The 112,922-nt window shown below is 40.1% G+C and overlaps 10 protein-coding genes and 1 non-coding gene across 15 annotated transcripts in view; 9 read left to right on the top strand and 2 right to left on the bottom strand.

The window, feature by feature from the left end:
* Positions 1 to 6,973: 6,973 nt before the first annotated feature.
* Positions 6,974 to 17,060, bottom strand: gpc2 (glypican 2). Its single transcript, XM_029512716.1, has 11 exons — positions 16,675 to 17,060; positions 14,885 to 15,043; positions 13,517 to 13,651; positions 12,092 to 12,267; positions 11,864 to 11,944; positions 11,337 to 11,502; positions 10,511 to 10,641; positions 9,541 to 9,687; positions 8,445 to 8,581; positions 7,514 to 7,686; positions 6,974 to 7,391 (listed from the first exon to the last, which is right to left on the bottom strand). Exons 1-11 carry the CDS (start codon positions 16,847 to 16,849, stop codon positions 7,117 to 7,119), a joined length of 1,755 nt encoding a protein of 584 aa, XP_029368576.1. The 5' UTR covers positions 16,850 to 17,060; the 3' UTR covers positions 6,974 to 7,116.
* A 1,551-nt stretch (positions 17,061 to 18,611) lies between these two features.
* stag3 (STAG3 cohesin complex component) lies at positions 18,612 to 36,215 on the top strand. Its single transcript, XM_029513253.1, has 31 exons — positions 18,612 to 18,640; positions 19,103 to 19,199; positions 19,528 to 19,752; positions 20,533 to 20,629; positions 20,986 to 21,062; positions 21,436 to 21,640; positions 22,514 to 22,665; positions 23,389 to 23,586; positions 23,978 to 24,076; positions 24,531 to 24,610; positions 25,195 to 25,302; positions 25,711 to 25,798; positions 26,076 to 26,178; positions 26,576 to 26,679; positions 26,927 to 27,019; positions 27,234 to 27,326; positions 27,933 to 28,133; positions 28,243 to 28,310; positions 28,423 to 28,510; positions 28,867 to 28,947; positions 30,219 to 30,311; positions 30,523 to 30,691; positions 32,083 to 32,216; positions 32,686 to 32,787; positions 33,111 to 33,244; positions 33,543 to 33,665; positions 34,034 to 34,227; positions 34,685 to 34,859; positions 35,283 to 35,384; positions 35,516 to 35,615; positions 36,103 to 36,215. The coding sequence occupies exons 1-31, from the start codon at positions 18,612 to 18,614 to the stop codon at positions 36,151 to 36,153; spliced, it is 3,663 nt and encodes a 1,220-aa protein (XP_029369113.1). The 3' UTR covers positions 36,154 to 36,215.
* A 1,176-nt stretch (positions 36,216 to 37,391) lies between these two features.
* On the top strand, positions 37,392 to 46,148 carry mcm7 (minichromosome maintenance complex component 7). Of its 3 annotated transcripts, none has more exons than XM_029512446.1 (15): positions 37,392 to 37,422; positions 39,671 to 39,750; positions 40,326 to 40,490; positions 40,583 to 40,707; positions 40,787 to 40,967; positions 41,062 to 41,199; positions 41,335 to 41,484; positions 41,627 to 41,741; positions 41,818 to 41,949; positions 42,365 to 42,448; positions 42,799 to 43,010; positions 43,115 to 43,380; positions 43,491 to 43,659; positions 44,726 to 44,835; positions 45,504 to 46,148. In XM_029512446.1, the coding sequence occupies exons 1-15, from the start codon at positions 37,392 to 37,394 to the stop codon at positions 45,727 to 45,729; spliced, it is 2,184 nt and encodes a 727-aa protein (XP_029368306.1). In that variant the 3' UTR covers positions 45,730 to 46,148. The 3 variants fall into 3 exon arrangements, with proteins under 3 accessions (XP_029368306.1, XP_029368308.1, XP_029368307.1); XM_029512448.1 differs by lacking the exon at positions 37,392 to 37,422 and adding an exon at positions 37,896 to 37,931 and having other exon boundaries at positions 45,504 to 45,729; XM_029512447.1 differs by lacking the exon at positions 37,392 to 37,422 and adding an exon at positions 38,672 to 39,030 and having other exon boundaries at positions 45,504 to 45,729.
* A 1,180-nt stretch (positions 46,149 to 47,328) lies between these two features.
* and4 (actinodin4) lies at positions 47,329 to 49,152 on the top strand. The gene is made up of 3 exons (XM_029513062.1): positions 47,329 to 47,444; positions 47,538 to 47,698; positions 48,158 to 49,152. The coding sequence occupies exons 2-3, from the start codon at positions 47,540 to 47,542 to the stop codon at positions 48,941 to 48,943; spliced, it is 945 nt and encodes a 314-aa protein (XP_029368922.1). The 5' UTR covers positions 47,329 to 47,444; positions 47,538 to 47,539; the 3' UTR covers positions 48,944 to 49,152.
* A 507-nt stretch (positions 49,153 to 49,659) lies between these two features.
* Positions 49,660 to 55,189, bottom strand: cops6 (COP9 signalosome subunit 6). The gene is made up of 10 exons (XM_029513113.1): positions 54,987 to 55,189; positions 53,331 to 53,456; positions 53,070 to 53,201; positions 52,675 to 52,763; positions 52,272 to 52,334; positions 52,114 to 52,161; positions 51,906 to 52,020; positions 51,216 to 51,308; positions 50,874 to 50,974; positions 49,660 to 50,146 (listed from the first exon to the last, which is right to left on the bottom strand). The coding sequence occupies exons 1-10, from the start codon at positions 55,027 to 55,029 to the stop codon at positions 50,006 to 50,008; spliced, it is 951 nt and encodes a 316-aa protein (XP_029368973.1). The 5' UTR covers positions 55,030 to 55,189; the 3' UTR covers positions 49,660 to 50,005.
* A 92-nt stretch (positions 55,190 to 55,281) lies between these two features.
* Positions 55,282 to 58,208, top strand: LOC115050278 (F-box/LRR-repeat protein 12). Its single transcript, XM_029513112.1, has 3 exons — positions 55,282 to 55,455; positions 55,594 to 55,669; positions 56,243 to 58,208. The coding sequence occupies exons 1-3, from the start codon at positions 55,355 to 55,357 to the stop codon at positions 57,284 to 57,286; spliced, it is 1,221 nt and encodes a 406-aa protein (XP_029368972.1). The 5' UTR covers positions 55,282 to 55,354; the 3' UTR covers positions 57,287 to 58,208.
* A 792-nt stretch (positions 58,209 to 59,000) lies between these two features.
* aurkb (aurora kinase B) lies at positions 59,001 to 62,811 on the top strand. Its single transcript, XM_029512701.1, has 9 exons — positions 59,001 to 59,085; positions 59,882 to 59,920; positions 60,048 to 60,129; positions 60,205 to 60,250; positions 60,344 to 60,532; positions 61,114 to 61,252; positions 61,362 to 61,510; positions 61,651 to 61,825; positions 62,266 to 62,811. Exons 1-9 carry the CDS (start codon positions 59,080 to 59,082, stop codon positions 62,437 to 62,439), a joined length of 999 nt encoding a protein of 332 aa, XP_029368561.1. The 5' UTR covers positions 59,001 to 59,079; the 3' UTR covers positions 62,440 to 62,811.
* Positions 62,812 to 63,696: 885 nt separating this feature from the next.
* On the top strand, positions 63,697 to 63,778 carry trnal-aag (transfer RNA leucine (anticodon AAG)). Its single transcript has one exon. It is a non-coding gene; the product is annotated as a tRNA-Leu (tRNA).
* A 1,335-nt stretch (positions 63,779 to 65,113) lies between these two features.
* On the top strand, positions 65,114 to 77,185 carry bod1l1 (biorientation of chromosomes in cell division 1-like 1). The gene is made up of 27 exons (XM_029513252.1): positions 65,114 to 65,324; positions 65,742 to 65,866; positions 65,957 to 66,147; positions 66,551 to 67,036; positions 67,506 to 67,655; positions 67,808 to 67,965; positions 68,153 to 68,249; positions 68,368 to 68,494; positions 68,609 to 68,672; positions 68,782 to 70,612; positions 70,698 to 70,762; positions 70,892 to 71,015; positions 71,171 to 71,281; positions 71,365 to 71,408; positions 71,500 to 71,551; positions 71,638 to 71,690; positions 71,803 to 71,884; positions 72,010 to 72,077; positions 72,172 to 72,241; positions 72,423 to 72,472; positions 72,657 to 72,825; positions 73,194 to 73,267; positions 73,435 to 73,546; positions 73,851 to 73,903; positions 74,063 to 74,121; positions 75,679 to 75,750; positions 77,062 to 77,185. The coding sequence occupies exons 1-27, from the start codon at positions 65,208 to 65,210 to the stop codon at positions 77,183 to 77,185; spliced, it is 4,728 nt and encodes a 1,575-aa protein (XP_029369112.1). The 5' UTR covers positions 65,114 to 65,207.
* Positions 77,186 to 87,352: 10,167 nt separating this feature from the next.
* nkx3-2 (NK3 homeobox 2) lies at positions 87,353 to 89,880 on the top strand. The gene is made up of 2 exons (XM_029512836.1): positions 87,353 to 87,950; positions 88,530 to 89,880. The coding sequence occupies exons 1-2, from the start codon at positions 87,593 to 87,595 to the stop codon at positions 88,952 to 88,954; spliced, it is 783 nt and encodes a 260-aa protein (XP_029368696.1). The 5' UTR covers positions 87,353 to 87,592; the 3' UTR covers positions 88,955 to 89,880.
* Positions 89,881 to 95,963: 6,083 nt separating this feature from the next.
* rab28 (RAB28, member RAS oncogene family) overlaps positions 95,964 to 112,922 on the top strand; it is a 26,497-nt gene continuing 9,538 nt past the window's right edge. For all 3 annotated transcript variants that reach the window (XM_029512237.1, XM_029512236.1, XM_029512235.1), the window contains exons 1-4: positions 95,964 to 96,381; positions 101,108 to 101,204; positions 104,104 to 104,192; positions 105,812 to 105,941. In XM_029512237.1, the coding sequence (XP_029368097.1) occupies positions 96,307 to 96,381; positions 101,108 to 101,204; positions 104,104 to 104,192; positions 105,812 to 105,941 (391 nt within the window). In that variant the 5' untranslated portion in view covers positions 95,964 to 96,306. The remainder of the gene's footprint in view (positions 96,382 to 101,107; positions 101,205 to 104,103; positions 104,193 to 105,811; positions 105,942 to 112,922) is intronic.

The raw sequence follows: 112,922 nt of genomic DNA, 5'->3' as shown, positions 1-112,922 counted from the left end.
CCCTAGTGGTGTGTACAAAGTGTGTACATACACAGTTTTTATATGCACATAGATACTGCCATAGTGTTGTGGGTCTGTTGTGTGTGTTTTCAGGTCCTCCCCTTCCCCTTTTCCTCCTCTACTGGGTTTAGCAGACTGCACATCAATTCATCCTTTATTTTTGTTCAGCTTGTGTTACTTCCCACTTCCCCAAGACACTTTGTGGGGGCGTAACAACATGAATCAATAGATGAAATTCATATATTAAATATTAATAAACCGTCATGTTTAACTTTGATCCAGCCAATATGAATTTGTTTTCATAATATGTTGTTTTATTTATCTAGTGAATGCAGAAAATCAGTTGTTGTTTACTGTGGAAAAGAAAAAAGAAAAAAAAAAGATTGAGACACACCGAAACAAGGTCGTGCTTCAAAATCACAGACACTAACACGTCTAACTGATAAGTTGGGGGTGATTTAATTTATTTTATTTTATTTGTATAAATCATGTACTCTGCAGAGTTTTGCTCAGAGGGAGTGCCTCATGTTTGAATTTGAACAAAGCTGAATTTAGTAAATATTAACTGAACCTATCAGCTCATAACAATGAAATGATTCAGGGTTGTTCCTGTAAAGATACAGTACGTTTCCCACAACCACACCTTGTTTTTCTGTCTGCAATGAGCCACATAACTCCTGTCAGGACAGCTCTTCTTTCCTCAGTGAAAGAGCTGATCACATATTTGAATTGTGAAAGGGCAACATACGGATCTCACTTCTGTATTTAAGTATTTAAGTATTTATTAAGTATTTCATTCAAATCAGAATTCCAGACATTAAAAGAGGTCAGCTAACCAAGACTAAAATATATATATATATGTTTGCAGCACAGTTACTTTTTTTCTTTTCCCTCCAATTAATAATTTCATCAGACATAACTTCAAGATCTCTTAAGGAGGACTTTAAATGCAGACGTGAGTGCTTCATCTGCTCATTGTAATTATACTGTGACCACACAAACCGTAATGGTAAGTGAAACACTACTCTTTGAAAGAAAAATCTCAGAATAGAATAAATCCCTTGTAGGTTTGTGCACATCTCTACCAGTAGTGGAGCCGAAGCCATCTCTTAGGTGATGGCTCGAAAACAGGACATGGAGGAGGGTAGTTTGTGATTCTGAGCATCTGACCAGGTGCCACAAGGACCATGAGTGGTTTGCATACCACCAGCAAGGTCACGCAGCTTCTTTTGGATAACGGGACATTGTTGTTTGGGGCACCTGGTTCTTATCAGTGGAAAGGTAGGATTAAATGTTGAGTGTTCCACATGGACCAATATATATATATATATATATTTTTTTTTTTTTATTTTTTTTTTTTTTTTTAAATTTTCAAATCTGTTTCATGCTGTTTATAGGAATTGTGGCACAGGATGTCTTGGACAACCTTGAGTGAAGGTCCTGGTGAACCTGGAGACATAGACCAGTTTAACCCAGAGTTCATTCACAGTTCATGATGAAATACTACCGGGATTGTAATAGTGTACCATCTTCTTTTGTGAAGTCTAACTTCATGTCTCTTTCAGGATTCTCTGTTGACTCTGGCATGAACCTGATCAGGAGTGGTGAGCTGATGATCATATCAGGAGCGCCCCAAGGAGGATATGGTGGCCAGGTGACATTTCTGAAGGCAGAGATTGTCTGTGGAGTTGGTCCTCCAAATCCAATATCTTCTACACTTTGACAGACTTTATATTACTCTCTTTATCATAAGGGCACTCAAAGTTAAATCATGGGATAATTTTATGTAATTTAACACGGGATGATATTTTATATGCCATGCCATATTCTTTCCTCAATTGCAATTTTTTGTATTTCATGTCTTATCCATAAAAGTAAGGCTCGACAAAAAACACATAAAACATGTTTGTGACTCATATCCAAAGACAATGCTTTAATTAAACCATAACATTTGGGTTTTAATCCAGTTAAAGCAGTGGATCCATACATTTTTCATTATTCATTATTCAGCATATTATGAGAAGGCATTTTCAACATTTTTGTCAATTTCTTATGAAATTACATGTAAATCTTTTGTAAAATCTGGTGCAGAATTGTGAAAAAATGATATGATCACACATTTGTGGCTCCCTGTTTCTGTTATATTTACTGTATGTGCAGACGGGAGGACCTTGCTGTAGGAGCACCACAGTTCTTTGTCAAAGGTGGTTTGGTTAGTGGAGCTGTCTTCATTTATATCAAAAACAATGGAAAAAAACAGGGAGGATATTATTCCGACTCAGCTTCATCAAACATGAGGACTCCATGTTTGGCCTCTCAGTGGAAAACATTGGGGATATTAATCAAGACGGTTATGGAGGTTGGGATATTTCAATATTAAATAAATATTTCACTGAATAAATTGACAAGTAGACAGTAAGACAACAAACATTTTGGATTAAAACAAAATCTTCACCTTTTCTCGAAGGCTTTGAAGGCCTGCAGTGTGGGATTAGCGCTATCTAGGGGTGAGGTTGCAAATTACAGGACAAATGCAGTTTTCCCCAATATTACTCCCATCCTCAACCTCTACCAACAGAAGAGCACAATCTCTGAGGTACAATGTGCGCGCCCATGTTTTTTTGTGTAAATCTTTGTCATCAAACGTGTAAATTACACACTTCAGAAATGTCCCAGGCCAAGCTACGTTTTCATAAGTTATATGGTCTTGATAAACAATTCCTGCTCTGTTGTCTTTCACAGATCATCCTAATGAATGATGGCTGTGGCGATGACAACATCTGCCAAAGTAACCTCCAGTTAAAGTACACGAAATGATCAGGATGTTTTCAAGTCACTGGCCAGTTTATGTCAAAGAAATCATATTAGAGCAATACAAGCGACTGAAACCTAAACCCAGCGTGTATCCTCATCCTGGGTTATGTCAGGTCTCTAGAGAGGGCAGAGTAGCGGTCATCACTCCCTCTGAGGAGGACATAGCCTTAGAGATCACGGTGACAAACAAAAACAGAGATGACGCACATCCGAGTCATTCAATCATCAGGCGTCATGATGCTCTTCATTACTCTTCTGTTCTTTTCGACACAACAGGAAGGTCAGGGCAGTGAGATAAATAACGATACAACTACTGTAGGGTTGGGAATTTATGCTCAAAGATATTCAGACAGATACAAACATTATCACCAACATGGCTGCATTTTCATGTATAAACCAAGATTTAAAGTCTTTACACATTTAAAGGGCATATTGCAGGTTAATATTTTTTTTTAGATGAAAATATAATCTTGTCCAAAAATACCTTCTGATGAGGTTTGAACATTTCAACCTGTCTTGAAAATAGGTGTTTTCAAAAAGTGACAGTTTTGAGCTAAGCATCTAAAAGACTCTTTATGTCAACACACGTCATATGACGTAGGCAGAGGGAGTCGTATGTTCGGCTCTGCCATCACTCAGTGTGGGAGCAGGTAGTTAGCTGTCAGAGAGTCGGTGTGTTTTCAGTCGACGCTGTTTTGCATTCATTTATCATTATCATGGCAAATGATTGTGTTTGTGGATGTTGCACAAACTCCAGCCTGTCCACAGGTTTCCGAACAGGAAAAAAGACGCCGCCATCCTCCGTGCCTGGGTGCGTTTTGTCCAGCTGAAGAGACTTCACGGCTGCATCAGCTACGACAAGCGACCCTTTAGATCGGTGGATCATCAACCAAGCCATCTGATGGAGTTCAACATGGGATGCTGAAGCAGGACCCAGGTGCCACTGTGAATTGTGGATTTGGGCAGACCTTTTGCCAGTGTGTCACTAAACATCAACTGGCCAAAGGAGAACTCTGTATTTGATTCAGATCACCAGTGAAGGTGTACAGTCTGTATCCTGTTCACCTGGAAAAGAAATCAATCCACTTAAACATATTAAGGTAATAAATACCTCTCTGTTTCTAGTTTTGTCTTGAAAGTTGAAATGGTGCCATTAAACCACTGCTGTAACTTGGAAATGTTCAATATCAAGGGTTGGTATGATCCCTCAAGGAAAAGATGTGAAGCTGAACATGAAGCTCTCTCTGCTGACTGATCGTTTCTACCAAGCAGAAGGAAATACAAAACCTCGGTAAGAACTTATTAGTCAGAGATGCACAGAGAAATTACAGTCATGGGACCAAAGTAGTCAGGATTTATCCTCTGGGGAACATGAATGTCCATAATAAACCAAAATGGATGAGGCTGTAACTATATTACTAACCTGGTTATTAAGTAGATTTTAGGCCTTCAGTCATAGCTCATTCATTCATATGCAGATTCCGCTACCTGCTGTTCTGCATCATCACTTCCAATACTAACTGTGAGGGTCAAAGGTCAAACTGACTTTGTTACGGTCCACTAGTAAAGGGGAGGTCTGGTCAGAGAAAGGGCAGGTGTAGTGTGTAACACGGCCTTTGTCCGATGTGGACCAGTGACCCCAGCCCCGGTGCTCCCTCCTCCACAGACCTGCTCAGATGGACTGCGGTGTGTGGAGATACGCTGCCCTCTCTTGGGTGTAGACAGTACTGCAGCAACATTTCTGCATTCACATCTGTGGAACACCACTTTCACTGAGGTCACACAGTTTCTGTAAAATATAACTTCTCATTTATTTGGAATGAGGCAGCTCTGACAGACAACAGTGATGAAAAGGATCTTACTTCCAAGAGATGTTGACAGTTTGTGTTGGCTAAAACCTGTCCATCCAAACTACTCACTCGTTTACTCTCCCTCTCCCACTGTAGGATTACAGCTTTTTTTTTTTTTTTGGCTAATGTGCTTTTAACTTATTGCCAAGGCACAACTGAAATTTGAATAGTTTTCTGTGCCTTTGTAAGAACAAAGCAAAAATTAAAAAATAAAGGTTTGGACAAGAAACATGTTTCTTCAGTTTTTTAATGAAGCAGAAAATATCACTTGTTTGATACCAAAAGATTGTTACAACAACATCAAGAGAAGTTGAAAAGTGTTGTACTTTCACCATGAAAGAATGTGCGAGTAGTGCGAATGGATGAAAGGCATAACAAAAGAACAATTTACCTGAAATTCAATGGAAACACTGCAGCCATCACATCCTGATCTGACTGCAGATCATTTAAAGCACATACAAATACAATACTGTTGATTTTTGAAATTGCAAAACACTTTTTTCATTACTTGTGCAACATAACACTGTGTTTGTGGTGAAGTCTTCATCCATGATTCTTATCGTCTTGAAAGAGTTTCATTCCAAAATGAGACATCCACCTTTGATCACGTCAAATGCAACTAATATTTCACTGACTATTTACAAAGAAATATAACTTGAGAGGATGGGTAATAAAGGATTTATCGTTTTGACAGAAATTGATGTTTTAGAATGAAACCCTTCTTTTGCTTTTGTACAGGTGCGTTAGTGGATTCTCAAAATGTCCTTATTCAGCAGAAAAGTGTCTTTCTACAGCATCAATACATTCTTTTAATGTAACCCATCTCTGTTTCAGATTCTATCAACCGAATTTCATCTTTAGAAATTTCACAGGCAACTAGTTCAGCTTGGAGTAGACTGGAAAGCAGTGGAAACAGCTAGCCTGACAGCACAAAGGTAACAAAATCTGCCTACGACCACATCTGAAGCCCAAAAATTAATATTTGGTACCTCATTTATTTCATAGGCATAAAACAATAATCACAATATTAATAAAAAAGACATTTTATAGTCACCAGGAAAGAGTCTTGTGCACAACCTGCTATAAAAGCTGTCACATTTCTGGCTTATACTAAGATTTCATATTAAAAAACAAAATTAGTTAGTTTTTAAACTTTCAAATGGTGCTAGTAAGCAATTTTCCCTGTTTGCTGCATTTCTAAGCTGCTGGAAGTAGCTTCATATTTAGCAAACAGAAATGGAGTAAATCTCATTTCACTCTTAGCGAGAAAGCTAATAAGTGAATTTCTCCGGTGACCAACACCTCACAACCTTCTTTTTTCCATCGAAAATCTTTGATTTGAGTTTCATCGTAATTTGTTGCTTGAAAAAAAAAAAAAAGTAGAAAAGCACAATATTAACAACCCACCATCTTCCCGGCATGACCTCAGAGTGATAAACTGAAAGTAAGACATTTAAGAACAAATTATAATCAATAAATCAATCAATCAATCTCTCTCTCTCTCTCTCTCTCTGGCTAAGATTGAAAGAACAATACAGAACTTGTGACAAAATTTTTGTATGACAATTAAGTTGTGGTTGATCAAGTATATACACATATTTCATTCTATTTTTTTTAACCAGAGAACGTTAAAGCCAAACATGACAACCATCCAGCCTTTGCCTTCAAAATCAAAACAATTATAATAATAGAATATAACATTATAAATAAATAAAAAACATCAATATACATTACATTAAATAACCCCTTGTCATCACAAGCAATGTAAAACTAACTTGAGTATTACGGTACATTCAAAATAACCCCTCTGTTTGGTTTCATGAGTTGTCCTGATGTATTTTATCTCCCAAGCAAAAATACAAAGGATTAACTCAGTAATTAAATTAAATCTCACTATTTCCACCCAGATGATGAAAAATAAAGAATGCCAACCAGACTGAGATCAAATTAATTACATTAATCAACTTAATTTAGTGTGAAAGGCAGCAAATAAATGCAGTTGGATCATATAAGCTGCTCACCAAATCTACACAGTAAATAACTGGCAGGACTAATCTCTATCTCAGAGCACTAAACTGATACCATCACACCCATTGCCTCACCATGCTGCTTCTTCATTTTCTGTCGCACATATATTAGTTCCCCTCAACCACTGCACACTTTTCAGCATCAGGACTCCAATACTTCTCAAAATGGCACTAAAAAAAGGGCAGTATTTATTAGGTTTGTTGGTTATTATCATTGTCTGGTGATGGCTTTTTTTTTTCTTGTGCAGTAGGAAAATATTCAATTTTATCTATTGTGCTGTAAACAAATTTCTGATTATTGCTAAATTAGCATGTTTTGCCTTTTTTCTGCTGGTGTAACCAAATGGAATGACATTTTTCTTTTCTTAATGTGCTTAGAACCTCAGCATGACAGAAAACCTCCACCTCTATGCTGCGGTAAGTAGCTATCTCCACAGGAGGGCAACAGTGACCAGGAATGGGAAAGACAACAAAGAAGCCAAGGAGCAGGTGTGCCCGCTGGCTGCTGATCGGACCCGTCCTTGACCGTTGTTTCTGTTCCACTTCCAGTTTCTGTCTCGGACTCGAGTAGGCTTTGCAGGGTTGGTGGCCGGGTTACGTGGGGGTTTGTTGTAAGGGGGTGATTGCGGCCCATAGCCTGGCCAATCATCATTGTACCTTTCACCTTGGTCTCCGCCCCCTGAACCACTGCCCTCCTCACCTGGAACAGGGGAAAAGAGATTTTTGACTGATGTGCAACATGGAAATGGAAAATGCTGATGTTAAATCTAAATGAAGGGTGACAACTAAGAACTTTGATGAGATGAGATCAGAAACACTCACTGTCCATGAAGTCCATGTCTTGTCCACTCTGAGCATGTTTCAGTTTGTTGGTCACCACCCTCAGCTCCATGATCAGCTGTCTGGTCCTCACATCTGGCCTGGCAATGTCAACCTCTACCTCAGGATTGTTGATCTGGCTAACCAGCCCATCGCCTGTCACATCAGGGAGGTACCTGAGCAGGAACACAGACAGACATTCACATATAAAAAAAAAACAAATGGCTGCACATGTGCAGATCTTTTCAGAGCAGGACGCTGCTCAGTGTGTATTCAAATATAGGCTGGCAGGTGTGACTCAAAATGAATGAGGATCACATGAAGATCGTTTTTTAGGCCAGGAGCTCTTTGCAGCCTCCAAGGGTCCTTCTACATTATAGGATTAACTCATGTGGTTCATAAAAAGACACCAAAGTGTATTATTCTCTTTTATCCTATATACCAGAATAACAGAAAGATTTTTTAACCAATGTTTTATGATAATACAACAGTATGTACTATATTCAATATTATGTAGTTTTACAAGTTAATCATCATAGTAAAACATTTCAAACAAGCTGCCCCTGCTATACCACTCTGGCTACAGTCCCTCTCCGTAGGTGGGTGTACAGAAATGCTTAATGCAGCTGGAACATCATACACAAAATCATCCATTATGCAGACTTGTTTTTCCCACCTGGGTGTACACACACACAAAGACTGCACAGTGTCTTAATAATTGAACCTGGATGCACAGTGTTGGGCTGTATATGTGCAGAAAAAAGCAAGCAGACCCACAGAGAGAGAGTGAAATGTGGTCGACTGGTGGTGGTAAAATTAAACAAACTCAAGTTCCATCTGTTGCATCCGTCCACCTCTGTACCATCAATCGCTCATTCCTCCTCCGCCTTTACCGAGCCCCTCCCTCCACCCCCCCCGTCTGATCTCGCTCTACCTCCCCCGGGTCTGCCCGTTCCAGCAGCGGTCCTCATTTGTGACGTCAGCAGCCATCTTCCCATCGTTGCAGATGGTGTGTGGGAGGGACACCCAGAAGCCCCGCATAGGACGCAGTCGCTCTTTCAGCTCAGTAACCTGCGTGGAGGCAGAAAGAAGTTGGTTATGACTCAGACCTTATTTTAAATCCTATCCTTGTATCCTTGTTTAGTATGGCTGGCTGGAGAAAGCATATGCAAAGCTGTGGTGCTGACGTTGGACAAAGTCAAGAACTGACATGACAAAGCCTCTGGGTCAGTTCTTCAACCTTGTCTTTAAAGTCTTATAAATAAACACTCCTGGTTTTATTTATATTCCTGCACTTCCATCTGGCCAGATCAGTCTGTGGTCACAGGAAGGCTGTCTGGGCTCTGAACACTCTTTATTATTAGTTACAAGTACCAAACTTATTTTACTCTCTCATTTTGTTCTCTCTGCTTTCAGCTCAATTGCCATGTATGATTCTTGAAGTTGGCACCAAACGTGCTTCATAACACTTTCAGCTTTAAAACATATTCAACACAAAAAGGTAAACTCAACAAAACAAAACATTTGTACTCAGCTGCACTCATTTCTGTTCTTTTTTAATTAAGAAATGACCATCTGTCAAAAGACAAAGCAACACAAACATGCGTAATGCCAAAGCCATAGATAATTATCACCCAACTGGAGTTTTCGCCTCAGCTTTTTAGAGCCTTTAGCGTTTTCCAGATTGCTAATTAGGTTTCTCGGCTAAACTTTAATGTTTTGCTTCACTAACACTAGTCTCTTGAGCATTGTTTTAAGACATAGCAGACAAATAAGCTCTGATAAACGTGCTCTAGCTTATTTGCTTCAGAAAGTGGTCAACACTTCCCTTCACTGCAAGAATGTTCTGTTTCAATCCTTTCTGTGATTACAAGTGATAATATTTTAATGTTGCGTTAACCAATTTTTTTTTGCCCCCAGGAGGCCGAAACATCGATCGCAGGTTGAAACTGTTTTAAATAGACTTCAATATATGTAAATGTAAGAGTTACCATTAAACCTTGCTAAAACAAGGCATGTTTCTTCCTCACCAGTCGGTCCAGGTTGGTGCCTGCAGCAGTGGTGGGTTTCTCTTCAGGGGTGTACGTACGGAAAGGCCTTCGGTTTCCTCCTGACTCTTTGGGTGAGCGTTTAGACCGTCCTGAAGCAGGTCTGGGGCTTCCACAGCCCTGGAACACCTGAGGTTAATAAACAAGAGCATCTTTTCAATCTGAGACCATTTTAATTAAATATATTTTGTTGACATATCCACCATCAAATGTTCCCACAGAGATATTTCCACATCTTAGTTTTTGAGTTTTTTGTTTTGTTTTGTTTCTCCAAAAGTGTCCTTTAAGCAAGTAAACAAAGAGGTTGTTTCTTTTCAGGAGCCTGTTAAAGCCTGTTTTAATCCTGTTATGACATGTGGCCTTCAACCTGACTGAAGAACTGCGAAAAACACTTAAGGCTTGTTTTTAGCAACTTCTTTAAAAGGTTAACGTTAAAATTGTGACAGTAAATGAAAGCTGAAAGAGGAACTATATGAGTCAATGTGTACACTAAGAAATTATTGTGATTTATCACAGTTGAAAGGATTCTCTCACTATGTTAATAAAAAAAAAAAAAAACAGCAGACAGACCGCTGAGCTGTAAAAGAGAGAGATGCCTCTTTCTTAAAGCGTTGCTACCACAGATCAGGAGATTTTCTGTTTCTATGGAGGTGTGAGTGTCTCTCTGGTGGATTAGCTGCTGGGATGTCTGCCATGTTTTAATCATACTGTCAGGCTGTCATACTCTTTGCTGTCTTTACTGCATGTTTTCTCATTAAGAAGATTAAAAATCAGAATTAAATAAAATTCAATAGAGCTTTGACTTGCAAGAATGATATTTTGGAAATCTTGGGAGATTATATTATTTTTTGTGCAGTCACAAAGGTTTAGTAAATACAAGACTATTAGTGTTGAGGAAAAGCCATTTTGAAAATGTAATTTAATTCTCTTCTGCCTGTGCCTCGGCTCTTACCTTAGTGGAGATGGTGACGCTGTTTTCCTGCATGTGCATGATGGCCTCTGACACTTTCACAGAGATGGAGTCAGCTGCAAGCTCCATGTTGAATGGTCCCTCCAATTTCTCTGAAACCTGGTACAGAGCATCTGATTGAGGACAAAGGAAGAGAGAAATAGAGTGATGAATTTCGCTATGACCACTGCGATCCAAAAATCACACTGGGAGCTTTATACAAATAAAAGAAATAGCTTGGGTGATAGTATATTTCACACCCTGATAAACATCAAGACAGTGATTCTGTGCGTCTGGAATCTCTCCCTTGGCAAACCAGCTGGTTTGACTTACATCAGAGAGATCAGGAAGTAAGCTAACATTACATGTATGGAAAAGGAGAAAAGAACGGTGGTTGGAAAATATCGAACACGAAGGTGAAATTGGTTTTATTGCAGTAGACATGCATGGAGCAATGATAGGTGAGAGGAAGCACTGCAGAGGAAAAGAAAGAAAATGCAGCAAAAGTGTGGATTTGATGAAAGGGGAAATGAAACACAGGAAGACAGATCAATTGAGAAGGAGAAGAGATACATGAATGATTAATGGGGGAGGAATTCATTAGGGAGATAAATGGAAAGTAAATGAGTGACAGGTGCAGTGAAATGATTATCCTTTCAAGTATTCTCAATTTTATCATATTAATAGGTCAAAGTGCATTGAAAAGTCATTTAAGTCGTAACATCTTTTTTTCCTGAAGGAGCTAAATACTTCAATATAAAGTATGCCTAACCAAAAACATAAAAATATGTCTTTCACCTGAAAATATTAGGATGTATTTTTCACTCACCAATGAAATTGTTCCATTCTGTGTCCAGGTCAGCCTGATTGGCTAAGCAGCCCTTCATCACATTGAGGCACAGGGAGTGGCAGGGCCGCAAGGAAGGCACGCCTCTGCACAACGGGCAGTACCACTGACGCATCAGGCCTCGCACACACTCTGAATCTGCAGTCAACTGAGAAACAATGCAGTGGGTGTAAGAACAGAAAGAGCAAGTAAGAGAGCCATTAATATTAATGCAAAAGGAAATTCTAACTACTGTCTATCCAGTACTAAGAGTTGTATTTTTTGATTTCAAGGCTGATGCTGAGATTAGAGATACTGGTGACTATTTTAATTAGAGCAAACTTTCTGAGCTCCTGGCTTTCAACTGTACCGAAAATTATGTACTCTGACAACCAGAAAGTGTTTTACTGCAGGAAGTTTCAGTATCTTTTTGACAACAGCATTTGTCAATATTTAACTTGCCTGAAAATACCATCCTTGAGTAAATACTTCTAATGAAGTTCTGGAAAAGGCAGATAAGAATAGGTCACCTTTGTCGCTTTGTTTACGATGTCCCGACCAGTAGCCAAGCCCTGTGACAGAGCTCTGGCAGCAATGAAAGCCCTGGTTACCTGAATGGGAAACCAAAGCGTACAGAATAAGATCAGTGGCAGCTCAGTGAGCTCATTCTTCAGAACTGGAAGCATCTTTCTACTGGATCAAAGCCTTGTGTTGTCTGTCAACATCGGCACTGCATTGTTTTATCACTAAGCACACACTTGCACTCGCAGTTTGCGGGGCACATCTCCAAATGGCTGAAGCTGTTCGGCATGTTTGCTGACACACTCCAAGTAGTCCTCACTGAACTGATACTGAGGGTTGACCAAAGAGAAGACCCGCTCCACCAGCCTGGACCAAAAGTCTGACAGAACCTCTGTCAGACTTACACTGCCCCCTGTGGACGAAAGAGCCACCATGAGAATCTTCAGGATCAGTAAACAATCTGAAAATAAAAACCATTTCTAAAAGAATACATCTTATGAAGAGGAGCTTATTGAGACCTACACATGCTGAGCATACGTTGAGGAACTGGAAGAAATGCCCGTTGACTTCAGTAATGTGGGAATTTTAATTTATGGCTGAATTATTTCTCTGTCTGTGAAAGGGAAAAGCTGGTGGAAAAACTGTAATTGAACGACGTGACAGTAGCCACAAATTTGTGGTCCCGCTCTGCACTCGGCAGATAGAGCAACACAATTTTTAAATTAGGTGCAAAAAAAGCCAGAAGCACAAAACTGCTTTCTTTGTCTAATCAAAACAACTCAGTGTGTCAACAATACAACATTTTATGGCATTTGTGTGCAATTTCTCCTCATTTCTTCTGTTAAATTTGTTTGGGCTTTTGTTAGGCTCTGTGCATTTGACCAGTGGCAGACACACTCTGAATATTTGACTCTCCAGTCTGTAGTCTACTATACAGCCTCAAATTAGCTGTCTATGCAGTTTGGCAGACAAAGACAGGTTGACTAAGCAGCAACAGCCTGCACATAGAGTGGACTCGCAAGTGAGAGCCTGTCATGCCAAAACATAGCGATCCGGAACAGAAATAGAAACAGTCTGGCATTCACGGGATTCTAGTTTTTGCCCTCTTTCTTTTTCCTGAAATTTGGCATTTCAATACTCGTCAAAAGATAAAACTGCCTTTTTACTGTTCTCCCGAGCTGATGTAGATTTCCTGAAACATGGAAATGGACTGATAAAACTGCACTTAACTTACAGTCCAAAAAGAAATGAGGACTCAGTCTTTGACCAGATCACTACCAAAATCTCTCTCTGAATATGTTCATTCATTGTCAGGCCAATATAAGCAGATGGAGCACACGAAAAGGAGTTTAACGAGAGTTTTGGCCACTGCCCTCCAACTAAAAAGCCCGGAGCTCATTTCATTCTGAAAACTCTTTTTGCCTCATTTTGCCTTTATTTGACATAATGGAGACCGATGGAGAATATGACATCAGAGCACAGAGAAGAGATTTTATCCAATGCAGGTAATGTAGACTGTCCTATTGGTAATATGGGACACGCACCCTAGACCACCGAGCCACAAGGTTATGCAGCAAATCCAACATGAATGATGCCACTTTGCAAACCGTTACACTACTAAAAACATGAAGTCAGGATTTGAGTTTTTCTTTTTTTCTGACCGGAATAATATCTGCGCAGTTCCACAAACAGCTCCTGGAAGACATGGGCGTTCTGGGTGAAGAGACGGCCGTAGGTCTTGGTAAACATCTGGTTCATAGACTTCTCCGATAGGTCTATAAGCTCTCGGAAGAACTCTGCAGAGACACAGTAAAAGCAGATTGGTCACTGTGATAGAAAAATATTGTTTGCTAAACTCTGTGTGCCGGTCATCCTATTCTCATGATGCAGTTGCTACCTCGAGGCCTTTAGTTTCATGATTAGATTGTATGATTTAACCGAAAGTCTCCCAGTTAAGCTGAGGAATGTAACCATTGTTCAGAGGCCTTCCCAGCCTTTCACTTCCTTTGACCTAGCTGTACCTGTATAGACGCTTTGATGGGTGACTGTATCTGTTCACTCACCCACATGAGCAGTGAGTGTCTGATCTTTTCTGCAGAAGGTCTTTTGTTAAAGAATGAACGTAGCAGATCTGTCTCGGTCTGTCTGATTACTCTGAGTTTCACCACAGTATCAATCTGTCGCCCACCTTCCCTTTTAATATTTTAGCTAGGTTTCTCTGTTTGCACTCGCTCAGCCTTCATTCCCCTCCCTCTCAGATTAACAGCTCACAGGGACTCTTATATCAGATAATGCACTCTGGTAAATGAGTGTAACAAGATGTACTTTATTTAAAATCTGTCTTATAGGCTCATATAGTCTCCCACTCCTTCAGCATTATTTAATGATTCATCAAATGCATTATATAAAAGGAAGAGGAGGAAGAAGGGTCTTAGCAGTCCACAGCAGGTAGGAGGTGGAAGTGTACATTCAGCACTGTTCTGTCAGACAAACCTGCAGTCATACTTACAATGTGGACTAAATTAGTTATTAAAGCTCCAACAGTGACCATATTTTAAAAGGGGCACGCCACCAATTTTACACATAAGTTACACATAAGTTCACTGGCTATGATGTGTAGTGGGCAGCAACTTGTAAAGATACAACTGGATTTGTGGAGTTAAAATACATAGACAAAAGGGGAAATAAGTAGAAAGAAAGAAATGAAGATAACATTCTGTTGCATCGAGGGAAACTGAATTCTTAAGAGTTTTCTTTTTCTGTCATCTGTCTCCTGAGAGTGCCCCAACCTTATGAAGCTGCATTTGCTGTCTGAGTTTGGATCATCCCTTAAATGCCAAGACTTCTCATGTACTGATTCAACATTCAACATCTTTTGTGGCACAGATATCTTAGATAAGTTTTTAAGATGATCTGTTTTCCATCACATGAGGTTTCGAAAAGCGGAAAGACCCTCTTGACTAACTTCAAACAGGGAAATAGTTCTATTAAGCTTAATTACAACACAAGCTTCTGAGGTGGCATCTCACCGTCAAATCTGCGATGTCTTTGGGTGAAAGTGGTCAAAAGGAACTGGCTGTTTTCTTCAATGGCTCGGAGAAAGTCCCTCTCACTTTGGAGGGCCAATGTCTCCTCCATCTGACTGGAGCAGCAGGTGTAGTCCTGAGGACAGAGCCGCAAGTGTTCACCTGGAAAGTAAAACCAGGCCAGCAGAAATATTAGGACTGATCACTGAACCCTCAGAAATGCACATGGCTACGTTTCATTGTTGTTTATTATTTGTTATAATCACAACATGATGATTTTGTTTGGAATTTGCATAAAAACGCACTTCGGGTTGCATTTCTATGAGTTTTTCTTTATCAAAGATGCTATGCCCAAAAAAAAAAAAAAAGATTATTAATATCAAAAACCCAAAGACTCTCAATAACATCAGAGAGTCTATTCCTCCACATCTAGGCCCATTTTGTTACCATTGGGAAATCTTACCAAAGATAAGCTTTTGGTAGAAAATGTAATTTCCTAGCATGAATTATTCAGCTTCAATCTGTCTTTCTTTGTCCGCTCAGGTTGGGTCTTTGATATGTCAGAAGTAATGATATGCAAATGACAACCGGAGGGGGGGGGTAACATGCAGCATTAAAGACGTGATGAAGGTTTGAATTCTTTGTCTCTCCAGTTTTACAGCAAACATGAACAGTCAAAAGTCTCAGTCCCAACTCCACCCTTGCTGATATTCCTCCCTGTCTCTTTTGTTCAGTCTGTGTGTCTCACTATTAACACTCTCATCCCTCTATTTCCATTTCTAAACTGCCTCGCTTCATCCTTGCTCTCCAAGCCATCTGCTCCCCTGGCCCACGGGACAGTGAGCCAAGACTCAGGCAGTGATAGCCCATACACATACACACACACGCACACACAGAGCGAGACACACACAAATCAATCAATATTGTAGTTTTCTCAGTCTCCCCTCACACAAAGCTGAATTATCACAAAGTAGGCCTATATCCTCTGAATGAACATAGCAGACATTTTAATGGTAGTCTTGATATTGAAAGCTCCAGGTCTTTCTTTTGGTTACACAAACGCTCTCTCTGCCTCATGCCAAACCTCTAAGAAGTGGCTCCATCATTTGTCCACATGGTCAGAGTCATTCATATTTAACAAATCAAACCTTTAACAATCTACTCCCTATCTCCAGGCCGAACCTCAAAAATATCCAAAAACCCATCTGATTGTAATTCAAATACTGTCTTTTCGTTCAGAAGATAAGATTATCGCCAGTGAACAGAGCTTATGGCTATATTCAGGGATTTAAGAGTAGACCAGCAGGCAAAGACTAATTAGGGGCGAGGTTCTTTGTTGCACCGGTGTTGGCAATTTGCTCATCCCCTTAATCATCCTATTTAACCAGCACAGGGGGGCAGGAGGCGGGAGTAATTTATTTTAAAGCACCCTGGGTTTGTTCTCTAGAGGAAAACTCCCTATAATGTTTTTTTTTTTTTTTTTTTTTTTTTATAAACAGCGTGGCTTGGTCCCCAGTAGTGAGTTTTGAGGCCCCTACACTTTGTCTCCTCACTTTATTGTACTGAATCTTGGTGGTTAATAGTCTTATTAATGCTGGTCAGATAATTTATAGAGACCTTAAATGTTATGTTTTGGTAAACTATCCGAGCAGCATCCATCTCTGCTGCTACAAACGTATTTAATCTTGTTCTAAACTTGACTCAGGCAGACGTTTCTTTGTCGGAGTGAGTCCCCTGAAACTATCCGGTTGTGTGTTTTGTCCCCGCCGCAGACTGGAGGACCGGAGTCTTACCGGAGATTTGAGTCAGCGGAGCTGTGTCTGTGCCGTAGCCCTTCTCCGCGTACACCTGACGGGTGTCTGCGCAGCTCCTCCCAGCAGCAGCTCCGGGGCTCCGGGTCCCCGACAGGGCAGCGGCCGTGCAGAGCAGCACCAGCAGCCGGTGCCTGGGGACCAGAGAGGTGTCCATCCTGATCCAGGCTTTATACGGTCTACCAGCACGGTGCAGCAGTTTATGGATGGATGGATGGATGGATGGAAGGACGACCGGCCGATTTAGATGAATGCAAAAGTGTATTTAAAATAAAAAAAGAAGCGTCCCAAACTGTCAGTCTTTAAAAACATCTACTATTTCCACTGTAAGTGCAAAGAACAGACGCATCCGGAGCAGGTTTTTATTTTTACATCACACCGAGGTTTCCACCGACTGTGTCCAGTTAATGTGTCCTTCCTGGGAGATCCGTGCGTGGGAGTGGATGGGACAGTGCGGATGGGGCACTCCCGTCCCTCAGCATCTTCTCAAACTCCGACAAGCTCCCGGGAGTGAGCGTCGGCAGACCGGAAATTATCTAATTTAAAAGAATAAGAGCAGAATGTTGACGATTAAATGTTCTTTTTTTTTGTGTGGACTGGGCCGTTTTATCAAATAAGCTCAATAGGATCAAGACAAAGGTTTTGAGATGCAAATATCTGCCACTGTCAAGTGTAGTCTTATCGATATAAATTGTTCAAGTAGATCCACGGTTCTTGGTTTTCTGAACAGTCTAGAGTCAAAATGTCATTTTAAACTTGTAGTTTGAATCACTGGCTGACAGAAAATACTATTAAAAAAATAGGAGACTTGCTTAAATAAATCAAGACTAATCCCACTTAAAGATTAATGTGGGTGGAATAGGCCTACCATAAAGCCTGCTGGGGGGTTGTCAATAATGGATAAGCCCTTAGCCCAGAATTGGTTCTTGAAGCAATATTATATTTTAAGTCTATTAAATGACCACATAAAGCCCAAACTCGGCTGCAAAATGAACAGAAACAAAGTGCCTGAAAAACCACTAAACAGACTTAAAAGGGTAGGAGGGAAAGTGAACAAAACAAAAATGGCAGCTTATCACGTTTCACCCCTTTTAACTGTTGTGCATCGTGAAGAAATACCATTATTTTATTTTGAAGCACTGGACCAGGAGGTCTGTGTCTCACGCTGGTGACTTTGGTGAGTTTGACTCCGGTCACAGACCATCAAACACGGAACAATGGACCGAACAGCGGCGGAGGCTGCCAACCACCTCCGGGTCCTAAACACGGCTACAGAGCCGACACGCGTCCACAAACATTTCTCAGCAAATTTAGAAAATTCGAAGGGATCCTTACAAATAATTTTCATTTTAGTTCCCGCATTTTTTTCCAGCAGTATTTCAACCATAAACGACTGTATTTTGAGGGGCCAATAACAAACAAGTGGCCGTGTGAAAGGGCCAATCACCGTCCGAGCCGAGGAAGCGCCGTCCAATCAGAAATCAGAATCATAGCGCACATTTCAGCGCCCTCAAGTCCACCACGGAGGGTGAAAAATAGATAAACCAACGAAACCTTTAACCAACAAACCAATCAGCAGTTTTACTTTCAGCTGGTAAAAGTTATGATTTTGATATAATGGTTTCTCTTAATCTCGTAGTTGATATTTAGATCGCATTTAAAAAGCTAAATTGACGCATTTGTTTGGTTCAGTATTTTGTCTAATTTTAGTGCCTCCGGCAAAGACTTGGTTGCTTATCAGACTCATGTTTTCGATCTCTAAAGTCGAAAAAGGTCGGATGATGAGTGTTTGAACAGGAGGTGGTTCATGTAGCTAGCTAGTTTTATGTGAGTTTCTAGCTAGTGTTGGTCTTGTAGCTAATTTTCCGTTTTTCTTTGCGCCCAAAGTCCAGCAGCTTCTGCAGCTCCTGTCACCTAAAATGGCGGCCATAGACTCCGCGTTGGAAAGGTAAAGGTAGCCATACACAGCTAATACTGCATTTTATTTAAACTATCTGATCCTTTTATCTTAGCTGTGCAGACTCGTACCACAAAGTTAAACTTAAACGCATACAGTTGTTTTAACCTCTTTAAGCACAGCAGCGAGTAACAGAAACATTAAAAATAGAATAAAATGATATCAAAGATGGCAAATGTCTGTATGTGTCAGGCCAAAATTAAACCTGAACCTCAGCACCTCATTCAGGTGATTTACAGCAGCCAAAACTGGTTCCTGGATGAGACATGGGGTCAGAGCAATGTGGACAGTAGAGTCACTGATTGTATTAAATTGATGCGGTTGAGTAATGTGTGGACGTCACTCTGAAACATTTCTGTCCTGCTAATCAAACTGGGCGCTTTACCCAGCTAACATGACTCCTGAGCTCGACAAAAGCTTGGTCTTGATTCAGTTGTCTCCTCTGTCAATTAGTTTAGAGGAGCTGGATGGTTTCACAGACTCTGGCAGTGATTATGAAGCTACTTTAAAAACCTCCAAGCGGAAAAAACTGGCAGTTCCTGGACCGAAGGTGAATTATCTTATACTCACAAAAGATTTTTTTGTAATCTAGCTGCTACTCAATTACATCGATCATATGGAAGTAGATCAAAGAGTGTCTTATGGTTTTGTCAAAGGCTTGAATTTTTATTGTATTAAAACCATCTAAGCATTTGTAGAGACATTTTATCTCAACACTTGGATATAATCAGTATTATTTGGAGTCATGCAACACAGAGATAGATTTTTGGTTCAGGCCTACACCTTATCTAACCACAGCTACCACTAATTCAGTTGACCAAATCAATTCACTTTAAATCCCCTGCTGAGCTGCCCGTCCATCTCTCTTTCATCTCAAGCCACCCAAGAGACCCCGACGTAAAGCTGCATTGAGGGCGACATCCAGCCCCAGCAGTAGCCCCATCCCCAGTCCTCCAGACCCCTCCCTAAAGGAACAGCACTCCCGGGGGACTTCCAGGCAGGTCTCTGCTGCCGTACCTGTAAGAAGAGTGAATGAGACAAACCAGGGTATCAGTTCAGAGGATATCTATGATGCAGTCTGCTCTGGAAAAAGTGCCATGGTGGTAAGCAAACCCTCAACTGAAAATCATGGAGGGATGGTTTGTAGAGATAAAAAGATGAAGACTGAGTTGTGTGTGATAAAAGAGACTAAGACTAATGACTAATGAGACTAAGAGAGATTATCATGTGCTGTCAAAGGCTGACTGATGTGACCCTACAGAACTGTCTTTGATACGCTAAGAGGAAGAAGTGCATATGGGTAGTGTGGTCAATGATTGACAGCAAGTGCCCATCCCAGCCATTGTGTTGCACCCAGCCTCTTCTGGGTAAAGACTAGAAAAGAGGGACCATATAACAATAGAAAGAGACAAATGTATGTTGATCAGTAATAAAACAATCCTGTCACTACAGAATAAAACAGAAACACAATGCAGGTGGTGATCCTAGGTGAAGGCTCATTCTCTTACAGCATATCTGGTAAACTGCATCACTTTTCAATGGTTTTTGGCTAAATTTTACGGTTTACACTGCATTTCATGGAATTCTAATTTACATTTCTATTAACTTAACAGATGCTCTGAAGGGGCGTCTTATGTATAATGGTGCTATGGTTGACAAAATGATTATGCAAAGGAGTTTGTAAATAAAACTGGAGGAATTATAAGAGCCTGAAAAAAACTCATGCTACAAAGCAAACATGAAAAAAAAAAAGAAAACAATGGTTGAAAGAAGGGGTGAAGCTGAACTCAATAGTGTTATTTAAATTATATATTGCTTTCATCTGTCTGCTCTTTGAACTGAGTGCAGTACTGTCATTGGCTGCTGTCTCTGTCAATTTTAAGGCGGTGGTGGACGAATGGCTGGACAGCTACAAGCGAAATCGAGAGGTGGGACTGCTGGTGCTCATCAACTTCATTGTTCGGTCCTGCGGATGCAAAGGTCAGAGGTCAAGAGGGAGGAGGGGAGATGAGAAGTGGGGGCTGAGGGTCAAAGTTGAACAGATTATCTATTCAATTTCAGCCCAAGCAATAAGCAACAGTCTACTATTAAGATCCTGGCAGGCTAAAGATGCAGCTGTAGGTGCTGTGGTAATCCCTTGCCTGTTGACAATTCATCAATATTTTGTGAGGGGTGCAATGAAAAGAAAGCATGTATTTTAAGTATGTTGGTTTTTTTTTTTTTTTTTGTTTTTTTTTTTGGGTGAGAAGGGAAAACCAACATTATTATATTAGATGTTTTCCTCACTTTAATACTTAATGTGGATTATTATGTTAATGGTTTATTCTTTTGTCCAGGAGTGGTTAGTAGAGAGATGTTTGAAAGCATGCAGAGTGCTGAGATCATCAGTAAACTAACTAAAGAGTTCAGTGAGGTAAGGAAATCAAGGAATCAGTAGGTCAGATATAGTTTGTATTTGTTTTAAATAAATCCGTAAAATAAGGATTATTCTTTTTAAATCAGCCCAGTCTTGGTTATCCATTCTCAGAAGCAATGATGCTGCAGGAATAGGTTGACAAAGTCAAATGACCTCCATATCTCAGGAGATTGTGACCTGAAGGATGGAGTGCAATATGATAGAACACTCTAATTCTGATTAATATACGCATTAACGAGTTAATCACTTTGTTTAGCTTCTGACATAATTGCCATTAGCAGAATTAATTGCAGGCCTCTGTTTGAAATAATAACAAAGTAGGAACCACAGGGGGAGATTTTTCCTCTATTTGTTTCCCATCTTCCTCCAGGATTCAGTGAACTACCCTCTGTCCACTCCAAGCCGCCAGCTGAAGCGCTTTAAAGCTGGCCTGTCCGAGTTTGCTCAGGTTCTGGTGCGCTCTTGTCGGAATAGCCTAATTTATGATGAATACCTCTTCCCATCCCTGCTGGCCCTGCTCACTGGCCTATCTGACTCTCAGGTTCGAGCCTTCAGACACACCAGCACCCTGCTTGGTAAGCTTAATGGGACAATGAAGGAATATGGAATTTTATGACTGTGTTGTTTGCACTATTAAAATGCACATAAAATCCTTACATTTTCTCAAAAATCGTCAGTGCGTCTTATAATCCGGTGCTTCTTGTGCTTACTGACCTCAAACCAATTCAAAAATCTGTTAATGTTTTAGTGCAACTTTGGTAAGTGACGAAGCCGCTCCACTTGATGGATTGTCGGAGCATTCCCAGCTGACACAGGGAGTTGTTAACGTTGGTTCTTGGTTGGATAACAATGTTAGATAACTAATTATGTAGTGTTGGCAAGCAACCATCATCCAATGTTTAGTCAATGTTACCTTACTATAATTAGACGTCGAGCCAATGTTAGGTTTTTAACGTAAACCCAATTTTCAAATCCATATCAGGAATTTGATGGATTTGTGGAAAACAAATGATTTAAAATTTGTGTATTTTTCTGCATTTGTCACAACTGAACAATATTCTGAGTTATTGTGAATGAGTTGAATAAAGTTCGACTAACCTGACTGTTTTGTTTCGCTTTTATGTATGTTTTATCATACGCCTTATAGCCCGGTGCGCCTTATGTATGAAAATAGACCCGTTGATATTGAACCTTTATGGTCAGCAAAATACGGTATACTTTTTTGTGTGTTTTCATCATGATAGAGAAAGTTTGTTTCGTGTAAGTTTTATTTATTTATATATATATATATATATATATATATTTTATTTTTATTTTTTTTTGTTGTTGTTTGTTTTTTGGTTGTCTCCCCTTCAATGAAGTGGAAATTTTTTTCTCACCTTTACACTCCACGTGAGTGAAACCTTCTAGACTGACCTTGTTAAAGTCTATTTTCCTTTTGCATTTAGCCATGAAGCTGATGACTGGGCTGGTGGAAGTAGCTGTGCTCGTGTCAGTTCAGCTGCAGACCACCCAGCGGCAATACGACATGGAGAAGAGCAAAAGGGCGCATGACAGAGCCTTTGACCGACTGGAAGAGCTGCAGGCCACCATCAGTGAGGTGACACACACACTCACACACAAATGCTCGCAGACACATATGCTTTAAAACACATTAAAGTGACATTGACCAAATGAGGGAGAATCCTGGTGGTTTGTTTTGCTCTGTCATTTTAAAGGATAAAAAGGTTATTACAGAGGACTGATGTTTTCTAATTGTCAACAATGTTCAAACTTAACTATATATATTTATTTATTTGTTTGAAAATCATCTAAACAGGTTAAATTTAGTCCTTTGCAATTTGCTTCGTTCTTTTTTTTTTTTCACTGAAATAGATTTTAAAATGAAATATAAATTAAGTTTCTGACTCTTGGCCTCATCACTTTTGAAACAGACATTCTGAGATGTACAGATAGGTGCTGTAAATGGGGAATTTTGAAACTGGTGTGGTCTTTTTGTGTTTTTTGTTTTTTTCTGTCCACAATGATCTGAGACATTTTTGATATTATCTTTATAAATAGAGATGATTTAGTGATATTTAGCCCTTCGTCTTGTTAAATCTGGGGAGAAAAAAAATTGGACATGAGCATTTTTGTCTGTGGGGGGTTGGTAATAAGCTTCATTAAAGCCATTCATTAAAAATTAATGGCTCAACAGGACTGATTTTATAGACAAGCCAAAACAGAAAACCTGTGAACTGGAGCCCTGATGACTTAATGACTGATTTTATTCAGTCTTGCCTGTACTTGTCTATATGTATTGTTTAATATATATGTGCTCTAGCTGCAGGAAAAAAAAGAGGAGCTATCCTCAATGATGAATGCTACCCTGCGTGGTGTGTTTGTACACCGTTACCGGGATCAGCTGTCTGACATCCGGGTGGCGTGTATTGAGGAGTTGGGAATATGGCTGAAAACAAACCCTGAAGATTTCCTGAACGATGGATGTCTCAAATACCTGGGGTGGACCCTGCATGACAAGGTTGAACACATACAGGGCTAGATAAATAAAAATGCATTACGAATTAAAATGTTACACAATGTATAATATTCATTTTGTGGTTCTGTAACTGCGTCAACAAGCTGTAACATAAAGGCAGTACCTTTCTGTCTGCAGCTTTTCAAAGGCTGCCACTTAAAATAACAGTGACAGGGACTGTAGTGTATGGGGAACTGAGGAATACAGACACTTATTGTGTTTTCATTCGACAGCCTCTCATGCCAGACACAACCGTGGAACATCTGCGCACACACACGAGAGAGATCACATGCACACACTTCCACAAAGAGAAATATTTTCCACTAGTAGACTTGGGAATAGTGTGTATGCATCTTAGGAAAAATGTGTTTCTCAACTCTCCTCTATCCCTCAGCAAAGTCCAGTTCGTCTGCAATGTGTTCGTGCCCTGCAGGGTCTATACCAAGAGAAGGAATTCATTGGCCGCCTTGAGCTTTTCACCAGCAGATTTAAAGTGAGGCATCCCTCTGGATTGGGCTCACACCTCATTTAATTCCTATTTTCTCCCTTCCTTTTCTCCCCTCTCTGTCTACTTCAGCATCCCTTCTTAATCTATTGTTATTGTTCTTGCCTGCCAATGTCTCCACTCCCAGTATTTTTTTTTTTTTTTTTTACTGCTTCACCTTATTTCCTCTCATTTCTTTCTGCCATTCTGGGTTTATTGTGATGGTCTGGTTTCTGCCTTTGTCTGGATGTGTTAATTGCTGTTGGTTAATAGGCTTCTCAAATGCATGAAAACCCCCTTAAGCTGCATGTGCAGCAGCAGATTAATGGTTTTCATGGCACAGCTTTGTGTCTAATCATTGGGTTTGTGCATATGCTTGTGTGTCTGTGGGTGCGGGTACATTTTTGCCTATCTATTTGTGCCTGTTGTCTGCTTGCATGGTTGTGCATTTGTCTCTGTTTAGGAAAGGATGCTCAGCATGGTGCTGGACAAGGACCCAAATGTGGCAGTGGAAGTGGTCAATCTGTTGCTGCTGATCCAACAGTGAGGGGTTTCTCAGTGCTGCTATCTGCCACAGACAGTGCAGGCATTTTAGTACATGAGTTAAAGATAGGCCAAGTATAACAAATTTCTATATATATATATATATATATATATATATATATATACACACACACACACACAATACAGGTTTGAATGCCTTTTTCCTCCCTGATCCTTTTTGTGTATTTAGTCAGTTAGATGATGAATGAATAGAATAGTTTTAAAGGTCTGAAGTGAAGAATGCATATACTACTTCACTACAATAGAAGTGAAGTTGATACTCATAATTGTAGTAACACACGTGATTACTGATGATTCATGATATGTAATCTCACATCTCCAATAACTGGCTCAAGTTGCAGATAGATGATTTTAAGAATAATGCTTAAAGATGGATGACCAAGTGGTGGTAATATTCAGTAGTTGCAACTGCCACTTAAAGCTCTGTTCAATTCTAAATAAAATTTGCTATAAAAATCCTGTGTTTAAAGGATATTTTAATGTAGACAAAGGAATTTAAAGCCTTTGTTTTCAGTGAAACAGTAATTACCCTGACTTTGATGTATTTGCGTATGTTCATGCAGGAAGACAGAGGAATGCCTGAGTGAGGAGGAGTGTGGCCACATCTATCCTCTGGTTTATGCATCACATCGTGGCCTAGCATCTGCTGCTGGTGTCTTCCTCTACAACAAGTAAACCTTTATCCTTCCTGCCCCCATATTGTCCAACTAAGGTGCAGATTTGCAACATTTTCCTCTCAGGTTGTTACAGTGCAGCTCTGAATGTATGACTTGCATGGTTTGTGGTGAGATTACATCATCAAAACCAAACCAAGACAGTGTTAAACCTGTCCTGTTATCAGTCTTAATGATGCACTACATCATGATTCTCAACTATGGATGAAAACAGTAAGACCTTTACGCATTCACAAACCATCTGAATTTAGTGTATACAGTAAAATCGTTTTTAGATTACTTTAAACATTAGTTTGGGTTGTTTTCTATATAATAGGACATTTTATTGGCATTAAATGGAATTGGGCTTTTAATATTTGCATTTAGTAATTTCTTTGCAAATGATTGTAATGTTTGTATGCTCAGGCTGAAGAATGTGATTTCCTCTGTGAACCAGGAGAATGGCAATGCAGCCTTCTTTCAAATACTCATCTCCTTCCACATCCAGAGTGAGGTAGTTAGTCTCTCTCTTTACCCATCTGTTTGAAATTGGAATAATTTGACACTGTCATTAAAGTATTTATATTTCCAAGTTTCTCTAGTTCTGTCATTTTTGCTGTTTTTCCTTAAACAAAAACTGAATACTGTTGTCAGTGTAATTTCAAGAGAGAGTGACCAAAAATATTGAGGTTCAACTGTGTTCCATGTTTTTATATTTAGGGTAAAATAAATTTTCAGCAGCGCACTGGGGCTATAGATCTGTGGTAAAACTTCTTAATCACTCTTGACAGTTTCATGAACATGGGGCGTACCTGGTGGACAGTCTGTGGGGTGTGGCAGGATCTGAACTGCGAGACTGGGAGACTATGACTGCATTATTGCTAACGGAGTCTGGTGAGACGAATTGAGCACTCACTGCTGGGCTGGTCTGCGCAGATAGCCCTGCTCCTTGCCTCATCCCAGTGCAAATAGAAAACATAATGTCTGCTCCTTCTTCCATTTTGTATATATTTATAGCTTCTGTATATAAGATGATAATGTATTTAGCTCTCTCCTTCTCCCTCACTTTACTTATTTTGATAGTATGTATGTATATTTTATATACCTACATTTATTAGGTTTTCTTGCCGTGTAAGACACGACATTTATTTCAGTGCCAGTGTAACTGTACTTTGCACATGACAAATATATTCTTGAATCCTGAATTTTTGTGCTGCTCCATTTCTGTTTATACTTTCTGTTGTCTCAGCTGTCACCCACTCAGCTCCCCTGTCTCTGCCCCTCTTGTCAGGTCTGCTGTATGAGGAGGAGGGTGCTCTCATAGAGCTAATGATGTGTGCCATCAGACAGGCAACACAGGCAATCCCACCTGTCGGGAGAACTCAGGGCAAGAAGGTGGTGACACACAAACACATAAATAAGCGGTTTTGGTCAGTTATGTGCAACTATACAGAACAATGAAACAAGTGTTATATGCATAACAGCATGTGATAGCACAGTATAGTGATTGCTTTTTAAATGTGACCAAAACACACGTACTTCCCATGCACAACAATATAATTCATGAAAAAATGTTTCAGGTTTTCCTGAGTAGTGGTGGCCATTATGTGGTCATGTAACTTACACTACAATGTCTAATTAGCTCTTGAGTGTGAAAGATAGGAAGATCCAAGAGCAAGACAAGAGACGTGTCACCACACACTTCATCCCTTTATTGCCACAGCTGCTGACCAAGGTACAGTCAATGTTCCTTCAACATGCTTGATAATACAAGTTACTTAATCTACTTTCTTATACACTGGGTGAGCAGTTATTTAATAATATAGCTGATTTATTTATTGATCTGGTTGCCCATGTATATTTTTACCTCATAGTGTGTGTGTGTAATTTTAAGTTCTAAAATACTGAGCCTATGGTCATTGTCCTCCTGCTCTACTACTTATCTGCAGTACTCTGCAGATGCAGGGAAGATGAGCCTCCTTCTAAAAGCTCCCCTCTACTTCAATCTGGACATGTACAACAGTGCTCAATGGCTGGAGAAGGTAGGGGAAGTAAAAATTGTAAATGATTTTGAGTCATTATGCCCTTTTCAAACTGTGAACCTGTACACATTTGATTTCTTTCTAAAGTATATTAGAAAGGTAGTGTAATATGTCAAGGGGAGAAAATGAGAGCAGAAAGGAAAAAATAGAAGGGATTGAGCCGCTGGCGCTCAGATATTTTTCAATTATTTCTGCCCTATTTATGGTTTCGGAGTTAATCTGGTCCAATGACTTGGCATTGTATTATTAAGACAAGGGGACACTAAATTAAACCAATATTAAACCAACATTGGTGGAAATAAACAAAACAGCAAATGAAACTGGTCAGGTTAGATAGAATAAATTGAGACAAAAACTATTACCAATCAGAGATGGGCATTGCATTGGGCATTTTCATTTCACCTTAGCAAGAACCATCTGTGGTTATGGTGTGGGCACACAGTGGATAACAACAAGGGTGGAAATAAGATAAATTAATACTTCATTGTGTTGTAAATTGAAGTTGTTTTTTTCCGCTGGACAAAAACAGAATGGCCACAGTCAAATTACAAACTTTTTGGTGTCACCTTTTTCCAGTGTCATCCCTGTTTCCTTCATTTTCTTTAGCATCTGGACCTGCTGCTGGCCCAGGTGTGTGGCATTGTGGAGAAGCACACAGAGGTCACTGTGTTGGAGGCTTGTGCCCATTTGGCCTCCGCCCTTTGCTCAGACTGTTACACTTTCTCCTCCCGCGCACACCTGGTTTTCAGCCAGCTGTTGGACGGCCTAACTGACTGCTTTAGCACATATTTAGGTGACCTGCTCCAGGTGGGTGAGAGTGTCAGTGCAGTTTTCAATCAACTGTTTTCTCCTGGAAAACATATGAAAAAAATATGAAGCATCTGTTCTCCCAAGAGTTTGTGTGTTTTTTAACTAGGGTGTTGCAGATGAGAACGACACTTACTGTGCAGCAACTGCCTTGAAAAGGATTGCTACTTTAAGCAGGTAAATGTTCATTCTTATAATACGCATGGTAGTTTTCCAAACTTATTTTTTTATTTTAAAGTTATTTATATGTGTTTTGCATTGTCTGTGTGTCTTATGTGTGCTTGTTCAGTGCAAAAGACCTGACAGGCTGGAAGCTGTTTGACTCCTGTCTTGACCTGCTTAAGAACGGGATGGAGTCCAGAGACTTCAACAAGGAGGTTTTAATGATCACTGATATTTTAGTGGCAGAGGTGCATTATGATTTTTATGCCTCAGCTCCAGATGGTTCTGTGAGATCTTTTCTACGAATCAAGAATTTGCGCATAACCAAGAACAAGCCCTGATGTGCCTTATGAAAGTGAAATTGACCACATTGTTTCACACCACGTGGACTTTTGTCACTTCTGAATTTTCACTATACTGTACTGAGTTTTGGCTAAACTGGGCTTTTTTAAGCTACACATTTTACATTTTTTGATGAAGTTAATGTAGAACAAAGTCGTCTTTGAAGAGTACAAAAGCCGATTTTTATTTTCTTCCCTCTTATTTAATTACACTTTCTGTGTGATTTCAGTTGATGGTGCCGGCTATGAGGTGTGCGGCCTTTCACCTGATGTGGGCCAAAGTGAATATGATGAACTCCAAGCCAGCTGAGGTGCTCATCTGACACCCAAAAAAATTGTTTCTCCTAGATGTTTTGAAATTGTTTGACCTTCTCTCTGTTCACTATCTTACTTTCAACCATAAGACCATCCAATCTACACAATCAATACTTTAATAATGGCTTTCACACCACCGTCAACTGGTGGCAGCAATGTTGGTGGCCTCCCTATGGAGCCCTTCTTGTCTGTGTCGCTCAACAATACACCAGCTGCATAGACAATTAAGACAACGATCGTGCACATCCAAACACATAGCAACATTACCTGCTGCTTCACACATTTTCTTTGGTTCTTTCCCTTCGTTTCTCTTTATTTCTTATGTCTTTCTTTCGTTCATCTTCTATCCATTCTTCTTATCCATTTATGGGTCGTGGGGGGTTCTGGAGCCAGTCCCAGCTCACATTGGGTGAGGGCAAGGTACACCCTGGAAAGGTCATAAGTCCATCACAGGGCCAAGACACAGACAGACAAACAAACACTCATACTCAGACCTACAGACAGTTTAGAGTCCCCAACTAACCCAAACATGCATGTCTTTGAACGGTGGGAGGATAGCGGCGTATCTGGAGGAAAGCTGAGTGTTGCCGTGCTGCCCTACGTCTTTCTTTATCTTATGTCATTTTAATCCTTCTTTACTCTTTCAATTTGTTGTGTTCCCTCATTCTCACCTTTCATTGCTGTTTCTCTCACTCTGATTCACACACACTATGCACGTCATTATTATTACTCATCCAGCCATTTGTGTTTTTCTAAACAGGATTCAGGAAGAATACATAAAAATCTCATCCTTGCATTACGTTATTTTCATTATAGTTATGTTTTCATGTTTTGTAGCACTTCTTATATCCACATCTGGGTGTAGTTAGGACATTAACAAGAAAGAAGTACAGGCACATTTTATTCATAGTCAACCATTTTGGTTATGTTTTGACTTGGTAAATCAGATTTCCTCTTAAGCACTCTAAGAATTTGTTGCCATGTGTGTCATCTAGATTTGAGAATCCCTACCGGTACCATGGATGCTGCTTTTCAAGAGTCCATGCCTAAACCTGTCTTTGGGATGAACAAATTAGCAATTTGTTGTTCAATATCACTTAAAGTAGTGGGAATTATTCTTCATAGGAGTGCTTCACATTGTTTTTATTTGTAAGGAGGTGAATTAAAATCCATATTGCCCAGTGAATATAAATAACTTACATTAATAATATGATTGTGTTTTTATCTCTTCTCTTCCCTCTCATTCCTCTGACCCCTTTTGATGCAGGCTGAACTGAAGCGTCTGAGAAAGGAGGTACGTTCGTTCTGCAGAGTGTGTCAGACATGTCTGTCTCTGAATGAAACAGAGATCAGAGATCAGGTAAGCTTCAAATATTATACTGCAGTTAGCATGGCTCTATATATGGACAAGTGGTGCAACAATTTTTCTTAGCAAAAAGAAAAATTCCTCCCTGTGTTGACACACAGTAGCTGTTTCAGACAAATGCATGACATTAATATCAGCGTTACAGATTTGAATTTTAATATTGAAAGGCAGTAAATTCTAAGAGTTTGTGTCTTTCCGTCCACAGGCATTTGAGCTGCTGTGTGACTTGCTGCTGTTATACAGTGCGAGTTCAGTCCACTCTGAACCAGCCCTGCAATCACTGGTCCACCTTCCCTCTGATTCGCTGCGCTCCGAGTTGGCTGCTTTCCTCCTGGACTATATCTTCACTGAGCCTGCAGACGATGAGCTTGATGGTAAGGCCTAAGGGATATGGCCAAAAGTATTTTTGAAATATATTTTATATTGCTGCATTCCATTCAGATGGAAGAAATGTATTAAAACTGTAAAATCCACATTGTGGCAATTCAGGGGCAGCATTTGAAGACCGATTGCATCATAGTTAGGATGACTACTCTGTCCTATTTCAAACAGTTCCTCATATGTGTCTAGCAAATGTGTCGTCCTTTTCAAAACAAAATTCAAGCACACTGGTAATAAAAATTAAATGACAGCAAAAAAAACCCAGAGACCCTGAGGATCACACTATCAAGGATTTTAGCTAATGGTACAGCTGTGAAAACAAAGGGCCTAAAGTGTAAAGTGAAATGAAAAAAGTTGCTTTGTCAAGGTTGCTAGGCAACAGGAGCCCCACTTTACAAGGCAATGGTAAACCAGACCTTCTCATTTCAGTTTGGCAATCATGGTCTACAATGACTACAAAGGAGTACACCATGTCCTCCGAAGGCTACAGTCTCTGCACTGGTACACAGCTTGTTATGTTGTTTACTACCAATTTTAGTATACAAAAGCTGAGCAGATCACATCAGGTAACAACAAGCTCAGCCCACTCGGCTGTGGAAATTAAAAAAAAAACAAAAAAACAAAAACCGGTCATTCAAAGCAAATCATCCTAAACTGCAAAGCAAATTTATTGATTGAATTGATTTATCCCCCAGCCTTGAATTATATTAAAATGCGTAACATTGCTACTGTCGCATGGTTGTGAATGTGTAGGTAAAGCTTGAGCAAATGTAGAAACGCTGCAATTATCATAAATTGGTCATCAGTTTATCATCATCATTATTATTGGAATATCTTTTGTGACAGCTTTTCCCTTCTGGCCTCACTCAATGCTACTTTGACACTTAAAAAAAAAAAGATAACACCCGTCACAGTAAATATTTGCATAAACTGTGGTGTATTTTTCTTGAAGCACTATGAGTCAGTACTGACAAGGCAACAAGACAGGTGCAGATGTCACATTAATAGTGACGTTCAGAAAGGGATTTTTTTTTCCTTGTGCATATGTAGTGCTTTATAAATGCTTAATTTTAACACTGCCAAAGCTCTCCCAGAGGGACCCTACTGCCATCTATGCCCACGTAGTTCTTTATAAGTTGATTTGAGAATCTTCTTCTGTCGCTAATCTTTTTCTCCCCTATTATTTCATAGCCTGGTTCAGATTCCTGAACAAAACAAAAATTTGTTTTTCACCACACGTTCTGTTTTTCTCATTTGTTGTCACCACTTAAAAGTTTCTTCTTAGGCCCATGTGTCAACATTTTTCAAAATAACTTCATATCACTGTCATTTCTATTTTTGTCCCCTCCATCTTCCCATCTTCCATCCTGGCTCTCCTGTCTAGCTGAGGTTGAGGAGGAGATGAAGTTAGCTCTTCTACAGAGGAAGCGCAATCAGCTGGCCGGCTACTGTAAGCTGGTCATCTACGGGGTGCTGGACCTCAGCGCTGCCACAGATGTCTATAAGCACTACAGCAAGGTGGAGATGGGAGGCTTAAAGGGCGGATTTAATGTTGGTTCAATACATATACATTATATAATATGTATGTACAGTATATACACATACACATTATAATTGTTGCTTTCATACAAATTTACATTCATCAACTAGCTGCATATACAAACAAAATATTTTAACTGTGGTTACAGAAATAGTTCAATAGTCAATTTACATTCATGAAATTAAAAAGGTTAGGAAACAAAGTTTGTCAGACAAAAAAAAAGTAACGGCGCAGATGCCAGTGAGTGGAGGAGGGTGAGAGAATCAGTTTTACAACCAGTGAGGTGCGAATCATGAGTCAGAGTCGCGGTGGCTAAAAGAAGCACACAAGTCTTGTGCAGTGAATTATTTGTTACATTTTTAGGTAGTTAGCCAGTGATGTTAATTAACAAGACTAATGATCACAACTAAGATTTTTTTTTTTTCCCCCTTTTCCGGTTTGCTTCAGTACTTTAAAGACTTTGGCGACATCATTAAAGAGACTATGAGCAAGAGCAAGCTCATCAGTCCTGTACAGAGCGCCAAGACGGTGTGTCTGAGCCTGCAGCAGGTGGGCACTTGTTAGCACCTTCATATTGTTGATAATTAGACAGGAGTTGTTGTTTTTTGTTTTTTTGTTTTTTTTAGAAATTTAATTGCTTTTTTATGTATTATGTATTCTTTTTTTATGAATACATTTCACAGGCATTTTATTTTTTTAAAATTGTCATTAATTATGATAATACAAATGCATTCATTTATTTAGTTTTTGCATATTTTAACATTTAAACATATGACAGCTAACATTATGACAATGGTCTGATGACGATTGTGTGCCATTCACATATTTTTGCATGAGGATCTTTACTTAAAGTTACGTTTCTGTGTATTCAGCTGTTCTCAGAGATGCTTACTGAGGACCACAGCAGGCGGGATCTCAATGAGATTAGAGACTTGGCCAAGAGGCTCGCCATGAGCTTTGGCACTGATCTTCAGTGTATCCGCAAACCACTGGTGGCCTTGCACACGTCAGTATACGCATCTATGTGACAAGCATATACAAACCATATGTGTCAGGTTGTCACTCAGTTCAATTTCAAATAGACAACTTCTTTAAAACATACAGCATTTTTGTAGTTCTCATACATGGAGCAGTAGCACAGTAAAAGGGACAGATGGGTCCCTCCAGCACATATTTCCTCTTTCATGATAAGCAACTCAGTTTGTGATGAATTGATGAACAGAAGTATTTTGAAGTCATTCAGTCTTGGTTTTTAAGTGTAGATTGTCCTCAATATTTCCACTGTGTGTTGCGCTTGCTCTCAGGGATGGTATACACTTTGCATTTCGGGAGCCACGGGACGGAGAAGAGCAGCTTGCTAATGTGGCCTTCTTGGAGATCCTCAGCGAGTTTAGTTTTAAGCTGCTGCAACAGGACAGTGACCAATTGTGAGACCCGAAAGCTTCCAGACATGTTTAAGATTCTAAGTTTTTACAGATTTCTTGAATTTGACATACACTGTATATCCATTAACAGGGTAAAATTAATTATGTAAAACGTTTTGTCAATGGTGTAAAAGTGGATTTTAAGTGCTCATTTTTTAAACTGTGAGCCTTGTGCTTCTATCTAAAGCTTTTCATTCAAAGTGAATGTAACAGACTAATGTAAATGCTGACATTCCCTCTAAAAATGAGACCATAGTCAAAATCAATTTACCATAATTTATTGAACCCAAAAAGACTGAACCACTAAATATGAACAAAGGTTTTCTTGGTCTTTGTCTTCATCCCTCTCTCACTGTGTTGTGCCCTCCCAGGGCTGCACTGCTGAAGTCTGAGTGTCCCAGTGCTGCCCTCTCCAGGTCCTCAGTCAGAATATACCAGCAGTCTCTGGAGGCTCGCCGCCCCCATAGACCCAGAGAGCCAGAGCCAAGAGGTGATACTGTCGGCTCACATGATGTTCCTTTAACTAAACGCCGAAGGACCACTGCTCAAGGTGAGGCAGACTTGTGTGCTCCACAAAAACTCCATGGATATACAAATGTAGAAATTATACATTTGATTCTTTAGGTTAGCTGTTTTTGTAATTTTGTGAGAAAAGTTTTTTTTAACATGGCTTATCATATGTTCTACCAAGCCCAAGGTAACCTCTTTACATTCCTTGTAACATCTGATCAGCAATCCAAATTTAAAGGTTTTGAATTTGTAATAGACAATTGCAAATTTCAAAAACTTGAACCAGTGAATATTTAGTATTTTAACTTTACTGATGACTCCATAAATTGATAAAATTTACTCATTAAACTTGCCATCAGTATTCTTTTGCCTGACCCTCACGCCTTGTTGGAGATAATGTGTTTGTGAATATATCAGACTGTATCTTTTGGGTTCAGTTTATAAAATCCATACAATGAAGAAATGTGGTGTTCATAATGATCTGAGGTGACTTATGTCTCCTCCAGATCCAGCCAGAGAATCCTGGCTGGATAGCAGCATCCAAAGCAATCTTCACACCCCAGTTTTCACCTCCACTGTCCAGAGACAGCCTGCTAAGCAGATAGCCTCCAGGAAACCCTTAGCAAAAGATTCTGATAATGACAGTAACTTAACTGAGCCAGAGTCTGAGGAGGAGTTTTCCTCAAGGTAAGTTAAGTTTTATCATAAACATATCTGCAGTACTTACTATCTCTGATTCAGGTCTTGGAAATTACTGCCAGGCACCTGCCAAATGCTGGATATTGCCTGAGGCCAGTTACCTTCTGTCGGTCTTATCATCCAAGAGCCAGTCTCTCTCTGTTCAGCACTAAATGAACAACCTGTGCTGTGTTACCGGGCAGAAGGCTGGTTATAGATTTTGGACATGAGATGAAAGGCTCACTTTAAACATGTGGCAACTTTAGGAATATTTAAGAATTAATAACTTAAGTAAAATTTTCACTTAATTTTCCTCAACACATGCTCACAGAGCTGCAGGTAGATCGAAACACAATATAAACGAAGAATTAAGAAGCGGGAGGAAAGTAACATTTTACTAATTACTAAAGTTTACCTGCTGTTGTTCTTCAGGCCCCAATTTCGAAAGGTTAAGCCTGTCAAACGACGCCACCTATCCTCCAGTCAGAGAGGCCGCAGTCTGGATCAGCAACACCTGAGCTCTCACCTTACCTTGTAAAACTACTTTAAACAAATCATCATCCCACATTTCTTTCTTTTTTGTGTGTTTGTTTCATGGTATGATCTTGGCTACAATCATCCACGAATAACTAATAATAATAATAATAAAACTGTGTGATCCACAGGCTGTCTCTCATTGAGGATGACAATGCAGAAGAGCAGAGAGAGGAGGCTGAGATTGAGGATTATGAAAGTGACTCTGATCATGAATCTGCATATAAACTGGTAACAAAAAACTGTGATTTTAGAACAATTTGCTAATTTGTTTCTATACAGTATTGTGCTATTAAAAATTATATTTAAAGGCTATATTTCTCTGCACTTTTGAAAGTTTGGCCCTTATATATTGATTAGTTTTATATATGTATGTTTATGTACTGATCTCCCACATCTTTTATTAGTTTAGATTTTGTAGAAACTTTCAATACTATGTCAAACAGCTCAGCTGAGCTATAATTGAATTAGTGACTATAAAAATGGTTTCGCTGATTAGAGATGATTTTGGCCTCATTAGCAGCAGTATAATGACTAAATCAGAGATAAAGTCAGGAGTTGTTAAGGCTGCTTCCATATCTAATGTGAGAGAGATCTGAGTTATTACTGGCATGTGGGTGGGGGTGGGGGGGTGTCTTGCTTGGCAGCTATTTCTTTAGATCAAGATTGACAACTACTTTTCCTGGCATCAACATTTTGTTCTGTTGTTGCTCCACAGCCATCGACACGTCACACTTCATTCAGCATCCTTGATGAGCTCTTTGGCTGACGACATGGAGAACTGGATCATCTATAAAATAACTTGGGTTGTTTTTTTTCCCCCATTCACACGTTTTCAACACTGCTGTGTTTTCAGTGGTATTATAGGCTTTAAATATAGAAGATATTAGGGTCATCTGTTCTCTTCCATTACCTTAAATGGGGGCTAACTGATCAGATCTGTTTTAGGTCATTAAGCAGGGAGAAGCAAAATAATGAAGTTTGTGGATAAAAGTTAAACATATTTCTGTTTTAGCAGAACACAGAAACAGTTCTGTTACTGTAAAGAGCGTTAGGGTTACAGAAATGTTTTTCTTTTCTTTTTTTGGAAACATTAAGATGAGGTTGGATTCAGTTCCATCATGTTTTGCTGTTGGTGGCACTTTTTTGTTTTTGAAATATGTTGAATGTTCTTGTTTCTTTGTTGTTGCAGAGTTTACTTTTCTGTCATGTTTTTGGGAGTTCAATGAAGTACTAAACTGCAGAATGAAGACAAAATACCAGGACTGAGTAAATAACACTACAGATAAATATGAATTTAACTCATATCTGGCTACAAAAAGTAAATGCACTCTGATTTGGTGCCAGAATGTTTACACGTTAGAATTACTGTTGGTAGTTCATTAAACCAAAACTGACAATGCAATTCACATTCTTATAACGTTTCTATTATCTGGGTATTTTATTGATTTTCAGTTCACTTAAATATACAAAATAGATAATTTGTCTGGGTTACACACACATTTACCAACTGTGAGAGGACCTCTTCAGTATGATTTACATGAGTGTGGCATTTATGTTGATATTTCGGTTTCAGCTGTAGTGTTGGGGCTAAATATCCCCTCTGGAGGATTCGGGTTGATCTGGGCCTCTGGTGTTTGAGTTCAGGTTCAGCCCCAGGTCACCCAGTTGTCATGAAATCCAATCATTGCTTTTCGCGCCATTCCTGGCAAACAGGGCGGAAGTTTCTTGGAGCACGTGATGCATAATAACTCGCAACTTTCGCGCCATCGAAAAATCCCGCCCCTTCTCGCGGAAAGAAGCGACGGGATTGGCTGCCGGACCCGTCAGACTCGCGCCAGTTCTTGCACCGCGACCGGGCAGAAACAGGAGCTGCAAGTGAATGAATCCTGGTCTTCGGTCATAGTAAAGGACCCGAGGTGCCAATTTAAACGGGCTTTTTGTTCATTATTACCATTTTGGCTCGTGGGATCACGTTACCTCGCCCAGGAGTCACCGTTTGCAGCCATGGCTCGTAAGGATTATGCGGCAGAGAAAGGTAATGAGTTAACTTTCCCAATAACGGCATGGCAGCAACAGGCTGGCCTAAATGACTGTGAGCTTATAACTTAACGTGTACAGCAAAATGATCTTCGGAACCGCATCGATGGTCGAACTTGGGCTGTACTGGGCACAAAGTCAGCTAATTTACTGTGTAGATGGAGCCAAAGTCGTGTTGTTCGGCCCCCACAGTGTTACCTAATGTTTCCCTCCTCCCTGACTATTGTCAGACTCCAAAATTCAGAGTTAAGCGCGTATCGGCGTGCAAGTGAGGTGTGTGTGCTCGGCAGATCCGTGATGTGGGTCCATGTCGACAACTTTTAAAAGTTGCTAACTTTTCTGGCATGCCTCGGTGGGAACGAGTCAGGCAGGCATTGTCCCCGAGTCCACAGTGACCCGGATGGACCCGCTCAAACAAAGGAGCAGGCGGCAGAGAGCAGCCACATGTCCGACAACAAGCTGCACATCAGCGAGAAGGCACCTCTTTATCACCGCACATTACCTTTGGCAAGTTCCTACCACACACGGACACACACAGGCGTTTGTTCGTTTGGTGTGTAGCCTTTTCAGTCCATTGAAACGCCACTTTATAAGTCCAACACAAGTTTCTCAAATCGCTCAGAAACCCGGCATACTGATACTGAACCGGATCAGTTGTGTGAATCTAGCGGCTTTTTTTTTTTTTTTTTTTTTTAACTTTTTTTAAAACTTTCGTTTATTGTTAAACGATTCCTAAATGTGAAACCATGCAATAATTTAACGTGTTTCAACACAAACAGCTTGAAAACGGTTGTATATCACTTCATCATAACTCAGCCTACCTGCAATTTATTTCTCCGCCACTTTGCGGCATTTAAAGATAACAGATGTAATTTATTCTTCCTCCAAACATCCTCTCAGCTGCTCCTGCTATGCTAGCTGGTTAGCTCGACTGTCAGTGAGCATCAAAGTGACATTTTCTTTAACTGTTCCTTCAGTTTGTTAATACAAACTCATATTAGTAACTCTTGTTGGGACGTAGATAGAAACTGTTTAACTATACTTTACCCGCAACCAGTAAAGTACAACTTTACTGACTTTAATGTCGTAGAAATGTTATATTCAATTTAATGTTTCAGACGTCGCGACGTGAATTAATATTTTAAAATCTACGTTAGTAATGAAGTTTAGCTGCCTTTTTTTTTTTTTATTTTAACCAACTAAACCAATTATTTGGTTCGCTTCTCGTTTTAAAACCAAAACTTTTCCGACTTTAATCGTTTTCCAGCTTGTGCATTTAATTGCTCAATTAAACCAAGTCGTCGGGGGTTTTAATTTAATGTGCACCAACATTAAACGATTAAATGGACGGCGTCGCCCCGGTAAGAACAATGGCTAGCATCGGTGAGCCGGCCGTGCTAACAGCCGAGCTAACCCGTGCTAACGTCGGAAGATGGCTGGTCGCCGTCTGAAAACAACAGCCCGGGATTACTTTTCAGAGCGGAGGGGCCGCGGAGGGATATCGGAGTGACGGGGCACAAAAGCCATGTGCTGCTTTGTTTACAATAACATCCTCGAAGAGAGAAATAATAAAGCAAAGCTGCTCCCTATCTGCCACAGCATCAAAGTAAGTGGGACATTTTAATCATCGTGCTGACGCGAGTTTCGTTTCTTGCGACGAAGAATTGAATATTGTTAGTAGTTATGCTTCTTTCGAGAAGTGAGGGATATTTTCCTCTAAAAAAAATGGACACTGAACTGAGCGCGCCTGCTGTTGTATTTACATTTTTCGGCTGTGAAGCGATCTGCCGTGTAATGTCAGTGATTTCACTCCAAAACAGCGACAGTAGATGCACTCGAGGGGAATTTGGCACACGCTGCACATCAGTGGCAGTTTGAGCTTTACTGTAGGCAATAGTGACTCATCGAGATTACAGGATGCCATGTTACTCAACAAAGGGGGTCGTCGCAGGACAACATTTTAGCTCCCAGTCCGTAGGCCCACTTGCAGGGGTGCTGATCAACACTTCCAACACCTTCCAACCCCCCCACCCCTCCAAAAAAAGCTGCTTTAACGTTCAAACAAATGTAAACTTAAAACCAGTAAACAATGATTTCTTTGTGTGCACATATTGCTAATAAACAATCTCCACCCAGTGTCTGCTGGATGTGGCCTGTCTTGTCATTTCCTGCTGTGAAATGAAGCTAAATGTGGGTGGTGGTGTTTTTTGTTTTGTTTTTTTTTTTTTGGTCTGTGTGTTTTGCAGAAAAATGCAAAAGGTTCCTGCAAGAGTTTTACACAGAGGATGACAATGGGAAGAAGGTGTTCAAATATGGAGCTCAGCTTGTAAGTATAGTAAACAAATAGTAAAAACGGGCGTAGCTTTCAGACTTGACTTGACCTTTTCTAATACCCACCCCTTTTGGGTCTTACTAGGAAGGTTTAGATCATCACGATAAACAGAACAAGTCTTATCAATTACAGTTTTCATTACTCTTTTGTCTTATTTTACATAATAATTACATCATTTATCTAATTCTCATTGAATTGTAACTTCTATTAATCTAGATGCTGGAACGCTTGTTTGTTGAAGAGATTACTTTTTTGGTACAAAATTTATAAGCTTTTATCAAGTGGTTGGAGAAAATGTTTATTTTTTTTTTTTTTTGCTTTGATTAGAGCAAATTAAATCAAAATATTATAATTAATGTAAATATTGTATACAAGGAAGAAAATTGCCCTAATGTATTTTCAAAACATGCCAAATACTGTAATCGGGTTAGATTTGAAAGTTGAGAGAATCTTTTGTTGCCATCAAGAGCACAGCTGGGCCAAGTTTGACTGTGTATAGGTGTCAATGTTTATTTAAGCTGCAGGCTAGGTCATGTAACTAAGTGGCTCATTTAATTGTCTGTGTACAGGTGGCACTGGCCCACAGGGAGCAGGTGTCTCTTTTTGTGGAACTGGACAACGTGGCTGAGGAAGACCCCGAGCTGGTCGAGAACATCTGTGAGAATGCCAAACGCTACACAGGCCTGTTTGCTGATGCTGTACACGAACTGTTACCAGAGTACAAAGAAAGAGATGTACGGACATATTTTATTTTTGAAGTCTAACTACAATGCACCTATTGCATACATGTTTGTAAAATTGGAAATACATGCATCATTTTGTCCAGGTTGTGGCCAAAGATTCCCTGGATGTGTACATTGAGCACAGGCTGATGATGGAGCAGAGGGGCCGTGACCCTGCAGACACCCGAGATCCACGCAACCAATACCCACCTGAACTCATGAGGAGATTGTAAGTTAAACATTACATTTTCATTTACATTTACTATAACATACTATAATTTCTTACAAACTTTATCTTCTGTTCACAGCGAGCTTTACTTCAAGCCCCCCACCACCACAAAACCTAAAGTGGTGCGGGATGTGCGAGCTGAAAGCATTGGGCACCTGGTGACGGTGCGAGGCATAGTGACACGTGCTACTGAGGTCAAACCAATGATGGCTGTAGCTACTTACACATGTGACCAGTGTGGTGCTGAGACCTATCAACCAGTAAGATTGGTTTCTAACCTGTTTTGATGATTTTAAGGCTTGGCATAAGATGTAAATGCAGACACCTTTTCTAATGCCCACCCTTGTTTTTCAGATCCAATCTCCCTCCTTCATGCCACTTGTCATGTGCCCCAGCCAAGAGTGTGTCACCAATAAATCTGGAGGACGTCTCTACTTACAGACCAGAGGCTCCAAATTTGTCAAATTCCAGGAGCTGCGTATTCAAGAACATGTAAGAAGCTAGTCACAAATGACAAACATTTATTTATTTAGTTTTTTGTTGTTGTTTTTTTTGTTTTTTTTTTTGCTAGAAATTGTTGCTAGTGTCTTCAGTCTATTCAATCAGTTTATTTTGTTATCTTTGTAGAGTGATCAGGTGCCAGTTGGTAATATTCCAAGGAGTATGTCAGTATACGCCCGTGGAGAAAACACACGTCTTGCCCAACCAGGAGACCATGTAGCCATCACAGGAGTCTTCCTCCCTCTTCTGTCCACAGGTTTTAAACAAGCTGTTCAGGTGAGTTTTGGGTGCTTTTGTATCAATCCAGACTGCACCACATGCCAAGCTCTAACCTATAAGAAAGGACTTCAAATGTCCATCATCCTGAACTATAACCCTTCCCAAAGACTTAACTTCCTTCTTGTTGTGGTGATTTTAGGGTCTCCTCTCTGAAACATATCTGGAGGCGCACTGCATCACACTCATGAACAAGACAGAGGATGATGAGCTTGGTAACGAAGAGCTGACTGACGAGGAGCTGCGAAGTATCACAGGTAACTCATCTTTCTCCACTGAAACTACATTAACTCCATAAATGCCAGAATCTAAAGTGACTATTCTATATTCCAGATGAGGGATTTTATGAAAAACTAGCTGGCTCGATCGCACCGGAGATTTATGGACATGAAGATGTGAAAAAGGCTCTTCTGCTGTTGCTGGTTGGAGGAGTAGAGCAGGCACCGAAAGGCATGAAAATAAGAGGTAAGGACTGCTGTGAAGCCATTAACAAATAGAGGTCAGTTCCAGACTTTATCTCAGATGGGGACACATGTTGTCAGAGCAGCAAATTGTAACCCCTGGAAAAGCAGGTATTGCTTTTGATTGCATCCCATCAAACAGAAAAATAATTGTCCTCTCCACTAAATGTCTAATAGCCAAAAATTCTTATCTCAATAGTTTTACGGTAACTTTGAACCTAACAGTCTATTGACAGTTACTTTAAATGTTTGAGACTTGGTTTATTGAATTAGAAAACACTTTAATAGGAGTTGCAAGAGTTGAATTTTATTTGCTTTATGAAAAATGCTCAGACAATAAGGTGATGCCTTAAACACAAGAAATAGTCCTCAATAACTCTTCTAGTCACTAACATCCATCCTGGCTCTTTTCCTTAAAGGGAACATAAATATCTGCCTTATGGGAGATCCCGGAGTTGCAAAGTCCCAGCTGCTGTCCTACATTGACCGTCTGGCTCCTCGAAGTGAGTTCATTCCTTCAGAGAGTAAAAGTCCTGCGTCTGGTTTAATATTTTATCTAGTAAGGCTTTTTTTTCCCCTCCCCATTAAGGTTTACGTGGTAAAATATTAACTTAAGATGTGATGGAGTGACTGTAGAAAAGGGTTAGGGTTAGACCTTTTTTTTTTTTTTGTGTGTAATCTTTTGAATACTTCGATGATTACGAAATTATAGAGTAGCTGCAACTATAGTTTCTGCTTCCACATTATATTGTTCTCAGAAAATCTTGGTTTAATTAAACAATAAGAAGGCTCTGTCAAAACCTGCACCGCTTCAGCCTACAACTTTTTCCTCCCCCTCCCCTGTGGCTGTCAGGCCAGTACACGACAGGTCGAGGATCATCTGGTGTCGGCCTGACGGCAGCGGTGATGCGTGACCCCCTTACTGGAGAAATGACCCTGGAAGGCGGTGCTTTGGTGCTGGCTGATTTAGGCATCTGCTGCATTGATGAGTTTGACAAAATGGCTGACGCAGACCGTACAGCCATCCATGAGGTGATGGAACAGCAGACCATCTCTATTGCAAAGGTAAATGGGGGAAAAGTTGATAGTAGTGGCTTAATGTACCAACTAACAGATAAGCTGGCTTGTGTCTGTGAAACAAATGTTGACTGTTTGTCTTGCTTCTCCAGGCGGGCATCATGACCTCCCTTAATGCCCGGTGCGCCATTCTAGCTGCAGCCAACCCTGCATATGGCCGTTACAATCCCAAGAAGAGCATTGAGCAGAACATTCAGCTGCCGGCTGCTCTGCTCTCCCGTTTTGACCTGCTCTGGCTGATCCAGGACAAACCAGATGCTGATGCCGATCTGCGTCTGGCCCAACATATCACCTATGTCCACCAGCACTGTCGCCAGCCGCCAACTCACTTTACCCCCATTAGCATGAAGCTGATGAGGTGATGACCTGATTTTCATTTATTTATTTATTTTCCCCCCCAGTGTTAAACAAAAATGAGTTTTAACGGCATTGCAACCAGCAACTCACGTTAAAATTCTTTCCCTTCAGACGTTACATTGCTTTGTGTAAGAAGCGGCAGCCTGTGGTGCCTGAGTCCTTGGCTGATTACATCACTGCTGCCTATGTGGAAATGAGGAAAGAGGCCAGAGTCAGCAAAGACACCACCTTTACCTCTGCCCGTACCCTGCTCTCCATCCTCCGTCTCTCCACTGCCTTGGTGAGAATTTCACTTTTCCAAATCTGGTCAAAACAAAGAATTTATTAATCTGTTGATGTCTGCCAAAATAATATTGCTCATCATGTCTAAGTTTATTTTTTATAAATTGTGGGCCTTAGCTGAAAGCTTTGACCCTTTTGGTTTTTGTGGTTATTGTAAAATGTGATTTTTATCCTTCTGTGTGCTGTCTCCAATAGTCCAGTGTGAGATAAAGTGCTTACAGTGCAGGTAGTGATCATAACCTGGCCTACTGCAGTGTGAGCACTTCTTTCCCACGCTGGACATGCAATCTCCAATCAGCTCAGCCCAATCTCGACAATATTAAACCAGAGGGATAAGTGAATGCATGAACTGTTAGAAGCTTTAAAACAGGCTTGGAGTAGCAGGCTTGTAAATAAAAAGCTAATACTTCCTTGAGGAGTGCTATCTGGTGTCCTGGCCTCTGGGTGCCAAAAGTGCTGTTTGTGCAGGTAGCAGTGTTCCACCTACTGCAAAACCAGCACTTCATGCAGACAGCTTGGCACTGTGCTCCACACTGATCTCCACAAGGGGGCAAACTGCTGCCACAACTAAAAGACAATAATTTTGCAATGTTGAAATCATTAACTGAACTCAGTGTCCATCCTCATACTACAGATGATTTGTTGCACCTTCACAACTGTGAGATGCTGACAAAGGTTTTTCTGATCCTGGCCAGCTTTGCAGGGTGGGCAGTCAGCCTGTGTGCATTAGGTGCAGCTGTGCAAACCCATGCAAAACTGACTGTGGCCAGAGCTGTCATCAATATGTTGTATTCTAAGACCTGGTTTTCATAGTGTTCCCTTTTTTTAGCATTTGTCTCAGGTTTAAATATGAAAGACTAGCTGGTGTTGAGAGGCGGAGACTTGGGCAATTGCCGACCATCCCAGAGGGCATTGCACTTGTCTCGGTCTGACAGTGCCGGTACAGCGCAGCCTACCTCATCAAGATGGATCTGCTTTTGAGCAAAATTTTTGTATTTTTTTTGTATTTGTTTGATAGTATTTCACTAACAGTCTCCACTCTTGACCGTTTTGTCCTCATGCAGGCTCGTCTTCGCATGATGGACAGTGTGGAGAAGGAAGACGTCAATGAGGCAATGAGACTGATGGAGATGTCCAAGGACTCGCTACAAGCTGACAAATCCAGCGGCAAAAGGTTAGTATGAACCCTCAGACCTTGCCTTAATGATAGTACTAAGTCAGCACCAGCTCCACATAACACGAGTGACCGGATGCCGCCTTGACTAAAACCCGTTTTATGGGCCTCTCATATGCCCGTAACAGTAGCTGCATATCCTGGAGGTGGCTGTAAAACTACTTTTTTACGGCACTCTGCTCACATGGCAGCCTGTTCACCCAAACAGGCTTTAAGAGCAGCGACATGTTCACACCCCTTCACCATAAACTGTTCTTCAGGCAGTGCTCCAAAACTTCCAGGAGTCTTTATTACAATTGAAGGAGAAAAGTTTCTACTCTAAATATCTGGACTTAAATGTTGTCATTTTAAAATAGTTATACACTGATGCATTATACGTTGTTTGAACAGCTGGGTGGGGTCCTTTGTCCACTGCACAGCCGGTTCCATTTGCACCCACTTTACACTGTGAGGTACTTCTCATTCAAGCTCTCAGGCTTTTCAAACTCATTAGTTGCACAACTATTTGTGGCTCTAGGTGAAGCAAGCAAGTGAAACACTGTTTCTGCGGGGTGAGGATGTGCAGCGCCCCAGTTTTTAGTCCCCCATATCCACCAACCTGATTGGGTTTTATTTACACACAATATATTATATAAAAAAATAAAAAATTTGTCATTCTTTTTGTACAGGACTCAGCGTCCAGCTGATGTCATCTTCTCTCTGGTTCGTGAGCTCGCTACAGAGGGCGTGGCCGGCCGTGGTGGAGCTGGCGGGGTCGTCCGCATGGCCGAGGCAGAGCAGCGTTGTGTCTCCCGGGGCTTCACCCCTGCCCAGTTCCAGGAGGCCTTGGAGGAATACGAGGAGCTGAATGTGTGGCAGGTCAACCAGGCTCGTACCCGCATCACTTTCGTCTAAAGAACATGGGGCGTCTGCAATGTGTTTCGGACACCTAGAGGGAAAACTTTGTTGTGGGTTTTCTATGGACTTGTATCGCAGCTCTTTATCTTTCCTCCTCCAGCATTTTGTCTCAAATGTCAAACAAAACCTGGACAGTTGTTGTTTTGTTTTGGTTTTTTTTTTAAGGATGACTATTTTTGCCAAAATTCCTGCTGTTGGAGGTCGATAGAGTTTTATGTTTAGAGATTCCTGTTCACCAGTAAATTGCTTGTAAATACGTCAACTCGGTGTTGTGCTGTTTGCAGTTTAGAGCCTAAAACGTCCAGCTTAAATGGAGCGTTCCTGTACATTTTATATCCTGTAATGCAAATCGGGCAAGATAAATTATATTGAGCCTTGTATTGTGACAATAGTTATAATAAATCGATGGTTCAGTACTTTGCTGTACTTGATGTGTGTTTTCCTCCTTTGTGCTCATGAAACAGGATGAATGAGGTACCTATCATCCCTGAACACCTGTTTTGTTAGTGGAGCAGCTTTGTTAACATAATTGCCACTTTCACTGACATCTTTTACGCATATTTCTTTTAAAAGACGCTAACACATACTTCTGTAAGTTAGAATTATTTTCATTATTTAAGTCTGTAAAACGGCAAAAAATGCTCTTTACAGCCACTTAAAGCTCAAGGTCTAATCTTCAACCAGCTTGTTTGTCCCACTTTCTAAAAGATAAGACTAGTAACAGTCGTGGGAGGAGGATTACTGTTGAGTGAAGCTGTTGAAAGAAGGCCAAAAGTAGAAATGTTCAGTTTGAATATGAAGGTTTTATCAGCAATATGTGTCAAAAGTACTGAAAGAAAATAACATTTTTGAAAAAGGTGTTCATTTGGTAAAAATAACTTCAAATAACTCCATTTTAGAAATCCTTTAAAAACTCATTAAGGCACATTCAAGGCTGCCGTATGCCATCTTTTACTGTGTGTTTTTCTTTTTTTGGATGAGATATTGTGTTAGTAGGCAGCATTTTCCCCACAGTTGCAGATGTCCCAGCAGGCGATGCTTTCCTTCCAGACTTAATGGGGAGTTTCCATTTGAAGTCTGTTCTCTTTATGGCTTTGCTGCTGAAGTCTGGGGGCTTTTTATTCTTAATTGGCGCCAAAGGCACCATATTAAACGCTATTAAAGACAGAGGTGGAGACAAGGTATTGGTGTCAAAGTTGGTGAACTCCTATTGGACAGGAGATAATATTTCAGCAGGCCTGACACTGAGTTCAGTATTTAACCCACCCAGGACTCGTGGTCCAGTGAAGACAGCCTCCTGAGCCAGGTGAGTGGAACATTATTTAAATGGTAACAGGATTCAGTTACATGGTCCGAAGTTATCGCTTTTCATCATATTTTGTGTCTTCATAAGAAATGTGTATTATATGTTATACATATAGATAAATCTTTTTTTCCTATATGGAACATTTATATCCTTTAATTTGTCCTGTGAAATGGCTAAAATGGCAGTTCCTTTTGTTTTCTCTAAATGTTGCAGGGGTTCAAGATGATTTCGACATTATGGCTGGGGCCGGCTGTGTGCTGCCTGGTGTTGCTCCCAGGTCAGTTTTGATTCTTCATTGTTCAAAGTATTTCAAAGTTTTAGGGAAATTTCAACCCAACAAATAATTAGTTTCCTCTTCCAGGGCTGCTGGAGGCCAAATCACTACTGAGCACCCTGAAGCAGGAAGGTAATTACCTCTCTGCTGGCTGTTTGTTTGTCATTTCTGAACATGAAGCATTTCTTTTTACAGGACTTAAGATGTCAACTCTTCTTTTCACAGAAATGGTTCCTCTCAGTCACCTTAACATCAACTCAGAGAAGGCAAATGACTTCCTGACTCACTCCAGACCGAAGCGAAACGTGGATCCTCGATGGTACAGAGGAAACCCAGACTTCCAGTCTTATTACAGATACTACAGCAGCATCGGACACACAGAGGGGGTAAGACACATCTTACACGTTTCCATGTGTTCCATGTCCCACTGTTTGTAATGACTGGAACATTTTCCTGCTGTGAAACAAAAACACCCCAGAGTCCCTGTCAATGTAGAAAATGCTGTATTTTTCACTACATCACAATATGTAACTTCCATCACTGCTGACCAGAGATGGTTGTGCGCTGTTCAGATTTCTGTTGATAAGCATCTCAAACTGTGGGATCGTGTGAGATATTTCCCCATTTAATTTGGAGAATGGTTTGTTTGGATTTAATTCTGATTTTAGAGATGGATGCTACCAAGAGAGCAACATTAAAACAACAACCAGAAGACTTAAGATGATATCCAGATTTGAATTCTTACCTCAGTTAACGCAATTTTGCTCAAAATGGGAAAAACTAATTGTCGTTTTATCCATAAGTACAATCCCTATGAAAGTATTAAAGTTTGTTCCATCTCTCAGCTCTATGAGATCGACAAACTGCGGATGCTCTACCAGCAGATGAGGTACCTGGAGCACGCCTACGGCCCCAATGCCTCCTATTTCCAGAGCAAACTGGGGGTACCGATGATCATGTGCGACCCAGCTACAGACAAGAAGTGCAAAGTTGTTCCTCCTCCACCCCCAATGAAAGGGGTCCCAAAGCCCACAGAGCCCCCAGGGACCCTTCCCCCTCCTCCTGCTCCTCCGTCCCTTTCCCAGGCTGATGTGTTATACCTGTGCAACCAGAAGGACCCCCTCTGCAAACCCCACATTGTCTACCTTCCCAGCGGTGCTGTCCCCGTGCTGTGCGACCCCCGCTACCACCCGCACTGCACCCCGCAGAAGGCTGCACCAGCCCCCATGGCAGTGCCTCAACCTCCTCCACCCCCACCGAAGAAGTCAGCTCCACCTCCACCCATCCTGGTCAAAAAGTCTCCTCCTGCCCCAATCCGCACATTCAAGGGCATGGAGTATGACTGTGACCCCTACTGGGACCCCGACTGCCTGATTGATCACCCACCCAGGCCTATCAAAGGGAAGATTGTTGTCCCACCACCACCACCCCCACCTGTTGAGGAGGAGAAAGAGGAGCCTGTGGAGGAGACACCCCCTCCTGCACCCATTGAGAAGAAATTAACTGTCTTCCCCTACCCTTACTTCTACCCCAAAGCATATGACCCCAGGGATGATCTGTACGACCCAGTCCGCTTCAAGTACCCAGAGCCTGCTGATGCTGCTGATGAGCCTGCAGAGGACAGTCAGTAAGACATCCAGGATGAGTCAGAGGAAACTCCCAAAAATCAGAGTTGCACAATTTCCATAATTTGTGGTGTATGTACCTTGACGTTTGCATACAAGTCACTGCGGCCACTGTAAACAACCTGTACCAAAGCATTACTAAGTTCAAGTGTTGTTTCAACCTTATTAAAACTGACAGCATTGTGTATTTGCCATCACTGTTAGCATGTAAAAAAAAACCCATCCATACAAATATGTCATGAAGATGATGTTTGAAATATAAAAAACAATTGTGACAAAACTGATTCTTGGGTTTTCAATATCTGCTCACAAAGATGTCTGCTCCTTCCATTGCCCCATGGCACACAAGAGCAGACTAGTAAAACCAATTTATGGGCTGGGGTGTGATTATATTTTGTTCATATAAATGCTAACTCCTAGACCTCCAACTCAGCAGCCATACCTTCCCCTGCTGCGTATGGCCATCTTTCCAAAACCTCCGAAGGCAATCGAACAGCAGGGCCACAACTTAAAAAAAAAAAACAAAACACCTAACTGCAAACATGCCTGATAATAAACCTGCAGTCAAAGCCCCTCTGACTTTCATAGGCTCATTTAAACATGCAGGTCTGACATTTTTATGAGCTGTGTGCTCTGTTTAGTTACTGTTGTGACACTAAAGAGATGCACAAACAGGTGTTGGAGATTAGAATTGTTTAAATGTGAAAAGAAAGAGTCAAAAGTCCGATGAAAAAAATCAGCAGATCATTTATAACATACAGCAACATGAAACAATAAAACAAACAGGGTGAAATAATATGTCCATGTACAACAGTGGATTCTTTTATGTGCAATCCGAGGGAGTCTTGAGTAATTTTGTATACATCTTTTTACTGATAGGTGTTACGAAGTGCTTTTAGATACACATGTATTTGAAAATTTTAAACTGTTTAGAAAAGCTACTGTTGGTTGAAGAATTTGTTTTCACTAACCAAAACACAAACGAACAAAAAACCCAAAGACAAAACAGAGAAAAAAAAAAAAGAACAGCAGTGCTTGTTTGTCTCTCTGCCTCGGCGGGCTGCCAGCTCAGAAGAAGAGTCCTCTCATCCTCCGGCCGATGCCCTGTCTGTCGTACAGGACGTTGAACTTGTTGATGAACTGGTTCATACTGTTGCAGGTCTTGGTGATGGTGCCTAAATAGGCCATGAGGCCCACATCGTTACATTGCTGCAGGGAAACCAGAGCCATAGTGACAGACAGCATTTAACTGGCAGTGCAATGCAGAGAATCACTCCAAACAGTGAACATAATACAATCACATTTCTATGACTAGCTGACTAACACAAGGTAAGATTGTGGAGAAGAATTCGTTTCAATATTCTATATTGTTCTTGTTGTCAACAAATTCTTCTAAAAATTCTCTGTATATCTAAACCCTCAGTTTATTCCTTTTTAATAAAACCTCAACTCAAGAAAACATTCACTTCACCCTGTTGTAGTTCATTTTGAGTCAATCCCAGATACACTTTCCCCCCACTGTAAATATTGACAGAGTATCAAATATGTATTCATCCACATCTATAAATAATCCCAAAAACATACACCTTTTTGTAAATTACTGGGCCCCTCCTAAAAAAAAATATTATATATATATAAGCTAAGGTATCTGGTTTTTCAAACCCTAAACACTTTCCAGCAAAAAAAGACTGCGTAAGAATCACGTTGTTATCCTCTGTTATCCTCTGTGCTACCATCACATTTTAATAAGCTGATCTTAGAGGCAACTTAGTTTATGGAGTGAATATGCCAACCAAATCATCTGTAGTATTCTTGATTTGCTGCATATTGAGAGGATATTAGACTTGTGTATTGTTGGTTTTAGCCGTTGTTTGTAGGAACAGCCTAGAATAAGACTTTTCATTTGATGAAATGTGATACAACGTTGGTTGCTTACATCATAGAAGTCAGTTTTGAACTTTGTGGTGCTGAGGACCGGCAGTCTGTGGCACAGAGCATTGGCTTCTCGAAGGATCTCATGGTTAAATGGCACCTCTCCTAGAGTACGTGGAAACATCAGAGAGAAAAACAAAATGAGAAGAGTTGTTAAGTATAACACACTAAAACAACAAGGTATGGTGATGCTGTCAAGATGCTATCAAACAGGCGCTTGTAATTATGGAGTACTGTTCAAGGGGCCTCCTTTCATTGCCTTAAACCAAGGAAAGGAAACATCTAATTTAAAAACAGCTGTTTTCCAGATTTATTTTCACATTCTTTGCCCCGTCAGTCCTCTCACCTGCTTCCACGGCTTTGACGTACTCTAGAATGATCTTCACCCGGCTGTGGAGCATCTTTATCGCACTATGCTGGGCTATAAGATGTTCAGCAACTGACAGAAACACAAAGTATTACCATTAAACACTTCAACAAACTGTTCCAGGTGCATTTCAAGGGTGGGTTGGATATCAGGTGATACAAGATTCAGCTCTCTGCTGAATTAAAGTTGAGACCGGCACTAGGTCTACATAATATCTTCATTAGACACAGAACTAAAATAACCTATACTGAAGAATCTGAAAGGCCAGAATCACCCAAACTGTTCCTCCAGAAAGAAATTAATTCACAGTTGTGGAAATAAGTCCTTTGAGTGCAGCAGCTTATGTAACTGAAGGATCATACTACAGCCCAGAGCCTGGACTAATGTATTGCTGCTGCTTGACCAAATCTGCATTTTTTTGTCCTTCATTTGAATGCAAAGCCTTTTCATATTCTATTGACAAGTCCAACAGTACAATATATTAATAACAAATTTTTTCTAGATTTTATCATATGTGAAATAATAGCCATAAAAAAGAGTTGTTTTTTATGGATATTAGTCTTTGTTAAAGCTACTTTAAGAACAAGTAAAAATGGTTTACAACTGCCCGGACTTTGAAATTCGTGTTTGACCTTTAAAGCAGCTGTAGTGACAATTTAGTTTACAAACCTGTAGAGTTTTCTCCTGTGCCAGTGGCTGTCATTCGAGCTACGTGGTCAACACCGATTCTCTCCGCTTCCTCTGTGGCCAGAGTGTATGTCAGCTCAGCAAACAACATGGTAGCCTGGCAAAAAAGTAAAAATCAGATAAAACTACTCTTTAAGGGAAAGTAGGTCACTGCACATCACACAAGATGTAGGTGATACTGATAAAGTACCTCGCCATTGATGATGTCAATCACAGATTCATAAACACTAACAGGAAGCTAAGAGAAGAAAAGACGCATCGTTAAGAGCCATTATATCATATACAAAACCACATCACTGTCTTATTCTTGAAATGATACATTAAAAAAAAAAAGTTTAAGGAACTCACGTCTGTATGTTTGGTCATTGGATTGAGCTTAAGGAAGAGAGGGCTCTCAATGATCTCACACACCTGAGGAAGGAGGGAGGAATGACAGTAAAAGAAGGTTTAAACAATCTCTCAAATGAGTTGAAGATCATTTTTCTTTTACTATCCACAGAAGTGTTTCCAAGTTTATAATGTTGACACTCTATGAGTTGACATTTTGTTGGAATTCAATAAACACAACCAATGTATTGGATGAAAATGAATCATGAGAAAAATATGCCTGTCTCTGCAATACTAAAGCCACTGAATGGACGGACACCACTTGCCACTGACTGAGTTGGCAAATATCAAAGACATGGTAAAGATGCACACTTACTGCTTCCTTCAGATGTATTGTATGTATTGCATCCTTATTTTTGCCCACCTGCTTATGAATGTGTATATCTGACTGGTCTGGGGGTCCGCCTGTGGTGTACCAACCCAAGAACTCCATGTCTTTGAAAACCTGTTTGACTGAGAAATAAGATGAAGTATTACATTAAACCTATAGCAACCACAGTAACCACCTTTCACAAATGCTTATTTATCAATAACTGCAACATTTTGCTGACTTGGATGTTTCTTTTAAAAAGGGTTTGATGGGTGACAATGATTAACATACCCAAATCTTGACTTAAGACACTTTTAAGACACATTTTATTCATTACAGTTTGCCACCTCGTGATCGTTTCACAGCATTTCTTAAAAACTTGTCATATAAGAATATAAACACACTAAACAAAAGTGGACCCTTGACATTGACACATACACACCACTTACATTGTTCCTCCTTAGTGTAGTAATACTCCTTATCAATATGCACCCGTTCATCTATGGTATGAGAGAGCAGCTCAAAGGAGTTCATGACCTCAATATTTCTACCCTCCTGCTTCCCGATCAAGGCTCCAATCACTGAGCAAGCCAGAAAACAAAAAAGAACAGCATCCGTTAGAATTCACTGCTTCATTTGACTCAGTTACACAGTGATACAACATCAGCTAGGTGCCAATCTTAAAGCAACAGAAGTATTCTCATACATACCCTGCATCGGTCGTCCCTCCTGTGAGCGGATGCGTATCCAGTGGTCTGATATGTTGAGGATAACCAGAGGGTGTAAGGCCACAGACACACTCCCGGTGACCCCTGACGCCATAACACTGGGGCTGGCTACAATCACACAAAGACAAAAGCAACAGTGGGCTTTGATTGTGAAGTAAATACAATAAAGCTTGAGTTGACATTATTCAGAAGTATCTGGAAAAAGTTAACGCTTCATTATTGTATTGTCATTGAGTCATTTAATCAGAAAAATCCCGAACAAACAGTTTATCCAAAGAGAAGATTTGCATCTTTTCTTCATTTTACATCAATGCAAATTCACTAACCTTGGATTTTGACCTATATTGAAGTCGTTTTGGGACTTGGGATTAATAGAAGGCACTGTAATCTAAAAATATTGTCATTCAAATATGTTCAAAGCCAAATATAGAATGATATATTGGTGTCAGATGTTTTTAACGTTTATATCAACGGGATTCCACCTGCAGCCACTAACAGTCAAGTGTTAAACACTAATATCAGATAACTTATTACAATAATACTATTAATATGATTTAAAAAGTGTATTATTATTTTCCCTCATCGTGCATTCTGCTGCTATTTGGCATACAAGTGGAAAAGGGTAGCTTTAAAATAATTAGCAGTATAATCCCAGATAACCATATCTATTTAAACTCAGACTTAAACTCCCCCTCCAGTCAAAAAAGTGTGCCTCTTGTTCATTATTTTGATGTTTCACCCTCACTGTGAAGATTGATAACTCTAGACTACTGTTTTCACATTTAACTGCTGAGAGGAAAGTTTCTCTGTGCTCAATTTAAATCCCCTTTTCCTTCACCCTCTCTGTCTGTTCATTCAGACGCTTTGAGTTATGGTCAGTGCCTCATTCCAGATGTTTTGGATATGAAGCTTCATCCTCCAGCAGATTCAACCTGTCCTTTTGTCTCTCTCTACCACGTTTATGTTTCTACTTGTCTGCATGCATCATTTGTATTTGTGTTGTCTGTTCTTTCCAGATTACACAATGCTATAGTTAATTGTGTGTAAACCTGAAACCCATCAGATAAGGTTTTTAAAATGATCATTCATTACCTTGGTTCTACGCTTCACAGGGAATGAATTTTGTGTTTTAAATATTTGAAATTGGGAATCGTGACTTTTTGTGGAAAATTTCGCCTAACACGGGTAATTATTCAAAGAGATGTACACCGTGTGTGCTACATGGAGTCTGGCGGATCTTTAAACAGTGAACGGAAGAAATGGGCCGATGTCTCGGCTCAGCTCCTGGACGGAGGGTGTCCAAGACCAACCCTGTTTACAGACTGGGGTGTTGTTGTGGAGAGCCTGTTGGTGATCTGCACCATGCATGCTCTGATCGATATGTGTTTGTGTGGCCGATGTAAATCCCTCCGTGAGACGACAGAAGTGATCAAACCCCTGAAGTGATAGATTTGTTGACAGCAGATTTACTTTACGTTAACCCGCTTATATCGGACAGCCCTCTAACTGCCACCTTTGAAACCACAACGTCAACTCTGCCGGCTTCTCGTGACACAATTGCACAACGTGAGCAATAACACACACACATATTATTGTTGATATCGGGCAGATACTGTGACATGAGTGAGAAATACTCGCCTGCCCCGTCCACTTCCATTCCTCCACCATTGCTGGTCGCCATCTTGTCCGGTTAATCGCGCAGTCGCAGTGGAGTGTTGAACTAACGAACGTTAGGCCGCAACGTCGCCATACTTAAGTAATTCAAAATGAGAAAAAACACACAACTTGAGCCGTAAATCTAGCTGCGTCTTTATTCTATAAGTGATTATCCTTAACCGAGATTTAAAATATAATGCATAAAGGAGCATATCTGATTTAACCGATATTTCACCGGTAGGTCCCACAGCTACTGGGCAGCAGTTTCCGGGGGATCGCTGTCTTGGACGCAACCAGTGTGCATCCGGATATCTGTCCGTGTCGAAGGAGTAAAGAGTTATGTTTACAAAATGGAAGAATTTAAAAGCTGTAATCTGGACTACTTTCCCGAGAACATTTTAATCGACGTGTTGTCGTTTCTGAGCGTACGAGAGCTCGTCAGAGCCGGGAGGTAAGATGAATGTAACTTTGCTCAACAATGGCTTAGCGGCTGTTCGTTTGTGAAACAAAAGTCTGCCAGCTTTGCCTTTGTTCGGACTCAAGTCACATGATAAGTTTTAAGTTTGTCTTTTATAATTGTTTTTTTTAGGGTTTGTAAAAGGTGGAAACGCCTTGTCAGAGACCAGAGACTGTGGAGACACGTCGATCTCACCACATGGAAGGGAGTAAGTTAGTTACACTGTGGCTTTACCCTTTTCCTTTCATTTATTTTTTTAATGGTGCTTCTTCCATTTAAGGAATATAACCACACAATAACAAGTAAAATAACCATTACAAACATACATTTCTTACATAAAATCATATGTGCCATGAACTTTCTCGCTTTCTTTGGTGGTAAAGAGGAAAAGCGAAGAAGCTATGCAAACAAAACCAAGTCAAGAATCATAGTGTAATCAAACAGTATCAAAGAGTATTAAAGGTGGCATCTTAAAAATCCTTAAAAGAATCAAAGGATCCATTCATTGCAATTATGTCACCTTGTTATCCACCAAACGGTAATTAATGTTTTAATTTGAACTGCACTTTTTAGGCAGCATTTCCTTTTATTGTACAATATTTAACACTTTAACTCCTTCTTGCCATTAGTGTCTATTGGAATAGAAGCATTTGGATGGATCACGTGTTTTTGAAATTATTGACAGAAACTCTCTAATTTGCCCTCCCCCTCCCCCCTCTCCCCTCTCCCCTCTCCCCTCCCCCCTCTCCCCAAACACACACATCAATGGACTGTGTGGCAGGTGACATCCCGCATGCTTTGGGTCCTGCTCCGTCAGTACCTGGGTTGTGGACTACGGTGCCTGAGACTGCGTGGTTTGCTGCTCTCTGCCCGAGGCGGCAGTTTTCTTTCTGAGTCTTGGCTCAAAGCCTTGGCTGCTAAGTGCCCTCGCCTGGGGAAGCTATGTCTGTTGCATGCAGACCTGCGCGGACTGCCCAGTTGCCAGCTACTTCCTCCATCTCTGCATGTGCTGGAGCTTCGTGGTTGTGAGCTACCTCGCAGCTTTTTCAACCAGACACCGCCTACTTTACCTCCCCAAGAAAGAGCAGAGCCTACATCAAGTGTAGGTGCTCAGCAGCAAGGGCAGGGTCAGAAAAGAAAACAGTCTGGCTCTTCATCAACAATTTCTATTGAGACGCTAGTCCTCAACAATGTACCTTCTTTCACGGACCAGCACCTGCAGAGTTTAACTTCATGGGAGAGGCTCAGTCGACTGGAACTGCGTGACACCTTTCGTGTAACAGCTAATGGGCTCAGGAGCTGTGCTGCCAAGGATGGCGTCTGTGGTGTCGAAGGGCTTTCCAGGCTCAAGTTTCTGGAAATAGGAATCACTGGGCGGCAGGGCTACCAGTCTCAGATGGCCTCCCTGGGGTTGGGGGCAGGATGGCTTGGACTGGAGGAACTGAGCCTTGGCGGTAAAGAGGTTGGGCCAGGTCTCCTATGTGCCAGCCGTCTGAAGGACCTCAAGCGTCTGCGCCTATGGGCCTGTACCCTCAGTGAGATGCAGATAGTTCGTAGCTGCCGTATGCTCCGTGCACTCCAGCGGCTGGAGTTTCTGGATGTAAGCTTCCAACCCCGTCAGTGTCCCCCAGTGTTGGAAGGGGAAGCTGGTGATGAGGAGGAGCAGGAAAGTGAGGAAGCTGCAGATGCAGGTAGCAGCAATGATGAGAACAAGGCAATGGATGTGAATGATCCTATTCCAAGTGTGCGTCGTTCACTGGCTGTCCTGCTGCCATCCTGCACACTAGTTTTCACCAACTGCTCTGTTCAAATTAATGTAGACTAGATGACATCTCTCCCACTGAATACAAGTGGCCAAAATGGTAGCTCTTTCTCACAGGCTTATGTCATTTGGTATGATGTTATGATATAATTATTGACTTTAATTTTTATCATTGTGTCCTTCTAAGACTACCAAGGCCAAATTGTCAATATATTATCATGTAATATCAGCTGATTATTTTTTTTAAACAATCAGGCTTTAAGACCTTTCTGTCAAAAAATACTGAAAAAAATCACTAACAAAATATACACTGTGTAATACTAGTGGAATTAAGTAAGTAAACTTTAATTAATAGTCCATTGTATCTTCCTTTCCTTGTTTTTGATTGTTTCTGCCAAATTCAGTAGCCAGTGAAGAAATGCCAGATGTCATCTTTCAATTTAAGAGTCAAGGTTAAACAAAAGTAAGTTTTGAGCACAGTCTTTTAAAGTCTGTCACAATGTGACAGAAAGTGACACAAATTGTGGCACTGCCTCTGTTAGATTATAAAAACTGAAGCAGGTGTTGACTACAAAGGCAGGGAACTGAAATGTACTGCAGTCAATCCATCTGTTTCCTGTTTTAACTCCCTTCTTTATATTTAGAAAAAATATCTGTAAACAAGCAGGTGTTAAAGAAAAACAGTGCACCATATTTAAATTCTTTTTTTTTATCAAGTCTCAACTCAATGTAATTTTGTTGATTTCATGTCCTGTCATTTTCATTAATCATGAAAGAAGAATGTTAATTGTAAATTGATTGACTGTCTTAGTTGTGTAACCAATGGAGTACATGGAAGATGTTTGTCCTTGACATTAACTGTCATTTAACAACATATAGATGTTTCAAAAATAAAATGAGAAACAGTTTTGAATAAATCTATTTTGAACAAATATATAATAAGGCATTGTTTGTCTTTGTATTCTTCTCCTTAAATGTGATTGAATCATTCTCCTAAAACATCATTAAAGATCTTTGTATTGACCTATGAAATATAATGGTTTGTCCATATGTTTTTACAACAGCAATTTAGCATCATATATTCTAAAAGGGGAAGTTATATATCTAACCATTTTTATTTGTTTCGAATTGCATTTGAGTTTGTTCACATATTTAAAGTCTTTAAAGTCTGTAAAAATACATGATTTGTCAAATTGGCTGGAATTCATTGAAAATAATTAACTTTTTCATTTAAAACAAATGTTTCAGATTTTAACAGGATTATTGCAAATGCTATCATGGCAAAGATTTTTTTTTTTTTTTTCAAAAACTGAAGACTGAATGTTTGAACACACAAACTGTGTTTGACCTTTCATTCACTAAAGTTATTTGACTTATCATATTATCATATTATTGACCGATCATACACATAACCTCTAGATTTTTTTGTTACATACTCAAATGTTTTATTGTGTCTTGAAGAAACATAATTTTTTGTGAATATAGTAATGAGAAAGATGAGCGGGTGGGGGTGGGAAGAGCTCTGATCTTAAATGTAACCCTAACCCTGCCCCCACCCGAGCAAAAACACGTTCGTTCATTCATTCATTTACTCATTCATTTACTCATTCACTCAACGCTCGTTCAAAACAAAAGGAAAAGGGGGCGTGTCGATATCGGAGTGACGTCGGCGTTAACCAATCATCTGTGTCTCTTCCCAGCGGTCCTGACCAATCGGAAGCCCGCGGCCGCCGTGCTGCCGACCAATCGGCTTCGTGAAACTTGGTTTTTTGAAAACGTTGGCGGCCGAAGAAGTTCGAAAATATTAACACTGATCGTTACAGGTCCGGAAATTAATACTTCACATCTTCATTAAGATGCAGGTAAAGTGTTATTTTTCTCCTCTGGATCCATGCCGACGTCAGCTGAAAACTGCGAACAGTTTGACTGGCAGGTCGCGGACTCCAGCTCGGTAGCTAACGTTAGTTTTGTCAGCTACCTTAATGGGCTAACACACATATAGCATAGCATAGCATAGCATAGCATAGTCTGGGCAGTGCGAAGTGTATGTACACGACAAAACATAAACATGAGGGGGCTTTCAAAAGTGAATCAACCCGAGCCGGTGAACTTAATCCAACGCTTCAGTCGGGCCGCAGTTGTCAAAGGGTTTAACTTTGGCCTCACGTTACTGAACAACTTCTGTTGTTTAACTACAGAAACGAAGGGCAAATGAAACATGTTTACTGTAACTGCATGAGTTACTTCAACCAAAAATGTGATTATAATACTGTGGTCACGAGTCATGTTTTATATTACACGTCAACTGTTATGTTGCCTTACTTAAATAATTTTAAAGATACACATAAATGTTCACGGACCACCCAATTGCATTAACATATGGTGACAATGTGCACTGAAATTACAGTGTAATGCAACCTACTGACCAAAATGTCCTCTTTAAAGAGGGCAAAGTGTAAAAAGTTCAATCAAAATGTCATCCTTTTACTGTCACGAGAAGCAATAATGGATTTGTCCAGTAAACAGGCAAAGAAGTGTTAATATTTCCCCCAATAATGTGTGCCACCCTGGGTCTTTCCTCAACATTGCTTGGTACACATACATTGTGCAATAATATAACCTAAAATATAATTGTGAATAATTCTCATTTCTTTTCAGAATAAAGAAAATTATGAGCCCAATGGTTTCCAAAGGCCGGTAAGTAGTAATGGTTGTGTAGATTTGTGGGGTGGTGCTGTGTTAAAATATTCTAAATAAATATTGCTTGAAAGGCCATTTTACATTTTAATTGTTAATAAATAATACATTTGCTTGTGAATGTCAGTTTACAACCCCTACCATGGTAGCAGGCCCACAGCGAGTCCAGGTGAAGCCACGAACAGAGACAGTCAAAAATGCCATTGCAGGTAACCTCTACATCCCCATATACACATGCAATTTATATCTCGGGAAAACCTTTGTGATTGTAATGTCATTGTTAGGCCCTGGGAGAGAATTTGTTGGATCATCCTCCAGTTCAACTTCAAAGTAAGTGTTCGCACTCTTAGTACCTCTGCGGTTCTCATTGTTATCATGTTCTATTCTTACTCGTATGATTGCCTGCCTTTTTACTTCCTACAGGAAAATCTCCATTGATGACTTTGACATCGGCCGACCGTTGGGGAAGGGCAAGTTTGGTAACGTTTACCTTGCGAGAGTAAAGAAGTTGCAGGCGATTGTGGCATTGAAGGTGTTGTTCAAGTCACAGATGGAAAAGGAGGGTGTGGAGCATCAACTCAGGAGAGAGATTGAAATTCAGGCCCATCTCAAGTTAGTATTCTGAAAAAGTCATTTACCATCTGTTGTGTGTTGTTGTTTAGCTTGCGTGATTTTTAGATGTTTAGGGGTATAAATAATGTATAAGCATTAATTGACTTTATCCCACCAATATGTGATATTGTGTGCTTTTGTCAGTTTCTCACAAATTTTGTGAAGGATCTTCAAAACAGAACAATATTAATAAATATGTCTTGGCATTTTAATAAACATTTTTACTGCAGCTTATCACAGAAATGACTACTAATACCCTACGAAATTAGTAACATGATTCAATTCTGGAATTCACAAAGAAGAAACAAAAATTTTGGCTAATAATTAATAATAAAATGTTTTGATTAGTGTAACTATTACTAGTATAGATTAATTCAATACCAGATTAAAATATTCATTCATTTCCTCCTCACTCCACTTTCTCAGAAAGGGGTTTTGGTGTTGTGTTATGAGTACACTGAGTTTTCAAGTATTTAACTTGGTTTTAGAAAAGCAGTAAACACTCTTCTTCAAATTATGCTCACAAAATCCTCTCTTTTTTTCTTTTAAGATTTATCTATTATTATTTTTTTCCTCCTCAGACACCCCAACATCCTGCGCTTCTACAATTACTTCCATGACCGCAAAAGGGTGTATCTAGTCCTTGAGTACGCCCCACGTGGTGAAATGTACAAAGAGCTACAGAGATGCGGAAGGTTTGATGACCAGCGCACTGCCACAGTGAGATATGACTCCAGTCTATTTATTGTCAAGGAGTAATTCTTCCATTTTCACTGCATCCTTGACAGTCTGCTGTTATGATTGAATGTTAACCTCTTTAAATTTGCAGTACATGGAAGAGATATCAGATGCTCTTATGTATTGCCACGAGAAGAAAGTGATTCATCGTGACATCAAGCCAGAGAATCTTCTTCTCGGCTACCGTGGAGAACTGAAAATTGCTGATTTTGGCTGGTCTGTTCATGCTCCTTCTCTCAGGTGAGGAATCATGGTGTCAGTGCACCACTGTGCTTTATCAGTTCCACCTCTCTACTACTGTATGCTGTCACAAGTCCATAATTGCTTTCTATTTATCTGCATCTTCCCTACTAACCTCTTGGTTGATTCCCCCTCCCAAGACGTCGCACCATGTGTGGAACACTGGACTACCTCCCTCCAGAGATGATTGAGGGACACACACACACTGAGAAGGTTGACCTGTGGTGCATTGGTGTCCTCTGCTACGAATGCCTGGTTGGCAACCCTCCCTTTGAAACTGCCAGCCATTCAGAAACATACAAAAGAATTATGAAGGTTGGTGTTTTTCTTTGGTAGTAGGAGTGAATAAGTGTTCCGCTAGCTCTATTATCTTGCTGACTGTTTTCTTGGATCAACTTTTACCTGCTGTATTATTACTACCAAAATTCATTCACGTTCAGTTTTGCCTCTAAATAAAAATGTAGCTGAGCTGACATCTGATCAATTTCTGGTGTCTGCCTTTGTTGTTACTTTCCAGAGTTGAGTGCGTTATCATTTTTTATTTATTTATTTTTGAATCATACTTCATAAGATAAGGGCTCAATCTATGAACTTTGAAGCACGCCAGACCATAATGCATAAGTTATTTTTAAAAGTTCATCTACCTTCTATCTTCACAGCTAATATGTACCATGTTCCTGAGAAATGTTAGTTCAAATTAATGTTTTTAATGTAGCAATCAGTTTCATGATTAAATCTGTAAATGCCATTTGCAGGTGGATTTGAAATTCCCCAAGAACATCTCAGATGGTGCACGGGACCTTATATCCAAGCTGCTTCGCCACAGCCCGATCGACCGCCTCTCACTACAGAATGTCATTGACCATGCGTGGGTGAGGAGCAACTCTCATCGGCTCCTACCCCCAACCTACCCAAGTAACAAGTCCTGAGCCCACCTGGTTGGCCTGCTTCTCCCCACCTCAGGGGAGTTCTATGTCCTCCACAAGACACTTGGCTGGAATATTTAAGTGTCACTGCCATGGATTTCAAACTGCCTTTATTCCACCACAGTTTATGATGGTTATACATGCACACTTATGTTATCTACGTATAGTTTATCTTAGAGGTGAATCTGTTTTTACTTTCTTTACTTAATAGTGTTGACTCCAAAGTACTATTATTAGACTGCCTCAACATGAATATATTCTTAAATATTTTTAATATGATGTGTTTGAAGGATAGGGTGGAAAGCATTTTCTTATTTTTCCTCACACTCTCCTTCAAATTTCTAATAAATCTTCTAAAATGATGTGCGTGTGTGTGAGTGAGGCAATTATAGTGCTTTTTTTTTTTTTTTTTTTTAATTGAAATAGCTTTCAATTGTTTTTACCTTTATGCTCATTTTGGATTAGATTGGATTGGATTAATTATAGACATGATTTTCAAAAAATTTATTCAGCCGGTTTATCGTTAAAGGTAAACCCTACTCACTACCCCTTCACCCGCGAAAGGAAGCCACAACGGGTCGGACTTGTAATCTTCCCTCGGAAATTGGACGCCACTTTCTACGTCACAGCGCAGTTTACGTTGGGGCACGCAAACTATCACATGGTCTCAGCAGCAACATGGAGTGCGGTTGCGATTTGTTTTTTGTTTGTTTTTTTTAGCATTCATCATGCTTCGGTTGATTAAATAAACCAACAGGTTCACGGAGAAGAATACACCATCGACGTCTGTTGTCTGTTTTTCTTCTCCGACTTCACCTCCTCTCGCTCTCTGGGGGTCGCCATTGTTGTTTGATTCCGTATACAAATAATGACGTAAAGCATTCTGGGTATTTTTCACTCCCTTCTTCGGGAAGTCAGCAGCTGAAACCCTCGATCTGTAGGGCCAGAGTCAAAACCCCTACCCCTACATGAAAAAGGGAACTGGGACACCACCACCTTCACGGGACTGCGCAAAATGTAGGGGTAGAGGGTGTGTTGGGACTGGGTCAAGCTGACAAGCTGGATCCAGAACCGATAAATAACTGAAGGCAAAATGTGTCGCACAGTTTATTATCGGGGGTAGAATATCAAACGTTATACCAAGTTGATGATTCTTTCCATTACACGATAAAATGTATAACAGTTTCAGAAAAGTTTGATTGAACTATATAGATATATGAAATCATGAAAATATTATATCAGTGACTTACACATATCAACGGTAGCGTGGCCGAGCGGTCTAAGGCGCTGGATTAAGGCTCCAGTCTCTTCGGGGGCGTGGGTTCGAATCCCACCGCTGCCAGAGATCTTTTCCTTTCTTTTCTAAACCCTCCCATAGTATTTTGTGCAATCGTGGGCATGGATGTGCACAGACATTTTGGGGGCAGGGGCTCAAGTGAGAAAAAGGACACTTTTTGTCATTTCAGAATCAGAGTCAGAACTATTTAATTAATCCCAAGGGGAAATTATTTAATCTATCATAAATAAATAATAGGACATCTCTGACGTACCTGCTTATTTAAGTACCCTTACACTCACATAATTGTTGAATACTCAGCAGACATTTCTTTAGGTTACACTGGGTTTATCCCAAGAGTAAGCAAGAACAAACGAAGCTGTGACACCATGTGTGTGCTTTGTATGTTACTAGTCTCTAGTAAATATTTAGAATGACTACATCAGGGACATGGACACCTCTGTACACGGTGAAGTAAGAATTTTCAAATATAGCATCAAAATGTATTTATCTTTGCACAAGACAGTAAATTCTTTAATTATTGGTGTTAAAATAAAATAAAAAGCTAGAAACAAAGGCAAAAGTGTGCTGAGGGCCGGGGTCTGCTGCCGCCTGTCTCTGTCTCTGTGTTGTTCGCAGCCTCTATACTGAGCGCATTGAGCGTTATCACCCCGTTCTGTTTTATTTATATTTCTTTGACAGGGAAGCTATGCCAAAACAGGAATGTTTATTTATATAAGAGAGAGAGAAAGCAATTTATATATATATAAAAAAAAACGCCCCAGAAAAAAGGCAGGTGCTCCAGCCCCTTTCAATTTTAGGTGTGAACGATTCACCGCCTACATCACCAGATGTTAATGATCCCTTTTACCGTCGCCATGTTCACCTATAATAAACACGGCACCTCGCAAAAGTTAGCAGAAATAATACATTTCACAGGAACCTGCCTTAGTGTTACTCAAAGGGGGCTGTAACTTATTGTATTAAAACGCTAGAGGCCGCTGAAGGACCATCAAGTTACACCGAGTTGAACGTATTTGAACGTAGTTCATAATAAACACATCATTACCCAGACCTCACCCAGTGCCCCATTTGGGAATACAGCGTACTACGTGACAAGATTCCTTGTTATACAATAATAGTTTTTTTGTTTATGTTAAATTGTTCGTAGCATTTTACTCGCAATAAGTGTGAAAATAAAAGGCACTCTTGTTGTTAATCTTTCGGCTGCAGTAAAATATAAATACATTGAATATGAGGTGTACTGGGAATAAACCGATTGTATAAATCATATTCTAGATTTTAGCATTTTTTGTTGTAGGGTTTATTTTGGTAGGGGAAACCCCGCTTGAAAATTCCTTTCCGGGTCACGCGAGGACGTCACATTCACTTCCGTTTCGAACTTCACCGACCACAACAGAAAACCGCTCTGGTCGGATTTTACCCGATGTGTTCACATTTTTATCACTAAAATCTGAGCCAAGCAGTTTGAGCCATGGCTGGTTTACCGCCGGGAGACCCGCAGCTGGTGTCCATGATCGTCAGCCATTTAAAAACACAGGGGCTCTTCGACCAGTTCAGGAGGGACTGCCTGGCAGACGTTGACACAAAGGTAGCGGGTTAAAATGTCTCTATCTGGTAAAGTAAAGAGATAATTATTGTGTAATGGTTGTGGACAACTTTGACCTAGGGTCTAGTTTTCCTTCCGATCCAACCACTTCGTTTCCATTCATTCTGGCTGATTGTGAAATTCAGATAAAAGTCGTATTGAGGATGGACAGGATGTAATCCCTCCAAATGCAACATTTAACGGCCATTTTGGACCAGATTATAGAGGAAAAACTAAATATCACCGTATTTCGATCGTGCATATTCCTAGCAAGACACTGTCAGATTGTAATACGCTGACCTGCTCAGGTACCAGTTGATCCTCTAACATTTTTTTAACCAGATCAACAGTTGTAGACATTTTCAGCTACCAATGTGCAATGGTTGTTTTGTAATATGATGATATTCTTCCCTGTTGTAGCCGGCTTACTTGAACCTGAAACAAAGAGTGGACAATTTTGTCTCCAATCACCTCTCTAATCACACATGGAGCCCACATTTGAACAAGAACCAGCTGAGAAACAACATCAGACAGCTGGTGTTGCAGTAAGTGAGAATGGAGAAATATTTCTTGTCCTATCTCTCATCTAATTGTTTGTAGGTTACTGAGAGTTAAACCTAAGCTGTTTATTTCAGATCCGGGATGTTGGAACAGGGAGTGGACAGGATTGTGGCCCAGGTGGTGGATCCCAAAATCAACCACATCTTCAGGCCGCAGGTGGAGAGAGTGGTGCGTGAATTTCTGTCGCCTGGCAGCTGCTCTGAAGAACCACTGGCACCACTTCCTCCAGTAGAACCAAGACCAGACAGCAGCATCCCTGAGCCGGGTACAGAACAGTCTTATCCTGTCTGTATTAGCCATGCAGGTTATGTTTGTTTCTTTGCTTTTTGTCACCCAGATTTTGTCTATGGAAAGAGATAACTTAATTTCCCACAATCACAATGAAAAGTCTCCAGTCTTTTGTGTCTACTGAATTGCAGACAAGGCACATCTTCTGATTCAAGTTTCTCCACTTTGCTTCCTTGTGCTTCGAAACATTCATCTAGGTTCACTTTTCTTTTGAATATGTAATACTGTATGTCATATAGAGGATGTCTCACAGTATATTTGAGATTTATTCCAAATATTCTTTTACACATATGAGACCTAAACAAGACTAATCATCTATTCAAGTGTCTGACTACAGCCACACAGTTAACACCTATCATTACATATGCATATGTTTACAGCCTCATCATCTGCTCCATCCACCACTGCTGCCAGCGATGCCATGTCCATCCTGGACACAATAACTTCGCTCAATCAGGAGGCTAGTGTCAGAGCCAGCTCAGGAACAGAGAAAGCACGTAAAGGCCAAGCTTCAGATGATCCCATGCAGCTGGTGGAGGAGAACGGGCAGGACATGAGTGTTGTGGAGGAAGGAGACAGTTACAATGAAGGGAAGATGCTGGAAGAGGTAGAGGAAACAAAGGTGGCACCAGAGACCCATGCGTTTGACATCAAGACAGAGGACACTCAGGAAGAGATGGATCTGGGAAAAGAGGGATTGATTGAGATAGTGAAAATGGAGGATGACGATTCAGGAGTTCAGGAGCAGACAGAGGAGGAGAAAGACAGCCGAACCACTGGAAAATCCTCAGAGGAGAAGCAGGATGATGAGCTGTTGAAATCTACAAATCAGGCCAAGCAGAAAGCTAGAGAGAGGATAAAGGAAGGTGAGCTGCTGTGTTCGCTTTGTGTTTTTGTTTTAGAATAATGCTAACTAATCTTGACCGTTTTCCTGAGTCAAGGATTTTTTGTGCATTTTGCTTCCATTTATGGACAGGTCTGAAAAATATTTTATTAAAGATTTTATCAATTTCTTTGTGTTTGAAGATGAGACATCACGCTTGTTTAAATTTCAGTATATAAAGCTTAAAAGGATTTTAGCAGAGTAATGAAATGATCCGTCATCAGATTTGAAAGGTATTTCAAGAAAATAAAATAAATTAAAAGGTGTTCTGTTGTCATGCAGTTCAATTGCTGATGGAGTTATACTTAATTGATGTATGAATAATATAAATTCTTATTTTTTTGTATATCTGATAAATTTTTTTTTTGTTGTTTTTTTTTTTTCTTTTCCTACCTAACTCTTTCTTTGTTGTTAAGAAAATCTATATAAATTGGCATGTCTTTGCACTGCAGAATACTCTTTGGAGGACTCTGACCTGGAGGGACTGAGTGACATCACAGTGAGTTCTGTCCACACCAGTGACCTGTCGTCATTTGAAGAAGGAAGTGAAGATGATGCCTTGCTGTCTGACTCTTCTGAAGAAGGGGAGCTTCCACCTGATGGTCTCAGCTTTTTATTTTACACTTAGTTTTCAACAAGATTTTGAAAAGAAACTATATCATAAAGTGTCAAATCTGTTGTGTACATCTGATGGTCAATGTGTTCTTCTACAGGATTAGTTGTGAGTTGTAAATTAAATTTTTTTTTTTACCAGATCAAGGTGATGCAGAGGAAAAGAAACCCAGTGGAGATGCAGGAGAAGAAGAGCGTAAGCCTCGTCGCAAAGCTTATGTTCATAAACCCTTCCTCTACTCCCGTTATTACAGCGACTCAGATGATGAAATCACTGTGGAGGAACGTCGGAGGTCTGCAGTAAGTTGTCTTTCTTTCTACATTAAAATAATTGAGTTAGAAATTGGTATATAGCTAAATAGAAAAATTTCCTTGGAAAATTACTTGATTCCAATGTTGAAAACACTACAGATTTTTACTATCCTTCAATGTTTCATTTCTGCTTTCTGTCATTGGTGTGTCTATATGATAAACTGTGATCATATAGGCAAAGGACAAAGAGGAAAGGCTGCTCAAGAGGCAGCAGAACAGGGAGCGAATGGAAGAAAAGCGGAAGCAGAAAGCGATACAGGCAGAAGAACAAGGTATTTCTTTCCCATTAATTAATAATTTGCACTGTATGGTATTCAGTTTGTTTATCAGTTTATTGGTTATAAATATCTTTTCTGTCATATTATTTACCAGTCTTCATTTTCTATGCAGATCACAAAAAACAAAAGAGTGGAGACTTTGTGGGGTTGGAGCGCCCCAGAGCCAAAGAAGCTCGCAAAGAAAGAAAAGTTCTGGAGAAAAAAATGGCTCTCAACAGAAAGAGGAAACTAGACTCAAGGTATGCCATCTAAAACTCTGACACAAATCCATGTAGCTGCTGCTTAACACAATCGAATGTTTAGTTTTGCAATGTGCACTCTGAAAGTGCATAAATCGATTACTTACCTTTCAGAAAAGAGGGAGATGTTGCATGCAAGAAAAAAGGAGACACAGGAGGAGAGGGATCCAAGAAAGTGGTACGTGAAAACTTCCAGGAAAAAAAATGGTTTCTCTCTAGGTAGAAAGTGTGTCCTTGGATTTGTCAGATGTAACAAGCAATGTGGTGTTTAATTGTTTTAAAATTAGGAAGTGAAATCTTACAAGGCTCCTCATCCAAAACTGATGAGAAATCTGTCAGAATCTGCATCATCTGATGAGAGACACAGAAGGACGAGTGGCAGCGTTACAGAGGATTCAGGTGAAAGCAAAAAGGTGTCTGACAAAGGCAGGACACACTCTTTCATCCTGGAGTTAGAGCAAGGTTCCCAAGAGGCTCTCAAACAACGTTCGGCTGGGAAATTTGATCGGCTGTCCCGTAAAGAACTTCACTCTAAAGAACGCAAAGAGAAGGAACGCAGCCTATCAGATGAACGTGCCAAAGTCAAACAGAAGCAGGAGAAGAAATCTGAACATCAGGGAGATGAGTCTCAGCAGAAGGAAGGTGTGAAAGTGTCATCTGAAGAGAAAGGTGAGAAGAAGCCTAAGATAAAAAGTGAGAAGAAAATGCCAGGAAACACAAGGGAAGGAAAGGCGTCTGTGTCTGAAAGTGTTGTTGATGAGGGTCCTAAAGATGGAAAGAAGGTGAAAGCTCCATCTACAGAGACTGTTAAAGTAGAGAAAGAAAAGGAGAAACAGAAAGACAAAATTAGAGAAAAGGAAAAGGAGAAAGATAAGAGCAAAGAGAAGGAAAAAATTAAAGGAGACAAAACTTCAGTTAAAAGTGATGTCAAGCAGCTGCTCCGCCCGGATTCTGCTGGTTCCACTGAGGATCGATCTGAGATAGAGCCTGGGCCAGATGGCAGCAAGAAGAAAGATAAACACTCCAAGGAAGTCCTGAAAAGGTCAAAGAGCCACTCTGAGGATAGACAAGGAGAAAAACCGAAATCTACAACAGATGGTAAAGATGGTGAAAAGGAGAAGATTAAAGTAGATCAGGACTGCCAGAAACCAAGCAAGTCCAGCTCTGAACCAACAGATAAAGATCCAAAAAGAGTCAAGACAACCGAGAAGGGAAAAATCATTGAAAAATCAAAATCCAAATCTAAAGAGGAAACAAAGACTCCATTGTCATTAAAGACTGAAAAGAAAGTTCTGAGTTCAGATGTCAAAAGTGCAGTAGGTACATCTCTCAGCAAACCTGAGGGAACAAAGGAAAGAAAAAAAGAGGGAAACACAAAGGATCAGCGGAAAGTACCTGAAGAACCTGCACAGGAGCGATCAGAAATTAAGAGCGCAAAGAAAAAACTGGAGAAGAAAGATAAAGTCCCAGAGAAGAAAGAAGATGACCAAGAAGATGGAAAAGCATCCAGAGAAGACAAACTGGAAAAGTCAGAAAAGTCTTCTGTGTCCTCAGTGAATCCTGAGACAGAAGTGAAGAAGCCATCTCTTCTCCAGGACACAAGCACAAACTCTGATCCTGTCACCACCTCATTCTCTGACGACACCTGCGATGCTTTAAGCGACATCACCCCCGAGCCACCCGAAGGGGAAACTGAGTCACGACTCAGTGAGATGCCTGCTGTGCCCGCTGAGGCTGACGCTCTGCTCACCCTGATGGATGTTTGTACCTCAGCAGAGGCACGACTTCCACCTGAGAGCATTCGAGAGGAGTTGACAGCAGAGATGGTGCTTCAGGAGGCTGATATGAAAATGAAAGAGGCAGCTCTGACTCTGCTCTCTATGGATCCCGACAGCACAGTGTCCTCCAGCTTAATTAGTCACAATACAAGTGAGGAACCAGAGGTAAATCCAGCAGCTCTACAACAGATGGAAACTACAACAACAACTGAGGAGGAAGAGCAACTTCCACCTATGGATGCTCAACCACCTGCTGAAACTGACTCTACAGCTGCTGAGCTGTCACCAGCTCTGTCTCAACCAACTTTGGAGCCCACTGATGAAAAACCAAACTGTGCAGGTACAGTGTAAAATACCTGATATTTGTTCTCAATGCATTTCAAAATGTTTCCCCGATTAAAACACTCAATACTTTATTTCTAAAGATGAGCTTGGAAATGCAGAAATGGAAGCATCAAGGGCTGAACCTTCTGAGATACCTGCACCACAGGTAAAAAATACAAAGGAAACGAAACCTTTTTGCTTGTTAAAAAGTCTTTTGAATTTGTTTATTTTTATTAAACTTTTAATCAAAATATATCAATACATTTCAAAGTGCCACATTTTGTTTTCTCCATAGGAGGATGACACTCCTCCTATGGAACATCAGACTGCAATGAATGAAGATGAAGCTGACAAGGCAGAAATAACTCCTGAAACACAGCCAGATGAGAAAGTGACGTCACCAGCCCCTGATAACGAAGGTGTCTTGTGTCTGATGTTAACTAAAATCTTTATCTCTTTTCTTACGTTTAGATGTTTGTAGCCATTATTTTTTTTGTACACGATGTGGTTCGGCGAAAAGAGCAGGCACCATTTGTACGTCAACCCCAATGTGCTTTATGTTTTTATATTTCAGCTGTTGATGTTATGGGTGTCACAGAAGAGGTCAGAGGGAGCACAGAAGAAATGGCAGTGGCTGTGGTTTCTGATGGTTCTGAACAAGACTCAGAAATTTCCAGTCAAAGAAGTGAGTGCTTGAAAACTAAGAATTAAGAATAAGATGGGTGACGTTCTGCTGACTATTAACCTAACATGGCATTGTCTCTTTAGATGAATGTGAGCAAGATATAGCAGAGACAAGGACAAGCCCTGAGGTGAGGGGCCATTAATGCTACAAAAATGTAAAATGTCATCCTGAATCATCAAGTGAGACTAAAATTTAAAGTGATTTCCCTTCATCAATAGGTAGAGAAAGTGGCAGCTGAGGAGAACCAGGCTGTGACGGATCCCGAGAAAAGTAATTTTATATGCATATTTTAAGTAAATTCATCAAAAGCCTTAACTAAGCACGCATTTTCAACTCAGGTTTCCTTTCACCACTAGGTGAGGCACAGGAGGTAGATAATGTTGCAGCAGAGAGGAGCCATCCAACAACTGTGCGTTTTCAGCCTTTATTATCCATGATAACACACCTCACAGTTCTTGGTATTTTACCTGACTCTCCTGGTTATTCATATTTGATCTGTGGATCGTATGAATTTTGTTCAGATGGAAACCAACGTTCCAGAGAAGACAGAGGAGGTCAGAGGAAGTGAATCTGAGTGTCAATCCAAACTAGTGAAACAAATCAGTGAGTCATCTGAATTTATTTATTTATTTATTTTTAATGATCGAAAATGTAAATACACATGGCTTTTCATGCTGTTTCATGCTGCTTTTTTTCTTCATCATTAAACACAGTTTCTTTTTTTCCAGGTTTTCCAGGTAACATGTCCAGCACAGACAGCCAGGAAGATGAGAAGGAATCAGACCTGTCAGAAAAGGTAACTTATTTTATTTAACATTTATTCAGTATCTGTTTTAAGCTCCGCTCTTACATGTGCCCAAAATCTATGTGAACACTGTTTTATCTTGTAGGAAAAGAAGACAGATGGAAGACATAAACAAAAACTGACCAGTCAGAAAGTTTCCGCAGTGAAAGACTCAGGTATAACAGACGTGAAGACATTCGATCAGAAACTCTTTTTTAATTCTGTTTGTCAACTACACATTAGCAATTTATTGGCTAGCCGATTGCAAGAGAGAGCTACCGCCCAGCAGCTGAACTACTTGTGGGAGTTTTAAAAGATGTTATTTCTTCAGTTATTTCTACTTTTGTAACTGATCAGGTGATGAGACAGATGAAAAAGAACAAAAGAAGGAGCAGCTGTCTGATGAGGTAAATGCAGCCTTTTGTCACGTCTCATAAAATTGGTTTGTTGTTTAGTTGTGTGTTCCTGCTTAACTCTGTGAAACCTGTTAAAATGCATAAACTGTAAAAACCAACTTTTGCAGGTGCATGTTTTCAGTTGACATCTGTATCTGTATTAATTGAAAATAAATTGTTTCCCTGTGAACTTAAGGAGACTGAGCAGGAGAATGTTGTGGAAGTGAGAACACCTCGCAGGGGACGCTCATCCAGATCTGCCGAAGAGATGGAGAAGGACCATCCGAAAGAACCAGAAAAGTCTGAGGAGACTCCAAGCCACAGAGGAAGACGTTCAGGAGCCGAACCGAAGGAAGCAACTGCTGGTAAACTGGTCACTTAAATTAGCAGTTTTAGTTTTAAGCAATTTTGAATTGTGTAAATCGTGTGAAATGTCAAACTTTATAATGTATAAATGGGTGGTTATCTATTTTCCCTGAAAGGCTTTTCTCTCAACTTAGTGGCCTGTTTATCTTCTTAATCTGTAAATATCTGAAATATGTACCAATATGAATGCTTCAGAATGCAACTGTTTCATTGAACTTTTGCTCTTACAAGTATGAAAAAGCTCTCTTCTGTAAATGTAAAGAGTAATGATTTTATTTTATTTTTGCACGACAGAAAAAACAAAGATCTATCACCAGTGTAACCAGTTTAAAGTTGCTTTATGTATTTCTTTGTTTAAATTTCTCAGATTACCTGAAGAAAGATGAAGATGAGGAGAGTGCTGATAGAACAACATCAGGGAAGCCAGCAGAAAAGGAGGAGGTATGAAAAGTACAGATGCAACAACCCCAGATGTATTATGAAAACGGGCCTCAACAGAAAGGAGTGAATAAGGAATATGTACATATACATACATGTTTTTATCTTTTCTGCGTTTTGTTTGTTTGTTTTTTTTGTTTTGTTTTTTTCCTTTCTTTTCTTGTTTTTAGAAAATTGAAGACAAGAGTCCACCACGGGAAAGTCCAGTCCCTCCGCTGACTCCTATTCAGGAGGACTCAGATGGTGCAGGGAATATGGACAACAAAGAGACCACTGACACACGTAAGTTTGTTTTCAGTGTTTGTCACATCTACATACTTCTGTCTTGGTTGTTTGTGCTCTGACAGACATGTTGCACCAAAAAGCCTGTTATGCCAATTATCCAAATAAGCACATAAAAAGAACAGCTAATAAAGTGAGCCGCTCACAGCTAATTTGTGCCTCACAGTCTAATGTTGTAAATTAGTTCAATTTTCCTGTCATCATTGTGAACACATAAGTTAAATTCTGCCAATATTTTATGTCTGATACTCGCATGCAAAACAACCTGATGTGATAGATTTTGAATATTACATTCACTTTCCAGGCAAACCAGCAGTGAAGAGAAAGAGGTCTGAGGAAACGGATGAATCTATTGAGGTGAAATTTGTTGTTTTTAATGGATTCAAATATTCTCTGAATCTTGGCTTGCATTTCCTCCACGACGACGGTGAATTCCTTCACCTGGTCTGTTAAGATGTGGATGCCTTTATCTGAAATGGCACTTGTGTGTATTGTTGTTTGAACATTATTCTTCAGCAAGCCCAGGATGATAAGGAGCCGATGGAAGAGGAGGAAAAGGAAGAGATGGAGGAGATGGAGGATCAGGAGAAGCAGGAGAAACAGGAGAAAGAGGAGATGGAGATGGAGAACATGGAGAAGAAGGAGAGGGAGGAGGTGGAGGAGGAGGAGGAGAAGAAGGAGACAGAGGACAGCAGTCAGCAGGGAGATGGTGGTAAAAGAGCAAACAGACAAACACACAGATGAAAGTGTGAAATTAGAGCACAGGATTCTTACACATGGCCTGGATTCTTGTTGTAGAGACAAAAAACAACATTTTACAAATTATAAAGAGAATGAGTCACAATGACTGTCTTTATAGTCTTTGAAATTTACCAAATCTTTTCCCAGGTGCTTCCCCCTCTGTCAGCCAGTCAGAGGGACAAGAGGATTTCAAAGAGGAGAGCTGCAGCGAGAAAAAAACAGATGATGTATTATGGCATATCATTTTTTTTATATTCATCACTTGATTTACAGATCTCTATTGTCAAGTGTCATTATGTATAGACCCTAGGTCCTCTCGTGTCATAGTGCACTCAGTGATGTTTAATTTATTTAAATTCTATTAAACTGAACTCTAAGTAGTAAAATCTTGGTCTATAATCTTACTAGGGAGAGGAAGAGCAGCAACAAGAAGACCAAGAGATGACTCCAAAGAGAACTGCTCGAAGAGGACGGCCATCAAAGGCAGCAGCAGTCTCAGAGGATTTAGGTAAAGAAGCTTGCAAATCATTATAAAGCTTAAGTAATATTGTAAAATCAGAAACAGCTTGTAAACCTGCATGGAATTTACCTCCAGTTTGGCACTGTGCTCAGTTCTTACACAGAGAGCAGCCGGGGTTTAATGGGTAAATGTGTTTTTCACATTCAAAAACGTTTCTACTTTCAGTAAGCGTGAAAGGGAAATTTATTCATGAACAGAAGCAGAGCCTTGATTACCATAACTATTTATCATCCTCCCCCAGATAAAAAGGACAAAAAGGCTGAAGAAAAAGAGAGTGAGCCGAACGAGGAGGAGGAGGAGGATGATGGTGAGGAAGAAAAAGGAACTGCAACCAGAGCAACCACACGGTCAGCCTCTCGTCTGGAAGCTGAAAGGTAAATTCACAGCCACAAATGATCACGACAGTAATCCCGACTGAAACACACTGGTGGAGGTGTCATCACTCCAGGCACTTTTCAATTTAGCTGTTTCTTGCCTGTTAACAGAATCGATAGTTAAAACCAACAGTGAAGGAAAGTAATTCGAAACAATGTGACACAACAAACTGCCAGCACACCTGCAGAAAGCGGCAACTCTACATTTTATAGTGTTTCATTAATCAGTGTAAATACAGTGTTGTATATCACAACACACTGCAGAGGAAGTCATCCCAAGTCAGAGGTGACGAAAGAGCCTCTGATTGTTTTGTTGTGGAGCATTTACCCTTTGAAACACCTGGAAGGACTCATCGCTGTCTGTTCCTGAATTTCCCTACGAGGATAAATAAAGTATCTTCTTCTTCTTGTTCATCTTCTTCCTATTAAATGAAAGCGGGGGAGATTCAGTAGAAAGTAAGAACTGTTGTTTCTTATTTGTTTTTATTGCTTCTCAGAAACAAGCCAAGTAAACCATCCACCCGGGCAAGCCGACAGAGCGGTAAAGAGGAGACCGCAGCTGGCACACGGTGAGTTTGTTTCACTGAGGTTAAGCAGTACGAATGAGCTCAAAGGGGAATCCGACCAAATCTGACTGCTGGGTTGGTTTTCCCGGAATTTCAAAATGTTTTGGAGTTTTAACGCCCAAAGTGAAAATAAGAAATCATTTTGTATAGCCTGAGCTGCTTAAAAGAAGGCTTATTAAATATGTTGAATTCCACAACAAATACAGGATCAGCAGTATCTTCAGCAGTAAGTCCAGAAGGGCGACAATTATTCATTCATTCATTCATCCATCCATCTTCGGCCGCTTGTCCGTTTCCGGGTTGCGGGAGATAATTATTTCATGTGTAATTTCTTTATAAATCCAGTGTTTCAAAGAGCTCCTTACAAAATAGGTACTCTCTTTTTTTCCCTTCCGTGGTTTGTATACTCTGCATGTCAGTTCATAGACTTATTCCTGCAAAGAGCCACAGTACATGCTTAATACACCATATATTTTGGGCTATCTTGCTGACATTTTAATTATTATTGTTATTTTTAATATTTACTCGAACAAAGGAATGTTAAGAATTGTAACTGGAAAAGACAATTGATTAAGAAAAATGCTAATTATATTTCTTAAATGAGCTGATCCATCACTCAACTAATGGCTCTATAATCCATAATCAGTATATAACATAATTTTACAGTTCGACATTCAAAAATATTCTTCTTTGGTTAAGGTGATAGATTGTATAAACAATCAATGGGTGAAAGGCAAAATCAATTTTTTTTTCTCTAATTTTTCAAACTTTTTGCTTTCTTAATATAAATGGTTTATTGACTAATTTCCAAATCTTCAACATTCTGCTTTTAAATATTAAACTGTGCTAAAAAATCCTGGTTTTGGAAAACAAATAGAACAGTGTATCCTACAAAAATGGCTTTCTGTCCAATTTCTCATGTAGCGTTTTCAGTTAAAATTCAGAACAACTGCTTTGTTTGTTAAAGAGAGGGAAACGGTCAGAGAAATCACTGACTGTTTCCCTCTCTTTAACAAACATGCCTGCTCTTCAGGAGTCTTATTTAAGTTTTAATAATTCTCATTTGTAGTTTCAGGGCAGGTTTAGTCAGAAATGTTCACTTTTCATTGCAAACATTACAAAAGTCTTAAATGGTTGTTTTTGAAATGCGCCGCTTTGTGTTTCTGTGAATTATTTGCCAAAATCCAAACTCTGCATGGTGGTTATTGCAAACTTTTCACAAATAACCGTTGAATTAACAAAGACAATCTTTTACACCAATAATACGACACTGTAGACAAACGGCCTGACTTGCTTCTCGTTTCCCTCCTGCAGCGGAGCGAGAGGCCAGGCAGCAGTGGCGAAGGGGGGCCGTAAACGGGAGGCCAGCCCTCCTGCGGTGCGAACGCGGGGAGGACAGAAATCAGAGGAGCCCCCTTCCAAGAGAGCCAAACGCTGAAACCTTTGACAGCAGTGGACTCATTTGCCCCAGTAGTGTTTTTTTTTTTTTTTTTTTTCGCCACTCCATATTCAAGTCAGGTTTGCTGTTGGGGGTCAAAGAGCCTCTACAGTCAGTTAGCACATAGATTGATTGACTGTAGATATCAAAGAGCTCTGTATAGTATTCAACACTCTTGTGATTGTTGAATGTAAACCTGAGGATCTGTGTAGGAATCCCTTAGAATACTTTCTACTGCGCTACACCCATATGGTTTGCATCAGCCTTCGTCATTCCTCAGTTTATTCAGTAATGCCCAGTAAACCAGAGTATTTCAGGCTAATCAAAGGCCTAATGTGCAGCTGAGCCGCGCTTTGAGATAAAGACGGTGATTTAATATTAGTCGTCAGTCAGAGATGTCTACAGACATCACAATTACGTATTCATGTTATTTCTGATTTTTAAATCAAAACACATGTAGAGGTAGTTACTGTGAAGCATCCAGCATTCATTGTGAAATTTATTATTTAATGTTCATTCTGTGAATGAAAGGAGAAGTTTGTCCCTTCTTTTTATACTAAAATTTTGGCAAGTAAAATGTTTTGTTTTAGTTTTTTTTTTTTTTTTTTTTTTTTTTTTTTTTTCCCCCAAAACTACCTTCACTGTCTAAAAACAGAAGTATTAGTCACTGACAGGAAAAACATGACTGAACTGTGAACACACGAGTAGTTTCCACAATCAGTCTTCTTCATGACATATTTGTAACAACGCTCACTGCGAACAAAGAACTGTTTAATGTTTTTTGTTTTGGGATTTTTATTTTTTTTTTTGGCAGGTAAGTGGACAACATAGTGTCAGCAAATATCTTGTCTGTTTTTCAATGCAAAGACGTTTGGCTCATGGATGTAAAATATAGAATTAAGCTTTCTTTTTCCAATATTTCATGTATTTCTAAATCACTTTAGGTTATCACCTGTGGATGAAAAATCATATTTGGTCATTTTTTTATTTTTTTATACTAAATGCTCATGCTCAAGGGATGTTATGTGCATGTTTTTATTTAAATATATTCCCATCCTAAATGTGTTATCTGCAGCAAATGAAAGCACTGTTAAGCGTTACTTAAGCTCTTATACATTTATCTAAAGGTACTTTAGAATTCAGTTTGTTTCATAGATATCAAAAACAGATTTTTTCCTACAAACAAACCAAAAAAGAAAGGTATACAACTGATAAAGGAATTCTCAACTTTAGGTTTTTTTCTCCATTTCTATCCACTCTTGAAAAGTAGAGATCATTGTTTAGGAAAATAGAATACAGAGGAGGATATACAAATATTTATAAATTTGCCCATAATATGTCTCAAATGTTATCTCCGCTGTTTCCTAAATGGATTTGCTGTCTGTAATGTTTAAATAGCCCAAGACATTAACCAATCACCTCCGAGTGAAGAAGAGCTGAAGACATTCCTGCCTGCTAATGGGGGATAAAACTGACAAACTCAGATGAAATATTCCCCCATCATTAACACGTTAGGAGTCTTTAATCTCTGCACCTGAACTTTGCGGGATCCAAAAAGCATGGGGAGAGGTTACGGAAAGCTCCGTTTCTCTAGTGAAAGTCTTCCAACCATTCCTGCGGATTGCTAAATTTGATTCCTTCAAGGTGCACCTCTCTCAGGTATTTCCTGGTGCCGCAATCCAAGCCTTAAAATATTAGCCCAGCATGTCTCATTTAAAGGTTTAGATTATTTTACATTTAGCCACCAGCCCTGGCACACAAACAGCGCTCCTTTCACTCCCTGATGCTATAACGACGACTTCAGACGTCATTTTATTATAGTCGTTTCCATTGTAGTCCAAAATGATTTTTTTTTTTTTTTTAATTTTTCCAAGCCTCCACTGCTGAGTATCAGCGGTCTGAGTCACATTAGACTAATTCATAGGCAGCAGATTTCATGTGTGAGCGGGAGGACTGCTGAGTTCAGCTCAGCAGGGACCTCGCATCAAGATTTTGAAAAGGTGGAGAAAGCAGCAACATAAGTTATAGAAAATCTGAATCTGCTTATTTAACTTTCGCCCAATAAATACTTGAGATTTTTTTCCAATTTACGACACCTGGAGCTATTTTGGTAAACAATTTTACCTATTTGCTCCTTTTTTCTCATTGGATTGTTTCAATGTAAAACCAAGCATCGATAAATGTTTTAGTTATCTTCCTTTCATCTGAATGGTGTCTGAACTTTCCTTTACTACAGTTCATTGATGCAGTTTTTTAGATCACATAAAAATTAATGAACATAAGAAACATCACATTGCCCCCATCTTTCTAAAATAAGTTCTACAAAATAAAATAGTTTAAAAAAGTTTAAATCTCCAGTTTTCAATATGGCACCATTTTGATTCACACAGTTAGGAAGAAATGAATCCATAAAGAGATGGATGAAAAAATATACATCTTTCAACTAAACACTTTTTGAGCTTAAATGCCTTTCTTACTGATCGTGATTAACAGACTTTGCCTCATTAGCACGCACAGATTCATTACAAGAAATGACTCTGCTGTCATGATTCTGGACCCAAATATAAACCCAGTGTGGGGTGTAAATCTCATTTAAATTGTATATATTTGAGTGAAGTCAGTCTTTGGTTAAGGTAGTCCTTCAGATACAAATGATACCACATTGAGCCGTTATGACTTCCTTCTTTCAGTCCATAAACAACACAACCTCCCAGCTGGATTAAAACAGGTGTTTTATAGTGAATATAATTAACTACTGAACTTTCGTTGGACTAAATATTCTGCTCTTCTACGTAAGGAAAAGCATGAATACCACACTTCAACACTATTCAGGTCTGACCCTGTAGTTTCCCAGCATAATGTAACAAAAATCCCCAATGAGACTTACAATTATTAAGCGGAAGATAAGCAGCAGAAGTGGATAGACGAATAAACCATTTAGAAGTAATTAATTCAAGATTGTGCTTAAATCTTCACTTGCCCATTATGAGATGAGGTTTCCCAGCTGCTGTAGCTAGCAGTGTGTGCTACAGATCTGAGCAACCTACACAAAAAAGCACAACATTTTCTTTAACAGTGTAAAAGTCTGACAAACAGCAAACTGTAATTGGACCCAGAAACATATCAGCCAGTAAGGGACAAAAGGAAAAGGTTGTTGATGCTGCATCAGGCCTCTGTTTGAAGAAAGTGAACCTGAAGCCTTTTGAAAACGTCCATACACTTTTCCTGATAGGATGGCCTAGTTATTTGCATTTTCGCACTAACCAGCCTCACTTCAGCTGTGGCATCCAGAAGCTTTTGACTGTGATACAAGATACCAACAACATCAGTTCCCTTAAACCTCCTCACACTTCCTTCTTTCCACCATAAGCCCGTCTGCTGGTGGGTAGCAGTGCAGTTTATCCAGCAGAGAGCTGAGGAAAGATGGTGGTTTCACGCAGCTGTCAGCTGGAATAGAGGTAACTATTGGTTTTGAGCGGAGGGGATCCTCGCACGCTGCTGCCGGGATAAGGGGGCTCTCACTCCTGCTGCTGCCTCTCTGCACTGGGAGTGGTCTTTCCTCTACTGGGGATTTGGCTAGGCCGACTGGCACTGAATATAATGCTCTCCCATTCAGACACTCCTCTCTCAAGCCATAAAAGTTAACAGGTGTTTAACGTCAGAAGTGCTTCATGCGAGAGTCATAGAAATAACCAGTGACAGGCGGCGGGGAGGTGTGGTGGCTTAGAGTCTTAAAGTTTTTCTTTTTTCGTTCTTCTGAATTGGAGAAGCTCTGAAGTTGAGATTTGCATCAAGTCCTGAAATCTGAAGCTGAAAAAATACTCAGCGGAGTGCAGGAGTACTCCTGAACATCACGCTGTATGTGTGCTTTTGCGTGACACAGAATTTAGTTTTTACCATGATTCTTGGAAGGAATATAAAATGCCTACACATGATGTTTACTATTTTTAAAACTATGTGTAGAACGTGAGGTAGCGTCGCCCTACTCTGACATTGTAAGAAACCCGGACAGTTTGTAAAACCATTAGTCAATTCACCAATCTGTTGATTGACAGAAACTTAAACTAATACTGATCATAAATATATAAATATTTTTACATCCCTAACCGATCATTAAAATAAAGTTAGATAGTTTCATGCCTAAATCTGAATGTGCTTTAATGTTTTAGACAGCTGATTGCATAAGTTAGGAGATATGACAGTGTCAAACGTCCTCTTTTTTGACATTATATAAAAAAAGAGAAAAGGCAATCAACAAATTAATTCAAAGTATCAGTGTGTTGTAGTTTTGCAGGTCTGGTGAAATTTAGCTTTTTACAGCTGAGCTCCATGCAGCGTTTTGTGAGCTTTTTATGTTATTTAGTCATGATTTAAAATATATATATATATATAGCACAGGGTCAGCTGCCTTCTTTAAGGATGGTGTGTTGTGCTGTCAAGTGACAGAAAATGCATGACAACAACTGCAGATCAGTAATTGGAAGTATCTATCAAGCAAAAAGACAAGACAGTGGCGGATTTAATTTGAGGATATAAAACTTGAAAATTAAGCAAGTTTTAGAATTCCCTGAAACGTTATAGACTCAAAGACACAGAAGGACCCATTAGTGTCACCCCTGCTGCTCTACTTTAAATGCAAAACACTTGTCAAAGAGTCCTCTTTGTTATCCGCTCTTGGCCGCAGTGCGGAGCTGGTGTTGGGGCGCCGCAGGCTGCAGCTGCACAGTCATACCCACTTCACTGTGTGAAAAGAAAAGAATTTCTCAATGGCCCTTAAAGTTTTCACAAATACATCAGCTCCCATGTTCAAAAGTGGTATTTTATACGTGATACCCAACCAGTGAAAGGGCTCTGCAGCTTTGAAGGACGTCTTTATTTAGGCGTGAGCAGAGGAGAAAGGCAGCAGAAGGCCTCACAGACCTGAGATGCCTTTCATGATGTGCTTGAACTGATGCATTATCGGTTGCATGCCAGAGGCAGATGGAAGCTCATTTGTCAGTTGAAAATAAACTATAAATCACGTCTGCACTATCTACACACATTAATTGGACTGTAACAGTGCCCCCCCCCTCCCTGTGCCTCTGTGTCTGCAGTAATGTAGCCACTACTGAGATGTTTTGAATTTCTTCCAAGAGACCAAGAGGAACTTCTTTCTGCCCGTCTCTTGGTTCCATTTACTGTATTAAGTATTCTGTCCCAAGGGCTCTTCCATTTAGTGCTCCATCGCATGCAAGGATAATTTTTCTTTGGGAAAGAGGGTTCGGTCGTAACCGAAGCGACTAAAAGCATACTTAAAGCTGGCAGTAACCCCCTACCCCCACTGCACACCCAGCCCATCCACTTTCCAATGCTGAGGTTGATTCATGCTGCTATCACAGTGGATCTGATATTCAGTGAGAAATCTAGAGGGCGTTTTAGGAGCATTTACTGCAAATGACTCTTGGCGGTGCCCTCTCATGTTTTGCTCCACCTGAACACAATTTGGCAGCTACTCTCACATGAGGAGGGGGTGGGGTGTTGTGAGCCTACTCCTTCATACCAGCATGCAAGAAAAAAAAAATCAAGACCTGTCATAAACACACCCTGGAGAGGAGGTGAAACAGAGACGTTGCCCTGGCAACTAACACGTTGTTGCATCAAGCAAGATTTCTGTTTAAAGCAGTAGATTAAAGTCACCAGAAGAGGCAGGAAAATGGGGCTGGGAGGGGTCAGGGGGCTGCAGGGTGGAGACCGATGTAATAACCCAATGTGTTGTTAAAGTTTAATTCTTTACTGGAAGGAGAGTTTGGTGATATTAACGAATCGTGGCACGCTAGATAGAAAAAGAGGCCCAAACGCAGGCCTGCCTCTTCCCGGCATGGCCATGATGTAGTGGACACCTCAACTTTCCATATCAGCCTTTTCAGGAGAGCATGACAGCCAGCAGAGGGAGTCCTGCTGCTCTCAAAAACCAAACCACTTCCTGCATTGTGTTGACCAGATTTTTTTTTTTTTTTTTTTTTTTTTTTTTTATGTTGAATGTTGGTTTCTTTTTTCTTTTTTTTACTTTTTTTTTTTTTTATAAATACATTCAAGTTTGCTCAACATTTAAAACCATTTATCAAACAGAAATAACAAAAGTGGTTTTAGGATTTGCAGCTGTTTTTTGTTTGTTTGTTTGTTTGTGGTTATTCTGTTTTATAGATGACATTTGGCTGTTGGATTGGTGGTCTGAAACCAAAAACAAGCAGAAGATCTCAACTTTAGTTGAAGGTATGAAATTGTCCGTTATTTTGTGATACTTTATAAACTAAAAAATAAACTTAGATTCACGTTGTCCATCAGAGGTCCCCTCCTAATGTTTTTCAGCGCAGCAGATGAATCCAAAACTCGCAGTCTTTGTCTTGTCAAAAAAGATTTTTCAAAATGTGGCTGCAACAGAAAAATTCATTGCATATTTTCCCTTTGTCCTCTTCTATCCTCTAATCAAAACTTTCTGCTCTAGACATTTTGTCTTCTGTGATTTAACATACTGAGAAAAAAAATCTAAACTTCACAAGAACTGATTTTTTACACACTTGCACTTTTCCCTTTATTTTATTTAACAGCCACAGTATCTTGTTTCATTTCAGATAGAAACATCAACAGTTTATAGAGTATGAAGCATCATGATGGATCAAACTGTTAAAGTTTTACCTCACCAAACTACTTAATTAAATTACAGATATATCATCATAAACATTCATGAATATAATTTAACACTGACATGGTACATATTACTCAAGTACTTTAATACTTTATCATTATGAATGTATTTTTCATGACACTACCATTAACTAAATCCTAAAGGAATCCCATATTTCAGAATATATTTTATATCTAATTCATCTGTTTTGAGCCTATCATAGCTGCCTGACTTTCACTACTTAGCTCTTATATATTTCCATTTAATGCTCTTTTGTATTCTGCTCATCATTCTAACTTAATATAACAAACAGAATTTGTTTGAAATTTAAATTAGCTTCAGCCCAACAATTACAACATTGAAGCAAAACTTCCAAGTTAATTATAATTAGTATTATAATTACATCATGAAAGTCTACATAACATCTACTTTGTTTTGATATTTTAAATACATTTTATTGCAAAAACTTTTTTTTTTTTAATCTCCATGCCCTTTCCACCTCAGCTTACATCCAGCTGTTAGGTGAGTTATTACATTTCATGGATCTTTCCAGTCTGTCAGGTGATGAGCTGAGCTCTCAGTGTGCAGCTGCGCATCCTTTGCAGTTGCTGCTGCTGTTTACATTTCCTGCCACTTACAGCTACTTACTGCTTATTACTCTCCCTCAGCGTGGTAACCAAAATGCAGTGCAACCCGCGGAGCTCTGCTCGACATCACATTGATAGGCTCACACTGGCTCACTTTGTTGGAGAATTCGCAGACGCTTTTATTTATTTTCCATTTTCCCGGGATAAAGGCCTGTGTACGCGCCAGTTAGGCTGGTTTTAGGAGAAAAGCCAACTAAAATGCACAAAAGTTTAAAAAAAATAAAATAAAAAAATTCTTGTTCCACTACACAATGCAAACTATGTGAGGTAGTCTACCACTTGTGTATTGGCCTTGGGTGGAATGAGCAGTTATTTAAAAGAACAAGGGCAGGGTGTGTGAAAATATCCAGACGTGTCAGCGGTTTGTGCTTTTTTTTTTTTTTTTTTTTGTCTTTTCAAAAAAGTTGTGTTTTCATTGCTTGCGGTGATACAAACCCTTATCCTCAAGGTCACATTCGGGCCTGACACAACGCCACAATCCGATTCGTGTCCACCGGACCAGCATCAGATCCTTGTTGAACTGAGGCGATGATCCACTTTGAGATGCGGTTTTTTTTGTGAATATGGTCGATTTCAGGGAAACCTCTTCATGCGTAAAAAGCGAAAACAGAGACTTTTTAGCACAAAGCTCAAAGCGCTTCGCACTGGGCTGACCCCAAATGCAGGGGATGTCAAAAAGTCAAGCTTAAGAGGTATTTTCAGCGGCCACTAGATGGTATAATATATGCACGCAAAAAGTTTTGCACAAAGTGACAGCAGCACCCACCTTATGAACCCTCTTCCCAAATCAGCCTGGTCAGTGTTGTCCTAGACTGCTCTGTTCTCTTCTTTATTCTCATCAGGTGTGCGTCACTCTGCAGAGCTTTTTACAGACACATCGGCTGATTTCAGCAGGTTTTATAGAAAGGCTTAATATTTAAAATGATAATAATAATAAAAAAAAAAAACAAACAAACGAAAATTTGGCAAAATTTCATCCTCTCCAAGCGAATTTGGTCTGAAGGTCAGTGAAGACATTTTCAAGATGTGTCGATATAAATAAACCAATCTGCGCGCGAACGTCCGCAGGTTTGGAAAAGACTGATCAACGAACCAGGGCCCAAAACTAAGATACAAATTAAAAATGACCAAAAATGAAAAGGAAATTGTGTCTCATCAGCCATCCTCTGTCTCACTGAGCTCCTGAAAGCGGTTTCACTTTTCTGAAGATCTAGAAAATTAAAAATAAGGACGGATAATTTATTCATACCAACTATTTGGAGTGGTTAGAAATTATAATTATTCTTAATAATAATGGTAATAATAAAAAATACTAATTTCAATAATAATAATAATATAATAAACGACTTGTTTATTGTTTAATTCCGGATTTTATTACAGTAGTTGCGCTTTTATTAATGCGCCAATGATCATTCATCCACTCTTTCATCACAGATTTATTTCAGAATAACAACTTGTTCCGTTTAACTAAGCTTAATCTGTCAGGGGTGTTTGTTAATGCTGGGGTAATGTAAATCCATCACCAAAATTGTAATGTAAAGAAACGTCCGCGCTGTTTTTCAGACAGAGAAGATGTATCTGCTCGTGTCGTTTCAGCGGAATACATTTTGAACTCGCCTGTGAGCGACATGACAAACTGCAGAGGTCACGATCCGGATCTGCGGCGACAGATGTTTGTCCACTTACAGCCCGAGCCACACTTCATGTTTAAATCCAACTGGGAAGAATGCTGCTCATTTCTGTCAAGCCCTGGGGTATAATGAGAGAGCAGGAAAACACACGTTTGCTTTTAGGCTGAAAAGAATTCACTCTTTTATGTAGATCGACTTTAGAACGAGTCAAATGTTCTGCTCGTTTCAGTTGTTTCACTTCAGGATTTCTCAGAAATGCGCATCAGTGTTTATGAGACCTTATGAGCTGACTGATGCTGAAACAGACTGAATAGGCTTTAAGGTTTCAGACTAAAACATTTTATCCCGTTTTAATGCTTTAGTCCACGTGGATTCTGCAGTAGTTGCTTGTTTGTAACTCATATTTAAGCCAAGGCAGGATCGTCTTTTGCGCACAGGATGCGGCCTACCTGGTGCTGGAGGCTCATGGTGCAGGCTGCCCAGGAAGTGACAGGAATCTGAACATGGATGAGTTAAAGGTTTCACAAAACGCACACTAAGTGATTCAAATACGCGCTGATCAGGGCTCGACACGTCCTCAACGAAAAACCACCCGCATTACGCGTCAAGCTCCGGACTGCCACCACTCAGCTTAGAAGATGAAGGGTTAAGTAAAAAAAAAGAGACATCCTGTAAATTTATTGTCCTGATGCTGCATTCGAGTGATGTGGGAAAATGGATATATTACTCCATTTTTAATTTCAAATGATGTAGCAGATGTAAATTTTGCTTTCGTGTGACTCCGACTTTTACGCACAGGACGTCACTGTTTCTGACTTCCACCTGAGGAATTTTTAATGTCACCGCAATACAAAATGTCGCACTTCACTCAAATGAGGTTTAACTGGGAAAACGAACAGGACATTTTTATTCATCTGAGGCCACGCAGGTACACAGTTTTCTCCTGTTTTGGATGGTGTTCAGCTGAAAAACACGTGTGTTGCTACGACCTTCGTCACTTTTTGCCTCTTGCGCAAAGCGTCGACCAAACTTTTCTTCAACTTTTTCCCACCCGGATAAAAGCAGCATGACGTCATTTACAGTGGCCAATCGGAGTACAGCCTCCTTCCGCTCCGGGCCAATCGGGGAGGCCGAGGAGTGCCTGTCAGTCACAGGTGAGGGCGGCTGGTGAAAAAGTTGTGTGAAAAGAGCCAGAGACTGGAGGGAGCCCGGGCTGATGGCAGAGCCGTGCGGAGGAGCAGCATCGCGCCTGCGGATGGAGCAGAAACTTTCCACGGCTTCTCCCGCGGGGATGTGACCACCAACCGACAGCGGAGGGGAAAAAGTCCAGCGACAGCAGCGCTCCACGGTGGGAGTAGCCTAAAATGTGGATGAACTGACATTTACGGCGCAATCCGGTCCGGTTCATTTACTTCAACTTCAAGACCGAGCGAACTTTTGTGTGTGTGTGCGTGTGTGTGTGAAAATGGCCGTTCGTGGAAACTCGCTGATGCCCTTCTCAATCCAAGCCATTTTGAATAAAAAGGACGACAGCCGACACTTGCCAGATTTAGACATGTGCTTCTCCAAGACGACGTGCTGGAAAATATTTGGGGAGATGAACGGCGGGTCGAGGGGAGATGATGCGGAGGTTTGTGAGCCGACGGACCAGAAAAGCTACGACTCGGACTCGGGACTGAGCGACGACAACGACACCAAGACTCCGGTCGTGTGCAAGTCGGAGAAGGACGGAGACCCCGCGTCGGACGTGCCGGAGGAGACGGATCATGAGTCTGCGGCTGCGGAAAACGCAAAGAGCGACAGTGAGCCCAACAATGGCACCGGTGAGTAAGGACATACAGACTAATGCAGCTGCGCTCACTGCTCAGCCTTAATCTTTTCATACTGATGTAATGTTATTGCTGTCGCTTGTGTGGAATCACTTCTGCTGCTGTGATTGTTGTTGCGGAATATTAGGCCTGTTTACAAAACTTCTCCACATCCTTTCTAACTTTTACGCACCAACTCCCTCTCTCACACGCACGATTATTAGTGAAAACCCAGCTCGCCATCAAAGTTTGTCACCAAAATATCAGTGTTGATATGTTCTTACTGTAGCCGCAGTTAATCCATACTGCACTGCCGCGATTTAACTCCGGACATAAATTAGAAACTGCCCCAGAAGTACAGCTGATTGAGTTCTGCAGTGTTTGGGGCCTGAATCAGACATTTCTCCGCCTTAATATGAAACAACGTCGAGCCACCAATGCGAAGCCAAACGCAGTTTATTTCTAACAAACATATAAAGCTGCAGCAGAAAATAAAGCTTCCATAACAATCTGATGCGCCAACAGTTGTATCCCAACACCAAACAAATACAGGAATTCAATTGCATGGCCCATCTGCGTGTCCCCCTCTCCCAGACTCCAGCAACATGGACGAGAAGAGTCTGGACCAGCCGAAGCAGCGGAAGAAGCGCTCCAGGGCCGCCTTCTCTCATGCGCAGGTCTTCGAGCTGGAGCGCCGCTTCAACCACCAGCGGTACCTGTCCGGACCGGAGCGGGCGGACCTGGCGGCCTCCCTGAAGCTCACAGAGACGCAGGTCAAGATCTGGTTCCAGAACCGCCGGTACAAGACGAAACGCCGCCAGATGGCCGCCGACCTGATGGCTTCGACCCCCGCGGCCAAGAAGGTGGCGGTGAAAGTTTTGGTGCGGGACGACCAGAGACAGTACAGCCCGGGAGAGATCCTGCGGCCCCCGCTGCTCTCCCTGCAGCCGTCCTACTATTACCCCTACGCCTACTGCCTCCCTGCATGGACACTGTCTGCATGTGCGGGGAACCAGTGAGAGCTCAGTGACTGTATTTATTCGATTTTATTTTATTATTGTTGTTTTTGTTCTCCCAGGAAATCAGACTAACTCATTTTCATTTTCTGACAAGAGGATGAGAGCTTGGAGGGAATCTGCGCAGTGTCTCACAGACTGAACTGCCTCACCTTGTTGTCCACGCCAGATCAGGGGCTCCCAGACTTTTTATGTTTCTTTTTCATCCACATCTTCAAATACTTAAGAACGACTCTTTCTTTTTTTTTTTTTTTTACTATCCTTTCCCACGGAACCCTGTAAGAGAAAAGATTGCTCGTGATTTAGGGCGTAATGTCATTTTTGGGTTAAGCGGGGAGACTGGACCTTGTTATAAAATGTCAGTATGTTAAACTCTGTGGACTGACACAGTAGTAACATTAAAATATTCCTCTCTCCGCTTGGGAGCCCTTCATGGACCTCTGAAGCCCCCCGGAGCCCACTTTGGGACCTAAAGGCCTAAATAGACTGAACAGGTCATCTAATGTTGGTTTATATCTGACATACGCCTTCCTACCTCTGCAGTGATTGGACAAATAGACATGTTCCATTGACTTTTTAAATAACTGTCTCTGTTACAGGTCGTGTTTTTTTTTTCTTGCTGTGTTTTCAAAGGTAAGATATTTCAGCACTTTTGAGCATATATGTTACATTATTTCAGTGGAAAGAAATGCGTTTTAGTTTGGGCATGTACAGAGCCAGACAGAAAAGAGGCGGTTTGTTGGATCACTGGCCTGAATGTGGTGGTGTGGTAGGAGGCAGGCTAACACAGACCAACTTCTAAATGAAATGTACAAGTTTTGTTTGTGTTAAATGACTGTTTAGATTGAAAAAAAAAAAACATTAAAAATATCAGGCATTACGTTCACTTGGATGCAATTTTATTTTAAGGATTTATTATGAAGTATAATATTTTGGATCTAGAAAGAGGTATTGAATAACATATATAAACCAGTCAAATTTAATCAATAATTATAGCAAATTAAATACATTTCATTATTTCACGGTGGCTTTCCAAAAGGACTTTTATTTGACCACTTAGGGCTGCTGCAGCCCAGTTAAAAAGGTTTTTGAACACAGAATGGCTGTTGGTAAAAAAGTAATTTATACTCATTCCTGACATTATAGCCTATATAACCTGGGTGGCTCCAGACTCAACCCCATAATAAATCCAGTCAGTGGGATTTTAGGCCAAACTGAAACTGAGTGATGGTTTTATCGTTGGCAGAGCTGATTCATTACAGTTTTCCGTGTTTTGAAAGCGCTCACCTGATGAAACTGGACGATCAGCCTCCTGCAGGTTTACCTGCATCCAGCGGATTATTTCCTATTTGAACCTTTTCCTGCGCAGCCTCACTGCAGCAGTTTTACTCTCCATAAGGCCTCGGAGATGTCATGTGGGCCGCCATGACTTCCTTCCCAAACACACCTGCCAAACAATGATGAATAGCTGTGTGAGTCCCGAACAGGGCAAACTGACAGCTACCTTTGAGAGCTGCATGCCAACAAATGGAGAGGAGGATTCTAAATTTAAGGCAAAGATTGAGAAAAAAAATGGGATTTCATTTGGGTTGTTTGCCAATAGCAAACAGTGCCCTTTCCTTAAAAGATGAACATACTGTAGGCTTGTCTTTAATATTTTAGGCCTCATACTGGAGATGAAGTATTATTCGGGAGTATGACTCGCAGTAGTTCTGCCTCCAGAAGCTGTAAAGTGTTAAGTCGGGGTCAGCAGGGAGCTGCCTCATGTGAGCCATCCATCTCTGACCTTATGAAACACCTCCATCCCTTACAGATGCTCAGAGTGTGTGTGGCTACTGTAGCTCAGGAAAGAAAAGGTGTTTAGCGACTCTCTGGCAGATCAGATACTCTCCATTCCGGCTAGAGGTCACACAGATGCCTCTTTATTAAAATCATACACGAACACCTGAAAAACACCAAAGACCACGAGTCAGAGACGAGTCATTTATTGTGAAACAAAAGCGGAAATCTATGTACTGCGTAATGGCGTAATGGTGTTTTTACGCACGGGTTTACGCGGGAGTATAGGCACCAGCACCGGGGTCCATGCAGAGTTCTGGTCCATCAGTGCCCCATCTTCCTAAACCCTATATGGTTCAAAACAACCACGGCGCCTATATGTCCTAAAATCTGATCTCCTTCATGCAGGTATGTTTGCCACCCGAGTCCATCTCCAGCGGCAATGATGGCTGCCGTGGAGCTTAAAGGACAGAAAGGGATACTGAGGAGTGGACGGTCCCACATGGCTTCTTTTCATACCTGCATGTGCAGATATCTGATATAGAGAGACATATCGTGGCTCTTTTTCCTTTCAACCTGCGATTGAAATGCAAACACCCCCATCGGTGTACATTAACCCCCCCCCCCCCCCCCCCCCCCGCCCCAGTCTCTCCCCGTTATTTCTTTACGTTTATTGCGTGGAAAAAAGTACTTACTGTATTTCTTAATTAGGACTATATTCATTTCAGTGAATGCAGATTGAGTGAACGAGTGGGTTAGGGTTCATGTGTTATTTCTGCCCATTTACTCTAAATTACAAACACACACCAGGAGGTTTATGTACACGCAGGTTCTAACCATTTTCTCATATATTGTTTAAAATAATAATAATAATAATAAAGGAAAATCTTTTTTTAAAATCTCAAAAATATTTATATAAATATCAAGTGGAAAGATGCAATTCTGAGTAAAAAAACCTATTGATTCTTAAAAAAAAGCATCAACGCGTTTTATTTCATAGGATTTCTCTGTTAAACCATTTGTGTTTTATTTTTATTATCATTATTATTTTGGTAAATATTAATTTTTGTTTTCTTTTTTTGGCCTACACTGATCTTCACCACCTCGGCAGTCAGGGACAATTCAATCCCTTGCTCTTGACTTTTGTGCCGAGTTGTCATTCTTCTGAGACTCAGATTTATATCAAGTTACAGTATTGATGATAAAAATTAGTTTTAATTGATTTTAATAAACATCATTTGACACTTTGCTCAGAGACGACGTTGCGAGCTGCGCTAAATGAGCCAGAGATTATTTTGGATTATTATTATTATTATTATTTTTGTTGTTGTTATTTATTATTATTATTTTAATTCTTATTATTATTTAAATTACATTATAGGCTTAGGTTTGTTTTTGTGGTCGAGAAAGACGCAACTCTGGCGACGTGAATGTTGTTTCCTTTAAATAACACAATAAAGTGAGATTCAACGCTTTACCACATATGTATACATATATATATGATGGATATATCCACATAACAAATTTCTTTTTAACAGTCTGCAAATCAACTTTTGAATCAGACATTCCTTTGTTCAAACTTATTTTTAAAATATAAATAAACAAGAAGACGAAGAAGTGACACGATCTCTCCACGAGACTTTTATTTGTGAGCCTTGAGTGAATATCAAATTCTTACAATTACCCGTAATCTAATTTATTTTAGGAAATTCTGACGTGTTGTAAACCGAAGAGGTGTTTAATAAGCAAAAAAAAAAAAAAAAAAAAACCCACACAAAATATACAGTTATATCTATCTGACAAGTATGTCCATTACTCACAAAATACAAATACTTAAGGTAAATATTGAGCAAGGCTGTACTTTTAGTCATCTGTGTATGTAGCCTGTTGCAGGGATATTATTCATATATTTCAGACTGAATGTCTGCAAACAGAAAGAGGCCTTATATGTAAATTAAGTCTCAATAGAGCTAATATTTTTTATTGATAGTGTTTCAAAGACATTTTAACTGAGGTAATAACTTAAATCACAAATCAGACTTATAAAATAATTTTCTTTTTTTGCTGCATTTTACCGAGTGGCCCACAGTCGTTTATCACTGGGTAAATAGTCTGGCATAATCTCCCTTCTGTCATTGTGAAATCATTTATTTATATTTAACTTATTTAGCACTAAATCTGCTGCAGAGCTCGAATACACCCTGCACTCTCCTTTCAGGTGATTAGGCTGCGGGACGCATTTACACTGACTTTACTGATCACAGCTGCATAGCAGACCAGACACAGGAGAATTCCCCTCAAATAAAATTTGTAGAAGGGTCTCCACCTCTGTCCTGCATCAGACCAACAGCCTTTTAAAAACAGTTTAGGCTTCCGGTTGGGAAGTTGTCAATCACACCCTCATGAGCATTTTGCAGAAGCTATACCAACCTGACATTTGCTGCCACCTGCTTCAAAGTGGCCCAGGTGCAAATTCCACTCCATCCCCCATGTTACAGGGACATCCTCCCCCTGCAGTGAAAGCAAGTGTGAAAGATGAGCACCACGATTCAACCTCTGATCTGTAAAACACCACGGGTCAGTTTCTATTGAAATATAACAAAACAAATAAGACAACTAACTAAAGTAGTGGCAGATGCCTAATATTTTAACCTAATGGCCTGACAAAGTGGATTTGAAATGAAGAAATGTTTTCAATCATTCATTTTTGCACAAGTTGAGAAGAAGCCACTGGACTTATTCCACTGTATCTATAAATTGCTCAATAGCACACTTCAGTCAGGCCTCACACAGCTGATGTTTGTCTTGGAAATGCTTTTGTATCCAGTTCTACAGGTTGTTGATTTAAATTTTCGGTTGCTGAACAAAACCCAGTGTCCTCTTTAAAAGATTCATATTTAATTAGACAATAGCTTACCGACACAGAGGTTCATCCTTGTGATTCACAACCAATCCTTTTATTTTTTTCTTTACTGATATTTTTTTTGTGTGAAATATATCAATTTTCAACTCAACTCAAATTGAACTTTAGCCTACTTCAAATTTGCACATTAATTGTGCCAGTGTTGATACATTTTGCCAATATTTATAATTACTGAGTCTTGAACCAATTTGAGGTAATTTATGAATACGAGAGAGAGAGAGAGATGTCATCAAATAATTTGATTAAAATAAACAATTTTGTCACTTAATCCAAGGTTGGTGTCAAATCAGCCAGTAACAGTAATATGGTTCATGTTGTAAATACATCAGTGTGTCATCAAGCAATCATATTCACAGCTGGTAAGGTATTTTTCTGAAGTGCAGCAGGTTAAGAGTGTTCAGCTATGAAATAAATTGTGGAAAAAATGAAATAAGTGGATCAATTAACAACAGTCATCAGAAACTGGGCGGACCAACAAAGGAACAAAATCCTTGAAGGTGGCTGTGTTTACTGGATCTCTTCACATATTACAATTTAACAGCTGAGCTCTGCATTTTCATTTGGGTGAACCAAAATCATAATCACTGTATGCAGCCAACCCAAGAATAGTCTTTGATGTGGCTTATTGTGCTATTTGGTATGGACATGTGCATATGTGTATGTGTGTGTGTGTGTGTGTGTGTGAAAGAAAGGCAGATCATTATATGACATAAGACAACAACATATATGACAACATCAAGTGAAGTTTAGAGGTATTTTATATTATGGATATTGACAACTATCAACATTTAAATCGAGGTTATAAGTTTGATATTTGATGTGATTGATAGCAGGCAAAGTATAATAGACCCTAGAATCTTATTAAAATAATATATAAACTATATATACTTAAATATTCATGGGGAAATTATATTTGAATATACTCAGTCAATGAGAATCCCAAAGAGCGCGCACACATACAGAATATTTATATCTAGCTTCAAAAAAAGGGTATTCCATGCAAGTCTGTGTAATAGATTAACAGTTCAAATGATGTTCTTTTTTAAATTTAAAATAGACAATCATTGGAGCAGTATTTTCGAATGGCATACGCAAGTTAAAAACACCAAATTTCTTAAAACTACAACAAAAAATCCTGCATTCAGCATATACATTTTTGAATTTTATTCAATCTACTAAAATACGCAGGTTGATCAGGCAACATGGAATAATCAACCAAGCAATGTGGGCAACTCTCCAGGAACCCCAGATCCAGAAGGGCCGTAAAGGCCCCATGTTCGCTCCATAAATATCTGTGTACATAATTTCTCTTTGCTTCAAACATGCACCACTGGGAAAATCAAAAGTCACTTTAACATGTCCACCACGCTCCACCTTCTATTCTCATCTGGGAATCTGCAAGACATAGTTTTAAGATCTTTATTGTTGTAGCTTCTGTGTCAACGAATTAGCACACAAAATCCTTGGGGAAGGTTTTAAGGAATATTAAAGGAATTGTATTATAGCATAACCAATAATTATGCTCATTATCAATATGACTATTGTTTACTTTTACAATAATATGATTGTTTAATGTATAAAATGTCATAAAATAGTGAAAAATGCTTGCTATTATTGAATGGACACAAAATTAACTTATTCAATAAGCTTTGTTCTCAGTCTTGAGTTCTCTATCATATAAATTCTGGAGAATAGCAAACATTTACACTTCAGAAGTAAGTGCTGGTGAATTTTCAGCATTTTGTTTTGTTTTGTTTTTATTTCAAAATTGCTATTGATAATCATGAAAAGAAAGTGTTGCCATTGTCGTTGTCTACATCTGTGTGTCTGGGGCCCATTGGGCCCAACATTTCTTGTCTTCGCAGCCTCATCAGAAGTTAATCCAATCAAACAAATAGCAAAATGTCTATTTGATATGTTTTAAAAAAAATCAACATCTCTTGTGCAGAATGGCTCCTCGTGCATATCAGTATTTGACTGAGTTGTCGTTTGCATTGTTGTGCGGCAGTTTTGATGTGGAGTTATTTTATAGTAATTCATCATAAACTCACAATAAATAAATTGCCAAAATACAATATACAATATTTCCCATTTCAGCGTTGTAAAATTCTACCAATTGCTTGTATCTGTAAATAAAGAGCGAATTTCAAATCTGACCCTTTTTAAAGATTTGTGAGCGCCAGAAAAATATTTTATTTGTGATTTTGCTGCCGTTCGTCTGTTTTTAAGAGCTCCACTTTGACCCCCCGGTTACCATGACAACCGCTCCGCGTCACGCACGGGACGCAACCACACCGGCGGTGACCGGGTTTCCGGTTCTGCTCTGTTCCTGTCATCCGCCCGAAACCTTATCGGAGCGACAATGAAAACATTTGATAACTGAAACGCTAAACCGTGGCCCATGGGCTCGCGTCTCCGCAGCGTACTAACCCCGGTTATTAGCCCGACAATCCGCTGTCCGCTGCAGGACTTGTGTGTGAGTGGATCGCGCAGAGCGGAGCAGAAGTCCGTGTCAGTGGAGTCAAAATGGCGCCTGCTAGCTCTCTCAACGGACGTTTAATCCATCTGTGATTATCCCGATAGCTACACACAACAAACGGCCAGCGGTTTTCTGGAGTCGCAGTTTAACACAGTCGGGGCACATTTGGTCGTAATGTCGGACTCTGAGGAGGACAGCCAGGACAGGCAGCTTAAAATTGTAGTGATTGGAGACGGAGCGTGTGGGAAGGTGAGACCATTACACACTCACAACTTACACAAAGTCCTTTTACAAGTTAAAAAATGTCCGCATAGAGGAATGAAGTGTGTCTTTGTGTGTTTGACTTTCTATCCTGCTCGTCCTGACGCGTGCACCGTCTCCTCGGTCACCATGGCGACCGACGCTGCTATAGCTAAGTCGGCTATGAGCTAAAAACACAGCAGGACCGTGTTGGCAGAGGTGGTGAAGTTAAAGGACCAGCATGTCTGTGGAAACAGGGGCCGTTACAAACAAAGGTCCTGCTCTCAAAGCCAAAACCATTGTTTTCGGAAAATACATTTGACATTTGAAGTACTCGTCCTGCAGTAAAGTGTCCTTCCTGAACCACATTGTACGTGTAGCCCCTGAAACGAGCCTTTCTGAACTGTTAATATTTAGTAAACCTGCACCTCAATGACTGCATTTAGTCAGCCCCCACCACACACACACACACACACACTCAGTACATATCAGATGCTTTCTATTCTTTATCAAGGAACTGAAGGTTCATTGTTAAATTGTTGTGATTTTACTTGTAAACATGCAGTTTATTAGGCACACCTTTCTTCATTGGTTCAGTAATAAACCCTTCCACTTTGTTAAATAGCTACTGATTCAACTCCACAATCACTTTATATTATACAGATTGTACAGAAGAGAGTTATTTTCTTCATGAGGGGGGATTTTGCTTGTGTGTTTAAGATCTACCTTTTTAAGATTTACATGCAGTTTTTCAATAAAGTTCAAGTCCACTGAAACACTGCTTAAGTTGTAATCTATGAAAAAAAGAAACCCAGACTCAAGAACCTTACAGCTCACTTGAAGTCAGTAGAGGTTTATAGTAAGAGACATGCAAGGTTAGCGTTGCTAAATGACAAGCACAATTTGTCGAGGATTCCTTTTATTGTCTAAAGTAACAGTTTACTTTGCACTGTAATTTAAATGTTGGGATTTAATGTGAGGCCAATCAATCAACATTCATTATCTAAATTACATGTACAGATTCTATTTTCAAAAGCCAAGGCTCTAGTGTGAACTGTATGAAAAATGAATGAGTTGTAAAACTGCATTTCTCTTTTTCAAGTCAGTGTTGTAAATTCGATGGCCAGTTTTACAAAAGTGAGGTACATCTCTAGTTTTGATTCTGTCTCAAAGATAGCATAATGGATTTAAATCTGTTACAAATCCCTTCTTCTAAACCTATTAAGTCTACCCAGCTCTTAATACACAATGCATGTGCCATTGAATGTAGTTGTAGTCTATGTGCCTGCGGTGCAGTGTTCCACTGTCTTACGCTGTGAAGAAATTATATATTCCTTTTATCTGACATTCTTATATTGGTTAGTCATCAAAAGGTGTATGGGCATTGGTTTACAAGCCTATGCGGATCATATGAAATACAGATTTTTAGTAGTGTTGGTCTGGTAAACTCAAGTGTCTGCCTGAACTACACAGACAATTTGAGGAAAAAACATGAAATAAACTTAAAATTTATCTTTTGAAATGTCTTTTTTAAAATAAAAGCTTTATTTTTACCATTTTGAATAGTAAATAGAGTTTGATGTTGAATTTTCTCACTAAATTTGTTGCACACTTCAGGAGTGCTACTGCTCGCTGAACCTGGGGTGAAACACAGCACTGTACAGTATTACACAGAGTCCCATAGCTGATGAAGGAAAACTGTAGTTTGCTTTGCCAGGCTCTGCAATTGGTGGTTTCAGTTTCTGTCAGTATACCTATCTTCTCCTGGCGAAGAACCTCTGTGTAGGCTCCAGAGTGAGGCTACATTTAATCAGAACAACCCTGATTACCCTATTTTTTCATTTTCTCATCTGATAAATTAAATAAAACTCGGAGTCATATGTGTAGACATGGTTTTATTAATGTCTGAGTGGTCAGAAAATATACCCTATTTTAATGAATGGTATCTGTCTTTGCAAATTTTACTAATTGCCCCAGGGTGTTCTCGTGGGCTGGTGTTGGTTTCAGTTTCTTTTATAACCACTAGACCGAATCCTTTGAGTTTCATTCATTAAGATCATTTCAAACTCACATCCACAACAGTGGAATTTTTTCCAAGTCACACCAAACAATTATTTGCAACATAGCAAGCAGGTTGTCATGACAATTCAGCCATGTTTCTTCTCTACTGCATTTCAAATCCCAAGTTGAATGAGTGTGAATGTAAGGGAGAGACATCAAGAGCTTTTTCATCTACACATCCCCTTTCGTAACTAATCTCTCCTTCCTCTGGGAGAAAGAAAATGAATGTAGCAGTAATGGTGAGACCCAGTGAGAAAAATGAATGTTCTCATTTTGGAAAGTCGACATTTTCTTTTTGGGGCGAGGGGGTTTAGAGAACACACACAACTCAGTTCCCAGTAGATACGCTACATTAATAACCCTCCTCACATTGCTGCCAGGTGTCAGCTCGTCACTGTCTGAATGACTTACCTGCTTGTCTGTTTTGGGCAGAAAACAGGAGCCCTGCCCCCCATTTTGAGTAGGCACCACTGACTGACATCTTGAATGCCGTTTCCCCCCTTATTAATGTCAATTTGCTCTGCAAATTGCAATGGGATCAGTTTTTCTTGGACAGCTTTTTCTGTGGTATTTTTGCTTGTGGTCGGTTGTCCATTCAGAAATATAGGGAGATGTGGGAAGGCTTGTCCACCTGAGCGAGATGTTTTTAAAATATGGAGACTCACATTTAGCCAGGCTCTTAAGGCGCTTGGCCTAACTTACACACAGGTCTATTTTTCAACGTGAGTTATAAGCCAATCATTTTTTTTCAGTATTTGCTGTTCTCTGTCCCATAGGATAAAAAAGCACTCAAGGTACAGATTCTGTGCATTAAAGGATACCATATACCAGCAATTTTCTTTGCACTTCATCTCTTAATTAGAATGACAGAAATATCTGTCTTGACTGTTTAAGAAGAATAAAGACATAGTTTGATACTGCACAGCAATAATTCGCTACCTCTATCAAGAGAGTTGCATCACATGGATATCGTCAGCTTTGCCGTATTTTTTCCCTCTCTCTCAGTTTCTTATTTCAGTAGAACTTCCCCCATTTCCCGGCACTGGTATCATTGGTGACCCTGTGCTGTTCTCTGTTGGAGTGTCAAGATTACGCCAGCTCTTACATTTGCTGGTTGGTTCCAGTTGTATGATGGAAAAAAAGGTCTACGTTGAGGGAAGAGAGCCAAGCTACTGGAATGCCAAGACAAATGGCCGACTAGGCCAATGCGAGCATGTGGAATACATTTTTGCTGTCCGAGCTTGTTATTCCTGTGTTGTCAGTGATTGTTTGGGCTACTTAAATGGCCGATTTTCTCCTTGTTGCGTCAGTCACCTCTAGTAATTTTTCAGTCACTCTTGAGCCTGTGACATGCCTCATAGGCTGTGATTTAAAAAGTCGGCAGGTTAAGGAACCTTTAAAAGAATTAGGTGGATAAAACTTTATTTTTCCCCAAAATCCAAGCTTGGATAAACATACCAGTTTTACAATATAAGTTAGCCTGACAAATTAGTACAGCAATAAACCTAACATTCTTGTTTACTGGAACAAGATTTGGGTAAACCGTTATAAGCAGTTCCTTAATAATTTCACATTGGGTCTTCTGAAGGGTATTAAAAAAAAAAAAGAAAAAGAAAAAGCAATCTGTCTTATTTGAGAAATTATTACACTGAATGAAGGTAGATAAGGGCACAGGCTCAAGTGAAAGCTTAGTGGATTGAGAAAAAGAATTTAGTTTTAAATCCTCTAACCCTCAGTGATTGTCAAGTACTGCATTAAAATGCATTTGCTGCCACATGAACACTTAGGGAATCCCATTGCTTCACTTCTCTGTTGTGTTTATGTAAGCACACTGCTCTAAAGATAGCTAATAGACATTCAGCACTTCATTTTTTTCCTATCCTCATCCATCAAAATGAATTAAACTTGGCATGTCAAGCCTATGCTATGAATTCCCATGGATTTCAGGAGAGCCCCTAACATGCAATTTTTTTCTGCTCAAACACAACAGTGACAGTGATGGAGGTTTTATAATTTGTGGCAATTATTAGGTCTGCAGTCTGGAGACATTACACATACTCAACACCTGTTTTTGTAATTCACATTGATTTTCACTGTCACAACTGTGCCTGAGTAGTGAGACAGCAGAGGAGGTCGACAGTTACCTCATCCTGCCTTTAAGTCAGTTTTTGAAGGTGTTTAAAATGAATTGTAATAATGAAATGAACATCTTACAGACAGAGCAGATTTAAAGGTTACACCACCTGCGGATTATTGTTGTATGCTGTTGTGGAAAAGAACTACTTAGAGTTTTGATATGACAAAGGAAATCCTTATATTTTTAGAAATATTTAAAATTTTACTATTGTAAAAAGCAATGTTGGCCACATGGCAGTGTGGATGAAACCAAACCTTCAAATCTATTTTTCAGAAAGTCCTTCAACGTCCTGTATATTTTCTTTGGAAGGAGTTTTCTTGCATCTTGCATTTTGCTCTGGATCATGCTTTGATATTTAGTTGTTTTTTTATGTGATGTCTAATACTGTTCACGCAATCAAGGATTCTCCTTTTTCTGGAAAGCATTTTATTTTAAAAAACACTTCACTTTGAATGACATATTTTCAGCCCTGCTGATTGCTGCAGAGGTGCTCTGACACTCAATCTTCGCATCTCTCCCTTTGTCTCTCTGTTTCAGACATCACTCGCCACTAGATTTGCGCAGGAGGCCTTTGGGAAGCAGTACAAACAAACCATTGGCCTGGATTTCTTTCTGAAGAGAATAAGCCTTCCAGGTGAGACACCTTCATAATCTTTAGGGAGTGTTCACTTGTTCAAAGACACAGCATGGACACGCGTGTTGAACAAGCAAGTAGTGACAGACTGCAGATCTGTTAATTCAATAAAATACTGAGTATATGCATTTGGCAAGGTTGTATGTAGACAGACTGGCCTGACTGTTTATGGTTGTTTGTAATACAGTAATATCAACCTTAAGGTTTTGGATGTTTGTGTGTACCTGCCTAAGTTATTGGTGTTCAAGCGCAGAATATTCATTGAAAGTCTAACAAAGAAGCCAGTTGTCCCACCATCACTCTCTGTCATATTTTTATTTCTCATATTTTCTTGTCCCACTATTTCCAAGAAAAGTTTATTCTTCAGGTTAAGTCAGGAGTTGAATGTGTCTTTTTTGGTAGCTCCTCATTGTAGAGTGTCTGCCACTTCTCAGGGTTATTCACTCTGAAAGCTCTTCTCTCCAGAGCAAACAGCACGCTTTTTTTTTTTTTTTGACTCCACAAGGCCAATGGACAGCTTATGTCCAAACAGGCGAGCCATGCTCATAATTCTGTGGGCACAGTACAGAGTAAATACATTAACATTTTATATCCATATCACTGATCCTTAAGTTCAACTGATCTTTGTCCTGTACCACATAAAACATTCATGTTCTTATTTGTTTATGTTGAACCCACAGAAATAAAGCCACACTCTGTATCCCCCTTAGATCTGTAAAATAAATGTTTATTGACTAATGCTATATTTAGACGCTATTTTACTTCCTACCATGCGAAATGGGAATTTTCAGTATTTTAAATGGTTTTTCTCAAACTCTGCCAAGACATAAGCTCCAGAAATCTGCAAAGTGGCTCCATTCTTTCATTACTAATAAAACAACATTAGGCAAGGGCAAATTAAGTGCTAAAAGTAAAAGCTATGCTGATTTGTGAGTTGGCTGAAGGATTCTATTTTGATTTTGTGTCAGTTTCAGCTTATGAGACTTAGGAGAACTAAACCCCCAAATATGTTGTGGTGGAGTCAGAATGAAAGAGCCAACTAAAAGCACAGACTGGGCTCGACTCCTTGAAATGAACTTGAACAAATGCTGTTAATCGTTTGACTTCTTTTTCCAGTAAGTTTCTTTCCTGAAATAATCACAACTCACTCAAGTGTAAAACTGTAAGCTTTGTTTAAATGCAGCGTACGTGGATCTGCATCTCTGGGGCAGCACCAACGCAAGGTCTGACACTGGAGTTGTTAAATGGCCCATTTTCTGGGGAATTGGGTGTTGATGAGCTGGTGAAGAGGAGGGTGGCTCTGCGAGTTGGGTGGTCCTAAATTTCGTTAGGACCCCCACCCTGCCTTGTATTGGAGAGGTTGTGTGGCTCTCCGGGTCTCTATGGGGCCATAAGGGTCTTTTTGCAGCAGGGGGAAGAGTAGCCTATAGCCAGCATTGGCCCCTCTCTCCATGAAGGCCCAGCTTGTCAAACTTAATGTACATTTTCCAACGCAGGGAGAGGTGAGGCGAGGCCGACTGGCACACAACAGTCTCCTCTGTGTGCGCTTTTTATAACAATACCTCTTCCAGATGTCACTGCCAAACCTGTGAGGTACAGGCGGTGAAGGGAGCAGACTAGAGGTGAAATCTACTTGATAAAATCTGTCAAACTCAAGCTTTTGCAAGTTGCTGTCTGTGTCAACCTTTATGTCACACTAAGGGGACAAATATCTTCTCAACATTTTCCTTCTTCTGACCTTTTTTTTAATCAGTATTAAAGTTGGTCTATCTGGCCACATGTGCAGTTTTCTACTTCTTGCAAAATATATGCAGACAAATGTCAGCACTGTTGAGTCATTGTGAATCTGTGAAACATAAATAAAGACAGTGTCCGAGGATGGGTGGGGATGGCTCTTTAATCGTTATTCATTGCACTCCTCAGCAAAGCTTTACATTGACACTGTATAGTCTAGATGTAGTGACTGTGAACTTGAGCGTTTCCTTTCCTTGCTTTAAAAGGGAGACTTATGAAAGGATTGAGTCGTCCAGCCGTGTCCACAGTGTATGCTCTGCTCCCCATCGTCGCTCCAGCCGAACGCAGGGCCCTCATCACACCAACATAAACTCCTTGCTGTCTGGTCGTCCCTTTTTTTTTCAACCACCCCTTTCATTTTCCAGAGGAAGAAAATATTTATTTGGATTTGGTTTTTGTGCCTGTCTTTCTCTCCCCCATTTCTAATTTACTCCTTCGTTCTCTTTCCATAGTCTTAAGGAAAGGGTCTTCTTTTCCCTTTATTTTGTGTTTAATTGTTGCTATTTTCCCTAGCAGCACATAATTCTTCTTACTTTTCTAACTTGGCAGGAAATGGCACAATACAAACAGCTCTTCACCAGCTAATAAAGAGCCATTTTTTTTTACTGCCAGAGTATTGAGAATGTTTAAATTAGAGGGTAAGGGTACCTATTTATCCACCTCAATCTCTGGGCTGGATATTCTTGGATGTGAGCTGTGGGTGACCTGCCAGACAAGAATGCCTAGTATGAAAGATTACTTGCTGATTTATTGTTTCCTTTATGTACATCAACAGCATTGGTTTTTATTATCAAAATCACTCAACAAAATACAGGGTCCAATTACATCTGACTGGTTATTTCCTCAGGATTATGTGCAATGTTAAAACAAACAAGTTAATGATTAAATAAAGCAAAATGGAAGCCACAAATTGCTGCATTTTTAACTTTTTTATTAATTTTGAATTAGATTCAATTGGTTATCAGACATAAATATTATAAAAATAAATACAAAGCAAAATAAACCATGAAACATGCCCATTTTATAAAGCTGACATGGGTATTTTTATCATTTAAAATCTGTCCTCCTTGATATTAAAGATTTTCTGCCTCTTTCTTTGCTGTAGGTAATTTGAACGTGACCCTGCAGGTGTGGGACATTGGAGGCCAAACGTTAGGAGGGAAAATGTTGGATAAATATGTATATGGAGCTCATGTAAGTAAATTCACAAGCAATTCTCTGTTGCTACTCTTTCATCTACCCAAAAAACATATATGGATCTACCATAGCCTTTTATTCTGCTAACTGTAGGCAAACAAAAAAATATGTTTCACTCAAATTAGTCTCAGCAAGGAAAGGAAATTTGTAAATGCACAAAATTCGTGTTATTGATGCTTCTCACTTCCTAAACATGGACAGTGTTATTAGTCTAGTTTGTCAGTCTATATAATTTTAAACTTTAAAGAATGCTCAGCTCATGCAGGAAAACACACATAATAGATTAATTATCTTTTTACAGTTATATACCATGTAATGCTTTGCCAACAGAACAACTGAAATGACAGCTGAGCTTTGTGCAACCATCATAATTTTTGAGAGTGCAGACTAGTCTGCGGATGTGCCAGGAACATTACCCTTCACAGGTAGCTGTGTTACTATAGACGAGTGCTATCTGTCACGTCCAGAATGCCTCTTGATTGAAGAGGCCTACTTAAAGACTGGTTTGTCTAATTTGCAACAAATACTTCAGCCTGTGGCAGGCAGGACACTTCACAAAAACAGTAGCTTTTTACAAAGGAACTCAACAGACATTAGTTCTTTTACATCTCATAAATCCGCTTGGTTTTAAAAATAATGAAAGCCGTTGTGTGTGTTGTGGCATTTTATGTGCCCTCTACTTTCTCTCCCCTTTGCAAGCAAAATGTCATACATCAATGCCACATAACAACATTTTGCTTAAGCAGTTTTTCCATCAGCGCTGTATGGAACTTTCACACCTTTTGTTCAACACTGTGCATCCTGTAATCAATCATGGCTGTTTCAGAGACACTTGCAGTAATTGTCAGAGGCATAGCCTGTCGTCACCAACCTTGTGTGTTGTGACAGTGCGTGTCTGCTGAACAAAAACCAACAGACACCCCTTCAGTCGTGTTGCATCATGCAGTAAAAGTAGACACATTTACCTTGGCCCATACTCATTTGGAGCCATTTAGAAATAGCAGAAGTTTGAAGGAGCAGATAGCTGAGGTATGAGATGATTTGTCGTGAACCATGCCAAAAGTTCTTGTATCTCTGTTTACGCTTTGATTAATTTATGTCTTCATGTAAACAGCTTCATCTGGACTGAGTGTTTGCTCAAACATGGCTCTGGTTGTTGCATGACTCTTTCTGCAGTGCATACAGTGTTGGGGATTACTTAGGGAGGAGGAAACCGTCTCTAGGCAGACAACCTTCATTCATTAGCTCAGACAGTAGATAACCAAACTTGACCTCTATTCTGCACTGAATTTGGTGTGTGCTTACAAAACGGGGAATTTATGTGCAAGCCATGGTTCATTTTAAAAGCGATCAGCATAAATTCATGCTCTTAGTTAGATCTTAATTGTGCTAAACTTAATTCAGGTTATGTCTGAACAAGTGAGTATGCCCCTTCTCTGGGAGTCTGTCCCCTACTCTAAAAAGAGGAGCAGTGCCACCTACTGTTCCCATGCTCACTCAATTTGACTAACGTCCATATAAATGAGTATGAGTTAAGTAAATGTGAAATTAAGCTTAATACAGCCATAATTATTAGTGCATGACTGTCAATGTTAGGTCCCCTTTTTCCAATGCAGGGTGTTCTCCTGGTGTATGACATTACCAACTACCAGAGCTTTGAAAATCTGGAGGATTGGTTCAGCATGGTGAAGAAGGCCAACGAGGAATCTGATATCCAGCCTGTTGTTTCCTTGGTTGGGAACAAAAGTGAGTATTACACGTACGTAACTACACAGACAGACATAGATTCCTTGTTATTCTACAGAGAAGAAGCAGTGCACTACTCTGAAAAAATGTAGGTACAGTCTAAGCACTTTGTTTTCATTTCTACTTGAGCGAATGAAGAGAGTTTTTCTCTATTCATTTCGCCCTGAACCATTTTTCATTTTGTGTGTCTGTTTGTGTGTATAGGAGTGAGAGTATGATGGTAACAAATGTGTTTGTTAAAGCACCAGACAACTGATCTGTGTGATAAGCCTGTTGATAAGAAAGTGAAGTTTCGGAGCGATGGGAGAGCTGATGTTTGGAAACTCTCGGGAGTGACAGACAATGATTTAAGATCCCTGGGCCAGTGGACCTAGGGCACCGCTTATCTGTGTCCCCCCCTCCCTCCCAGTCCGTACCCGCCTGGCCCCCCAGTCTGAGACTGCGCTTCATCCAGAGTCATTGGTTAAGAAGAGGAGCTCGATGTTAACCAGACGGCTCTCCTCCTATCAGTCTGCACCCATCCACCCATCTCCAAAATAAAGAGTAATAATGATGACTCTTTTTAAACATCCTTTTGACAGATGTGGAGTCATGGCTGCCGCCGTGTTATTGTAAAGTGAGGCGTCAGAGTATGTGTGTGTAATGGTGACTGTCCACCTTCCTTGCCAATGATAAACGGTCAACAGACTGGTGCCTGCACACAGGAAGCTCTCGCTAATGTTACTCAATGGGGACCATAGGTCACGATTTAATTCGCCTGTCGAGAGCAGATTCTCTTGTCTTCGCATCCGTTGCATCTCCTAATGCCCCAGCTTTAACGGTGGGCGCCTCTGTATTTAGGCTAGATTTGTGGTGTATGGGTGAGTGTGTGTACTGTAATATGTATGTATTGTACATCCTGCTGTCATGCTCCTCACCCCCACACTCACACTGTCATACTCCCCCTAATGGCTTTAATACTGAGAATGGCCCATGTGTGTTTTTTCTCTTCCAATAGGAGAAAAAAAAATCCCACACAGATTCCTGCACAAGGAAAAATCAATTACCTTGTAGGACTTTATGAATCTCAGGGCCCTCTCATTGACTCATTGATTAATTTTTTTATGGATGTTAGAAGAACGTTAGTGTAGCTACCCTGTTAGTAATGTCTACACATACATTTTTGATTTACTTTTTTCTCCTTTGCTGATATCCTTTTTAAGTATAGCTTTTTTGTTTTTTTCCAACTTGAATACTCACACACACTTTTAACAGTAAATCCAACCTAACATATACAGCATTCTTGTGGGACTGAAGTTCCACCAAATGGTTCCCATGATATTGGACTGAGTGAGCCAACATGTTTGTGACAACTGAAATAGAAGTACAGACATAACAAAAATACTATAAAAACATTACAGATTTATGTGTCTGTGAGTTATTCTCTCAGGGGATATTGTGGGGTTTCCACTTAGATAAACTTAAGGTGATTGCTGACAGTACGTCATTTAGACAGAGCTATCTTTTGCTTGCATGCTGAGTTAATTTGAACACTGTCTTCTTCTTCTGCACAGTGCACTTGTAATTGAGACCATGGACCAGACTGTTTCATTAATGATGCTCTCCCCTCCTCTTCTTACGCTGCCCTGACTGCCCTCCTGTGCCATGTCATTGCTAGGGAACAACATTTCCTTTCTTTGGCTTAGCTTGGCCAGCTGAGGTTAAGTGTGCTTATTAAGCACCAGTATGCTACACCCCCGTGCCCTCTAGATGCTGCCCAGAGCCTTGTTTTAAATAATAGCACCACTTGTAACAATTCAGAGAGGAAGTCAGTGAAATGTTTTATTGAGGGCACACATATGTGCACACAATTATTTATGCAATGGCATGCACACACAGACACTCACAGCTGTACACAGAAACATGCACTTAGGTAAAGTGACACACTTGTAGAGTTTCTGGGAACACATGGGTAATGGAAGAATGCTAAGCTCTTGGTCTGTTTAAACATGCTATAACTGTTTATTATAGTGCAGCTCAGTGTGTAACACTGTATGGTACACAGGAACCTCTCAAGAGAGATGTCGACTTGCTACGCAGTCATCTCTTCCTCTGCTCGAGTGTTTCATTTTTAGAAGACTAATAAGTAATGCGTGTTTTGATAGGAATCCAAACTATAAAATCTGTTACTCGTTGCTTAACAACAGCTGCATGTGGCCTGATGCTGACTGACTATTTACCTTAGATCAGAGTTAGTGTTCAGATGCGGATATAAAAAATGTGGCATGCTGTTTGTATTTCTAAATCATAGTTTGAATTTTTTTGTTTGTTTTTTAATGTATATTATGATTGAATGGGACCATCACTATTTTAAAATGACCTGCATTACTGTTTGAAATCAGTGCACGTATTTCTCTTTAGACATGAAGCCTGTGTTGTTTATCAAACCAATTTGTTTTTATTAAGTGGAGATCACAGGACCCCTGTTTGCTCCCCACCCATCACCCTTCCCATTTCTAGTGCTTTCTCCCTCAGGAACTCCAGGGCATCCATCATAGGCTTCTACAGCCCTTATTTGGGCGACTTAAATGGGTTCAGTTCTCTTAACCCCTTCTCATCACTCATGGCTTTTTAGAGGTTCTAACACCATTCACTGCCGATCTACTCAGGCCAGCATGGGAAATGTTTCGTTCTGCAGGGAGATAAGGTCCTCGCATCAAGACATTTTGTGTGCTTAATTATGTCTTACCTGTGTTGTTCTTCTGCAGTGTTTTGTCCCCTTTCTTTCTTCCCCAAGGCCCTATCTTGTACCATCTTTCAAACATACTTGCACATTCATTTTCATCCTTGTGCAAACACTAACTCTTTCAATCACATACTTACACTTACTCTTAAGTCTTATCTCTCACATGTGTAGACTAACACTTCTGCTGTAGCTGCCTTTACTTACAGTAATGTCTTTTCATTGGCTCTGTGTCCCTGTTGTGTTAAACAACATGCGTGTGTTTGCTTTCTGCACGCTACAGCAGATCTCACCGCATACCATTACCCGTCGCACTTCTCTCTCCCCAGTTTTCCATCCATCCATTTGAAAGCTAAAGCGAAACATGGATCTCCCCTAACCCTTGATTCTCTTGAAGCATGTCCTTACCACCAACATTGTTGGTCTTGAGTTGTTTGCCCTCTTGGCAAGGCCTTGGGTGCAGTTTGAAGTCTTCCCCCTTCCCCAGCTCTCTTACCCCCATCACCTCCCTGCCCCTGTAAAGCTGCCACAGTTCCTGTCTGTTCAATGTAGGCCTGCACATTTCTTAATAGAGAGATGCTCAGAAGTCCAGGAGTGCAGAGGAGCTCAATGTGCTTCTGTTTTTGGTTTAGCTCAAAAATGTTTTTCCTGGCTCAACCCACTCCTACTTAGGTCCTCTTACAACAAACTAAAAGGTCCTAATTGCCCCCAAGGGAAAGGTTTAGCCACAATAGACATGTGGTGGGACAAAAGCCCAGTACTCTTACCCCTCCCCAGATAGAAGAGATGAACACGTCAGCAGTGTCTGTGTTGCACTGTGGGTAGCGCAACCACAGGTTCGACACTGTTAAACATTCTATATACAGTATATAGACCTAGTAAGGCATGGTGTATGGCTGGCTAAAGATGTGGAATGTTTACAGTTTACAGCAAATCCAGTGTTTCCTGTTTCTCTTCACATTTTATTTAAGGTAAAGGGTCAGCCTAGACGTGTGTATCAAATTGTCTCAGCAACCGCAGTGACTGTAGCCTGCTGTCTTTCTGCAAGTCTGGAAAAGATAGGAAATAGAGATTCAGGTTACAACAAGGATAGAGGGATGAAAGAAGAATTACAGCTGTATTACATTGTGGCTGATAAGTCAGTGTAAAATTGCAGCTGCAGATGCTGAAACGTGTGTGTATCAGTGATTGAAGAAGACTTTCAAGGGTTTACTTAATCCTACTCAGGTGGCTGATCGGTGGTCTCTCCCACACAGAGCAATGCAGCAAATGCCCAGCCAGAGCTCCATGCTAAATGAACAAAATGTTAAGATTTAATTGTAACAACTGTTTGACCCGGCTCTGTTCTCTGCGCTCATCTCTCTTGACTCTCATGGCTGTCGAAACATGGAAAGTCCTCATTCATTTTAGTCATCCATAAAGCAAATATTGTTGCACATGCAGTCGAAGATCAGTCTTCGAATACCTTCTTGTGTGGTAGGTCATGGGCCATTTGTGTTGCACAGCACAGCTTAGCCACCTGACCTGAATGCAGCCTGGAACCCTCATCATGCTCAGGCTGTACTTTATTTCTCTGCTTCTCCACAACATTGATATGGAGGAATTCCTGGAAGGGGCCTCGCTGACACGGGGCTGGGTAAATAACCGATTGATCTGGATCCACAGGCATATATTATAAATGTATGTGAAATATCAACATAGTACCTCCTTTTTTGCTAGATCTACTTTTTTGTGGTGTGAAATATTACATCACTGTCTTTTCACCCTGCTCTTGCTTCAGATTTTTAACTTGGTGGATATTTGCTCAAGCAGTCATGAGCAGAGCACTCTTTCCATGTTACAGTTCACTGCTTTGGCTGCTGTTGAATATGTAGGCCAGTTCAACCCATCATTCCTCATAGGAAGACTTTATAATTATAAGTAGACTTATCGCGATGTGATGCATACAATTTCAAATGCTCCCCTGTGCTCAGTATAATTGTTATAGTTCATATTACTCTGCCGTCTCACAGAGCTGTGTATTACTGCTCGCCCATAAAAGTCCACTTAGTTTAAAAGCAACAGGAGAGTTTGGAGGACATGGCCAGTGAAACCCTGGGCAGCGCCTTGTGCGGTCAGCTCAGAACTGGGTCTTTTGTTCACTTTTCACAAGTCCTGCGAGCCTGTTAACCCAGCCGGCGAGGCTCTCGGCCCCATGTTTTACTGTAGCAGTGACAGCCCAAGACTCCAGCTCTCTCTCTGCCTGTAGAGCTACCAGTGGACAGTGTCTGTTTTGCATTCCTTGACTAGGGAGGAAGACCACATTGTTTTAATAGCCGCTGTGGAGTATCTGATTATGTTTTGGTGTGAATATGTGCATGTGTATTTCCACGAGTGTGCGTCTGCACATCGTTTCTTGAAGACCGATCAAATGACAAGATGAGCTGTGATCAATGAGCTGTCGACAGAACACTTCTGCTCTAGTGGAAAGCGAGTCCCCTGATGGTCCCAGCCCATTTCAGGCCACCGGGGCAGGGGCGCCGCTGCACAAAGAATGCTCTGTCTCTGTCAGGATTCCCTTGAGGACTCCTGCACGGGCCTTGCTCACCTCGACAACACCCGGCTACTAACAGCACTTCATCTGTCTGTGCTGACTCAGAAAAGTCATGATAATATTAATAACTTACTTTCAAACTTTAATGTCCTGGTTATTATTTCTAATTATGTGACCACAAGCTAAAGTCAGGCTGCACAATGTCGTCAAAAATGTTATACTATTGGCTACTGCTTACTGTAATATTGCATAATGTTGGACTTTAACCATGCTAATATTAAAATTATTTTAAGTTTCAGGTGATTTTGCATTAATATAGATGTTCCAGCCCTCAGAAAATAAACGGCGCCCACTGTAAACAATATCCTCGCTGTTAAGGTCTAATGAAATGTGCAAGAGTGCCGTTTGCATAGTTGCTTCACTTCTGAATGACGGCATAGTGTCTTAAAAGTAAAGAAAACAGAACTTTTTCTGAGGCAGTTCTGTATTATACTGTATTCCTGAATAAAAATAAATGAAACAGAGAAGTAGCCAGTACTTTACTGACGGGGAAAGACCATTATTGTTTTCATTTTTATAATGCTGTACATATTTTAATTCAGGTAGAAACTTATCATTCCCTTGATATTTCAAAACCCTCAGTGTTTATGAGCTCACGCCAAGTCATGTAAACCAGTTGGACTCAGTCAGTTAAATCTTCACATAAATTCGTCTACTCATTTTGTTTTATTAGCCACTTGTGCTCTGAAATTTAAATCAATGTCTAATTTAAACAGACATCACACAGAATGATTCATTACACTTTTACTGAGTTTTGAAGGTAATTAGTGTTTCCCCATATCATGCACTAGGAAATTTAAGTGAAAAACAAATGCCACTCATAAGTAATCTTTCGCTCTCGGACTTTTCAAGGAAAATATTCTGCTGCTTTTCCTACTTCCTGTTGTTTAATTCACAAATATTATATGGTTTTTGCTTTTGAAAGTTGGGACATGAGATACCTAACAAACCACACTGAGAAATACAGTTTTTCACACTTTTTAACTGCATATGAGATTTGAAAGAATTTGATAATCGGATCAGATAAATAATATTGAAACCCTTAAGATAGCAGTTCACTAATGAAGGAAGGACCACAAATTGAGTTGCAAAATTCAGGTTTCCAAATATTCAAAAGGGTTTGCAAATGTTTTGAGGAAGGAAGGCATTAAAATGGTCTTGGGCAGAAAACACCATGGCCTTCCCCTGTATAGGAGGGATGGGGAGCAGATATACAGATGTCTTGTGGTCTTTGATAATGATTGCACAATGAACTCTTAAATGAGTTTGCAGAGATTTGACAGGCGTTTGCCCACAAAGGGTTTAATTTGGTCACAAATCTTATTGCACTTAACATAGTCCGACATGTGGGGACATTGCAGTGGTGCATTCATGGGAAAAGTTGCTGTGAGTAACCAGGATCCTTGAAGACACATGAGAATGTTTTCTACCTCAGATGTGGTGCCACTGGTCTTGTGTTACATCAATGTTAAGGAGCGTGTCACAGCAGAGACTCACAAAGCCCTATTCAGCGCTGCAGAGTAGTTCTGGGATGTTTTTAGGCTTAGTGGGACATAGCGAACAGTTTGCTCAGACAGTTGAGAGTCATTTCATTACGATTTGGACTTGATCATTTTTGCCTGTGCCATACAGTCTGAATTGGTTCATGGTCGTCATTGAGAGGAAA

This window comes from Echeneis naucrates, chromosome 10, assembly GCF_900963305.1.
Source record: "Echeneis naucrates chromosome 10, fEcheNa1.1, whole genome shotgun sequence".
Lineage (NCBI taxonomy): Eukaryota > Metazoa > Chordata > Actinopteri > Carangiformes > Echeneidae > Echeneis > Echeneis naucrates.
This window is presented reverse-complemented; position numbering and strand designations above follow the sequence as displayed.

What these genes read in the sequence shown, in the direction of transcription:
- gpc2 (XM_029512716.1), bottom strand. Translation starts at nt 16,849, where the DNA reads ATGGACACCTCTCTGGTCCCCAGGCACCGGCTGCTGGTGCTGCTCTGC. An exon ending in ACTGCGCAGATATTATTCCG is followed by an intron (nt 12,268 to 13,516) that starts GTCAGAAAAAAA and finishes TTTCGTCCACAG; the next exon opens with GGGGCAGTGTAAGTCTGACA. An exon ending in CCCGCAAACTGCGAGTGCAA is followed by an intron (nt 11,945 to 12,091) that starts GTGTGTGCTTAG and finishes TTTCCCATTCAG; the next exon opens with GTAACCAGGGCTTTCATTGC.
- stag3 (XM_029513253.1), top strand. Translation starts at nt 18,612, where the DNA reads ATGGCGGCCATAGACTCCGCGTTGGAAAG. An exon ending in ATTTAGGTGACCTGCTCCAG is followed by an intron (nt 28,134 to 28,242) that starts GTGGGTGAGAGT and finishes TTTTTTAACTAG; the next exon opens with GGTGTTGCAGATGAGAACGA. An exon ending in TGAACTCCAAGCCAGCTGAG is followed by an intron (nt 28,948 to 30,218) that starts GTGCTCATCTGA and finishes CTTTTGATGCAG; the next exon opens with GCTGAACTGAAGCGTCTGAG.
- mcm7 (XM_029512446.1), top strand. Translation starts at nt 37,392, where the DNA reads ATGGCTCGTAAGGATTATGCGGCAGAGAAAG. An exon ending in TCAAATATGGAGCTCAGCTT is followed by an intron (nt 39,751 to 40,325) that starts GTAAGTATAGTA and finishes GTCTGTGTACAG; the next exon opens with GTGGCACTGGCCCACAGGGA. An exon ending in GTTTTAAACAAGCTGTTCAG is followed by an intron (nt 41,485 to 41,626) that starts GTGAGTTTTGGG and finishes TGGTGATTTTAG; the next exon opens with GGTCTCCTCTCTGAAACATA.
- and4 (XM_029513062.1), top strand. Translation starts at nt 47,540, where the DNA reads ATGGTTCCTCTCAGTCACCTTAACATCAACTCAGAGAAGGCAAATGAC. An exon ending in GCATCGGACACACAGAGGGG is followed by an intron (nt 47,699 to 48,157) that starts GTAAGACACATC and finishes TCCATCTCTCAG; the next exon opens with CTCTATGAGATCGACAAACT.
- cops6 (XM_029513113.1), bottom strand. Translation starts at nt 55,029, where the DNA reads ATGGCGACCAGCAATGGTGGAGGAATGGAAGTGGACGGGGCAG. An exon ending in CTACACTAAGGAGGAACAAT is followed by an intron (nt 52,764 to 53,069) that starts GTAAGTGGTGTG and finishes CTTATTTCTCAG; the next exon opens with TCAAACAGGTTTTCAAAGAC. An exon ending in CGTCAAAGCCGTGGAAGCAG is followed by an intron (nt 50,975 to 51,215) that starts GTGAGAGGACTG and finishes CACGTACTCTAG; the next exon opens with GAGAGGTGCCATTTAACCAT.
- LOC115050278 (XM_029513112.1), top strand. Translation starts at nt 55,355, where the DNA reads ATGGAAGAATTTAAAAGCTGTAATCTGGACTACTTTCCCGAGAACATT. An exon ending in GAGCTCGTCAGAGCCGGGAG is followed by an intron (nt 55,456 to 55,593) that starts GTAAGATGAATG and finishes TGTTTTTTTTAG; the next exon opens with GGTTTGTAAAAGGTGGAAAC. An exon ending in ATCTCACCACATGGAAGGGA is followed by an intron (nt 55,670 to 56,242) that starts GTAAGTTAGTTA and finishes ACTGTGTGGCAG; the next exon opens with GTGACATCCCGCATGCTTTG.
- aurkb (XM_029512701.1), top strand. An exon ending in AGTCAAAAATGCCATTGCAG is followed by an intron (nt 60,130 to 60,204) that starts GTAACCTCTACA and finishes TGTCATTGTTAG; the next exon opens with GCCCTGGGAGAGAATTTGTT. An exon ending in ATGACCAGCGCACTGCCACA is followed by an intron (nt 61,253 to 61,361) that starts GTGAGATATGAC and finishes TTAAATTTGCAG; the next exon opens with TACATGGAAGAGATATCAGA.
- bod1l1 (XM_029513252.1), top strand. Translation starts at nt 65,208, where the DNA reads ATGGCTGGTTTACCGCCGGGAGACCCGCAGCTGGTGTCCATGATCGTC. An exon ending in GAGAGGGATCCAAGAAAGTG is followed by an intron (nt 68,673 to 68,781) that starts GTACGTGAAAAC and finishes TTTTAAAATTAG; the next exon opens with GAAGTGAAATCTTACAAGGC. An exon ending in AGGAGCAGCTGTCTGATGAG is followed by an intron (nt 72,473 to 72,656) that starts GTAAATGCAGCC and finishes TGTGAACTTAAG; the next exon opens with GAGACTGAGCAGGAGAATGT.
- nkx3-2 (XM_029512836.1), top strand. Translation starts at nt 87,593, where the DNA reads ATGGCCGTTCGTGGAAACTCGCTGATGCCCTTCTCAATCCAAGCCATT. An exon ending in TGAGCCCAACAATGGCACCG is followed by an intron (nt 87,951 to 88,529) that starts GTGAGTAAGGAC and finishes CCCCTCTCCCAG; the next exon opens with ACTCCAGCAACATGGACGAG.